Below are 144,179 nucleotides of genomic sequence, written 5' to 3'. Positions count from 1 at the left end.
CATCCCCTCTGGGGAAGTGCTATTATTGATGGGAGGGGCCGATCTGTAGAGCGGATGCTCTCTGATCACAATCTTTCTCTTTTCAATACTGGTTCTTCCACTTACTTTCATGCACCTAGTCAGTCCTTTACCGCTATTGATCTCTCAGTTTGTTCCCCTTCATTATTCTCCCATTTTTCATGGAGGGTTGACAATAATCCACTAGGCAGTGATCATTTTCCGATCCTTTTGAGAGAGACTGGACGTGGTCGATGCCACCCTACCCTTGTGCCCCAGTGGAAGCTGGATTAGGCAGACTGGTCCACTTTCACTGCTCTCGCAGAACTTGATCCTGCCATCAATAGACGACTGTGTAGCAGCGGTAACTGACTGTATTACACATGCAGCTGCTCAGTGTATTCCTAAAACCTCGACACATTTTCCACGATATCCTCGTCCGTGGTGGAATCCTGCTTGCCACTTAGCACGGAAGGCTCAAAAGCGGGCCTGGGATACTTTTCGTAGATATCCCACACTTTCAAACCGGGTTGCTTTCCAGCGGGCCCGTGCACATGCTAGGTGGGTAAGACGTCAAAGCCAGAAGGAATCTTGTATTAAGTTCACAACCAGCATATCTTCTACCACCAGTTCCAAGATCATATGGGACAGGATTCGAAAGGTTAATGGGCACTACAATTCTGTCCCCCTCTCGATCCTACTCTCTGATGGTCAGGGGGTGACTGATGTTCGGAACATCGCTAACACTCTAGGTGAAAGCTTTTGCTGGGTATCTAGCACTTCTGCTTGTTCCTCCACCTTCCTGGCCATCAAGACTTGGGCAGAGCAATCACCTCTTTCCTTTCGAACTGACTGTTTCTTTGACTATAATTGTCCCTTTACCCTGGTGGAACTAAAAATGGCCCTTCATCGGTCTGCCAGTACGTCTGTTGGACCTGATGATATTCATTATGACATGCTGCACCATCTATCTCCTGCTTCTCTTGATGTCCTTCTGATTGTTTTCAACCGGATCTGGCAGGAGAATGTTTTTCCTGATGCCTGGCGCCAGGCTATTATTTTACCTTTCTCTAAGCCAGGGAAAGATCCCAAGATCCCTTCAAACTACCGTCCAATTGCTTTGACGAGCTGTCTCTGTAAGACATTAGAAAGGATGGTTAATGCTCATCTTGTTTGGTTCCTTGAATCAAACAACCTCCTCTTGCCCACCCAGTGTGGGTTTTGTCGACAGCACTCCACCACAGACCACCTAATTCGTCTTGAAACATCTATCAGAGAAGGCTTACGACACAACATGGAGGTATGGCGTTTTGCGAGACCTCCATACATATGGGTTACGTGGCCATCTACCTATGTTTATTAAAAAAATTTTAATGGACTGGAGATTCCAAGTTCGTGTGGGTTCGACACTTTCCCGTTCTTTTGTACAGGAACTTGGAGTCCCTCAAGGCTGTGTATTGAATGTTACACTCTTCAGTATAAGAATAAATGCCATCACTGAACAACTCCCTCTCACTGTTGCGAATGGGCTGTATGTCGACGACTTTCACATCTCATGTCAGTCGTCAAACATGAGATATATTTAGCGGCAACTACAAACTGCCCTCAATTGTGTACGGAAGTGGACTCTGGCGAACGGCTTTAATTTCTCTCTCTCCAAAACTGTATGCATGCACTTTTGCCGTCGACGGGGTATTCAACCTGATCCTGAACTTCATATCGGTGAAGTCTTGCTGCCAGTGGTTTCGGAGACCAAGCTCTTGGGGCTTATCTTTGATCGTAAACTGACCTTTATATCACACTTAAAGCAGCTTCGGGTCAAATGCCCAAGAGCACTGAACATCCTTCGTGTTCTCTCTTCTACCAGTTGGGGGGCAGATCGCTGTTCAATGTTAAAGGTATATCGTGCTCTTATTAGATCGAAACTCGATTATGGATCAATGGTCTATGGCTCTGCCAGACCCTCGGCCTTAAAGATGCTGGACCCCATTCATCACCAAGGACTTCGACTCTGCACTGGGGCTTTCCATACCTCTCCAGTTCAAAGTATATACATTGAATCTCATGAACCTTCTCTAGATCTTCGCCGTTTGCAACTATCTTTACAATATACTTTGAAACTTCATTCCTTACCAAAGCATCCCACCTGGAAATGTGTTTTCCTCCTCGGTGGGCAGTACTTTTTCAGAACAGACGATCTGTCATTGCTCCGTTTGGCCTTCGCATCAATTGGATGAATTGGGTCTGTCCTTGGATAACATTGCAGATTCTACAGGTTGGCCCATCCCACCATGGCTTATTACAGCCCCCAAATGTGACCTTTCTTTCAGTCACCTAAAAAAGGCAGATACTCCAGATTGGAAGTACCGTCTTTTATTCAATGAATATCTTTCAAACAATCATTCAGTTCCCATTTATACAGATGGTTCCAAATCAGGTAATTCAGTGGGCTCTGCTATGGTTTGCTATGGGTCAGTAGTTGCGCGCAGAATCCCTTCTACAGCTTCTGTGTTCACTGCTGAACTGTATGCCATATCTCTTGCCCTGGATCATATTGCAGCTGAGCAGTACTCCAACTGCACTATTTTTACTGATCCGCTTAGTTCTATACTTGACTTGGAATCGCTACACGTTAGCTCACATCCTATTCTCGCTGATATTCGAAACCGACTGGCCCATTTCTCATTAGCAGCTACTTCAATCCAGTTTTTCTGGATACCAGGCCATGTTGGTATTCGCGGGAACGAGCTTGCAGACATGGCAGCTAAATATGTCTGCTTCAGCACCATCAATCCTATGCCTATTTCGTACATGGACTATGGTGTTGTCTTCAAGGCTCGGCTCCGTGCCAGCTGGCAGTCCACTTGGAGTGAGCAACGTGACAACAAACTTTTTCAAATCAAACCCGAAATTGGACTTTGGCCACCTAGCTTTCGTAAAGTTCGGAAGGAGGAAGTTGTTCTCACTAGGCTACGCATTGGTCACAGTTTTTTAACTCATCATTTTCTTTTATCCGGAACTGATGCACCAATGTGTAGTTTGTGTAACACTCAAATCACTATCAGCCACGTTTTACTTTCTTGACATCGTTACAATTCTCAACGACGGCAATATTTTAAACATATTTTTTCCCAGGGTCAGTCTGTAACATTGGACAGAGTTATTGGTGATGGTGACTCTGTCCACCTTGATAATGTTTTTAAATTTTTAATGGCCATTAATCTTTTTAATCTCATTTAAGTGTTGCATATTTATTCATTACACCTTTTTAATTGTGGTTCCTTTTTTTGCAATTTTAATCTCTCTCCTTCAATTTGACATTTGACAATGGCCAGAACATTAAATAACTCGACACCAGGACTGGAAAGGCCAACTTCAGGTGACTAACGCTACTGTTTGAACTGTCCGTTTGAACTACTCGTTAGTCGTCCTGGCGAGTTGTTATTATACTTTTGCTGCATATCATTTCACACTTTTACTACTTAACTTTTTAGTACTGGCCATATTGACTCATAACCCGGAACCAGGACTGGAAAAACCAACTTCAGGTGACTGACGGTGGCTTTTATACTTACCTGTTAGTCTTCCTGGCGAGTTATGATCATTACCATTCTGCTACAGGTAGTCCTTTACAACTTTGTTGACTGGATGTCAACATTGGTTTTTACGCCATTTTCTGTTTTAATTGCCGTTTTGCTTTTATCTTCAATTACTTTTACAAATTTTACTCCATTTACTTGACTTTTATCTTTTTACTGGACATTTGGCTACTCATTATTACATTTTGATAATAGCTGCTATGACACATAACCCGGAACCAGGACTGGAAAGGCCAACTTCAGGTGATTGACGGTGGTTCTTGAACTTACCTGTTAGTCTTCCTGGCGGGTTATGATCATTACCATTTTGCTAGAGTAAATATTTTACAACTTTGAAGAATGGATGTCACCATTGGTTTTTACACCATTTTCTGTTTTAATTGCTGTTTTGTTTTTACCTTCATTTACTTTTACAAATTTTACTCCATTTACTTGACTTTATCTTTTTACTGGACATTTGGCTACTCATTGTTACAATTTTGCTATGTATCTTTTAAAACTTCTATTCTTTTACATTTTGATACTGGTTGCTATGACACATAACCCGGAACCAGGACTGGAAAGACCAACTTCAGGTGACTGACGGTGGTTCTTGAACTTACCTGTTAATCTTCCTGGCGGGTTATGACCATTACCTTTTTGCTAGAGTAAATACCTTACAACTTCTTATACTCTGCCTTCTATCTTAACATTGTAGACTAGGTGTCAACATTGGTTTTATACTTTTTTGTTTTACCTTCATTTCCATTTATGTCTATTACTACATTTAATTTTTTTTTTTACATTTTTACCGAATGTCTGGTGCAGATAGCCCCGCTGCTTTGTACCATAAAACACCAAATCAATCAATCAATCAACTTATAGTAAAGCCACATCGAGCTATCTGCTGTGTCCACCGAGGGGAATCGAATTACTTATTTTAGCGTTATAAATCCGTAGACTTACCGCTGTCCCTGTGGGGAACTACGTTGTGTGTTTGTTTTTCCATAATTAGTGTTTTTTTAGTGGTAAACAAAGTACAAATAGGCCATTGTGAATCTTGGCCTTTAAACACAAACAAATATGGCTGATTTAACGTGATGCTTAAAGGTAAACCCAACTTTTCAGTACAAATATTTAGATTTCATAAAGAGAGATAATTTTAATTTTAGACAAAAGAATCGTGAAAAATATTAACTTACCTATCTTATATATAGGAAAACTTGTGATTGCTTTCATTGCGTTATAGTTGTTTTTAATTTCGCGCTAAGTTACTCGTTAGACTTCAATTTTTAAATGATAAATAAAATCCTGGGCAATAAACTACGTCAACCGCCACTAACTATTGAACTATATAAACGAATAGAGTAATTGACCATCACTTTATAACATCCTTACGTCTGAAAGGAAAAATGTATTCAACAAGTTTGGATCCCTTTGTTCTCAGATTGTTAGTTCAAGCGTTGTAACTCCCAGGCCGACAAACACAAAATGATTTATTTGTTTGAAATTAATCACAAAGCTACACAATGGACTATCTGTGTTCTGCCCACCACGAGTATTAAAACCCGTTTTATAGTGTTGTAAGTCTGCAAACATGCCGTTGTGACACAGGGGAGCAACACAAAAGGAGAAAACATTTAGTGTTGTGTAACACCATACAATCATCAATGCTACACGCACTGAAATTTCATTAATTTTACAAAGCCTAAGCAAATAGTATTTAAATATAACTATTTCTAATTCTTCCATTAAAAGGAAGAGTTAGAAAAATTAGTACTTACATAAAACATGTGTATTTTGCAAATGTATATTCCACAAACAAATAACAATTCTCTATGTAGGTATTTTAAAATATATTAAATGCAAGAAGAAATCCCCCCGCTAGTACAGCGGTATGTCTCCGGATTCACAACGCTAAAATCAGGGGTTCGATTCCCCTCGGTGGGCTGAGCAGATAGCCTTTGTGGCTTTGCTAAAAGAAAACAAACAAACAAACAAGAAGAAAAGTAACTTAAAGTGGTTCTGTTACCATGTTCTTCGCTCATTGTACTATACAAACATAAATTCAGTTTAGAGCCATAATGTTTCAACCACGACGTACGAGTTATTTAACGAAACCAATTATTAAATCAATACCATGAAGGTTCTTGATTGACAAAATAAAAAAGCACGTGTACTTCTCAAACTAATCAATGTGTCTTTTAATGAGTAAAAATCGACGTGTTTTCTTTATCAAGGCGTGACGTGGCTTAGTAGTAAGCCTGCTAAACTGTGGATCCGTGGCCCACGTCCCGTTGCAAAAAATAATCACGATTCACATTTTTGATGCAGTGGGTGCATTATAAACGTGAGTGTGAAATTACATTTTATTCGAGTTACCCAAAAGCTATTGTTGATTGTTATTGACTAGTTGCCTATCAGTTCAAAATTTGGGAAAAACCAACGTTTAGTTTTGTGTGAATATTCAAAAACAAACAAACTAAATTGTAATGTTTGCACAAAATCAGTGTTTTGTCACAGAAGAGCTATAGCTAGGGTCAGGGGTAGTTACTTATATGGTACTTAAAAGTTCATTCTTTATTCTTCAACTATGTCGTCTCATTCTTAAGTTGTAACATATATCATAACTGTTTACATATTTTCCAGTGTTATGGTATTTACCATCTGATTTAGCCCAATGTCTCTTTTGCAACATTTCTATATTTTTTAGAAAATGAAAAAATATTACTTGGGAAATAGCATTTCCAAAGTTCTGGGACATCTTAAAATTCTGCTGCTTACCGAACGTTACAGGAAGCAAGCTCGACAGGGTAATCAGGTTTTTATTGTATCTATCATTGTTTTATAATGTAGTAAAAACCGAGATTTATTGCAGTTAAATGCGAAACATTGAGTTATTTGGGAGTTAATTTGTTCTAGTAATCATCTTTAAAATATATTTATTAATTATCCTATGAAGACATTGATTTTGATGGAACAACGATTATGAATAACAAATTTGTTCTGCAGGGATGCGTGTTGTGTAAAGGTCAGTGTACCAGACATGAGGTTTGCTTTGCCTTTACACGGAACCATGAAGAGAGGAGTGTAAAACATGACTAGCTGTGTCTCTGTTGCAATGAGCAAGTCATCAGCTGTTGTGGACAAAGGTTCTTTGAACATAAAGTTGTTAAGTTTATGTTGTATGGTAGGTTTGTTATAATATTCCAAATAAGTGTCTTTATTGATGATTTCATTAATGTCTAATAAGCGTTTATTGTTGTAAATAGTGCCATTAGTCGAATTCGTATGAGGTGGGTTGTTGGTTGGAGTGTCTTCTGCTTGCATTTCGAGTAAATATTTGAATTATTCACTGCGACTTGTAACAAAATATCCATAAGTACCCTCTTCATCTGACGTTGATTCTTATTTTGCTTTTCGAGAATTGATGTACTTAGTCTGTCTGGGAAACTTGAGTGTACAGAGGTTTGACCTTCCCAAGTGATATTTTTATATTCTGGTAAAGCGATTCTCTTCTACTCCAATAAAACCCTTGTGGAAGAAATATTTGAAATTTGTTGGATGCAGAAAACTTAAAGTACTGCTGTTGTTGCACGTGTTAAGAAACACGCTTGTTTTCGACAGAAACTTCCGTTGATAAAAACGGAAATTAATGACAGTTGTTGTTCCTAAAATTTTTCTAAAGTGATGGTGTACGGTAGTTATGATGATTCAAACAGATGTCACAAAACCTAATGGACTGACCTTAAGAAAAATGTGACTGCAATTAATGATTAAAGATATTAACTACTTTAAGATTTTTATTGTAACTTTAAAGTATGTATCTTATAAAGAACAAAAAAATGTTCATAAACTGAAACTTTACAGTTTAAGAAGCAAATAATAACTATTTTGTTTACTTTATGAAATTTTCTGTTTTCTAATATTAATTTTTTGTTGATGTCGTTCTTGTTGTTAATCGAAGTTTGAATCATATAAGCTCAATTCACAACTTTATCAGTAAACAAATACTGGAAACGAGCGCAACCCAGTTGTTAGTATTCCGGACTGTGGATTCGAGGTTCCGTGGTTCGTAACCCGTGACTACTAAAAACAAATCGTGCTCTGCATTTTGAGGGGCCACAGATGGGTCATCTTTATATTCGATCACAGTAGTTCATTAATTGGTTGTAGGTGGTATTGACTAGTTGTCTTCCTTCTATTATGGTCAGGTGTTTAGAGTCATTGTCTCACAATCTTAGTGTCGTGGGATCGAATCCCTGTCCCACCAAACATACTCGTTCTATCAGTCATGGGGACGTTATAACGTGATAGTCAATCTCATTATTAATTAGTAAAAGAGGTGGCGGTGGGTGGTGATGACTAGCTGCCTTCCTTCTAATCTTCCACTACTAAATTAAGGACAGCTATCGCAAATAACCCTCTTGCAGCTTTGCGCGAAATTCAAAAGAAAAAAACAAACCCTCCATTATATTGCTTCAAAAGGAAGCCCTTGAGTAGCTGATCAAGAAATTAGGCAAACAACAGTTTATAATTGCGTCTTTCATCACTAGATAAATTTCAAGATAATTTTACTTGTTGCTATTCAGGTTATATACTCGCATCAGTTTTTTACTCATGTTGTGAGTTAAATAGTACAATATGTAATGCATATAGAAAAATAAGTGGTTAATCTTAAAAAAATAATTATAAATCAGTATCTCTCTAGACTTATATTCTTAAATTTTAAGTTACAAATTTATCAGACGTAATATTAATTTTTACGATCCCATTACGCTCAAGAGTCATTAAGGGTGTGAAATCTTTTATACACAAGACAACGATTTGTTTGCGTCATGAAATATTTAACACGTACTACATGTTTCAACAGAGCACTGGTCCTTTTCAGGTATAATCAGTGTTCCATTGAAACGTAATATGTACATGTGTATAAAAATGTTTCGTCATGTTTACAGATCGTTATGTTTTACGTATACAAGTCTCCTACGGTATCGTACTTCCTTACACAAATAAATATATGTAATATTTACAAATAAACGTAAATGAAAAAAAGCATAATGTTATTCTAATAGATAACTTGAGTGCTAAGGATTGTTTTTCAGATATCTCGTAATACAAAGGAAGGGTTCTTACTTTGGCACACTTTACATATATGTGAGATGTGGAAATTAAAATACTGTTTATTTGATGAGCAACCCAACTGATGTATAGTAAACGTTGCTACAAAAAATATTTTTATCCAACTTTTTTATTTTCGTTTTGTATTATTTCCGAAACGTTTAATATTCTTCTGTGAAGATAAAGATACACATCCTCATGAAAAAAAACAAACTCATTTATAAATAAGTTGGCCTGTAAACCGAGACAGGTTTTAAATCTAGGATCGATTCTCTAGAAAACAAAATATATAACTTCAAAATTAGTCTCAATGATTCTGTTTAATTTGTGTTTACAAAACGTCTAAACTGACTATGTTTTCATATTACGTTTTTCTGTAGGTAATTGTGGTGACGCCATTAAACTCAGTGTTATGAAATTTACTTACAATTTTCACCCATTTTTCTGTTAGAAAATCCAAGAGATCACAGATACTATTCAATTATGTAAGGTTCAATTATGTTTTTGGTTAAAAACACTTTACATGTATATATAGAAGAGAGTGGCTGCTGCTTATTTACATTTATAGGGGGGAGTACGTTATATTAAAACGACTTTGAGGCGCCACCTCGCTCTTACAGTCCCTGTTGCTACATCCGGTCATGTTCTATCCGACAACCGAGCATCTTAACAATAGTCCTGTAGTGTATTTTTTTATTGCAAAAAAGTTCGTTGTAAAGCTACCATAGCTAAAGCACACCATTCATCCTTTCATACCTTACATAATCCATCTAGAGAACAAAGATGCTCTTTTCCAGTGTCTTTCTAACAGTCCTATTTTACAGACATTCATACAAGCTGCTTCCAGTGATTTAAGCATGGTAGATATGACTAAAACATATAGTTTTGTGAACCTATACTTTATCGTTTCTAGACCAAGATATTTCTTAGTTATGTTGAATACAGTTGCTAAGAGTATTGTTTGTTTTTCTAAATTTCGTGCAGAACTCTCTGTGTTATCCATCCCTAATATAGCAGCGTAAGCCCAGCATAGCCAGGTGGTTAAGGCACTTGACTCGTAATCTGCGGGTCACGGGTTCGAATCCCCATCACACCAAACGTGTTCGCCCTTTCAGCCGTGGGGGCATTATAATGTGACGGTCAATCTCACTATTCGTTGGTAAAAGAGTAGCCCAAGAGTTAGCGGTGGGTGGTGGTGACTGGTTGCCTTCTTTCTGATCTTACGCTGCTAAATTAGGGACGGCTAGTGCAGATAGCCCTCGTGTAATTTTGCGCGAAATTCAAAACAAACCAATCCTAGTCATCAGCACCAACGAATAGTGGGATTGATAGTGACATTATAACGTCCCCACTCCTGCAAGGGCGAGCAGGTTTGGTGTGACGGGGATTTCAACCCTCGACCCTCATATGTTTACTATAAACAAGGTACAACTTTTCACAGACATCTTTTTGGACAGCCTGTATCCTAAGTTGATCCATACTCCTTTATTTTCCACTAAAATTAAGTGTAAGGAACATCTTCGTCTTGAAAATTCTAATTTTTCTATCTGAACAAATTTTCATGATCTGAATATATGAATAGTTTGCGTCGAAATGGACTGTTACATACCCTTCTCAAAAATTACTTGTTTCCAATGGTATTACACTAGCTACGAAACGTCAAAATGTAATTTTGATACAGTTCGTTCCATCGACTATATCACATCAAACATGCTCGTCCTTTCAGCCGTTGGGGTGTTATAACGGTCGGTTAATTCCACTATTTGTTGGTAAGAGTAGCCCAAGAGTTAGCGGTGAGTGGTGATGACTAGCTGCATTCCCTCTAGTCTTACACTGTTAAATTAGGGACGGCTCGAATAGTTTTGCGCGAAATTCAAAACAAACCAAATCGTTCCATCTCGGCTTTATATCAACTGTGACTGTCACATGTCTTGCTGATTTGCATATTTAAAATAATTTTACTGTATCGTGCTCACTCCATTATACTATGACATTCCCAAGAAACTTATGGAACCCCTAAAATATCACATTTGGTTCTCTTGACTTTATTATACATGATGGGGCAAAACTACAGTACGGTTTTTACTGGAGATAACATTACGTATATAATTGAAACCAGTTTAGATATTGTTTGTTTCTGGACAGTCGACTTGAAGTGAGCAACGCGAAAACAAGCTTTTCCAAATAAAACCCCAAAACTGGACTTTGGCTGTGTTGCTTCCGTAAGGATCGGAAAGAGGAAGTTGTTCTAACTAGACTACGCATTGGTTACAGTTTTTAACTCATCATTTTTTTTATCTGGTACTGATGCACCAGTATGTTTTGTGTGTAACACTCAGATCACAATAAGCCACATTTTACTTTCTTGCCGTCGTTACGATTCTCAACGACGGCACCATTTTAAACATGTTCTGTTACAAGGTTTGTCCATAACATTAGATAGTGCTATGGGTGATGGTGACACTGTCCACCTTGGAAATGTTTTTAAAAGGCCATTAATCTTTTTGATGCCATTTAAGTTTTTTAATTTATACATTAAACCTTTTTTAATGTGATTCCCTTTTAAGAATCATAGTCCATCTAGTTCTGTTTGAAATTAGAAAATGGCCGTAACGTTAAATAACTCGAAACCATGACTGGAAAGGCCAACTTCAGGTGATTGACGGTGATTTTTGTATTTATCTCTTAGTCTTCCTGGCGAGTTATGATGATTACAATTATGCTACAGAAAGTCCTTTACAACTTGTATTACTGTAGTTTTTCTCTTAACGTTGAAGACTAGATCTAAACATTGATTTTATGCTATTTATGTTTTTTTAACTTTGTTTTGTTTTACCTTAATTTCCTTTTATTAATTTTACTAAATTTATTTTACTTTAATTTTACCTTTTTACCGGATGTTTGGCGCAGATAGCCAAATCACTAAATCAACCAACCAACCAATTCTGGGTTATAGTTAGAAATTAAATCATGCTCTAAATGAAATAAAAGTGTAGTTACTTTTGTTCCTCGTGTATTCTGTTACTTTTAGCATCAGCAAGATGCTACAGTGAACTACACGAATGACGATTATTTACTTAATTTTAATAACATGGGGAGCCAATAAGGTCTTAGACTATTAATAAAATAAAACTGGGTAAAAGACAGCGACGAAATTAGATTAAAGTTATGTTTTTGGAAAGTTGCATATTATATGGGCGTTACTAATGAAGAAGGATCTGAGACTGCTTTTATAATATCTTGAGTTGATGACTGGTGACGTCACATTACTTGTTTTTTTTCTACTTAGAATATATGTTTACCGATGATTTTAGTATATAATATTCTATTTTAAAATAAAACTTCAAAAGAATAATTTGCTTTGTACCATACGTTAAATTCATATCCTTGATAAGCCTACTGGTATGAGATTGGAATTTAAAAGTTTTATTTGTTGAATAGACACCATTCATTGACTCAGGTTGGCAAGGGCGTTGTTTAGTTTCGCATTTTTAGAGATTTTTAGACTATTTTGTTGTTGTTGTTGTTTCAGCGATTAAAAGAGTTTCGCCTAGTTTATTGTAAAGCAACTATTTTATATCTGGTAAGAATCGATAAATTACAAATTGAGTGACGTTTAATGCCACAACAACATTTATTTGTATGTTTCCTGAAATTTGAAAACAGTTTACACATGTATAATGAAATAAAATCCTAGTTTTTGATTTAAAAATCATATGCAGTGATTTTATTTGTTGCCCGACCACAACAAGCGAGAGCTGGTACTTTGTCATACATATTTCTAATTCATCTACAACAGCTACCTATACCCTCTCACCCAGTAACTGGCAGTAATGGGCAAGCAACATGCCTAATGTTAAATAAGGTTTACATGTTAATACCAGAGTAGGTTTGACTCTGATATAACTGATGTCACTAAGCGGCCCAGTAAGTAAGAGATTCTAAGATAAATTTCGTATCTATACTCAAGTGAACTTACTGATTCTGAAGTTTGGAAAATTTCTATTTTTCTGTTGAAAGGTCCATCTATGTACCTTCCTGTACCGTTCATCTGTCAAGAAAAGCAAGAAAGGGACTAACAAAGTTGCCAACAGATGGCGTAACATTATGATGTTTTGTATCAAAGTGACCAAAATCACATTGCTGACGGCATATAGCTGAATAAAAATAGTACATTTAAAAATAAATTTCTAAACCTATCTATGATCATTTACTGACTAAAGTTACATGAAATATACATACATTGCATCATATAATTCCTAACAGAATTCAAAAAGTGGTCACATAATTCAAACTTATAACCAAAGTCCCTCAAGAAGCTAACAGAATATACAGTCCACGATTTTTAGGTAGGATATTTACAAAATAAGTGTTCCAAGATCCACAAGTCGAAGGACTTTTGAAAGTTAAGGGGATCGAAAACCCAATAGTTGTAGTTCTCTTAAGATTAGGAATTCCGTAATTAATAGATTAAATTGTTCATCGAGTTAGGATTCTAAGACCTGTGTACAGGATATTTTACACGGTAGGCATTTCTAGACTCATATTTAGGAATATTTACTAGCAAATGTTGAAGCTTTCTTTTAAGAATAATATTTCCAAACCTTGGATATTAAAAAATTTATAGGAGTTTAAAAGCCATGCGTAGGATCTCTTGTAGAATAGGGAGGTCAAAAGAATGCTGTAAACTTGTTGTATCGATCGGTTTGAAAGCTATAAAACCACTTTGTTTATAAACAGCTAATTTCATACATGCTTCATTTTCGATTGGCTATCTTCTGATGGGTCAATGGTAACCTTACGGGTTTGCAATGCTAGAACCCGGGAAACAGGAAGTTCATATCAACTTCTCACTGGTTTACACCTATGTAAAAACCAACTGGAAAAACCTTAACGCAACTTTTGATAAATTTTTGCCTGACGATATCAGTGCTACCCCTAACGAACGCGAGGCCCGGCATCTGAGAGTCGCGGGTTCGAATCCCCGTCACACTAAACATGTTCGAACTTTCAACCGTGGGGGCATTATAATGTTACTATTCGTTGGAAAAAGAGTAGCCCAAGAGTTGGCGGTGGGTGGTGATAACTAGCTACCTTCCCTCCAGTCTTACACTGCAAGATTAGGGACCGCTAGCGCAGATAGCTCTCGTGTAGCTTTGCACGAAATTCAAAACTCACAAATAAACAAACGAACCTAACGAACACAGCCTTAACAAATACATAAATGGCATCACGGAAGCTTTTCAAAAGTCACAAATACCCGAATCCTTTCGTCAAACGAAAACATTTCACTACGGCACTGAACGTTATCACCAGGAATATGAGAACTTATTAAAGAGCGTGAGATACTTAGATGGCTTGTATGACTAATTTGGTTTGGTTAATTTTGAACTTCGCACTAAGCTACTCGAGGGCTACCTGTGCTAGCCGTCCCTAATTTAGAAGTGTAAGAATATAGGAAAGGCAACTAGTCATTACCACCCACCGCCAACTTTTGGCCTACTCTATACCAACAAGAGTTGGATTGACCGTTACATTATAACGCTCCCACGGCTGAAAGAGCGAGCATGTTTGGTGTGACGGGGATTTGAACCCGCGACTCTCAGATTATGAGTCGAGTGCCTTAACCACCTGGACATGCCGGGCCCTCTTATGACTGCAAGAGACCAGTCGTTAAAACCGCAAATGAACAGAATATGTGCACGAATTAAACGCAACAGTAACATTTTAAGAAGGGAACAATTAGCGAAATTCTGTCACTCACTAAAGAATATTTATGATCAATCCAGAAAATTCTGAAAGAAACTTAAATCACTCACAGGGAAAAAAATAACGAATGTTTTCAACACATTAAATACAATAACATAACTGCCATTACTTGTACCGACGAAACGAACTTGCTGACAGTTACACCAATTATTTTACAAATATCAACTCTGAACGTTGGACTAATCTCTAAAATAAAACATCGATGAACCAATTTCATCAAGACCTGATTTATACACTTCACAGTTTTCGACTAGTATTACCAACGACACAACATCAACACACATATACGACATTTTCGATAGACAAATCACCATGGGTAAATTGAAAATTAACTTAGCAACGCTGAAAAATTCCTTTCCCGGTCAGAACGGTATAAAAAATATTATCTTTAAAAACTCTTCAAGCAATCTCCTCTGCTATTTTATAAATATCATAAACCTATCCTTTTAGTCAAGATACTTCCCCGCTGTCCGGAGTGAAAACTAGAATTACAGACATCTGTAAATCATCCCAGGAAACTCCAACACTTATAATTTCAGAGTGATAAGTCTACTGAGCTGCATAAGTTAGATTGTGATGGAATTATTATCAAAATATTATTTTTTTATGTATGTGTGTGATAACAGTAATTTAATCCCTGACATACAGAACTTCCACGAAAAGGACGCCATCTAATCAGACGATATATATAAATTATTTAACAACAATCAGATAACAATTGTAGTCTTTTTTTAGATGTCATGAAAACTTTTGATTCAAAGATAAGGTAGCCAGCACCCCATGCATTCTTGAACATTTTCAGGATGGTTTCTTAATCATTTAAAAGAGATAAATAATATACTTCAGGAATTTGTCTTTCATGTAATATATTGTTGTTACGTCACGTCTATTATGTGTTCCTTAGTGTGTTTGCGTGTGTGTTTTCTGATAGCAAAAACACATAGAGATATCGGCTGAATCCACCGAGAGGAATCAAACCCCTGATTTTAGCGTTGTAAATCTGTAGACCTACAGCTGCACCAGCGGGGAGGCATGTTCCTTAGTCACTTCATATGACAAAAATTTATATCCATGGACATATGTTTATGTAATTCGGTAGAAAATATAAAACATATGGCAGTCAGTTTTCTTAATAATCATTTGATTTACTGTATTTTGCATCTAGAGGTCCGTTAAACAAACCATTTCGTTTAGCATTTATCGTTCTGTAAAATTCCTTACAATTTGTTTCAATCATAATGACATTTTTTTCCTACAAAAAAAAATAAACATGCATAATGTATTCAGATTTATTCAGATATTTTCAAGTATATATATCAACAAAATAAAATTCTTTATTGCTGCAAAGATGGTAGGTTAAAACTCTTCATCATTTAACCTGGTGCTTCAGCTTTAAGTATCTTTTGGCGTTCATTCATTCACGCTAACATGACATTAAAACAAAATAGCGCCAAACTAACTTTGTAACTTGAATAGAAGCCTAGTTTTATCTGTTTCTAGCCCATAATTTTTTCTCAATGCCACATGCAAAAGCGTAACAGAACTGCCTATATTTCAAGAAGTCATAGGCTAGTGATCTAAACACGTAATGAACTCTTTTTCTTTTTGTTTCTTTGAATTAAAGCCAATATGGTTTCCAGTTTGGCATAAAGTAGTATACAGATTAGGACAAAGTGATAAAAAGTTTAGCTTCGTTATTTGTTGATATAAAAAATAGGTTAATGAAGAACTGATTTACAGTGTGATAGGAAAACGAAATTTTTTCGTGGAACAAAATAAGGTAGGCTCAGTTAAATCATTTTGCACCGGACAGTATCAAGTTCCGTTTCGCCGTCAAGGCTACTGTATTAGGCCTTTCGGCCCAAGTAACTGCTTGAAGGGGCAAAGAACATTATCGAAATCAAATTTAAAAGAAATGTATAAAATTAATATAATACGGTTATAGAACGTATTGCATACGTTGAATGAAACCTGATTTCGTGTTTAAAAATTATTTTCATTGTACATCAATAATCATAAACCTAGTGACGCTGAACCTGTGTGCTGTGTTTTTCGAACGAAAATAAACTTAAAATTTAACTTTTTTATAATTTTATAAAATACATCTTTATAGGAAAGATTTAAAAGAATGAAATATTAATGAAAATTTACAACAAAGGTAAAAATTTCTAATATTTTCTATAAAAACCTATCACAATGAAATATGTTTAATGTGTAAAGGCTGTGAATTGTTATAGCCTTCACTAATATATAAAACTAAAGAGGTATTCAGTGGAGTGCTCCGCCATGCAGTATTGATCATATTTGGCTCTCGCTTGATACAGTTTGAATGTAGTATATTAAGAGACTATCCAAAATTTACTTTTACTGCTTGTAAACCAGATCCGGCTTAATAAGGACGTCATTTTACTCAGTTTTTGACACAAAAATCTATTATATTTGCACGAAGCATTCGGACAAAATATAACCTCAGCTTTCGTCTTGCAGCGCTCTCTCCGTCGTAAAATAATGGATAGATCAACTAGATCTATGGGTAAACTTTCTATTTCTTAAATATATATTATTAGAAGTGACTTTGTGAACCAGTTTTAGTTACGTCACTGACTGGTATTACAATAGTAAGAATAACTAGAAATGGGAAACAAAATGAAGCTATAAGATTCCTTGGAAAAGAAAAGGAACATTTTGAAATGGTAATAATTTAAAATGTTATTTTAATAACTTCTAGTAAAACAAAAATTTTTGTATATCAAAATATCCCAGCTTTCATCTTTCATAAACAAATATCCATTGCACACTAATCTCGAATGAAGTGTAGGGTTGTATTAATACATGAATAAATTAGGATGGTTATCATGCTATAAGAATAATTTATCTGAAATATACTGTAAATTACCTAAACTTACCAAGAACGACAAGTGATTACTACCGTAAAGTATCAGAATACCATACATACAAGTAACAAAAATCAGGAATCTGTGATCCAACTTTAATGGATTTGTTGAGTACGTTCCTTCTGTTATTTCTTGGGGAAGGTTTAGCGGTGCCACTCCAGGTATTATAATAATGTTTGAAGTAGTTCGAACAAATACAACAGCTATACTAACAAACATATAAATTTCAACCAAAGTTATAATATGAAACCTGATCGTGCTGCGACTGGTAACATGGTCAAATTTAGAGCTCAGTCCGTTATTCATTGCCCTATCACTTACGAGAGTGGCAAGAGTTAATACTTGGAATGTATAGAGTAACTACACATAACCCTTTTGCCTGGACGAATATCATGTTTTAAACACAAAAACAATGGTTTAAAAAATCATGAGCCTTGACAATGAGCACGAGCAAGTACGCCTTCTGCCAGTGTCGTCTGTATGTAGGAAAGCAAAAAATTGTTCACACCATTAGCATAGTGACCATTGGAGAAGAAGCTGAAATCGCCAACCAGAAGCAGAGTAGATATTTTTTATCCATTGTTACATCACGGCTAAAGCATATAAACTGTTACTTCTTGTAAATCTGTACCACTAATTTAAATACGATAAACATAAGCAGGTTGGAACATAATCGTTGCAACAGTAAAAACAAATGCTCTCAAGCTGAGTTGATATAACAATTATAGGGTTTACTATTTTTATATATCATAATCGAAAGAAAATCTCTTGTTACCTGCAAAATCTCTTAAAATTGCTTATAAAGCAGCAGTGCAAATATTATAAATATCTGTTTTTACATGTACGAACCATTATCACTGTTGCAAAGGTAAATTTTATCGCTATACATTATAGAAACAAGAACTGTAGTATTAGACAAAATGCTCGAAAATATTTGTGTCTGTGACTTCATGTGCACTACAGGCGGCAGAACATATTAAAACACAGAGACAAAGCCGGACATGCGATAACATCTTGTAAATATAGGAACTACAACAGTGAACTGTCGTCCATGTTTTAACTGCGTCTACTCTGCTATCTACAAACCATGTAATGCTAGTGAACCACGGAAAGAATTGTGGAACAATAAAATATCATAGTGAAATGTTTGAAGCAAAGAAACAAATGACCTAATGGACGCCACGACACGATCCTCAGTGGGTCATTTGGTAATTATTCATCGCCAATACCATACGTGTCAAAAAACCTGATCTTAACAAACTGATGAGTTGCATTTGTTTATAGCTGATCAAAGATGATCAGGCTAATATTTCCCCACTGATTAAAATATTATATCATGATAAATAAGTGACTATGACACAAGAATTAATTGTAGCCATAGATTTGTTTTGGCTGTTGTTAAGAGCAAATATACTCAATGAGCTGCTCGTGCTCTACTAAACATACGTATCGATACCTGGTTTTTATTTTAAGCCTGAAACTTCCTGCTAAGCCACTTGGGAGGTAACAGTGACAAAAGGATTATTATATAAAGTTCTAATAATATTTTCCTTATTACCATCAACATATGCTTGATGACGAGAAACTCATTTGAAATAAAAATATATCTCAAACTCTCTCTTTCTTAATCTGAAGATGACCTAGAGAATCGAAACGTTGTTCTGTGCTTATCAATAAAAATGGCAATACCCATACCAGCCATTCTGAAATACAATCAACGATTGCGTTATAGTCATTGGACAAGAATAACACTCTTTATATCTTGACTTAGTTATTTATATATCCATTTGTGTGATTCAGTAAGTTTAACGCTATATATTTGTCTTAATATACATGATAATTATCACAGCTACAATGAATTTATAAAACATGCAATTATCTGGCTGCAACCAATACAAATCTAACAAACAGACACACAAAACAGTCTATTTTGGAAGTGATTCAGGTTCCGTAACATATTAACCTGGCATAATCAACCAACCAAAAACAAAAGTCCAATCAAAGTCAAAGAACAACCTCCAGTTTCCGGTAAATCAGGCTTATAAGGCTAAAATTTGACCTCTGTGATGGGTACACAGCAGACAGCTCTTTATGTGGCTTTGAGCGAAAGAACAAAGAACAGTTTACAAAAATAGGATTTTTTTTTTCAAAATATAGTTGTGACTTGTAGCATATAGATTTCACAGACGCTGTTGTAAAGTTAACATTTATATCTCGAAATGAACGAAAGCTAAAAGTAAAGAACAAATAGTAAACATTTTAAATGTTTGCTCACAAAGATATGTAGTTGGAAAACGCATCCAAAATTTGAAAAATTTTGTTACTTATTTCAGGGTATTCCATGGCCATTTGAATCCCAAACTGTTTAATTTCTTTCTGCTGAAATTTTGTTTTTAGGGTGTAATCAGTTGAAATTTCTATAAGCTGTTCTTTCTCTTTTAAAGACAAATCATTGGTATTCGCAGAGTAAATAAAGGAATTTTGAATTCACAGTAATTTTTCTAAATGAAGAGGGAAGTACTCCCCAGTAGTTGTACACAAATCAGATATGTGCCGCAAGACTGAAACTTTTGCATCTTCACTTAAGGAAATTTCATTCATAAGTTAAAAAAAAAAAAAAAAAAAACCTGAGATTTTCAAAGCAATCAAGTTCTTCCATAAGTATACGTTCACCCTAACCTTTTAGCTTACGTTGAAGTGCTTCCATTTTACTCTGAGCTTTGAAGTATGTTACCCTGGTACCTGCATTGTAGCATTCACTTCATTAGATAGGCAAATACGCCCGAAAGGTAAGCCACTTTCTGTATCCAGCATTTGTCCCTTAATTTGTATGCAGTTTCAAAATGGCATTCAGATAAAACGAAACCTATCTCCTCATACAGTTAGTAAAACTGAGCAAGCATTTTTTCCCCCGAGAAAGTAATCGGACTTCAGTATGAAACAGCAAATGTTTATGCAAATTTCCCATATCTTCACAGAGTAAACTGAAGATCCTCGCATCCAGTGATCTTGGTTTTATAAAATTAACTATTTTTATGACATCACCCAACACCTCTTTTAAGTCTTCTGGCTTTCGTTTCATTGCAAGTGCATGACGATGAAGACAGCAGTGGATAATCTCGATGTCCAGGTTTTTCTTTTTTATGCGTGCCACTGCGCCTGAAAATTTTCCAGTCATAGTTGCCATTGGATCGATCAGTTTAAATATTTCTTCGCCTATTGCTTGAGTAGGCAAAGGTTTGCAAATTAGTATGTCTTCTTTAAAACTATCTTCGTGAATATAGTGAACAAACACAAGCAACATCGTATAACCTTCGACATCTGTTGATTCATCCATTTGAAGCGAAAAAGTTGAACTTGCTTTTACTCGCCTTATTAACTCCGTTAAGCAATTTGCTGACATATCCTTGATTCTTTGAGAAATCGAGTTGTCAGAAATGGGCACGGAGTTAATGTTTTTAAGAAATTTCTCATCAATCGTGTAATCTACCAATTTTTTTTGCGCATGGTTTTATCAAATCTTCTGTGATTGTACGAGCTTCACCTGCTTTTGCAATACGGGAACTAACAGGATATGAAACAATAAGAGCATCTTTGTTGTCCTGATGAACAAACGAACAAAATGTAGCTTTTCTTGCATTTCATTCCAAACACTTTTTTTTTTTTTAATACTCGGAAGTTGGATTTTTTTAATTGAGAGTGTTTGGTTTCTAGATGTCGTTTTAACTTTGTTACATGTAAAGTACTGTTACTCAACATTCAACACACAACCTACTAGGCCCATCTTCAATACCTGTCCATGTAAAACCATATTCAATAAAACTTTCATCATACTTTCTTTTCTTTCTTGTTTCTGTACTTCTTGCATCGTCCTGCGTTGAAGTGTTTGCACACGACAATAACGCCGATGAATTCGTATTAGGCCTAGGGCTAGGAAAATATTTTACTCGTATCAGATTTATTACTGATATTCAGCCACTTATCCATTATATGGGCGACAACTAATTATCAATTTGTCTAAAAGCGTATTATTATATCTTCAACACTTGAAAAGTGTTTTTATGGACACAAATTAGCTTCTTAAAGAAAACTCTTTCAAGTACTTGGGTTTTATCATCATACAATGACATGCTGACCTAATATCAGTGTTGCCATAACGAAGTCAGAAATAAAGATTTATGTTAAAAGGCTAGGCCACTAGAATAATATAATTTTCTAAATGAAAAGGGTAACCTATAATTTTTAAAAATTATTTTTTGGTTTTTTAACAGAAAATTTGAAGTCAAATAACAAAATATTAAGCCAGATCTGACGTGCTTCTAAATCTCGAATGAAATGAAACATGACGTCATGCGAGCGTATGATGTCATAGAGCTCATTGATACCAAGTTTGTCAAATTGAACTACAATGAATCTAACCTAACCTAACAATTACCAATTCTAATTGTCATAAATATAATTATACTTTATGTAAATATACTTTGAAATTGAAACAATTGATACTGCATCTATTTGCATCACAATGTTTCAAATTTGGATAAGCTTCAGCTATGGTGTCATGTTTCATTTTGTTTTATTTCATTCGAGATTTAGCCGCTAATTCAGATCTGGGTTTTAAAAGACAGTTGGCATCTCTACCTAGGGTTGACCGATGTTTCATACGAAAATTATCAGGCGATCTTGCATCTCCAATGACACATTCGATCTTGAGATGGTTCCATATCTACTAGCAACCAGTAGTGTCACTGTCAAAGTTAATTGAGATTGTATTAACACTTTCACCGCGAGAACTTCCCCTAAACTAAATAAACTCGTCTGGCGATAGGCAGAATAAAATATTAAAAGGCCCGATACGCGATAAATGTGTTACATTAAAGATATATTTTACTTTTTTTTTTGTACAGCGTATTCTGATTCAATTTTATAGTTTTAGGAAAAAATATTAACATGTTAATATTTTCTGGAGCCTCAGATAACTATGGAGGATCCCAAGGGCTCTGCGGAGGATAGTTTGAAAAACCATGTTCTAAACAATCTCCTACGTAATGTGTAGATTTTGATAACATTAAGGCGTTCAACTCGTAATTCGAGGGTCGCGGATTCGAATCCCTGTCGCACCAAACATGCTCTCCCTTTCAGCCGTGGGGGCGTTATAATGTGACGGTTAATCCCACTATTCGTTGGTAAAAGAGTGGTCCAAGAGTTGGCGGTGGGTGGTGATGACTAGCTGCCTTCCCTCTAGTCTTACACTGCTAAATTAGGGACGGCTAGCGCAGATAGCCCTCAAGTAGCTTTGCGCGAAATTCAAAAAAACAAAACAAAAACAAACATTGATAACATTAAAACCTAATGAAACATTACCAAGGCAGGACACGCTCAAATTGCAGGCAGCACTTGGTTTAGTCTCTTTATATATATATACATATGTGTGTGTGTGCAAATCCTGCCTGAATTTGTGGTCGATTGTTTGTTTTTCTTACATTAAAGCCACGTCGGGCTATCTGCTCAGCTCACCGAAGGGAATCGAACTACTGATTTTAGATTTGTAAATCCGGAGACATACCGCTGTACTAGCGGGAGGGGGGGGTGATTTGTGGTCGAAGAAATATATATATTCTGGTATTACATCACATGTCAAAACATCAAAACAAACAAAAATACTTTATAAACAACCTGCAAGGTTATCTGTTATACGCTGGAGGTAATTAAACTTAAAAGCTATTTAATATACTCGGTTAAGTACTAATACATGATTACAGTAACTCGTTGTTTATGTATTCCACCTTCTCACAAATTGCACCAAGTATATTGCAACAGACTCAGTTTTTGGGCTTCATTTACTTTTTGGGTGAATGATTTATAATTCTTCACTCAAACATTGGGCATTCGTGTACCAAATCAGACCCAGCCTTCGCTACCATTGTTCGTTTGTTAACTTTTGCACAAAGCTATTCGAAGGGTATGTGTATTAACCATCCCAAATTTTGAAGTGCTAGCCTTACGGGAAGGCAGATGGTCGACGACACCCACCGCTAACTTTTAGTCTGCTATTTGCCAACAAATAGTGATACTGTCATATTAAACTTTTCCACAGCTTAGTGGGAGACCATATTTGACGTTATGCTTTGATCCTACGATTGGCAGATTACAAGTCGAACACGTTAACCATTAGGCTATTCCAGGGATTGCTACTCAACTAAGTGGAATGCAATTAGAAATACAAAATTCTCATCTTGGTTTGATCCTTTATGGTCAGGGGTAAAATGTAAAGTTAAAACCTTTAACGGATATTCTGTGACTCAGCTTGCACATCTTTAAAGGGTAAAACTAAGTTGCCATTTTAATAATGTTTTATAATCTTCCACAGTCTCACACAGACACAGATGGCATGCACTGTCCACACCTTCTTGGAGCACTAGGGATATGGCCAGTACTTAAACTGAAGAACATAATAATATAACATTCAAGAGAGTTCTTGGTAATTTCCAGTGATGATTATCAAAAAGAAAGAATGAACTCCTAAATTCTGTGTAAATTGTAGATGAAAGAATACAATAATGCTTTTCTTTAACTGAGCATAGGTGAATGCCGACAAAAATAGACCTAAAACTGCTTTCAGCACTCGAAGAGGACTGAATGAATTCTGTGTCATACCGTTCAATTTGAGTAATGCGCTTAATGATTTTAAGAGACTAATGGGTCTTTCATAATTACGAAGTAAAAGAGTATTCTCCAGACAGCTGGTATGGATATTAAAGCTTTAATTAAAATAAAGTACAGAACAATGTTTCGACCTTCTTAGGGCATCTTCAGGTTAACCTAAAGATGACCTACGAAATTCGAAATGTTGTTCTGTACTTTACTGTAATTAAAATTTTAATACAAATAATGAAGCTTTCACTAGAAGACTCCGATGGCAGAGATGTCTTATCTTATCTATATGTTTCAAGAAAAGATGACAACCCGAGAAGGTATTCCAGTATACGCCAAGAAAATTTGCTTGATACTGAAACCACGAAAATCCAAAGTCATATACACAGAAGTACAAAACTTTGGCTAGTTGAGCTCACAGCAGTGAAAGAATTTCCCTTAACTTCTAACAAATTAGAATTCTGTAGTTTCTAGATTATATGCCATATTATCAGTCTTTTAACCAATTTTCTAAGCTAGAGCGCAGTGTCTATACTGATTAAAGTTGGCATGTACTTGATATGAACACAGAATGTGAAGTGTCTCTTGGCTGAAGCACCAGTGATAGATTTTCCTAATTAAAACTGTCCGTTCATCGCGAATTCTGACACCTATAACAGTGGGAATGATGTTTTGTGGAAAGTGTAAGCTAGTATATGATATGTGATCAAGTATGTTAGGTGTGTGCTGAGCATTGATAATGGATAATAAAGGAATAATTGGTTGTATTAAGGGTTGGATTGATAAAAAGGCGGAGTAGACACTTCCATATAAACCTACAATGTTAAGTAGATTACAGTTGACGTGTTTTAATAGCATTCCAAAATACTTTTTCAAGTTGAAAACTGTAATATGTTAAGAGTATTATATTTGTTAAAAGGTTATCTTGATGGGAAAAATATCAATGCAAAATAATTAAGGGTCTGTGGAGAACGGGAGTCCAAGAAAATAAAGCTACTTAGGAGCTTTTAATTGCAGTATTTGTCTAACATTACTGTAATTATTTGTAGAGAACGTGCCTCCAAGTACAAAATACATCACTGAAATTTTGAAGGTATGATTGTACCTCTGGCAATGATGCTACAAAAATACAATTTAATTGTACAACACCACCAGAATCAGAGCTCAGAAATGTTTGGTTATTTTTTGTTAACCAAGATATTACAGTAACAGTGATGATGAATCATACAGATCGTTACAATTCTACTTTCAGATAGGGACTTTGGGAAGAGAAATCGGATATTACTTACTGCCTCCAGCACAAATTAGCGAATAATATCTAACACTTTTTAGTATAATTTTTGTAAGAATGTGTATTGCACTATCATGTTTAACTATGAAGACATGGTACGTGTGTGATGGAGCTAATAGTTTTTAAGATTTTTTTTTTTGGGGGCAAAAATACTTCATGCTTTCCATAATACAAGAAATGTAGAACAATAAGGAGTTTTGCCCGATCTTACAAATTTGCAAGAGCAGGTTTTTCTAGCAATATTCACATCAAGACATTGAGCAATCAGCTATATATTGTGCCATGTGTGCAGTACATAAGAAAAAAAAAACAAACAAACTGGCTGCATCGGAAAAACTCTCAGGGAATTATGGACTCTCTTTTATAGAATGTTAAACTGAATATCTGCTGTCTATCACCACATAACATTAAGAAAAATGTTTATAGTTTCGTAATAGTTATTTATTTTATTTATCTGATGTAGCGAGTTTTTCATGACCTCTCTATGGTAGTACTACCAGCTAAAACGGGGTTCACAGTTATTGCTATGTTACGACCGAAAAGGTATCTTTCTAAGTATCTTGAACGTACCAAAAGCTGATATGTTTAAGCGTTATCTGCAGAAAAGACCATTCCTCGTTATTTTTGTTTGTTATTACTTTTACTTGCATCATACTGTTCGAGTCGGAGAAACCTAACTGGAAGCCTTATACGTATTTTTGCGCATTTGGAAAATGCAACTGATGTGGCAGTAACTGCCACGAAAACTAGCTGAACAGCGACATCAAGTACTGCAAGTATGCAGTAAATATATACAGATGTGTGATAGTGAAAACATGTTTTCTATTATATATTTGGATCGGTTTCCATATGTTTTATTACGTAACAAATGTGATATATATGAAAGCATAATTTTTTAGCCTAGTAAAGCCTTTTTGCCTGATGTATCAAGACGTAATGCATTTAATGAAAACTTCAGTAGCAGTGAATGAATTAATTACGAATATAACTCTCCCGTAACTAGTATGTGATATATTTTTATTCTGGTACATTCGTGTAATCAAAATTTTCTTCTATTATCTGCTTGTAATTATGATATCATCGTTGACCAGGTATCTCAAAGTCATATACAGGTAGTAATCATTTTACTTAGGTAAAGGCTACATGTTGCAACCTTTGTTCTTGAGTCTCAAGTTTGTAATATGTGTTTCTTTATGGACTTCTTGAAAGAAAGTCTATTGAAACAGGCAATATAGAAGCATATACGCACTTATTTGGGCTCAAGATTGCTCGTAGACTATTGGTTGATGTATGTAACCAATGGATTTGTGATGTACCCGACTTTCTTTGTTGCACTAAAATATTGAAGTAAGATTTTTTCACAATTCTATCTCTTCTTCTTAATTTTTTCTGGATCCATCTGTTAGCTTGTATCCTTTAACCACAACAGCCAGATAAAACAGAAGAATAAGCCAGTTTAGATGATATAAGACCGTATTTGTTTAATGAATAAGTTTATGTTTAAAACTTTACTTGTATTTGTTTGTTTGTGCTAAACTTATTATTAACCTTACACAAACTTTATTTTTGTGGTGATATTTGGCTATTTCTGATGAATATCAAATGACCATAATACTACAGATTAGTCTAAAAATAAACATTTTCGTGCCATGACTAAATATTTTATTATGTGAAATTACTTTATTCTGCTTCTTTTTTGTTGACCATGGTAATCCTGGAAAGTAACTTTAGGATACATTATAAAATTTACAGTGACGACAAGGAAGTTGTGGTATTAAAGCTTCGGTCTGTTACTATGGAAAGATCTTTTACAGGCAGACATTTGAACCTAAAGCTTTTGCTAGTCGTAGTGAAAAACAATGTTCAGTATTTACCATCTATCGTTAAAAACAATAAATAGAATAGTATTTTCTTGGCAATTTCAAGTAGTTTTATTTCATCCTTGAATGCTTATATTCCGTACAGCACAGAACTGAAGAGATGTGTCACATGTAAGTTATATTCTGTGGTGTTCTAAAGACAAAGTATAATGAATTTTCACCTTCTTAGTGATATAATCAATTCAAGAAACACACTGTTTAGTGTATGGAAAGCAGATTGCACTAGCTCAAACAGAGACCTGTCTTATTGTTAGTGTTGTACCACTATTAGTTTGTAACCATGGGTATTTGGCTATTCAGCTCTGAGCTGTAAGGCTATTGGCATAGCAACAGAAGCACAAGTGATTCATGAGCCACTGTGCCATACTTGAGAACAAATGCTCTCTTTTTCAGAGCACCCGAAATTTCAGATTCATTTTATATAAACAATCGGAACTCAAGACAAAAGCATGAACTTGTTGATCTGCTCAGAGAGTTTCCCAGCCGATTGGGCTGGTAAAAGTCACACAACACCATGTTCAACTAATGTTCAAGTAAATGTGTATATATATATATATATATATATGGAAGTGTAGTTTTTAGTCACATAAGTCGTAGATATGGAGTATGGACTGATCCTACAAAAAATACAGCAATCAGAGTTAATAACTGGCTTATACCTTTAAACAAAGAAGAAGTTTGCAGCTTTCTAGGTTATTAATAATATTAAACACACTTGTTGATTTATCCCACTGAAATGCCAATGATAGTGGGACTGGTGTAGTATTTTTCACAAATACAGAATGAGGTGGAATGTGTAATTGTATATGCCAGTCATATGATGAGCAGTCATGAATGCCAATATTATATTACAAAGAAATAATTGCTTGAACTAGTAGTATTTGTAAATATTACAGCCACTATTTTTATGGTAAGAAAGTTCATTATCCAAGAGGATTATGCATCGTTATAATAGCTAATAAACGTTAACAACCCAGAAAATATGATTGCACATTAGATAAACATGCTACAAAAGTACAATAATCGTCAAGTAAGCAGCATATAAACACTGACTGGTTATCTCGCTAACCCAGATAGTAACAGTGATGTTAAACCATTAAAAAAAATGGCAGTTCTATGAACCACTTAGATAAAGCAGTCATTGTGCAATGTATCTAATAGTTCTCGAAGATCTAACATAGGAAATAATTTGTCCTCTGCATAATGCAAATACTGATGTCACCAGGATATATTACAAACTATTGTCAGTCTAAGAAAATATTTTTTGGCTGCATTTATTTGTGGATTTGGAAAAACATAAGACATAGTACCATGAGATATTATTTATTCATGTCTAAGGAGAAATAGAATGTCATAGAAATTGGTGATGATAGTGAAAACGATGTAAGGTGGAGTAAAGACTGTAGTAAGAATAAAACAAGGAAGAACTGAAAACTTAAATATAAAGGTAAGTATATGTCAAAGATTGGCTTTAAGCAGTTTCATGTTTATGATAATGTCAGACGTTTTGAGATAGTATCCAATGAAAAGAATGTTTTGGGACCTCTTGTTTGTGAATAATATGGTAGTCACAGTCAAGACAAGAACAGGTTGCAGTAAAGGTGCAGAATGTGACTTAAAAATTTAGAGAGGATTAAATATGAACACCAGGAAAACAGAGGTTATGCTAAGGAGAAGAAAGACAGTAATAATTTTAATGTAAAACAGACAATTTTGTGTTTCTAGGTAGTGAGAAAAGAAGATTTCACAAAATGTATGAGTTAGTTGTAATAAATGTAAAAAAGTCTGAAGTGTAATTATTGACAAAAAATACCATTGAAGCATAAAAGCAAAGTATACAAATTAGTAGTTAGTCTAATTCTGCTTCATGTAACAAAAACGTAACCATAAGAAGGAAGGATGGAAGTATTTTACAAATATTCGAGATTAGGATTCTAAAATATATACTTGGAATATTTTTGAGAGATAGAATAACGAGCGGTGAAATCAGGGAAAGAGTTAAAGTCTGTAATATTACAGAAAAGTAAGACTAAGACTTTTTTTGATATTTTGTAAGAATTTCTTTGTTTGTTTGTTTTGCATTTCGCACAAAGCTACTCGAGGGCTATCTATGCTAGCCGTCCCTAATTTAGCAGTGTAATACTAGAGGGAAGGCAGCTAGTTATTACCACCCACCGCCAACTCTTGGGCTACTCTTTTACCAACAAATAGTGGGATTGACCGTTACATTATAACTCGCCCACGGCTGAAGTGGTAGCAGCATGTTTGGTGTGACGGGGATGCGAACTCGCAACTCTCAGATTACGAGTCGCACGCCTTAACACGCTTGGCCATGCCGGGCCATTTTGTAAGAAGTGAAGAAATATAAGAAGTAAAACGAGCGTTAAAAATACCAACAGAGAGGCAAGGAAGTTTGAAGAAGACAGGATACAATTTGTAAATGTAGTGACAGAGATATGAGTGAAGTTGGTGAACTAGAAATAGTGCACAGGACCATAATATGTGGAGAAGGAAGACCCAAGTGGCTAGCCTTTTGAGATTAAGGTAATAAGAAGAATGGTGTAAAAACTATACTCAATATGCTGTGCAGAGAAAATTAACCACATCAAGAAAACTCAGACACACAGTGGAAAGTTTCCCTATGGAGAAAATTGCCATGGATATAGCTGATATTACTCTCAAAACTAAAAAAAGGTTGTTGTTATCAATGCAAACTGCATTAATGTGTCAGCCAATAGATAAGCTTTACCCCACTTGGTTGAACAATAATTTCAAACATTGGCTAATCTATAGAGAGCTACAGGGATGAGAGACCCAACTTCAATAACCAGTTGTTTGGAGAATTATTTTAAACGTTTGGAGTGATTCCAATGGATCTGATATATTATCCTCTACTCAGTTTGATGGTATTACAGTGTCACTGTGAATTGGCTACATTATGAAAAAAAATTTGTGCAGTTGTAGACGAGTAAGATGGTTGCATGTCATAACATATGTTATATCAAAATAGTAGACTGTTTATATCTTGTTGTTGATAGCTATATGGAGTGAATAACAAGTTATGGCGATCACATAATGTGTGGATATGTCCAAAACATTGACAAGCTAAAATTCTACATAACTGATTAATCTCTTAGAAACTAGTTACCCTAAGAATTATTAGTAGATGATCAAATCGCCTTTGATGATGAAAATATTGTGTTGAACGATATCATCTTGATTGATGAAGATAAAGGCAGTGGAGGTAACTATGTAGTGTTTGTGAGAAGCCAAATGAGGACGCACCAGTAGAGGAGTGGTCTATTCACTTACATAGTCGGCCGAGATTCTTACGAGGACCTCTTAATCTTTAAGGCTGGAATTAACTACTTGACCAGAAATTAAGACAGCCATTTGATAGAAAAAGTAATGACTATAATGAAGTATTGTCCTTGCTTTTCAAGTCATTGGTGAGTATCCCAATAGAATGTACGTGAATTATGTCACAACCACTTGATAATTTTTATAGTTAGTACAGTTGTTTGACTGAAAATTAATAAATGTAAGCAACCTTTACTCACTCCTTTATCGAGCAATGTTTAGTGGTAAGACACTGATGCAACTTGCTCTGTGTAGTTGAGTTAGACAGATTTTCTTTAGAACAGACTGGATCAAACGATCCTTGGATGAAAACTCTATGGAATTTTACGTTTAGATTAAAATCTTAATGATTACTGATGATGGTGGCAAAAAGTTGAAATATACTTGTAATTCATGTATAGTAAGCACTCAAAACATGTTGGCAAATGTCATAAGATCGTACTGGAAATTAACAAAAATTGTAATTAGACAAATTGTGTAAAATTTTGCGAGATTTGTATCTGTGTTATTTTTCGTGTTTATCATGATCTCTAGGTGGAAGTGCTGATGGGATAAACAAAGTAAATTATGATGTCAACAGGTTTCATCTGAAGTTATTTTTCAACAAATACGTGGATTGAGCAACAAGTGCTCGGTGGTTGCTATAAAAAACTATGAAGATACTCACTGCAAATTATGCGATTTTGTTATATGATACGAAAAAAGAACCTTATGTAAAATCCATATATTTTGACAGTACAGATTAAGTAAGTTTGTTTAGATGTTACGTACGTAAGTATAATATATGAAGTATCTATTTCAGTGTTAATCTGCATCCAAACTAGAAACTCTCAAAACACATTTTTTTTAATTGCATCTTAACTAATAGGATAGCAAACACTTGGCCCCATCCTATACCCCACAAACTTGGTCCTAAACTGAAATATTCTAGAATATGTGATTTTTATTCAAGGAAAGTTTCTAGAGAAATACACCACTTTGACTGAAAAATAGTGTGAACTAATTATTTTCATTGATGTTGGTGAAGAAATGTCCTGTAAGTTATGTAACCAGTATTTAAGGCTAAAATCATAATATAATCACTTAACCGTTTAAAATTAAATAAAGCATTACATTCGAACAGTTTTGATTCCGAAATAAGTTTGGTTGGTATATTCCATACTATTTTTAAACTTTGCAGGGATTACTGAATGTGTAGTTTCAATATTACTCTGAACAAGTTAGTAATTATATGTGAATTTTATATTAACTACACTTATTCATAGTATTAAAACATAATTTTTATGTGAAATATATAAAAATGTAATTCTGGATTTATTTGTGTTATTAAGCATATGAATCTGTAGGTTTTGAAACATTCAAGGTTAGAAGCATTGGTTGCTGCTTGTAAAGTATTTTGCCTAATTTCAGTTTCTGATGTATGGTTTACTTTTTGCAGTTTTACTCAGTTTTCTCACTGCACACGTATTCTGTCTTTATGACTAGCGAACAAAGATAGAAAGCCTCATCTGTATCTGAGACGGATGAACTTACTACCTAATGACTGATGCCAGGAGCCATCATGGTCACATGTGTAGCCAAGCTAACCAGGTTTGTGCTGATCTATCATGAATTGCATGTTCATTGGTGCGTGGAAAAAAAAAAGTGTCCTGACGTCATATTGGCTTTCGCATTCGCTAAAGACAATATAAGATACAGCAAACATACAACATCTAGTACTATCTGGTTTTCCCAAGATAGGGTAATGTCATGGGCTCACTTACTTATGACTGAGCTTTAGATTTGTCATAGATTAGGTTTATTTAGAGCTTGTTTGTTTTTGAACTTCGCGCGAAGCTACACGAGAGAGAGATATCTGCGCTAGCCATCCCTAATTTAGCAGTGTAAGACTACAGGGAAGGCAGCTAGTCATCACCACCCACCGCCAGCTCTTGGGCTACTCTTTTACCAACGAATAGTGGGATTGACCGTCACGTTATAACGCCCCCACGGCTGAAAGGGCGAGCATGTTTGGTGCAAGGGAGATTCGAACGCCTTAACCCACCTGGCCATGCCGGGCAATTTAGAGTTTACAATTCTAATTTATTCATGAAGCTACACCCTTATGAATTACTTAACAATCTATTGTACTCATGTAAGGACCATAATAAACAGTTTATCAGCTCTAAACATTGCAGCAAAACACAATGTCTTTTTGAAATGTCTGTCTTATTAACTAATGATTCAGGGTTCAACCCTAGAGAAAATAAAGAAAAAACCTCAAAATCAAGAGAAATGCTTGGTCATGTAGTGAACAATTTATATGTTGTAAAGAGTCTTCAAGTTTTTGTAAACTGTAGTTTTTACACTTTGTTTCGTAATGCATTATTAATTTATTTCTTCCTTATTGATTTTTGTATCTTTGATTTGTAATTTATTAAAATTCTGTTTGGAACATTTTTCAGTTTGTGATTTGTTTTATTTTGTAGTAAATGGATGGTACTGATGACTTTTTATAATATTTCATATTATAGCATTTTATTTTATGATCTAATATTGATCTGTTTGTTTGTTTGTTTTTGGAATTTCGCACAAAGCTACTCGAGGGCTATCTGTGCTAGCCGTCCTTAATTTAGCAGTGTAAGACTAGAGGGAAGGCAGCTAGTCATTATCACTCACTGCAAACTCTTGGGCTACTCTTTTACCAACGAAAAGTGGGATTGACCGTAACATTATAACGCCCCCACGGCTGGGAGGGCGAGCATGTTTGGCGCGACTCGGCCGCGAATCCGCGACCCTCAGATTACGAAGCGCACGCCTTAACGCGCTAGGCCATGCCAGGTCAATATTGATCTGATTTTCTTTGTGATTTCGATATGATGTATTTTGATTTGTAATGTTGCTTTGGTTTTGCCCCCTGCCGCCAGTACAGCGGTAAGTCTACGGATTTTTACAACGCTAAAATCAGGGGTTCGATTCCTCTCTGTGGGCTCAGCAGATAGCCCGATGTGGCTTTGCTGTAAGACAAACACGTGCTTTAGTTTTATTATGAATCATGATTTTGAATTTTATAGATTTTTACTCTGAATTGTACTTAAATGCAGATTATTTAACTAACTACTATAATTTCTTTGTGTGGGTTTCACGGCGTCGTGCCTATCACACGAAAGAATCAGTGATGACGAGAAAACCCACTTGTAGAGAAGAAGGTTGAATAATAGAGCGAACTCCCCTACGTTTTTACATATACACGAAAGAATCATTTACCACATTATGTAACCAGTTATTAATTTGCTGATTTAGCCACCAATGTTAGTTTCAATGTTTGGAGTGAATTTCACTTCTACATCACAAGTGTAGAACATATATTTTTTTACATTTTTACGAAGTTTCTGGATTTATTTAATAACGTCTGTATTAATTGGATATTTCAAGGTAAACATATGCTAATTATTTTACAGATTGCATACTGTAACCGTTATTCTTAAGTCTCAGTCTAACAAATACAACTATTATATTATCCACTTGGATAGCAGCCCATTTAAACGGACAACAAAGAAACTTTGTTTATAGGTTAACTTTAAATTATTCTCTAACGTTAAGATATGTTTTTGTCTTAATATATTTATTTTTATTTCTCTTAGCTGGATTAGAATGGATTGGTGAGAGGGAACTTATAAAAGTTTCTTTTTAACATTTATATTTTGCTAGTTCCACACATTCACTGTAAGCACTTGCTCACTTTTATAATAATGTTTTGTTTGTCCTTTGATTTCATATTGTGAGTAAAAATTATCATTCTGTACATTCTTTTGACATCAATATGAAAACAAAGGACAAACAGAATACATGGTTATAAAACCAAGCAAGTTCCACACATTCACTTCAAGAACTTCCTCAGTTTTATAACCATATGTTCTGTTTGTCCTTTGTTTTCATATTGTGAATGCAAATTGTTATTCTGTACATTTTATGCATTATCTTTTCTAGTTGATGAACTCAGAATCTGGAAAAAGAAACAAACGTATAATATGTGGCATGATATCTTTCGATATCATTAGTAGGCCTTAACTAACTGCTTTACAAGAATTCCATACGTCAATGTACCAGATGTATACACCTTTCATTGAAGTAACCTGTAAATTAATGCACCTCTAGATTAATTTATTTCTGTAGAGTATTGAACTTATGCATTTTCATAATTATTGTTCTTGAATTATTTTCTGCATCTGCTTTTTGTCTTGCAACTCTTAACCTTAACTACGACCCGAAACAAAACAAGCCTAACCAATTTATACGAATTTTTAACAAAGAATTTTACAGGGGGTGGATAAAAATGCTTTCCCCTGAAAAATGTTGTTACTTCGCTATATCTTTTATTAGATAACAGAAAATATGTAAAAGTATATGTTTTTAGAACCCACTCGAAGAGATCTGTTTAAATTTGATCTCAAATCCTAATTTTAACACTGGCTTTCGTAAATACCTGAAATGCTCATGACTTGAATTTCATATATTCATAAAACCTGTTGTGCACGTGCTGTAGTTTCTTAGATCTTCTTATTACAATTAGCCTACAGAATGATCATAACTACAGCAGGTGCACAACATTTTTCATGATAATATCCAACTAAAATCATGAATAGTTCAGGTATTTATGAAATCCAGTGTTAGAATTAGAATTTGAAATCATATTTCAACAGATCTTGTTGAGTGCATTTTAAAAACATATAGTTTACATATGTTTCTGTCATCTAATGAAAGATATAACAAAGTAATAACGTTTTCAGTGGGGGGGCCTTTTATCCACCCCTGTATATTTAAAATTAAATTTCTATTTGCTTGTCTTCTTAAACTGTCTGTGTTCGATTTATTCTTTACTTATTAGTCCTAGTCCTATATTTTGAGAAAACTTTCTGATTTTCTGCTGGATATCTGTGGATAAATACACAATTCTTGTCATAAGACATTAGTATTATGAGTATTACGTTTTGAAACACTACCTTTTTTTATTTAGTCCTTTAGGGATTTTCAAGAATTACAGTAATGTATAGTAATAGTATTCCAACCACAATATAATTGTCATATCCATTGTCAACGATTCATTTCGCTCAATCCAGACCGGTTGAGTTGCAACAAACACAATAGTGGTCAGTACACCATTTATACCATTTCATATAACAAGGAAACATAGAAGGTTTCAAAACGGAATAGGCTTAATGGTGAGGCCTTATAACAAGAACAATTGTAACCAATATTCGCCAGATTGTAAGGTGTACACACTGCAATTCTTGTTGTAAGTGTTGCATTACTTAAATTTACGGATTTACAACGCTAAATTCAGAGGTTCTATTCCCCTTGTGGACTCAGTAGATAGCCTGGTGTGGTTTGCTATAACAAAACACATACTTAAATATATTTAATGTAATTCGTAAAATATTTGGAAATGGTTAAAGCTACAGTTTTCGATACTCGCTAGCCTCCACATCATTGAGTGGCATAATGCGACAAATGTTTTTTCTTCACAAATGAAGTTCGAATTCAAATACTCGTCCCATCAACATGCTCGCTTTTTCAGTCGTGGTGGCGCTATGATGTACAACTAATCACACTATCTGCTCGTACAAAAATTAGTGGCGGGTGGTAATGACTAGCTGCCTTCCCTCTAGTCTTACACTGCTAAATTAAGGACATCTATCGGAAATAGCCCTTGTGTAGCTTTGCACGAAATTCACAAAACAAACACGAAAGAAGAAGTAAGTTAAAGACGAAAAAAACTGTTTAGACGTCATTTCAGTTATGTTTGCAAAACGTTGTTAGTGTATAGTGCTTTGCGATTGAAAACAATATTTAAAAAATGTTTTAATTTGAATCTATTTATAGTGCCACGTCGCGTGAAGACGTTAACAGAATTGAATAAGATCACGTTAATTTGAAACGTAGTGGTTTGCTTTTTGTTTGTTTTCTGGAATTTCGCACAAAGCTACTCGAGGGCTATCTGTGCTAACCGTCCCTAATTTAGCAGTTTAAGACTAGAGGGAAGGCAGCTAGTCATCACCACCCACCGCCAACTCTTGGGCTACTCTTTTACGAACGAAAAGTGGGATTGACCTCACATTATAACGCCCCCACGGCTGGGAGGGCGAGCATGTTTAGCGCGACGCGGGCTCGAACCCGCGACCCTCGGATTACGAGTCGCACGCCTTACGCGCTAGGCCATGCCGGGCCAAAACGTAGTGGTAGTGTGTGCGTGTAAAAATACTGCACAAGTTTTTGAACTATGTGTGATATCTTTTTAAACATCTAACAAAGGAAGGAAACAAATATAAGTTTTGATTACACATGGTAGTAAAACTAAGTCACCTAGTAACAAAGATGAAGAGAGTATAGTCATAATTATCCTAATAACAGACATTTATCTCACAGCTCAGCCAACCAAACGCAGAACATAAAGTACTTTCATCATAGACGTGTTTGTAACTACACATTTCTCGCAAACTGCCCTAAACCTCTGATAAGGCTTGGTTTATGTACAGTGACTTTCCTTGGGATGCATATATGCTAATGAAAAGTGTAAAATCGACAGCTCTAACTCACAAGCAGCGCGTTTTTATGAGACATTATTAAAATTCAAGTTTTATATTTTGCAACTTAGTTTTGGTCGATTATTCCATATTAGACAAATTATATTTCGTTCAGAAACGTAACTCCTGAAGATAGTATATCAAATACTTTTGATTTTTTTGCATTCCTGATATAAGTACAGGAGGTTTTACGTGTAAAGTGAAATTGCATAATTCTGTAAAACACTATCTTAGTTTTAAATCTTTCATTTCTATGATAATATATTCATATTAAACGTTTTTAGAAGACTTAAAATGGCAGGGTGTCAGAGGTTATAATGAGAGATATTTTTTATGCATTGTGTTGTATCGTAATATTTTAATTTTTTGTAGTAGTAGCACAATGACACATCAAAATATTTTGTATACATGAGAACTAACTAAAACAAAATTATGTATCAGATCATCCCTTAAGTAATGTTTGATTTTAGGTTCGAAAAAAGAGAAAAGATATCAAATGTTTTTAATGTTATTTAATTAATAAAGTGTGTTCCATTATTATTAATTACTTCCTGCCAACGATTCACAAGGTCCTGAATGCCACTTCTATAAAAGTTTGGGGTTTAGAGGAAAAGAATGTAGAGAGGGTAGTTTTGACATTTTCATGTGTTCCAAAATCTTTTCCATCAAGATTAATCAAAGCAGGTCTCTTTTCTTTCAGTGAAATATTCAAGCGCTATAACTGTTGACAATAGAAGTCTGATGTAATTGTTATGCTGAGTGGCAGCAACTCAAAGTGGATCATACCAACAATATCCCACCAATCGCTTAACAAGACCTTCCTAGGGTGGAGGTCCATTTTGGGCTGTGCTTTAGCCAGTTACTCTGCACTGAGCCATTCTCTGCAGCGCTTAATATTTCTATAAAATATCCATTTTTTCATCTCCAGTCACTAACCTATCCAAAAAAAGGTGAGTTACATTCACTAGAGTGCAGAGAAGTGCAAATGTCCACTCTTGCTCTAAGGTTGGCTTCTTTCAAATCATGGAGGACCCGTTTTCCAAGTTTTGACACCTTTCCAAGCTGTTGCGGATGACGGTGAACTGTTGAATAGGTTAAATTAAGCTTTTGTGCGAGTTCGTTAACTGTTACAACACAATCTTCATCAAGTGCAGCCAGCAGCAAGTCATCATTAAGTGGAAACGGACAACCGGAACATGAAACATCAGTTAAGCTGTAGTCACCTGAGCTGAACTTATGAAATCACCTTCGATATTTTTTTTCATTGAGAGACTCTACACCATAAACACCTTGAATGTTTCGTGTAGTTTCTGCTGCACTACTGCCTTTTTTAAACTCATAAGGCATTATATGTCAAATGTGCTTCTCAGACACATCCATCTTCATAAGGGTTTATTTGATTAATAATTTGAAAAAAGTTGAGTTGGGTTAGTTTCTTTTATTTGTCTGAACATTTTTATACACATCCTACTACATATGTTAGTTATTAAAGCCTTCTACAAAGGCAGAAATGATGATGCACTTTATGTATTACATTTTCGGACATCACTTACGGGATGACCTGACAGTTGTGAACATTTAATTCAGTATAATTTTGACATTCACTAATCAAAAACAATTTAAAAGTAAGTTTTGATAATCTTACCTTTCATTTAACAATTTCTCCTTGAATCTGTGATATTGATAAAGAAATGGATCTGGCCATTTTTTTTATTTTTTATAACTTTGCACTTAAGGATTTTGCAATTTTTATATGTTATTTACATTCCAAGGTTTTAAAAAATATATTATATTGATAAATAAACAAATTATGATAAGTTTTAGAAAAACAGAATTTTTAATGTGAATTTCCTATATGAAAAAAAGGTAACATTTATGAAATACTTCAATAGGGTAGTAAAATATGTGGATTTATTTTGGTGGCTGTATTTTAAAATTACTTACAAATGCTACATCAAAAGGTCTAATATTAAAATATCTTTGAATGTATGTTTTAAGAAAAACTGGTTTAAAATACGCAAGAAATGGGATTTAAATTGGATTTAAAATGGGAAGATTTAGAAACCATAAGATTTTGAATATAACTCAAGCTTTAGTATCTAGAGTGTTATGAATGAAATGGTGGATAGGTTTTATCTATGTTTGTTGTTATTGTTGTGTGCATAATCTGTGGGTTTAAGACTTTTGAGTGTTTTAGTAACTAAAGTCAAACACTACAACAGGTATTCTGGTTTTTACAAACGAGAATGTGGCATTGATCAGCAATTCTTTGTTTTAAAATGAGTTCCTCTTGCTGTGATTGTTCACACTGTTATTTTGTTTTAGATTTTATATTTATAAATGCTACAAATGGTCAAAATGTGACATAAATTCAGGAGTTGAAGTCACTCCAACAAATTCCTGGCTAATGTAGCAGTTTTTCATGCGAAACCTAGAAGGCAATAGAAAATATTGTTAGTACACACTTAAGAAGAGAAGTTCGCAGATTTTTACTGCTGAATGTCAATACATCTAAGATATATGCATTTTCTACGAAAATTTGAGTAAAGAAGACTACTGTAATTGTATTCAATACAATTCAGTGTTTCACTGCTACACTGGTCTGCTTGGTATTCCCATTAATTATCAGGAAACGAGAACAGTGAGCCCGCAGCTCAACTGGTTTTATTGTTGAGGTAATAAGGACGTGGACCAGCTGGACAGACTCACCTTCAAGTTTCTGCAATGCTAGCTGGTTGGTTGCTTAGATTTAAGCGTAAAGTTACACAATGGGTTATTTGTGTTCTGCCTTCCATTGGTATCGAAACCCGGTTTTTAGCGGTGTTAGTCCGCAGACATACCGCTGTACCGTTGGGGAGTTGCAATGTGTCTTACCTTCAGTTGTCATTTGTATCTAAAGAAATAGAAATTACACAAACCTTAGAATTTTGTTTTTCATGTTCCTCTAATGTTTTACTAACTTTCGGCGCTTAAACCTTAACTTTTATTCCATAACAGAAAAAAAAAGTTTTATTAATAAAAGTTGCGGTTTAAGCGCCGAAAACTAGTAAAACATTTGTTATTTTTATTATTTAATAGGACAATCTGTTTCGCTTTGCAGCTTTTTCAGAAGCGTTCTATTTACATACAAAACGCAAGTGACAGCACAAAACCTACCCAACTTTCTTAGACAAGGTCGCACGAGTACATTTTCTAAAGTGAACCACCGACTGTCGAAATAAATAATAAAAATAACAAATTTCCGTTATAAGGGTGTTTATTTTGAGTATTAAAATATCTTTTATACCCCAATATACACTACGAAAATTAATTAAATAATGAATTTTACTGGTAAGAGTCTTGAAAACCAACCTTCGTCGACACTTGAATAAGGAAACACGTTGTGCTGTTTTTAGACTATATAGACGACTGTTTTCTAGAATAAAGAAAAGTTTTATTGATGGTAGAACATAATAATGATTGGACAGAACACTGACCTGTCTTGTTCAGGTATGGTCAATATCAGTCCAATCCTGGAAGGTATTTAGGGTAAATAATCAAGAGGTAGTCCAAATAACTGTTGAATTTTTCTTCGCCCTTTGCTTGACTATGTAGTACTTAAAACTCCACGCTGATTAAAACACTGGGGACTTGTCTATGGTTTTCATGATTTTTCAATTTGTTTGGATGGGTTTCCGGATCAACCAAGGAGAGAGGCCAAGAAGAAGACCGGAAATGCTGGTTTCTCGTTGTTGGACTTGTTAAGAAAGATTTTGTTTGTGCTTCTAGTCTGGCACGTAAAGCGCACGAGCAGAGAAACCACAATATCACACCTCATTCCAGGAAGAACACAAGACCAGGATCGTACTTTATTAAAATTTGAGATTTACAAGGAATATATGACATTTATGTATAAGAATGAGTTCATTATGAGAAATTCCACTTATTGCATATTATGTGGAACAAATTAACATTTTCGCAAGATACATACACAGATAAACCATAAAGAGAATTGTCCATAGGCCCGGCATGGTCAAGCGCGTTAAGGCGTTCGACTCGTAGTCAGAGGGTCGCGGGTTCGAATCCCGGTTACACCAAACATGATCGCCCCTTTCAGGGGGCGTTATAATGTGACAGTCAATCCCACTATTTGTTGGTAAAAGAGTAGCCCAAGAGTTGGCGGTGGGTAGTGATTACTAGCTGCCTTCCCTCTAGTCTTACACTGCTAAATTAGGGACGTCTAGCGCAGATAGCCCTCGACTAGCTTTGCGCGAAATTCAAAATAAACAAACCATTGTCCATTCCTGGTAAACAACATGAAAAATAGAAAAACAAAGAAGGAGCTATGATCAGTTCTAAGCAATCCAAGGTTTATATATCGTTACAAAAACTACAGGATTTACATATGACGGAAATAGTGTAAGCAGGCGACAGGATACAGGTTAGGTATGGTCAAGGGTTTGAGCATGATCAGTTACAACCGATATTGGTGGGGCTGTTATCATGGTTTATCGAGAGATCGTTTGCTTTGATGATTTCTTTTGTTTCTAAAAAGTATATCTTTTTCAGTTTTGGTTTAGTGTAGGCGAAGCATGTTTGTCCCAAAGTATTTTGTGGTCTGTTTCATATTGATGATATGTTAAGGCAAATAGTGCAAATCACCTCTACACATGTAATCTTGGTGTTCTTTGCGTCTTGGTTCACAGGGACGTGACTTTGCCCCATGTATTTCTTCCCACATTCACATTGGATACTGTAAATGTCTTGTGTTCTATAATATAGATTCTTCCGGGATTGGTAGTAAAATGCTAATTTTATTTGAGGCTTTGAAAACATTTTATTACATCAATGCTCAAATTTATTTAAAAAAAAAAGTCTTGTAATTTCTTTAGCAATTCCTGGCACATAGTTAGTTCCATTCTCTTTTATCATACAGTGATAAAATGATTGGAATAGTAGTTTTACTGAGAAGTATAGACAATGTTCCAGGATTTACAAATATGACATGTTTTTGTTTCTTTGTTGTTTCCTGTCTTTCTTGTCTAAAAGGAAACATGAATTCTAGTACCGAGTGCGTGTTAATTAAGATAACCCCTCGCAGGCCAGGCTAACAGATAACGGTTCTTCATTCTGCCTGTTTCTGACCATATATTTGAACCTGAAGGTTTTAGTTGTTCTGTTTCTTTGTTATCAGAAAATGTCAGTCCTTTTCGCAGTGTACATTTAACTATGTATTTATTTGTTTAAGGTTCTGGGTTGGTATAAACTAAATGTTTTGTGTTTTTTTTTAACCGGAACATAATTTAATAAAATAATACATGTTTATGCGAAAAATTGAGAAAAACCTGATAAAATTCCGTTCAGTTGCTTTAGTACAGAAGTCAAACAGGAGACTTGTGCTATTTAATATTAATATCCTGAAATATATAGTGAGACTGAAATACTTGCATAACTGACGTGAGAGAAGTCTGCCTCTGTTGTTAGTTTGTAAAGAAGATGACGTTTCTTATAAACTCTGTGAAAAAGTAAGTCATATTTTCACATCATCCAAATCAAAATCCTGATTTATTGATTTCATAATGTAGATTGCAGAGTATTGAATACTAGCAGAAACCCGCAAAACATTAAAACCCAAATTAGAATCTTTATTACAACAATACTTCTTTAAATACAGGAGTTGTAGAATAATACTAAAGAATTCTAATTGCAGACACCGAAATCTGGAAGTCCACTTGTTGTGGGTCTAATATTAAGCAAGCCTTTTTTAAATAAGGCAAGTATTCGACAGTAAATAAACATCCAATGTTATTCTACGACCTAATGTTAGACCTTTTTCAAAACTTTAATAAGCTTTTAATATGTTATTGTACAAAATGTCTACTGAAGTATATTTACGTTCGTTAAAATGAAGTAAGTGGACTTTTTCAGGACCTACAGAAATTGGGGTCCCTTCTGGGTTAGCGGTTAATTCTACAAACTTATAACCCTAAAATCAGAGGTTCGATTCCTCTCGATGGATACAGCAGATAGCCCAACGTGGCTTTGCTACAAGAAAAATCACATGTAAACTGAGTATAGTATTATTATAATGTATATTTTAGATCGGAAACATGTTAACCATTAAACAGTGGGAATGTTGTAGGGAGCAGTATCAATTGATGATGGCCGCCCTTTAACGGTTAATGTTTCTATGGATGTACGTAATAACAATCCTATATGATTACTATAAGTATTGTTCAATTAATGTTATTTTTTTGAAGTGCTTGATTATCGTGTTTCTTCAGGTTGTTAAGTGTATACTTTTTTAAAGACTAATAAACATGATAATATGCTAACTTATTTCAAATATTACAGGTAGTCACAGAACGATCTAAATATAATAAGGTTTTGTACTACAAATGAACTTATAATTAGTAGATCACTGTAGAATAATGTTGCTAGTGCTTCATTTTTTGTAAAAAAACTTTTGTTGTGTGAATAACTATAGATTACGAATTGTAATGGATTTATCGTTGTACATTTATTTTAGTGCCTACGTTGTTTCATTATAGTTTTCTTTTTTGCATGTGACGTATATTGTTGATTATGAATTGCGCAAGTCCCGCCTGTTCTCGAAATTTGTAGAGAATTCTTGTGTAAGGATCAACAATGTACTATGTGTATATATAATATTAGTATTTTGACAGTATTGTTGAAAGCGAACTTTGGTGAAGGTTCTAGAGTCTCGCGTGCCTTATATACAAAGCAGCCAGCCGAAAATCGGTGAAAGAAAATATTATTGGACAGCTACATTTGGTGCGCTATAGGCCTAGGAATCTATAGTTGTGATTAACTACAGAAACTACAGAATTTGACCAGGAACATTATAGATTTTGAACACTACAAACCGTTCGATAAGAAGTGACCTTCTAACTGTTGTGAGAGTAGCCAAGAAAGTCGTCACTATCTTAAGCAAAGGGCAAAAATATCAACTCCTAGCTAATTTTGATCGGCATGTACTTGGATCGTCGATAAAATATTTAGTTCTAAGCCGGATATAAGCTTGTTTGTTTTTTTTGAATTTCGCGCAAAGCTACTCGAGGGCTATCTGCGCTAGCCGTCCCTAATTTAGCAGTGTAAGACTAGAGGGAAGACAGCTAGTCATCACCACCCACCGCCAACTCTTGGGCTACTCTTTTACCAACGAATAGTGGGATTGACCGTCACATTATAACGCCCCCACGGCTGGGAGGGCGAGCATGTTTAGTGCGACCGGGATTCGAACCCGCGACCCTCCCGGATATAAGACTGTGTTTTCTGTAAATTTGTAAAACTGTTGTATATAAACTATTATTTGTATAACTATAGTAACAACCATTATTATAAATGGTATTATTTTTATGTTTGTATATTAAAATGCATTTGTGTTAAAAAAGTAAATTATGTGTATAAATCTTGTTGGCAAATAACATAACTTTAATTCATATTAACATTTAATTAATTTCTAGGCTCAACTTCAAACTTCCGATTTTTGAAATAGTAATACGTAACGTATATAACGTAATAAATCGAAGATTCATCCGAAATAAATAATAATATGTAAAAGAAGTTTGATATATTTTCTTAAATATGTATGAAAATAAATACATTACGTTACGTAAACACCGAGTGCAACATAACTTGAAGGGATGTCGCGTTTGCTCAGATGCACTATTTTGATAGGACATACGCTTGCATTTGATGTTGGCTACAGACTATATCATCTTACTAACGTTTGCCATTAACCGTTACTACAGATTTGGTGAGAAAGATTAACACTTGTGAACTAGTTTCAAATGTAAAAGATTTCGGGGTATGCTCTTTGAAGCTTGAGACTGCCTCAGCATAGTTTATTTTATTTTATTTTGTACAAGTCGGGTTATGGAGTAGCTGTGGTATTGTGAATATTATTTGAATATGGTGTGTGGTATGTCATGGAACATTATCTTGCTGAAAGTGACATAATACCTCTTGTTGAATCCATTATTGCAAGAAGTACATCATTGTGACATGGGGCAAAGTCGCATTGACGGAATTAGTTATGTATCATTAGGGATCAAGTCAAAACGTGGTAAAACAGACTTACGACACGATAATACTTTGCTACTACTTCTCGTGGCTGAGAAGACACATTTATATTCAAAGCGTTCAACAAGTTAATGTTAATCCTAGATTCGTCCTTTTAAAGTAAACAATATGTATAACGATATACTAGTCACTTGATTTTTATTTGTTATTTTCAATCGGTTCTCATCTCAACTTGATGCCCAAGAGTACTAATGCCTTGTGATGAGCAGGTCACGAGCTGAAGCTCATTCTGGAATGCTGCAAAAACAGACTTCCTTCATTCTTTCAATGTCTTGAAGTACATATGTCACCCCTATGGCGCATTGCCATGCGAGTTATGAATTTTGTACCACCATGAAGAAAGGTATTTACTTTCAAACTTCCTAGATTTTTGCCCATTTCGTGTCTTAGACAAATAATTCAAAGTATTGTGAAAGCAAATAATAATATGTAATGCTATGCCATATACACAATACCTGCTATATGCAGTGCCGGGCCTTTCGTCACACACCAGTATGACTGGTCTAGACACTCTTTATATTATCAGTATGGTGTAAACTAGATTAAATAAAGTATAACCATTATCATTTGTTAAAGTAATTTACAAATTAGAAAAAGGTAAATATTAATATAATATTATATATTTTAACGCATTGTCATTTTTCCTTTAATTAACTTGAATAAAAGAAGACTGGCGAACCAGTAATGATACATTAAAACATGTATCTTTCATTGGGAAGAGATTTCACTTAAGAATGTAATAATGAAAAAGTAGATGTGCTTGCCAGTGCTCTTGAACTTAAATGAAAGTAAATTAACACGATAGATTTGGGTGTGATTAGATGGGCCGAAATGTCTCATCTAGTCATAGCAACAATGCTTCGTCTGACAGCAACTTACTATTTAAATGTACTTTAACTCCAAGTGACTCTGTGGAAGGTTTTGACTCTTATAAATCATTGTGATGGCATGTGAGATTTATGTGAAATTCAGTAGAGACATGTCCTTCACTAAATAGAATTGTTCGGGCCTAATATTTTTGCCAATATAGTGTACTTAACATATAGCAGCATTTGTTAGAACTTATGAAACTTTACATAGGCCCCCCATGTCCAGATGGTTAGGGTGCTTTGAGGGTCGCGGGTTCGAATTACCGTCATATCAAACATGTTATGTTCGCTCTTTCAGCCGTGGGGCGTTATAATGTGACAATCAATCCCATTATTCGTTGGTAAAAGAGTAGCCCAAGAGTTGGCGGTGGGTGGTGATGACTAGCTGCCTTCTCTCTAATCTTACTCTGCTAAATTAGGAACGGCGAAATTCAAATCAGAATAAAAATAAAATCTTTACATAACAAAATGAAATCCCTATTTACGATTTATATTTAGGATGAAGTTGGCAAAAAAAGGAGAAAAAAAATGTTTTGTTTGTCAAAATTAGTAGAAAGTTGTTTGAAATATTTTTACCTACAAACATCTTACTCAAATATATACATATTATGTACTTATGGTTGACCTAGACATTGCAATGGTTTGGAAAAAGATTTTTTTAAAAATTGTTGCATCCAGAGCTTTGAATATTCAGAAACAAAAGTTACTACAATAATTAAAAAATTATGGGATGTTTTCATATTTAGAGTTTGCCAGTTTCTTGCTATCTTGTTAATAATATTGCAGTTAATATACCATTGTGAACGAGTTTATATAATAAGTACGGTAGTACCTGCAGTAGGAATGGGCCAGGTGTATAATATGTGCAATAAAATTAAAATCTCAAACACTTGAAAGAGCAAGTAAACGATATGTAATAAGCACCATACACTTACTACTGAGAAGTAAGCAAACCAACTGCACAGTAACAAGTCACCAAAGTATTTGAGAAATTCGGTAAAGTAAAACAAAAATTTCATAAAATCACAATTTTGCCAATATTTCTTGGTGTGGCTCACTCTCACCTGTCTTCACCTTATGCAAATATAAATGCATATAATTAAAATACACTACATTGGCTTAAAGCGTGTTTATTTGTTTTTTTACAACTTTCATAAAAACACTAACTATTTTGCAACACTTCTAACGAGCTAACAATACACTAGTAGCTATATTCTATGATCACGAACATGCTCTTTGAGTTACTAAATAACAACCCGCCCTCATGTCAAATGCGAGTGAAGGATTGTTTATGCACGCTCGCTATGTTATTAGTTTGTAGCTGTATCAGTATGATAAGAAAAAACATGGATAACATAGTTTCTCTAGAACTAGGTTATAACTATGATCTAACCTTTGAAAGCTATACTCTTTTCATCTAACTTGAGGATTCTGTATTGAATGAAGCAATTCTACAATTCTATCATAGTATTGGTGCCTGAAACCGGAGTCTTGTACATGAGGACAAACGCTATCACTGTCGAAGCCTGACATTTATTTGCTCGAGTGCTCTAGACTAAAAACAAGAATGATAAGTTGTATAATTCACCTTTTCAGGGTTTTTAAACTAAGTGTGGCCTATGTACATCAAAGTTTACAGTTGAAACTGCGATGTTTAAAATATTATTTTCAATGACAAAAGAAAAAAAGAGAGAATCTTATGTTGATAAACTTGAAAAGCCTTTGTTTCAATGAAGACGGAATTACTGCAAGAATAAAAATAAGGTCAGAAACAGTAATGCTGAATATGTGAAACAAAGTATAGCCATTAATCCAGCCAAAGAAAAGTCCACCAATTTGGCTAGATGAAACAAAAGCTATATCTCTAAGAAAAGCACAGAGCCCAGTCACTTTTGATATTTAGTACCAATAAAACTAAGAAAGTGTAGAAAACTGAGAGCACCAGAAGGTAAGAAAACAAGGTAGAAATGGGTAGGATAACATTACAAAATTTGGTGGATTTTGACAAGGTGCAACCTAAAAGTGGATATGACCATCAGCAACCCATTTCCATTTCTTATTTTACATTAAACTTTGATCCAATTACAGACGTGAACTAAGTTTTATCAGTAGCTTATCCTTTCTAATTACTAAAGAAATTTCAAAATTCAGCGACTTCAGTCAGATAGCTATAGTGTTTCCCATAAGCTACCTTCCTCATTTCTGACTCCCCACCCTCTTATAATGTCATGCGTTTCGTTAGGGTCACGTAATTGGGTTACATACATATATCTCTACTTGGTTGCTGAACAACGTTAATAACAAAGAAATGTTAGTTATATATACCTTTCATTTAGTTTGAACAACTACCAACTTGTAACATTACGCTAAGTAGAAATGGATTGAATGATTGCCACACCCACTTTAAGGTTACACCATCTGAAAAATTCCCAAATGTTGTAAAATTATTCTGTTAATTCCTATCTTATTTGTCCCTCCTTGATACAGCGGTAAGTCTACTGACAACGATAAAATCAGGGGGTTCGATTCCCCTTGGTGGTCTCAGCAGATAGCCCTACCATGTTTACTTATTTTTGGTGTTCCTTTTCCTACTTCCTAATTGTTTTGTTTAATATTTTCTTACACTGGTATAATTATCATTGAAGAAACTTTTGTATCCTTGTAAACAACTTTTTAACATACAGCTTCTTATAATTGTTTACAATTTGATAAGCATTTGTCTAGCCACTCTTTGGAAGGAATTATATAAAAGTGTAATAATGACATTTTTGTTTCTTTTGCAGTTCCTGGTGAAGAAAACGAGCATTTCATGGAAGTTCTATCTTTCAAGTAGGTGACAGAATTCAAATGGAAGAGATGACAAGAAAAAAGTAACACATATTACTTAAAACTGTTAAACTAAATGTCCCTGTTTGTTCGAGTAGTGTTTATATCATGGTTATTAAATTGTCAGCCCAAACCCGAAGCGATATACATCAAATGAACAAAGTTAATTTGACAGCAGCTCAACCGTATTTTATTTTGTGCATTTTAAAAAATCTAAATCCGTTTTTTTCATTAAAATTGCTATTTAAATTTAATCTGACTTATTTTTTAAAGTGAATTTATAGAAATTAATTTACACATATGGTATTTTCATAACTTTTTAATACACAGTTATCTTATATTTATCTGATAATATTAAGAATATGTAGCACTGCTGCTATTTATTTTTGTGAATTTTTCAGCCCAAAAAGGTGTTTAAAATACAAACTATAAATGTGAAACCCCAGTCTATCATTCGATTTACCACTGGTCATTGGGTTATTACGTTTTCGCAAAATTCCGCCTCTGATCAGTCTCATTCTTTCAGTCTGCCCTTTCAGATTACTGAGGGGTCGAATTCTCGGAAACTGGTATTATCAGATGCCAGTTGGTCAATTGAGTGATATATTTGATTACGCAATTAAATTTCATTAACTTATATTTTAGGTTTTATTTATATACGTATTGTTATAGTTTCTATCGTTGAAAAACACCTTTTTTCAATCTCTAACTTTGGGTGACTTCTTTTGAATTCGGCCCGGCATGGCCAAGCGTGTTAAGGCGTGCGACTCGTAATCTGAGGGTCGCGGGTTCAATCCAAGTCGCATCAAATATGTTCGCCCTTTCAGCCGTAGGGGCGTTATAATGTTTCGACCAATCCCACTATTCGTTGGTAAAAGAGTAGCCCAAGAGTCGGCGGCGGTGGGTGGTGATGACTAGCTGCCTTCCCTCTAGTCTTACACTGCTAAATTAGGGACGGCTAGCACAAATAGCCCTCGAGTAGCTTTGTGCGAAATTCAAAAACAAACAAACTTTTGAATTATTCTGTAAGAAATATTTAGTTAATTTCGTAATCACGATATCGTTTTTTTTTCTTCGACTACAAGTTTACACTTCACAGTTTCATGAACTTACAACATGTTTAACTATACAAATAACAATCACTTTTTACTTTTCTTATTTCTATGATACTTGTATTTATTTCTTAGTCACTATGCATAAAAATGAAGTAAAGACAGACTTACAATAAATTAACACTTAATATGTTTTAGCGCATTTTATGTCGCTCAGGTTCTTACTGGACTTTAAGAAAATCCTGTACATTGAGCAACACGTTCACTCCATGTAGCTAAAAGCAGGTTAAACCTTTAAGTTATAAAACATATTCAATCTTTCTAGAAGGCCTTATGTTCACACTAAAGTTGTGAAATTCATATTTATGAATTAAGTTATTCTTACGCGCGATTATTTTATACATGCGCACGCATACGTAATAATAAGACGAGTAGCTCGTTACATCGGTATACAAAATACATCTTGACATATACTTTAAAAATGTGCACTTTTTCAATGAATAAAGTAGTGTGTAAGGATAGCGGCATGATTGTACTTTGTCATCACTGCATAATACCCAAATTATAGTCCACCTGCGAAACGTACCACTGTATTTTTCACGTTTAAAAAGTGAAATGATGTAATTTCCTTACCTCGCATGGGATATTGGAAAGGAAACACGACTCTTCCTGCTTAATAAATAGAAATAACCTTCTCAGAGAAACGAGGCGTTGCTTGAATGCCTTTTCACGCTGGTGTTTTTATTAAGCTTACGACACAGGTAGGATCGAGAGCAACCCATGTTTATGTTATTTTAAACGTTTTTATGCTTATTGATGCTAAGGTACTTTAAGACAAATTGCCATTAGTAACAATAGGTTTGTTCGTGATTGAACTTTCACCGCTCTTGCACAAAGTATCAGGAAGGTTCGTTTACAAAATAGAAAATAGGTAGAATATAGAAAATGGCATCGTAATTCTTTGAATAGCAATAGATTTATATCATTACGTAATTCTTTTACCATTAATTTCAACTACTATGTACAGTTTCAGACTTTGGTGGGAAGTTCGAATTACTGGTTTATATTACAACTACGAAGAAGCAACAAAAGTTTTTATAGTTTCTTTTTTTTTAACATGGTGATAATAAGAAACTTTGTTATCAGAACAGGGAAAGGGTTATGCTGAGGTAACTCTTTCAAAATGCCATGATTAGGCATGAACATACTACTAACGAATCCATTATGCTCTCAGAACAGGATATTTGCATCACAACATTCTATAGTTTTGTCAAATTATGCAAAACAAGTAGAAACATCGAACACTTCTTTAGTAAATAAAGGCGCTCGTTAACTTCCAGATTTTAGGACATTCAGCATAGCACCGATGAAATAACTTGAAAGTGTTTATCTCTTTAAACAAATTCTGTTGTGTCATTTTATCGTTCTTGTTTGGCTTACTGCCCATAACTAGCTCGTACTTAGCAGTTTTATTCCTATGTGTATGTATATCAAGGTTTATATTGTCACCCATTAAAAAAAGAAAGTCAAATTGAATGGACAGAAGCTTAAGTTACATATAAAACAATAGTGTCTTTCTTTAGAAAACTAAGTATGCTTATTGTGTGTGTTTGTGTGTACTTCCAGAGTTCTTTGGTATAATTTGAACAGTCCTATAAAACCTAAAATAGAGACTTGTATTTGTTACTTTAGTTTCTACTATTTGTATTATTTTGAGGGGAGAGAGAAACAGTTGTATCATGTTTCTTTCAGTGACTTAAGAGTTTGCATATTTGCTTGTATTGCAGACGAACAATAGTCATGGAGAATGTGGTATAATTCAGATGTTTCAATGGAACAAAGTCAGAGGGTACTTTAAGAGCCAAGAACCAGAACAGGTGTTTAGTACAGATTACAGCAACCACTCGAAATAAATGCTTTCAAATGGGCCTTAGTACTCTTCCGTATGATGTCTGGGGAAATGGGTCAAGTGTGGATAAGATCACTTTGGATGTCCTTATGCCCAATGGCCTACTGATACCTCTAACTGTGAAAAAGGACATCACACTGTTTGAAATTAAGGAGGTAAGTGTTAAGGTAAATCAGATAAGAAAGTTCATGTGAGAGATACATCTCACTTTATTTAATGATTCAGAAACAAATTAAAATTCATGATTTTTGGTTTATATATTATGTAGCTAAAACTTTGTGTATTTAAAATTATGTATTTGGCGCTATCTGATAAATAAGTACATATGCTCACATTATAACATTAATATCTATTAAATATTAATTTATTTTGCTAAAGTTAAGATAATTAAGGTAAAAGTGGGTATACTAAGATTAACTTGTTTAATGTTTTCAGTATTTGGTGTAAAGTAAAAGGTTACGACTGGCCCGGCATGGCCAGGTGGGTTAAGGCGTGCGACTCGTAATCTGAGGGTCGTGGGTTTGCATCCCCGTCGCACCAAACATGCTCGCCTTTTCAGCCGTGGGGGCGTTATAATGTGACGGTCAATCCCACTATTCGTTGGTAAAAGAGTAGCCCAAGAGTTGGCGGTGGGTGGTGATGACTGGCTGCCTTCCCTCTAGTCTTACACTGCTAAATTAGGTACGGCTAGCTCTTGATTTGCTTTGCGCGAAATTCAAAAACAAACAAACAAAAGATTACGAAACACTAACACTAAACACAGGACGTAGTCGAACGATTTTTGGTTTGTTTTATCTGTTTTCTGAATTTTGCGCAAAGCTACTCGAGGACTATCTGCGTTAGCTGTCCCTAAATTTGCAGTGTAAGACTAGAGGGAAGGCAGCTAGTCATCACCACCCACCGCCAACTCTTGGGCTACTCTTTTACCAACGAATAATGGGATTGACCGTAACATTATGACGTCCCCACGGCTATAAGGCGAGTATGTTTGTTGTGATGGGGATTCGAACCCGCAACCCTCGGATTACGAGTCGAGTGCCTTAACCACCTGGCCATGCCGGGCCACGTTATTTTAACTCTCGTAATAAGCCAGGTCTGGTCTAGTGGCTAGCATGCCGGATTATCAACCTAAACTTTAAGGTTTGCATTTCATTACCACGAAAACGAGCAAAAATCTTTTGGACCATTTGCGAATTATAAGAGTGATGGTTAAATCCCATTATTCAATCAAATAAGAGTTGTTCGTTGGCGGTGGGTTTTGTCACTTTGAAATTCGGGACAGCTGTGTGCCTAAAGCTCTTGTGAAGTTGTGCAAGAAAATTCAAATTTACAGATATGTTCATGACTTGTATGACTTAGCTAATATTTTTTGAGGTTATTTCACTTCAAGTTTCATTTGTTCTTATCGCACAATACTAAGTAGTAGTAAGCGTTTGTCGTAGAAAACTGTGATGTGGTCTACGTGTTTAACTAAAAGTAGTGTTCCGCTTACACTTTCATATGTGCAGTTTTCTCGTATTTTTTCTTAAGTATCACGGATTTAATATTAATAACACAGGCATGCAAATTCAAACTTCAAAAAAGTTGTTTTCATTTTAATATGGGACCCTCCAATGGCAGAGCTGTGTGTCATCGCTAGAAACCAGGTTTCGATACTCGGGGTGGGCAAAACGCAGATAGCTCATCGTGTAGCTTTGTTCTTAATTTCATTTAATCAATTTAATAATGGATCTTCCATAATTCAGCTACGCAAATTTCGAGAATAATATCCATTCATTATCTGTCATGTAAAGATTTTTTTTTTTACAAATTAATAAGAAAGAAACCTCTTACTTAAATCAAATTATTATTTCATTTACTACAACGACTTTTTTTTTTTTTATAATGTTTGGATCCGCGATTTGCCTACAGAAATTCATAGCAAGTGGTTGTCAACATTTTAAACTCAGGAAAATGATTTCTTATGTAAAAGTATGTTTATATGGCGTTTTGTGAAAAATATGCACATGATGAAAAAAAAATGGGTATCATTTTGGGATTTAGCCCACAGGAATTATGGTAGAGCATGTAAAATTTCAAGGTAATAAAATCTTTGCAGGTCTGTCTAATTGACTGTCAAAAACGGATTTCCAAAGTGGAAACAATATTCCCATAAAATTTCAGAGCATTAATTTATTCAGGACAAATGAACAAAATAAAAAATGACAGCGGATTAAAAACAGGGACATTGAGATTTTATAAACTAATTTCATACGAACACAAAGAAAGTAAAGTAATAAGAAAGTGAAAAAAATAGAGCTAGATCCGTTAGTTTTTCTTTGAGGGGGGGACGGTTGTGTATGTTTGTGATATTTTATTGGCTTAGTATTTTAATTTTGTGGTATTTCATCTTCATTTTATAGAGTGTAGAAAATTAAAAATTATAAACAACACTACACCTTTTATCATTAAACAAGTGTTTTTCTCAATCTGGTATGTAACCACAACTACAGGGTGTTCGGAAAGTCACGGTGCACTTATATATTTATTAACAGACATGTTTCAATATAGAATACAGGAGATGAATATGAATGACAGTTATAAACAATGTTGAAAGTGACCCCTGTTGGCATCAATACAGGCTTGGATCCTTCTTATTTTGTTTCTAAACACCGCTATTAGTTGCTAGCTTGAAATATAATAACATGTGATTACAAAATTGCACAGTGACTTTCTGAACACCCTGTATAATTTCTTCACTTAACTTATGATTTTACAGTGGTTGCTTTGTATACTCTACCAGGAGTGGATAATTTTAAAACATTTTTATGATCCAGTGGTAATAAAAATGGTTTCATCATATTTCTTGCAATTTACCAAATTTAGTTATTTATTTTTCAAAGCAAAGTGTGTAGATGAAAGGATCTTATGTTGTACACTAATTTCCTGAGCCACATATCATTTCGTATTTATTATTGTCTATGAAAAATATTTGCCTTTATACAAGCAGAACTGTAAAAATATTTTGAAGCCCATATCATTGAATAATATTAATGATTTTCTTTATTTTTGAAAGTGTGCTCATTTTTAAGTGTTTACTTAGTATCTCAAATAACACAACATCCATGGTATTTGACTCAAAGATCAAGCTGAATATTGCTAATTAAGCCAATTTTTGATATATCTTGTATGCATAATACCTCTGTGATGTTAATGTTAACCTACACTTTTCTAAATGTCAGAGAACTGAGATAATTATATGAAAATGATTTTGAACATACAATTTCTGCATAACATTTGACAGTCACAATCAATATGAAGTTATGGTGGAAGAGATTGTATCAGAACTACATTTTGGCTGTTCATAGGTAGTGTGATGCTGCTGAAGACTGAATGCCTTTAAGAAGGATATGTAACATCCACTTTAGATGAAAACTGTTTACACCCTCTGATCATAAAGATGGTTTCAGACTGGAGATTTAGAATTTTCAACATGAGGACATTCTGTGTATTTAATGGTATTGGAGTATGAGAGAATGTATAATAACTTGAAGCACCAGAATTATTCATAAAGAGATGTACATCAAGTCATATCCCAACCATAATGATAAACTGCAGCATTTTGTAATGGGTGAGAACCAGCAAACACAAAGATCAGTCACAAAAGCCATTCAAGAGCCCCAAGCAACAGTATACAACATAATTATCAAATATCTATCTATAAAATGTAGGTGTCCTCAGTTACTTCCATGATATATTGATGTAACATATGGTTAAAGTAGCAGAATGATGAAATGAGCATTCATTCTTTTCCATAGAAAGATATTCTATCAAGTTGTTGTATGCTGCACCTGTGGATTTTTGTGTAATTAAATTTTTGAAACAGATGCTGGGAACTGTTACCCTTATACAATGATGGAATGTGTAAAGCATAAGGAACAAAGACTATACTTTGAATATGAGAGCCTTGGAGCCTTTTTGGATGAAAACTACACTTCAGGGCTGATGCATGGCCATCAGATAAAGAATCACCAGATGCAGTGATGTTCCAAAATCATTTTATTATATCATATTGTGGGAGCAATTGTTGCAAGAACTAAACCAATCACATAACAGCACACACGTTTTTATTTTTTTCAGTTTTGGTATTATCATAACATTTAGCTGAAATTATATTTTTAGCTTTTGATTTGTATTTCTTGTATCTTTATTATAGTCAAGACCATTTGCAATCTCAATTTAGGGGTGGGAGGCCCACCCACTCATAATTTCCCTGACCCTGTGAAAATGTGGTATAGAACAGACCCAATGTGAGATCAACAATATAAGGATGTTACATGCATGTAAAATATGTTAGAAGAGAAACAGCACTAGTCAGCGTTTTAAAGATATAATAAAAAAATGAAAAAGCACTGAACTGCTGTTGAATAGATTTATTCCTTCAGAAGTAAACTATAGCATTGCAGGAAATACACATAAGGTTTCCTTCACTAACAAAAGAAGAAAAACGTTTGGTGCAGAATTAACCCACTTTTGTATTTCTCTAAATTTCAAAAACATTAAAATATAACAGTATATTCAGAAGTTCTAAAAGTGGTTCTTTTTAAAAACTTTTGAGAGACTGAATTGGATTTTACAACTGGAATTCTATGTTTTTGCAGCTGATGTAATAATACATACACCAAAGTATTTAACTATTTTCATAAGTGTGACTGGAAGCTTTTATGTCGAATTGTCCTATTTTAAAAGTTATTGTGACAAATTTCGTATCTTTTTTTTTTTTATTATTACTAAAGGATGCATGGGAAGAGGCACAAAAACTTCCCCTGTATGGTCTTCTTCATGACATGCAGACTTACATCTTTAGATGTATTAACCAGACAACGTCTGAACAGGAAGAGCTGATGGAAGAAAACAAGAGGATCTGTGATGTAAGACCTTTTCAGGCAGTTCTCCGTTTAGTTGAGAAAAAAGGAGACAAAGCAGAGACACAACTTAATGCACAGATTGGTTTGTTAATTGGAAAAGGTGAGATTTTTGGATTACATGATTTTATTCATATATAAACTCTATTAAACAATTTATGCATAGTTTTTGTAATATATTTAATTCTTCTTGGGTGTTTGTTTGTTTGTTTTGAATTTCATGCAAAGCTACTCGAGGGCTATCTGTGCTTGCAGTTCCTACTATAAGACTATAGGGAAGGCAGCTAGTCATCAGAACTTACAACCAATTCTTGGGCTACTCTTTTACTAACGAATAGTGAGATTGACCATCACATTAGAATACTCCCATGACTGAAAGGATGAGCATGTTTGGTGCGACCGGGATTCGAACCCGCGACCCTTGGATTATGAGTTGAATATCTTAACCCACTTGGCCATGCCAAGCCACTTCTTGAGTGAAACCACATTTTAGGCTTTTAACTTCAAATATTATATTAATCAGAACTTAATATATTCCATTTATGTAGTAATAAAGTAGGTCTTCCACATAAATAGATTAATTTTTTTAAAACTAGATAAAGAATACCACCTACCTAGGTCTACCTTTAATTCTATAGGATCTTGTTACCTTTTGTAATGTAGCTTTGCAAGAACTAAGAAGTATAGTGCTTATTTTTATTTACAATTTCAAATGTTTAAATAAATTTGTGAGTTAATTGTATAAGCTTGAGTCATTTGGAAGGTTGGCAGTTTGAAATTTTTTTATAAAAATATTTGGACGAAAAATACTATTAATAGAAATTACTTAAAAATATTTACATAGGTTAATACGTGTTGGTATGTAGTTGTACATAAAGATATACATTTTTTACTTTTATGCCTAGGTCTTCATGAATTTGATGCTTTGAAAAATCCAGAGGTCAATGACTTCAGGTGGAGGATGAGGTTAGCTTGTAATGAGTGGAACCAAAATTATGAAAGAAAAACATGGATGGAAAAGTTGTGTTATAAGTATCCACTACAAGTAGAGAAATCTTCTGAGCTTCCACCTTTTTTATTGAAGCGAATCAAGGAAGGAAACATAGTAGTAACTATCAGGCTGGAATGTAGTGAGGTAAAGAAGTTGTCAAATGTTTGATCATTTTAAAACTTTGTCTTAAAACTCTATCTGGTATTTGTTGCATGTTTAAGTGGTTAATAAACATGGTATCATTTATACCATAGTTGTGTGAATTATAGGTAGCTTTTCTTTCAATGTTATTGATAAAGGCATGATAAGTGACATTTTATATTAGTACTTGTAACTTTTCTGGACTTTTCCAGTTGAAAACATTTCTACAACTTGTTTGGAATAAATAATTTTTGCATCACTTCTGAAAATTTTATGATAAATGTAGGAGTATCAACTGACTTACCATTGGAGGACATTGCTGTCTGTTTTCACATACTCAATACAACTGCACAGCCATGTCGTCCACATTACTAAACCTGATATTTGTTGTTTATGTTCATTATTGAGCTTAACTTCTATGTAAGGTAATTTGTTGTTCTCACTTTCAAGTATTCAAACTTATCTTCTATAAGTAATTTAGCATTTACCATATCTGTGTATATCTATCAAGCTTTCTCTCTCATACATCGTTCACCCTAATATTGCAGATGAGTTTCAAGTTCTGTGTTTCTCACTCAACAAAAGTAAGTGAATTACTTGAGTATGTACTATACAAAAAGTCATTCTTGTGTGGATTGACAAAAGAAAGTGTTGCAGCTTACCTTCTGAAAATAAGTGGCAGAGAAGAGTTCTTATTCAAAGACTATCCTCTAAGTCAGTACAAGGTATGACCAGTTTTCTAGCTCATTTTCTCTGAATCATCTGATTAAAAAAACTTTTTTTCTGTTGAATACGTGTATTTTTATTTTTATATTAGATCATTTACTTTTAAGTGATATTTTGAATTTTACTTTTGAATTTGTGATAATTTTGTTAGATCTAGTAGAATAAAATATAATTGTAATGTAAGTAGAAAAAACACAGTTAGCTTCTTTTAGAGTTCTAAGAATTAAAATGTTAATCCTTGAATTATGTGTAAGTTGATTTTTCTGTTAGATCATTTACTATTAAGTGATATTTTGAATTTCACTTTTTAATTTGTTACTTTTTTAGATTTATTAGAATAAAATCTAATTGTAATGTAAGTAGTAAAAGACGTAATTAGCTTCTTTTAGAGTGCAAGGAATTAAAATGTTAACCCTAAATTAAAGTCAGTAACATCATGTACCCTGTTGCAGTTTCTTACATGATATGAAGCTATTATTAAGTATGAAGTGGATGAATTATGATGTAAAGTTTAATTGCTTTTGTTTTGATGAACAGTATGCCCACAATTTCATTTGTTCATGTTATTATTAGTAAAAATGTTCATACAAGCATAATTATTTTACTCATTGGATAAGTATAAGTGCTTGATAATTGTGAAGATATTATTGAACTGCTTTAACAAGTTTATTGCAGACATATACAATTCCTGGTACATGAAATACTTCACTAACATATAAGAAAAACATGCTACATATTTTTTACTATATTGAAGCCCCTCATTTGAATGTCTGAGGGCTTATGATGCTAAAATCATGTTTTCATATTTTTGGTGGACACATCAGAAAAAGCCCATTATATAGCTTTTCATTTAAAAACAAAAACCAACATTTTATACTTAGTATTTAGACTACAAAATATCTCAAAAATGTATTTGGAATTTTTTTTTAATGGTAAATATGCTTTTCAGTTAAAATTGTATGGTTCTATGTGATCTATATTATAACAGGATATGAAAACTGATACTGGTTAAGCAATAATACAATGTGTTGGTTGTTTTTTTATATGGCTAAATGTACTTTGATTCCAGACTTTTCATATAAACGTAATTTGCTCTCTTTTACAGTTTAGTGCTGTACATTTTTTTCAACCTTTTTTTAAGTAGGTTTTTATGTTCCTTTTTCAGTATATTCGCCAAATGATTTCTGATGAAAAAACATCTGAATTAATCATGATCTCCAAAGCCAGTGTAGAATGTAAGTAAGCTGGTTGTTTAAAACATAACATAGGCAGGCTATTGATAAAATGTATTAGAACCTAATCAGGCAAAAGTTTTGGAAACGATTATGTAAGCAGTGCAGTCAATTTAACAAGTTTAAAAAATATGTTTTTTTTAACAATTAGTGTACAGTCTAATTAAGTAAGATGTTTATTTTCAACTGTAGAATGTTTGTAGGCTAGTTAACACTTAGCAAATATTCTAGCCAGTCAGGTTGTTTAACAACAAGTATAAAATGATTAAAAATAATGTAGACCATTATTTGAAAGGTTGTTTAGCAAAAATGTAAAATAGCTTTAGTTCATTTTTTTTAAGAATTATAATTCTTAATAAAAAAAAGTATACAATAATATGATAAAGGTGTGTGCTTTTGTTGCAAGGAAAGTACAACCTAAGAAAGGGTAAAGTAAAACATTTGAAAATTCTAACTGATATGACATATTTTGAATGGGAGGAGGATAGATTCATGAACAGTAAAAAAATTATACTAATTAATGAAGATATTAACGATTAATAATTAGTCTTAAAGAGTCTTAAATATCTGAGTTATTATCTTACTGTTATAGTTCAAAGCTGAATTGCATCTTTTATTAAAAAGTAATTAGCAGAAATCATATTTGAAACAACAGGTTGTAACTTTTACAATGTAAACTACAAAACTGGCTCCCAAGTGCTAGTCCTCAAGATTTTAGCAAGCCAACAAAATGATTGAAAAAATGCATTTTAAAATACAGTTACTGAAGTATATTGCTTTACAGTAGAAATTAAAAAGTTAAAATTGTGTGAAGTGGTCTGTGAAATCTTGGGTACTGCTGAACTAATTACAGTTAAACATTTAAGTTTGAAATTTGTCTGCTTCAGATATGTAGAAATAACATTTGTACACTTTGATACATAAACATTTACTTTATGTTAACTAACTACGATGTCATGTTCGCTACTTGAGTAGAGTACTGGTTAAATGCAATAATTATGACAATAATTGGTATAGGGGCTTTCTTATCTAACACTTCAGGAACTTCTAATCCAGCCCCTTTTTTCAATTAACATGTTTGTAAGCCTGAAATGAAGATTGAGAAAATTTGTATTTACCTACCATGCTCTCTTATTTGTTTAGATCCCAGTGTTGGATACCATGAGCAACTTTTGTAAGTTCAACTAAATGTAGAGTAGAGCACATCACTATATTTTGAATATATTTAATAGAAAAAGGAAACAACCTGTTTTCTGTGAACTTTTGTTCACATTGATATTTTGCCTTGCAATGTTCTTAAGAAGGAAATGTGCCTAGCAAGGCTAGGTGGTTAGGGTGTTTGACTCACAATCTGAGGGTCATGGGTTTGAATCCTAGTCACTATAGACATGTTTTCCCTTTCAGCCACAGGAGCATTATAATGTGATGGTTAATTGCATTATTTGTTGGTAAAATAGTAGCATAAGAGTTGACAGTGGGTGGTGATTACTAGCTGCCTTCCCCCTAGTCTTACTCTGCTAATTAGAGATGGCTAGTACATATAGCCCTCATGTAGCTTTGTGTGAAATTCAAAAACAAACAAAAGAACAAAAAGGAAATTCCCCAGAAATCTGAAAGCATGTTCAGAACAACTAGTGGATAGTCTCTTGAGAAAGCTACAAGTTAAAACTTTCAGTTAAATAAAATTTTTTATTTCATGTAAACAGTTTCTTTTCTTTGTTAGTTCTCTATAACAGATTTTTTCACCTGCTCATGAGATTTAGTATTAATGTATTAAGTCTTTTATTCTTTCATTGTTGAAAAACAAGTCACTTAAGAACATACAATTTATGTCACGTTTTGTTACATCCACATTGACCCTCCTACTCTTTTATATGCTAGTTAATGCTTGTAAAATTGTAAACAAAGAAGTTAATAGTTATTCGTAACAGTATTTTATAATTAAACAGTACTGCATGTTTATAAAATAAAAACATAAGTTAGATAGGGTTTAACTCTTAAACAGTGAGAATGTTCTAGGTAGAAGCATCAATTGATGATGGCTGTCGTTTAAGGGTTAATATTTTGAAAAGCCTGAAAGCTTATTACCAGTAGAAATCCTTTAATCTTAATTTACATGATAAGTTGTGACATAAGGGACACTATTAATTAGGCAGTAGTTAGTTTAATCAGTTTCTATTGGCCTGTTATAACAGGTACTTAGGCTTCATTTTAAGCCTATTATGAAAACATACATAAAATATATGTATATTTGCTATTCTAACCTAATTTCTAAATGACCCTGTATTTCCTTCAAGTGGAACATGACAATGTCTATGAATCAATTGATGATATTTTCACAAATAAGACCAGCACAGTGAATGGGGCAATGACTTTAAGCAGGAAAAAGACCTACACAATCTCAGCATGGACTATTCAGGATCCTTTCATCATCAAGATTAACGGTGTTTGCAAGTTGAACTGTGAGGATGAGATTCAGGTTATGCATTCTTTGTGTAATAAAACATATTGAAAGCAACAACAGTTTAAAGCTTTTTTCTCATTTTTGTTAACATAATATTAGCTAAGAGAGAGGAACAACAGAACTATATTTTGAGATCTTTTCCTTGTAGTTCTAGAAATCCAGTGTAAGATCAAGTCTAATAAGCCATTGTAATATTCAGTACCTAATTCTTTTTTTAATTGTTGCTGCAATGGAGTATGTACAGTTTTGTATCTAATGATTTTTGACTTGCAAGTGCCTTTTAATTTTCTATAATGTTATGCAACAAGAAACAAAAATAGAACTTAAATGTTGTAATGTAAATCTTCTAAACACACAATTACTTTTATCACTGTGTTGGTTAAAGTAGTTTAACTATTCTTAAAATAAAGGGGTTAACTTGTGAATTTTTAATTCAGTGGGTTTTGATTAAGTAGAATTTGGGTAATACATTAAAGCTACTATCACATTGATTTGTCTTGTACAAAAGACATTCTAAAATATCTCATATTAAAAACAAGTTTATCTTGAGCCTTACATTTTTTTGTAGGTGGCAGTTCAAGCAGGTTTGTGCCATGGTGGAGAACTACTCTGTGAACTTCAGTCAACTACTGAGGCTGTGGTTCTAGGTGGCGAGGCCGAATGGGGAGAAGAGCTTAAGTTTGATTTAGAAGTCTGTAATATTCCTCGCATGACTCGTTTGTGCTTAGTTGTCTATGAAGTTGCCCATTCTATAAAGGGCATTAAAGCTCGCAAGTACCGCAGTATGGGACCCGTAAGCTCATTACACATATTTTCTTTGATAAAATTATTTTAAGTTCAAGTTGTATACTTTTTTTCATATATTTGTTTACATACATCTACTTGTTTCCTTTATTTTTCAACTTGCATATGATCAACATACTTTTTCTGAAAATATTAGTTTGATTTTTGTGTTTCTATTATTGAAAAGTATTTCTGGTTGTTAAAATAACTTGTATTTATTGGTTTTCACTCTTCAGGATCTTTATGTTAACCCAATAGCTTGGGTTAATACAACTGTATATGACTTTAAGAACATATTGAAAACAGGAACAGTAACTTTACACATGTGGTGGTATTCTTATGAACTTCAGAATGACGACCTTCTCAATCCACTGGGAACTGTAGTGGCTAATCCTGACTTGGATAATGCCACTGGACTCACTCTCACTTTTCAGAAATATCATTCATCACATCCTGTTTCCTACCCGCCTCTAAATAAGGTCTGTGTCATTTGAGCTTTCATTCTACAACTACTGTGAAAATAATTTATTATGATTAAATATTTAATCATTCTCAACTTTGAAAACATTTGAATGAAGGTAATTTCCAGATATTCTAAACTCCTCATAATAAATCATGCAGTTAAATATTTTTTTTAATATATTTTGCATTTTTTTCAAGGAGTATTTACTATGACCATGCTCAACTTCTTGTTCTTTTAAATAAAAAGTTACAATCAGTTTTAACTTTCTGTAATATTCAAGAATACAAGCCATTTCTGTTAATGTTCACTTATAAGGATAATCACCATACTACACTTTGAAAGGAATCACCAGCAAATAAACAGGATTGAAAAGTGAATAGATGTACATAGTCATGTGACTTCTGTGAACTTGGTAGCATTGATAAATAAAGATTTTGCTTCCTAATGATTCATAGCAAAACAGGATATATGATGAATAGAAAGGATGGGTGAATAAAAGTGCTAATAAAGTGGTGTTATCTTGTTAAATAAGTAGAGGGAAATCAAAATTACAATTATACACAAAGTTTAGATTTTAAAATAAATGGTAAACAAAAACCCACATATTTTGTTGCTTTGAAAAGCTTAAAAGTAATTTATTTCAAAGCGTTGAGGTAAATAAAACTTTATTGATGCTATACATTTTAGTGGTACAAAAACTAGACATTTGATTTGACAGTCAAATGACATTAAATCTGTGTACTTACATTTTATGTTTTCTGGAAGAGTTGATTGTGTAAGAAAATATTTTAATATCTTGCATTAAAAATAATTCTGCAATTTCTCAAATAAATAATTAGTGGACAAAAGATATAGTTCTTGAAATGGTGTATTCTTTTACTTGCTAGTTATATCTGATTTATCACATTTGTTTGTTTTTGTTTTTATTATTTGCTATTGTTTTAAATAACGCCAGTAATAGAAGATTGGTAAATGAGAAAAATATAAAATGTATATTAACCTACTTTCAGATTTTAGATTATGCCAAGGAACATCTTTATGAAGATACTGATGGAATAGTATGTTTGTGCGTTTTTTATTAGTTAAAAACTTGTTTTGAATAGCTTGTTGCTTAAATGGTTTTGTTTAGTCCTATTGTTGAATTGTATATTGATACTAAATATATGGTCTTAATTATTTGCTAGGATATCTAAAGATTTCTAAAAGGTGATTACACTCTCATTTTGACAACTTTCTTGCAAGAATTGCTTTTTGATCTGTTTCTGAAAGTTAAAATTATGTGTTCAGTTGCTTAAGTTCTAATGGAATTGAGATATATCAGTATTTTTGGATTTTTTGGTTAAATGCATTGTTAAATATTTTCCTTAATATTATCATCACATTCTTATCAGCACAAAGATATATATACATAGCTATGTAATTATTTAAAGTCATAAAGGCAGTACAAATCTCTCAGTAAATTGATTCTGTGTAAATTAATTTCTAAATTTCTTGTCAAAACACTGTAATATAGTTTTGTTGATTAAGTAACTATCTGTGAATGTTTTTTTATGGTTTCAAATACATACCTGATTCATAATTGAATACATTATTTTCACAGCCTCATCATGCCAGTAAAGCTTATCTCAAACACCTGTCTGAAATTTGTGCTCAGGATCCACTTCATCAGATGCATGAACAAGATAAAGATCTCCTTTGGTTTTTAAGACAGGACTGTTTACGCAAGTTTCCACATTCTTTACCCAAGCTGCTACGTTCATTAAAATGGTACAACCACCATGATGTTGCTGAAGTAAGATTTTTATGTACTAAGTGTTGAAGGTTAAGCTAATTCTTTTAAACATAAATATTTCAGGTCACTGTGAGCTTTTAAAGTTTCTAAAGTTATAGCAAAATTATGAGAGTGTAAAATTGTTACACATTCTGTTGAAATGTTGCATAAAGTAACAGAAATATTTCCTTCTACAACTTATATCATTCTTTGATTACAGTAAACTTGGACAGGAAATAGATGCAACTTACACAAAATCTATCATAGTTTCTCAGATTTGAGAGATTGAACAGATAAGATTGTTACTTTGAGCAGTCACAAAATTAACTTGTACATGTAATGTAAAAGAAGTAAAAACTGCATATTTTTTATCATTTATATTCACTGATGTACTTACTTCTGAAATAATGATAGCATTTCTTTGGTGGGTTGCTCCTCTGGTGGTAACAACCATGTGACTCAAAGTTCTGAATATTTTTTATGCAAGCTTACTATTAATTCACTCTCTAGCCTTTTACATGATTTACTGTACATGTGTCAGGAGAACTTGCATGAATTTAGATTTCCCACTATAATTAAGGCTTTCTTGTTGACATGCTATTAACTTCTTAATTTGTCAGAATTCACTACTTAATAAAATTTTACCAATATTGAAAATTCTACAACTACTTTGGAGGTTTTATTTTCTCATAGTATGCTTCTAGCATGCAGGGAGAACACGTGACATGATTCTAAGCCTTTTGCAACCAACATATAAAAGTCATTAATTCCCAGTTGTTTGCTGTTGTTCTTGATGAGTTTCACATTTCTATGAATGCTATTTATGAAACACCCGTTTTTTTCATGATGATACAAGAAGAAGAAAAAAAATCTATCTTTGCTCATGTTTATTCACCTTTATTGCTGAAGAGTAGGATCTATAGCTAAACATAATTCTGAAAAACTTCTTTGTCTAATTTTTTTTTGTTGGATATGTTATATATTTAATTTTGAGCTAATTTCTCTTAGGCCTCATAGGTACTAATATTATGTTAAGACTATTCAATTCTTCAGTCTTTATGCTTTCCATACATTACTGTTCATCCACTTTCTTCACCCCAAATGTAATCCTTTCCCTGCATTATTTGTTTCTGCAGAGGCTCTTCACATGCTGTGATTATGTCTTTGTTATTTAGATTTACTTCTGGTAGTCACTTCAAAATGTGTAATAAGTAATATTAAGCCTTCTGTCTTACCTCCCTCTTGTATTCCTCATTGACACCATCATTTTCTGCTCTCTTCTTTTGACCATACCAAGTGACTAAAGTACACAGAAAAGTTGGGTCTTCTTGATTCACTCAATGACTCACTTGTTGAGGTTATACCTCTCATTTTGTCTGTTGGATCTCAAATTGCTTTATAAAGGAACAAGCTAAATAATTTATTTCTCTTATGTGGATTTTTATTCCTATTGCTTCATGGTTGCTAGGAAATCTGGAATTGGATACTTGTCACTGATGTGACTCAATTCTTCTTTCCCTTGAGACTTTACTTTCAAATGAGGTCATTACAAAAGTTTCTTAGTTATAGACATCAGATGACATTGGCTTGCATGATGAAGCTGAAAAAAAGTATATGAATTATGAATGAAGTCTTTACTTGAAACCATGAAAACCCTTTCTTAAATATTTGTTGAATTACTAATTTCTCTAAGGACTTATAGTTGCTTCTCTAGCAGTGAATACTTTGAACCATTCATGTTATTATCTTTTTTCTATGCCTACTTTTCTTTTCATCTTCTTCATTGGGTATTGACTAAGATAAATTAATCATTATATCAAGTTCTCCTTACAGCTCCACACTGTAATTTGTCTTTATCTAGAGATGCCTTGTTTCAAGTTGAAATACATGAGATTATTACAAAAGTTCCTTAGTTGCAGCCAATGAATGGTATTGGTGGACAATTATAACAGAATGCTTATTATTTTATCCCTATACCTCCTTCATCTCATAATTTCTTCTTTTCTGTCAAGTAGTCTAATTTTGCTGGTTTTCTCCATTCACTTGTATTTTAATTTTACATGAATGTTTGACTAATTCTGACTCTTATTCAGTTGACCACCCAGCTGGCTTGCTTCTCTTTGGTGCATGTTCTCAAACCATTATTATCAATTATATTCAGATTGGCAACAATTTACCACTGCAGTTTTCCTTTCTTTCATCTCGCACAGATCTTCACCTTTACACAAATGTCTATTTTAAAAGCTGAGGTGCTGCCCTGGGTTTACACTATGTTTTAAGTTCAGACAGGCTTATAAAGCTGTGGTATGTATTAAAAATCAGAAAAGAGCTCACTTTTGTGGTATTTATTATGCCAAGCCTATTATGTGCTAGGAATTATAAACATTCTTATGGATTCTCTTTCCATGAGCATCAACTTCTTACTTATCTTTTTTTATGCTTGTGCTAATGGCTTGAGTCTACTCTTATCAATGCCTTTGTAAAGGCAGACAACCATCTTCTTTCTCTTTACTACTCTTCAGTTCCAGACCCTGTTTCTCTAGCAGTAGATGGTTAGAGTCAATCGTGTTATTATCTTTTTTTTTTATGCCTACTTTCCTCTTCATCTTTTTTCCTTAGGTGTTGGTCAAGATCAATTAATTGAAATGTCGAGTTCTCCTTATAACTCCACACTGACCAGCTCAGCTTTGTCGTCTATTTCAAGGGAACCATATTCAACTACTGCTTTAGAGATATCTTCTGTGATAACCTTGAATGTCACATTTTCCACATTTATGTTTATCATGTACATATTCAAAGTTGGATGTTGTATAGTACTTTATTAGAGAAGCTGGAATTCCTTCTTGAGTAGTTTCAATGACATCATATTCTTGCAAATATGTTTGGAAGTTAATGTTCTCCTAAATTGAAAATGTATTTACAATAATACTTACCTCTGCTGACAATTTTCCACCCTGTCTTCTCACTAAGAGCCAGTGTAAGTCTCAAAGAAGTGATTACATTATCTTAAGTGAGGTGCTTATATGCAGTGCCAGGATAGAGGGCACATTTACGAGGGTGGATAAATATGTAAAGGGCATCTAAGTGGAGTATAAAAGACTGGAGCATACTTGACAACTGCCTAAGTAGGCAAAGCCAAGGTCGAAGAATAACTGTATTATCAGCAGAGGTAAGTATTATTGAAAATACAATTTCAGATTTGGAAATTGTTAACTCTTTCCCTAGATCCTTCTCATACTTTTATTGTAAGGTGGTTCTATGTTTATATTTTAAGAGAACTTTCCTGCCATAAATGTGGGCTGTGAGAGAAGAAAACCACTGTTTTTCACCAGTTGTGTCACTTACCCTGACTAACTTATGCTATTGTTTCTAAAAGTACTTTTTCTGTTCTGTTAGGACTATCTATTGTTCTACTGTACAAATGAAATCATTCAGAGTTACTCTAAAAAGTTGGTTATACCTTATGACTGACCTATTATTATAAACCTTGCTTCATCTAAACTAAAGAATCGGTTTGTGCAGCTGATCCATAGTGTCTGTTATGATGCACACATGAATCTTAGAAGTAGAGATTTAGTTACATCTAATATAATTTGCTATTTTGCAGTGACTGGCTTTTCAACCTTAGTACCTATTAGAGGACATCTTACAGACAGGCACATGAAAAATTTAAATACATTTCTAAAGTTCTATTTGATATCATGCTGCTTGCTTCCAATCTGTCCCCTGTTAGTACAGCGGTAAGTCTACAGAGTTACAACGCTAAAATCAGGGGTTCGATTTCCCTTGGTGAGCTCAGCAGATAGCTTGATGTGGCTTTGCTATAAGAAAACACACACACACACACACATGCTTCCTGTCTACATGATTTGGTTTGTTGCCTATGGCTCTTTTCCAAACTAGATTGATTCCATAGCAGGTGTGTTATGTTTGCTGTTCATTTTTTTACTATATTGGGCCTACACTTAGATATTTGTGGCAACGTGTATATATCTGTATTGTCCATTATCCCTGTTAATATTTATGTTTATGAAAGTACCATATGTTTTCTACTCTCTTAGCTAATATATAAAAATTGTTAAAAATTTCTGTTTTGGTTTCAATAGAATAGATAAGTTAAATCTTTTTCACTCTTATTGGTCATCAGGTGGGTTTTTATACAGGAAATATAGCTATAATTTCACATGTGGGTCATGTGAGTAATGTGTGAGATCTGATCAGCCTAGTTTGTTTTGTATGTAATATATTATAAAGTCAGATTTTCTCCTTTATATCAAGATATTTTAAATTCTTAAGACTTCTTATATTTTACTTCTTACTTTTATTTTACATTAATTGTTATTCTAAATTTCATTTTATTCTGGGTGGGCTCATATTGAATGTGTGAGAGAAAATCAGTAAAGATCTCTTTCTTGGTTTTCACAAAACGTGTAATACTTGCCTGTGGTTGGCTACCTCTGATTCTTTGTAAATAGATTATTGACATGATCAGTTTTGTGTCCATTCTCTTTGTTTCAGCATTACTGAAATACTCAACAATTACTTTTTATTGTGAGTGATATAAGTAACTCAAAGCTTTGACTCTGATTGGAATCAAGAGTGCAAAACAATTAACCTTTTTAATGACTAAGAAATAATTTAAATTGATAGATTAACTAAATCTTTTACCATCACTTGTTTTGCATGGATCTGGATTTATACAGTTGGGACTCTCACATGCTACTTAAACTTCTGTATTCATGTCTGGAAATTAACAGAGATGCCATCTGGTGGCTAATTACATCTTGGCGAGTACAATTTCCATTCTTATATGCACATCCATAGGTGGCATTAGACATATCTGTTCTCAGTAGATACTACATAGTTTCAACCATGATGGGAACATACTTTTTTTTTCTTTTTTTAAATTTTATTTTCATTGGTACTCTTATTGCACTTGCCCTCAAGTTGTTGAATAATGCCACCCTCAGGACAGTCTGCTCTATATTTGATTCTTCTGACCACCCACTGTTTTGGTTAGTTTTATAACTCAGTAACCTTTTTGAAATGTGGTTAAAGTCTCAGGAATGTGTCCACAAATTTTTGTTACTGGTTTGTTCCCCCAGTAATCTACTACAAATGTATTCATCTTATCTGTTTACACCTTCTGTGCTCCAATTTTTGATTCCAGAAGTAAATATTACCACCCAAATTGACTTTTTTTTCTATTAATCAAAGGACATTGAAGGTAAATAGTTACTAAGATGAGAATAATGCCTTCATTTTGAGTGTCCTTGGATCCAACTTTTATATAAGGCTAGTCCACTGTACACATTGTTCCTTGAACCTAATTCTTTGAGTTTTTCTTGTTCTTGGTTTTACTCTAACTTTGCTTGTTCACATTTCTAGTTTTGTCTAGGATTTTACTTTCCTGCTTTGTTAACTGTATACTTTTGTATAATCTCCCTAGATTGTACCTCCTATTAGTATTTCAGAGGTAAGTGTACCTAATTTTAATTTTACATTTTTAGAAGTAAAATGAATTAAACAAGAACTCAGAACTTTCATCAGAAATTCATTTCTACCAAAAACTGGGCAATATATGGTTTTCCATCATAAGTACCTGCTTGGAATTCATTTTAACCCAAATATTTAAAAATGTTAACTTTTTTTTGAGTCTACATAAACCTAAACAATTAGTTGTAATTTAAGCAACTGAAATACTTGCAAATTATTTATTAATTTATATATATTCAATATTATAATTTAATATTTGAAATTTGCAAAGGTAAAATGTCATTTGAACCAGGTCACAGCATTGTTGCAAGAGTGGGAGTATCTTCCTCCAGAACAAACATTAGAGTTATTGGATTATGCTTATGCTGATCAGGCTGTTAGAAGTTTTGCTGTAAAATGTTTGGAGAAGATGAGGTATAGTGAGTATATATAAAAACATTGATACTTGTATTACCAAAGATATAAAATAAACAGTCTTCACTGCATGGAATTACTTAGTGCAGTATTACAAACATTAATTTGTGAATGTTTGTTAATATATTCTTTAACACTTAGGTTTGTATTTATGCTTGGAGTAATTTCATGTATTTAAAGTGGTGTGTTCTTGTTACTACTGTTTATAAGAATTAAATTTATTAAGTTAGAATTTATTTAGAATTTTTTTATTGTCACATCCTGATTGATAATGTTAATTATAATTCACTTGTTTGATTACTCAGCAACCTTGACTGTTGATATGCTGGTAATTTTACCATTACTTTTATGCTTTTAACAGAAAGAATGATAAAATATATATTTATTTATGTAGTCACTAAATTATTTATTTTATATTGTGGTTACTGGTAGCAAGAGATACAATGGAGGAATTTATAGACATATGTTATTTATTTCCTACTACAGTTTTGGTGACCTTTTACCTCAAAATTAAGTTGTCAAATGGTTTGAAATCTTAGCTAGTGAATGTTCCCTCAAAACCTAACAAAAACAATTGTTTAAATGTAAGTCTGTAAAATTTCTGTGGTTATTCTAATCCTCTCTGAAATAAATAATTTCTCTATATTAAGAGATACAGGTACTGTTTAAGCTTATTGGAGAATGTTACTTGTTGTTTGAAAACATTATTCCATTAATAAATGTTTTCCAAAATATAACATCATCTAAATTTTATAATAATGGTGTTGATAATCTTTTACTAGTAAACATCTTACTATACTGCAAAAATTGTAAGCGACAGTTACACTGCTAGTTATTTCTAAGCACTTTGATTAAGGTATTAATATCTGCAAATTTTGCATTTCATGTTTTCTGAAATATCCAGCAAACTTTCAAGAAGCTATTTATTACCTTTCGTTTTATCCTAAGTTATAATTATAAGACATAGTTTATATGACTTCAAACACAGTAATATAATTTATCACTTAAGAATTTAAATCTTTTAACTACTATGAAGGATGATTAAAAATTAAAGTCAGTTGACTGGATGGTTTAATAAATTCTGTTAAATTAAAGATATACCTTTGTTTATTGATAACCAGTGATGAGGACCTTTCCTTGTACCTCCTCCAACTTGTCCAGGCTCTCAAACATGAATCTTACCTATATTGTGATCTTGTGCAGTTTCTTCTATGTAGAGCATTAAGAAACCAACATCTTGGACACCAGCTGTTCTGGCTGTTACGGTAGGTAACATTGTACCACAAGAGAGGAGACTGTTACACATGAAACATTGTTGACAAGTGTATTCACATGTAAAAAAAAAAAAAAAACGTCAATATACAGGCAAGTGAAATTATCACTAAACTACAAACACGTTTGTCACAATCTCCTCACACCATTTAAACCAGGCCAGCCTCATTGGGGTGTGGATCACAGAGCTACAGTGTATTTCATGGAATGGGCACTAAGTGATTTTTTTTCAATAACAAGAAAAGTAATTTGCCATTGAGTATTATAATGATGCACTTTTTAAAACATCAAAGACATTTTAAGGAAAACAAATAGTAGGTAAAAAAATTTGTGCATCTAACTTACTACTAATTAATTCGAACATGTGGTTTGTAAAATGCTGCAAGAAACACTAGTATGGTTCACTTTTTAATAGACTTTTAAGACTGAAAATGCAATTAAGTTTGTATTCCATAATAAAATGTACTTCATCTTATGATCCTAGTTTTTCAAATGGTCTATCTAAAGAAATTTCAATTTTTTAACTCTTACATGAGATAGTTGTTTGCAGAAGGATAAAATAATACAAAGAGAAAACTTTATGTCTACTTTATATATTTAAAAATGACTTGTATGGGTAGAGAAAGCACTAGTAGAGGAGCGAATAATGTTTCAACCTTCTTCAGTCATCGTCAGGTTCACACAGAAAGAAAGGGTTACTGATCAGTAGCTGACCACCATCTACTGAAACTATAGCTATTTCTCGATCTGCATGGTTTCTACTCTTTGCCCCTCGAAGCACTAAAGAAGGAAGGAACTTGGCAGTTATTTTGATTTAAAATCTTTCAGATCTCAAAGATGCCTAAAAGATAATGAAAGATGCTCAGAAACTAATTACCATTAGCATTGAGAATATTTGCTTCAGTCTTTTATACTCTACTCTAATACATTAGGTAAATTCTAATTTTAAAATTTTTCCACCAACTTCATTGCATCCTTTATCTAGGTACTGTATATAAGCACTCCATTGCGATAATGTAATTACTTTCTCAATAAAGCATTTAACATTGGTTTATATCAAGAGGATTGTTGTGATTATTACTGTTTATGTTTTGAATTTTAACGTGTTTGGCATTTCATGGTTATTATTTTGTTTATATTTGTACATTATATAATAAAAAAAAAAACTAACCACAGACTGCCGACAACAGTGTCAGTGACTATCACTGGAAAACCATGAGTGAAACTAAAGAGGATCCTACCTGTTCCTACTGATCTTCAGTTTAATAAATCAGAGTTGGTTTGCTTTTAAAAATATAAGGAACTTAGTTCATCTATTTCACAGTTTCCAGAACACTGTTTTTCAGAACTCTCCAGTGCATTTTACTCCCTCTCCCCAAACACTACTAGTGGAGCTTGGGAGTCCTTACTACTCCTAGTTTCTGGTCACTGGTGTGGTGGACAGAGGCTTTTCCTCCATAGTTTTTGAGTGCATTTCTCCACTCTTGGAGAAGAGGGTGAAGTTGGGGTCCTTTCTACTAAGGCTCTTGGATGTTCTTTCCAGATGTCAGTAGGAGTGGTACATAATTCCAGTTCAGATTTGATACTATGCCATCCAGTTGGGAAGTGCATGACTTTTTTCTTTGATCAATGTTGGCTTAGTGTATTGTTCATGAAAGGTGGTCCACTATCTTATAATTCTAAATGTGAAGTGATTCTATCTTAGGTCTTTGGTTGAGTACAGGTTCCATGTCTTCAGCATAATTCCAGGGGTAAGGAGAATACTCCTTGTCCACTTGGTTGTTGAGTAAGGATGAATGTTCATAATTCTAGACTGGATAATTTTTTTTCTTTAGTTGAATTTGAGGTGCATGATCCCATCATTCTGAGCCTAGAATTTGCCCTTTAGGCTTTTTTAATTGGAGGAGACAGTTTTTACACTTAGGTGTTGCTTACTTTCTTTTTGTGATTCCAGTGGTGTAAAACACATTACCTTATAGCTACATGTTGGGATCTAATCAAAGTATATGCAAAAAACATTTCAGTCCAATAGCCCTAGCCACCAACATGAGACATAGGTACCATGATCCCTTAATTCCAACCCTGAATTGTGAAACCTCAGCTGTCTGTTTGGGCTGGCCTATACTGACAATTATTCTATTATATTTCACCTTTGGTATAAGAACTAAGTGTCAGGTGAAGAGCATGCCTGTTCTGGATATAGTGTGGTTCCCCCTCTCTCTTGTACTATCTTTTCTCATGGTACGCTCCTGTTCTATACAGATTTTTTATGCATGGATCATGCCTGCACTGGCCCTTCCACTTTTTCATTGTGAGATTCTAGCTATAGTGTCAGAAAATGGTAAGTATGTTTTGGAAGTTAACATTTTTCTAAACTGAAAATGTATTTCCAATAAGACTTACCTCTTGTGGCACTCTCCCACTCTGCCTCTCCACTAAAAGCTGGTTTATGTCTCAAAAAAGTGATCACATTATTGGGATGAGTTGCTTATATACAGCATAGATAGAGGGCATATTGAAGTTAGTGAAGAAGTTTGCAAATTAGAAGTTGCCTAAGGCATTTCAGTGGAGTATAAAAGATTGGAGCAAGCATTCTTAAAGCTTAGATGTGCATATAATCGAAACATTGGAGACTGAGAAATAGCTATAGTGTTTGTGGAAATATATTTTATGTTTAGGAAAATGTTAACATTTTGATTTGTAAATAAACAAATGTTAATGGCGTAGCTGAAGGTGTTTCAAATGAACATAGTTAAGAGAAACAAATTTCTGTTCCATTTTCTGAACACTTTAAAACTTTCATCTATGGCTTATTCTAAACTATTCATGTGTTATGGTTTATTTTCTGTTAATGCAAATATTTTTTTTTTTCATTCTGAGATGTAACAGAGTTAAGAGAAGGATATTCATGTGCCACTTATTTGTTTTGTTCTACTTTCTGAAGACTTTCAACTGAAAAAATTATATGTGATTATGATATCAATGATATATTTTGTTAATAGTTTAAAACTTTCATCTGTGGCATATTGTTAACTATACACATGTTATGGTTTATTCTATTGACCCAAATAATTTTATATTTCAGTTCTGAGATGCATGTGCCATCAGTCTCAGTACGTTTTGGTCTTTTACTTGAAGCATATTGTCGTGGTGCTGTAGAACATATGAAATCTTTATCAAAACAAGTAGAAGCTCTCAAAAAATTCAAAGCTGTTAATAAACTAATCCATGTAGAATCTTTCAAACGTAAGGTGAGTTTCAGTAGCCAAAATGTAAAAGTATCAATGTAACTATTAGAAACTGAGATTTGTATAAACATTTTTAATCAGGATGTACACTTAGCCTAACAACACATGGTCTTTAGAAACATGTTTATTATTATACCAGGATTGGAAATTTTTAAATTTTAAAATATTCTAGTTACCCCTCTAAACAAATTCTAACTGGTCTTTACCATGTATGTGTGTGTGTGTGTGTGCGCGCATTTGTTTTTCTCATTTTATTATATGTAGATATGAATTTTCTAAAGAAAGATACAATTGAAAATATGTATGTGCATATATGTGTAACAATAAACAACATTTTAACTGAAAACGACAGTTTTTAATCATATTTTTCTTTGAGTGTACATAATCTTTGTATTAGTAAAAAAAGAAGAAACGACTTGAGATTACTATTTTAATACTGACTAGCAGGAAGATATTTTTTTAATGTGATGGTAATATTTGCTTTATTTCATTTAGATTAATCCTGCCATGTATGTTCTAGGAAACTTATTTCATTTCAGAAGTCATAGAAATTCCTTGTAATGTTTAAATTAAGGCAGGGATCTCTAGTAAGTTAAATGATACATGTGAGAGACTAAAATAAAAACTACATTTACAGCACTGTGCAAAGTATTAGGACAAAATTATAAATTAGAATTCAGGCTACTCTTAAAGAACAATAGAAGGTAAATTACAGATAAAACATTAACATTTTATTAATCTTTATATTTAGTGCAACATAAACTCAGTGGAAGTGTTTGAGTTCAGCAGACAGTTAATATTTTATTTGTCCTTTTTTTGCTTTAATAACTAAAGACAGCCTTTCAGGCATTGTTGTAACTTATTTAATGAACGTGACCTTTGTGGTCTACTACAAATGTCTTTGTAAATAACATTTGATTTGTCAAGTTTTCAATCTATCAAATCCCATACGTGTTAATTTGGATTGAGATGGGGTTGTATGGGGGGTCATTGTATCATTTGAATAACTTTAGCAGCTTCTTTCTTGGCTAAGTAATTTCTGCATAGCTTAGATGAGTGTTTAGGTTCATTAACTTCGTGGTAGAATCCTTTACCAATAATGTGCAAACCAATGAGTATATCACGATGGATTAGTATCTTATGGTACTTGTGCTGGTCCCTTTATTCCATCTATTTTGCAAATATCTTCCATTGGCTCAGCACAAAAACACCCCCACACCATCATACTGCCTTTTTCATGACTCATGATTCATGGTAGATGTACAACCTATGCTTTGAACCAAATATTTCAAACTTAGACTTTTCTGTCCATAATACCCTTTTTCAATCATCAACAGTCTAGTTTTGTTGTTGTTATTTTTTTAGCAAATTTCAGTCTCTTGATAATACTTGGAGATAAAGTAAAGGTTTTCTTGGCTACTGTATGGCCAAATATCCCATTCTCATTGAGTCTTCTTGATGTTGTAGATCTTAACACTGCCCTTTGGTACATGGTCATTTATCTCATGCTTGAGATCAGTGCAAGTCTTCCTTCCGCCCTAAAGACAGCATAAACAAAGATACTGAACATTGATATAATTGAGTTTATGTATTCTGCCTCTTCCTTCCCTATTTTCAAATTTATCTGTATTGTGGTCCATGACGTATTTGACAGCATATCAAGTCTGCAACAATTTATCAGAGATTCCAACCAGTGTTACATAAATCTTTTATGAGAACTCTCCAATCTACTAAAACTTCTCTAAATACTTTGAGCTGTGGCATGACAACAAAACAAAATATATAGTGTTAAATACTGTTTTTATAGAGGTTTAATTTTGGAGTGCAGTTAAAGTGATTTCTGCTATTACGATATGCTTGCTTTTTTCAATATAGTTAAGACACTGCATGCAGTTTCATGACAGTTATTTCAGATCCTAAATTTTATCATTATACTTATTCAGTCAGAACCCTTATAACATGTTCTTGGTACAAATATATAGGAATTCTATATAATTATAAGTATTTTCACCCTGGCTCATTCAATTGTAAAGAGGAATATGTGAAACAATGTCACAGTGTTGAAGTTTACATTATGCAATGGCATTAGAAGAATTAGTCATAAAGTAGAAAGAATAACAAAATATTCTGTTGTCCTAATACTTTTGTGCAGTGCTGTACTTTCATGAGACAAAAACATAACTATAGTTTAAGAAAGAAGTACTTGAACTTCTAATTGATCTTATTAAAGTAATTAGATGTTTTGCTATTCTAGTCATTCCATATGTCTAAAAGCTGATTGTGACCAACTGAATGATGCAAATCTCAGACCCTGATAATAACTGTTTCATTAACATCAAACAAAACTGTAATTTCATTCAGAAAAACAATTATTTAATTTGCATTTCATTTTGCAGGACTTTTTTCCACTTAACACAGTCAATATATTATAGCTGAAGTAAACCTTTTATAATTATATAAATTCTCCAGGTTACAGGTACTTCTGTTTTATGTAGATTAATTTTTACTGAGTAAAAAGAAAAGTATAGTAGAGAACTCGTACATTTTTTTGAAAGTAGAAGACATTAAAGGCTTAAACATGAAGATCTAAAGTTTGAACATAGAAAAATATTCAGTTTATTGTGCAGTTTGAAGTAGTTGAGAAATATTATCATAAAATGTCAATGTTTTTAACTTTTCCTCTAAACATGTCTTTCTGTTTCTGGGAGTCAATTTTCAATGTTTTTATCTTTTGCACTAGATGTAGTATTAACATGTATTTATATTAATAATATGAATATTTTATTACGTGAGTTAAAAATATAAAGAAAGTGATGTAATTTCATAATATATAATATCTTGTATTATGAATTTCAACTTTAAATCTTCTTATGAAGTATATAAAGCAAATACTGAAAAAAAGAGCAGTTATACTCAAATGTAATTACAAAAAGTACATGAGATTTGTGTATTTTGCTCAAATAAATGTTTATCATTCATTGCTAAGTATTTGATCCAAACATCATTGTTTAACTGAGCCCTTTTTATAAGGAAAAGATGCTTAATATGTATCGTATGTGTACACTGTAGGTTTTAAATACTTTATCATTCATGTTTCCATATCTGCACACAGTTTTATTTTCCTTGGTTTATTAGGATTCTCAATTTGTAAGAGTGTTCTTTGTTACATTTTGTCTTAGTGCTTTCTTTACAACTACCTGAGATGCTTAGCATGTGATGGTTTGTCTCTACCCAATCTCTCTACCTCAGGTTTTGAAGTTTGATGATCCTTAATGCTGAGAAATATGTAAATTACAACACATGACTCATTTTTGTGCAAAGGTGGCTAGAGAACGGAAGACATATAGTACATTTGATGTATTCTTCTGGTTTGATACAATATGGTAATATTGACACATGCTACTGACATGCACCAAGATGGTACAAAATAAAATGAGAAGAGGAACACATTTAGGAAGAGTTTTGCATGGACATAGTTTGTAGCTTTTCAGTACGTAGTTTATCATAAATTGTGTTTCACTACTGAAGTACACACTGTAATTTTATTACAGGAGACTAAGGAGAAGTTAAGGTTTTTAATGCAAGAGGCACTAACATTGAACTGTAATCATGATGTCTTTATTGGCCTTCATTGCCCACTTCAGCCTGTCTATAAGGTTCATAAACTGAGGTAAAACATTTTGAATTCAGTTCTTGTTTGTAAGTAAATGTTAAACATCTAAGTAAATTCCAATTTGTTGTTTATTTAAGTTAGTGATCAAATTGTTTTTAGAGGCTCAATTTGAGATCTACTTTGAATGTTTATTTGGTAAATGCTCTTTTAAATATACAATATTGTTATTATTTATACATATTGATTACAATTTAATATGTAAATATATACTCAATTTACATAATACATTTGTCTATAATTAATTAATTTAAAATGATGTTATATAGTTATTATTACATTTTCGAATGCTGCAAAACTTCTAAAACATTTTATTTAAAATAATGGAAAATAGTAAGGTCTGAGGCTCCTGTTTTAAATTTTGTAGAATTGAGAAGTGCCGTTTTATGGATTCCAAAATGAAACCCCTTTGGTTAGTCTGTGAAAACAGTGATTCCTTTTGCCAAGATATTTATATGATTTACAAGAATGGTGATGGTAAGGTGAATTTAACATTTTAGATGCTTAAAAAATAAATACAACTGGTTCAATAGAACACCATTTTTGCAAATAATTCGTTTGGTTTTTGAAGAATAAAATTTTTTTCTTATGTCTCACCAAAATCATTTAAAAATTATGCATCTCTTCCAGTGTGTTTCAACATCTTAGTTTGTAAGAAATTTATTCTTATAAAATTAAAATACAATTCATGTATGTTTTTGTTAGTTAATAGTGTACACATTGGTTATGGTCACTTCAAATATTTTGTTTACACAAATATCTGCAGCAGTTAGTACTGTTCATAACATACCTGTTAGCATTCCTAAAACTTTTCAATAAATATTAAAAGGACATCTTGGAAACTAATAATTATTAGAAAGAGTATTTATGCTGACAAGTGAAGAAAAAAACATTAGGAAAATATATTAATTAAATATAAATGAAACAAATGTAAAACAAATCCAATATACTTACTTAAAAAATAACAAAAGGAAAAAAATAAAATTGCAGATTTAAATCTAACTTCCCTGAATTTTGTGTGATTTTCATACTTCTATTAGAATACATAGATTACTGAGATTTGATTTCTCAGAAAAAGTTTGTATTTTCTAAATAATTAATAAAACCAGTTGCTGATCAGAATAATAGCTGTTATTTAATATACACCAAGGCATGTTTCAAACATTCCAAACTTTATGATTTTTTAAAGATAAAGGAAAAAATCAAATAGAGTTTATGATTTGTTTTTGTGGAAAGTTTTAAGTGTCACCATCAGTTTTTAATTTTAAAAAATAACACTGTTGATCATATATTTGCTTGGGTTTTGACTTGTATAGTTAGCAGACACTGCTGTAAACATTTGATGGCATTTTACTTTTGGAACTAATTGAGTATATAATTCCATTTCTCATGTATTGCATGATAAAAACTTCTATTTCATGTTTGTCATATCAGTTCATTTACTGATATTTCAAGATTGCAAATATATTTGAAATTTAATACATTTTACATAGTTTTATCAGTGAGTATGAATTTATTTCTGTATTATTCACAGATTTTTTTTTTACTTTTAGATTTACGACAGGATATGCTAACACTTCAGATGATTCGCATCATGGACAAAATGTGGAAAGAGGAAGGTTTAGACTTTCGGTATAAACCATGAGATTAAATTATATTCTTTTGAAAAAACGTTTCAGCAGAAAATAATGTGATGGTTATAAAGATTCATTACAGATATTTTTAATATATATTTACAGTTAATTGTTTTTTGTATTTTTTGTTCAATTGTTAACCAAATAATTTTCGACTTTGAGAAGAATTACAAGTGGTAAATGAATGAATATCATACCTTTTCTTTGTGCTTTTGGTTATATGGGAATTTCTAAATTCTTTTTATTATTTAATTTAGATGCAGGTTTAGCATAACCACATGATCCAGAAGGTCATTGAAGTTGTATTGTTTTAGTTGCTTTGTTTCTTTGATTCCTGTTGTAGATAATGCTTATTCTGCCTGAAGAATATTGCAAAAACATATAGTATCCATATTGAAAGGATCAGTGACTGTAATATCTTTTGTTGGCTTAATTAACAATGTTTGTGTTACAACTGACCAATGCTCTGAGAGAACAAAGATAACAATGTGATATTAACTGAACAACGAAAATGAGTTTACCTCTAGAACTGAACTGTCCATTATTGATATAGTTTTAGTAAATGTATTGATTATAATTTAATGTGTGCAAGTATGCCTGCTGCAGTTCTTTTTCTTTTATTGATTTCATTACTTGTTCAGTTCTCTTCCTATCACATACATTACAGAATACACTTAGGTTACCTACGGTGATCTAAATATTTGCTAGTCAAATCTGTTGTTATTGGCAGATCTAACAATCAGTTTACCTGAAAATACCATATAGGTATTAAGAAAATTAAGAAATTATTGATCACTTTCATATTTTTCATATATTTATTGTGTGTTAGTCTTACTCTTTTTAATTGTACAAGCTCTCATCTGCTATTGCTGTAAAGGTCCATGATATTGTTTATTTATAATGCTGCTATTTCAAGGTTACATATATACTTGAAATTTAATACTTTTTACATAGTTTTACTAAAGAGTATGAATATTTTTATATGGTATTCATATTTTTGTAGACACTTTAAAATTATATAGTTTTAAAGTGTCTATAAAAGCTTAAGTTTATGTTAGGTACAACAGGTTTATTCAGATTTTTATTTTACTTCTTTTTACTGCACATTTGTTGGACCAGTTCTTTAATTTATATTGCTCTTCAGCTACTTAATAAATTGTTAAAATTTAAGAACATTATATATAAATTTAAAGATATATGTTTAAATATAAAGTGCACATTATAAAATAATAAGATTTATTTTACAAATCTCAAAATATATATAAAATTTTACACCACCATTTTGTCCTTACAAGCATTCATACCAGCACATATCATCCCAATTTAACCACTGATGGTATACATTATTAAACAAAACTAGTACAACAAATGTTTAAGAAAAAAGGAAAGGAAAATAAAATGAAATTATTATTTTGCATTTACTATAAACAGAACAATAAATTTTATTATTATGCTATCATCAGACTGTGATGATGAAGCATTGATTCCAATGTCCTGTAATACTCCCACACAATTCAGCCAAGTTATTTTATTGTTTTTCATACTCTCAATTTTCATATAAGATTGTACAGACCAAGTCATGGTTGACAGTAGTCCATTATTTTTCTTTCCTCCAAGTTTTTTTGCTTGGCATGTTTTGGTGCAAAGAAACTATGTTATCTGCATCAGTGTTGTTGCATACGTTGGAATCACAGTCTTGCTGGCATATAAATTCCTGAAACAGGTATCATTCTTGTGATATAATGGACAATAATCTGACTGTATTTGTCAGCACTCAGGATGCATGCTGTTAGTTCTATCACATCCAAAACAACTGGTAGACATACAGCCCAAATTTGTATATTTCATCCCAACATACTTTGCTGTACATTGATCATGAGACTGATTTCTGCCACTAGACAATTTGTATTTGTCCGTAAAGAGCAATCTACTTGAACTTTGCTCATCCCATTCTTTACAGTCTGAAGCATTTGTCAGGTATAAAGAGCATATTGAGTTACTTAATGTCAAGAGTTGTATTTTTATGCCTCATTTTTCTGTTATCAACACTTTCTTGTACTTTATTCACAATTTCCATACATTTCTTGCTAATAAATGATATTATGCCTCAATCTCACTACATGTAGTCTTAACCAACCAAAACTTTGATTTTTACATGTTTTTTAAACATATGGAATTTGTGTCTTGGGAGACATGAGTGCATTTTTCTGTTGGGAAAAATATAATTCATGTGTGCATGTCATCTACAGGCATTATGCTGGTATGGTATTGATTTGCTGGATGGCACTCTGTCGCAGTGTAAACTATCAACATATTACTGCAATTCTAATGAAGCTTATTTTCATATAGTAGAGAGGGAACAGACTCATACTATTTGCATATTGTACCAACTTATTCACTTTATCCTTAGTTATGTCCAATACTGTGTGTTTATGTGTGTGGGTGTAGTTACTTAATTTTCTCAGGAGGAAACAGAAAAACCTGCATTCTCAAGGCAAACATCAAACAGCAGGGTCACTCATTATGTAATGTGTCCTGGTATTAGACTTATGTATTTTAATGTTGCAATTTTTAATTTAATATATAATTTTGTGTCTGATGTAATTGAGGTTACAAAGCCCATGACACGTCAAATAAAAATTAATGATTTTTTTGAAAATAAAAACGTTTGGTCAAGACTTTTGAAAAATTGTTAGTAGTCTAAAATTTACATGGAAACAAAATGTACATCAAACAGTTAATATCATAAAGTATTGATTTCCAAACTGTGGTATATGTACCACTGATAGTATGTAGAGCTAATATTGGTGGTATATGTCTTAACTTAAAAAATCATAAAATTTGTAATAAGCCCTATCTGAGCTTTCCACATACATATACATACTACTTACTTCATTTATAGATTCACCCTCTACTTGCATTGACTTGCCAGTATTTTCTTGTCTTAAAAATGGTATCACATATTCTTCATTTGTGCCAGAGAAAACAATCATATCCTTTGCATTAATGGATAAGTGATAAAAATGTGAATTTTTGATACTTGGATTTTATTTATGCCTGCGTTTATAATTTTAAAAACATAAACAAAAAATTGTACATGAACCTAAAGTGCTTGAGAACCACTGCCTCAAAGCATATGCTATTTTTTGTATATGAAATGAAATATTTATATATTTATTCACCTCAATTTCTTTTGTGTATTAATGCATTATTTTCATTAAACAGATACAATTAAATGTCTTTTGAATATTGTCACTTTTTTTAGGATGATTCCTTACCAGTGTATTTCAACAGATTACAATGAAGGGCTGATTGAAGTTGTTTTGAATGCTGAAACAATTGCCAATATTCAGAAAGAAAAAGGCTTCTCTGCTACTTCAGCCTTCAAGAAAGGGTCATTACTTGCATGGCTTAAAGACCACAATCCTGATGAGAAAAGGTCACTTTTAAGCTAATCGTTCTGTTGGACTAGACAGAATATTTAATTTTATTAACATTATATTCTTTAATGTGGTGAAATATCATTGATTTTTTTTACTAGAAAGCTTATGATTTTAAAAAAATTGTTGTCATGTTTCATTTTTAGCCATTTTGTAGGATCTTTAAAAGTTCACTTGTTTCACTGAAAGCCATTTGTCTCAGTTCTTCCAGTAACTTAGGACTTCCCATGATAGTCATAGTTATGATACAGTCTCTGAATTTTATTCTGGATCAAGTCATCCTCTTCAGTTTGGGAAACGTAGTGTATTGTGATCCTGGAAACATTTAGGAATTTCAGAAAATGTTTGTAACCAAAAACTGAAAAGATCCATTTGTTTTTCTCCCTTTTTTAATATTCTGTTTTCTCATGTTTATATGTTTATCATCAAGTTTATAGGACTTATTCATTTTGTTTACGTTTCTTTACAATGATCTTAACACTCCACCACTACTTAGGCCAGCTAACAATGTAACGATTTTGTCCAGTAATTTTATATGATATAAACAGAATCTCAACCACTACTGTTGGGAAAGAGGAGTCATGAGCATTGGATATACCAGATGTGTAGTGGTTGTCATATTACTTTATATATTTAAAAATGGTAGAGAAAGCACTAGTAGAGGAGTGAACCACGTTTCAACCTTGGGTTTTCTCATTATCACGGGTCATATTACTTTGGTTTCTCTCAGAAGTTATTAGTGGTGATTGCTTCACTCCATCTCAACACATTATACAGACTGGAAGTTTTAAATGACGGCATTGTTTAAACTCATCTTCTTGTCAATCAAAAGTCAATATCCAGTTTTACTGGTATATTTGTTTCTTCAATAATAAAATCTAGTTAGGTAAGCTAAGTTTTTATAATGATTGATCATGAAGACTTCATAAACATTTCTTTTCATTTAAACCACCAATAAAAGGGCAGAAAAATTTTGTTTTGTTTTGCATTGAATGTTTTATATGCTTGAGCTAAAGTTCAGACATTTTCCCTAGGCATTTGAACTGGTGAACATTTCAGGTTATTTATAATGTATTTTCAGTTGTTACTTCTCAGAAAGAATTATTTATTTTATGAATATTTCATGATTTAATAAGTTTTGTATCACTTCAATGTTTTGAAATGCATGACTGACCTCAGACTGTTTGTTTTATAGTCTTAATAAAGCAGTGGAAGAATTTACCCTTTCTTGTGCTGGTTACTGTGTAGCAACTTATGTTCTTGGAATAGCAGACAGACACAGTGACAACATCATGGTGAAAACCAATGGACAGGTATTAAATGTTTGATCAGGAAAGATTTAGTAATGAGATATTTTAAATTAAGCAATGTTTCTGATAGTAGTCTTACTAAAAGCAAGGCTTGCAGAAAAGTGTCTTCAGACTCAAAGTAGCAGACATTTATTTTTACTAATCTTAAAGTCTCTGCATTATATAAATGTTCATCTGAAAATTTTTGTGGACTCTTATTCTATTAATCTACAAAATACAATTAATCCTGGTGGATATAACATCTCTCAATAATTATTTCTTTTTAAATATTACTTTTTTTTCTGTGCACAAAATGATTTTACATTGACGTGACCCTCCCATGAACAACTTCCTGACATATTTGCCATGCAATCATGATTTTTGGGCAGAAGATTGGACAATGATCTCTCTAGCGAATTTTCTTCATTTTAATAAAAACGTATAAACATCTTTTTGTTGTGTATTCATTTATTTGATTTTATCCATACAAGTGTGTACTATAATCAGAATCAATGATGATTCAACTGTAGTGTGTTGATGTTTGCAACAGGTGAATGATTAGATGCTACATCACAAAATGAATATGAAGGCTGGGAAACTTTCATATCTTATGCAATATTCTTCAAAATATGAATATCTCTACCTTGGTTATTCAGTGTACTCAGAAAAAAATTAATAATTTCAACAGCAGTTAGTGACTGTCTACAACAGTTGATGTGTGAGTGTTTGGGACACAAAAATAAGACCATGGTACAAGCTGGGAAGAACCATCATGAGCCAATCAGCAGTTAGAATGAGTGTTCTTTTGAGAGTCAGATGTTGCATAATATAGTTAAGTAATTCTCCCACTAAGTAGTTTATCTGTAACTTGTTTTTTAAAATACTGAAGAATAAATCACATTTGTCTACAAAGATTGGCTCTGTGTCAGAAAGTATCAAGAAAAGTGAAAGCACCTTACTCTCCAAGAAAAAACTGAAGTCATCAAAAAGCATGAAATGGGTGCAAAATGTGTTCATATTGCTACTGAAATTTGATTGATAAAACACAAATTCAAACAATTGTGGCTGATAAAATTAACATTGAAGAGTTCTGGAAAAGTGCATAACACCCCAAATCATGAACTTAATAAGCTTGTGTTTGATTAGTTTTGTAATACAAGAGTTAAGAATATTTCTGTTTCTGGAAAGCTAATCCAAGATAATTTGTTTTAAATAAAACACAATCAAAACAATTTTAAGTTTATTTTTTGAACTATTTTTCATCATAAGTATTATTATACAAATTTTTGATGTCATGTGATTATTTATAGAGCATATAAACCATTATGTTCATGCTTTTATAATAGCAACTGGCACAGCTAGATCTCAGTCACTTATTATCTGGTTATTTATATTTTGAATAACTATTTCCTGTCTGATATGACTTTTTATTATGGCAGATAAGTTGGTCATATCTAAGAGGGACTACTGTATTCTGTAATAATAGATTAGATTTTTATGAAGGTTGGCTAGGTGGCAGTATATTAGTTGTATTTTCACTGTCTTAAACACCTTCTGGAAGAGGTATGATTACCTGATCAATGTATAAAGGTAAAAACATATAGCTAGAATACATGTATATATGGTTTGTAAGCTAGAATAAGCAATATTATTTTTTAACTTATTTTGTATCTTTTCTGTCATCTTAATTTCATACCATTTTACCTGCTTTGTTTTTTAGCATTTTTAATTTATTTTGTTATTTACTTGTATTTCAGTTGTTTCATATAGATTTTGGACATATTCTGGGAAATTTCAAAGAAAAGTTTGGAATTAGAAGAGAAAGAGTTCCTTTTGTGCTTACAAATGACTTTGTTTATGTTATTACCAGAGGAAGTAGCCAGAAAAACCAGGCATTTTGCAGGTTAGTAAATTAGATGAAGTGAAATTTCTTCATGAACATATTTTGGTATAATTGTCCTTAACAAAATGTTTGAAAAAATTATGGTTGCTTAGAGCTTGGTGTGTGTTTACTTTTTGTTGTAAAAACTGATAACTTTATTACTTTTGCATCATACTTGTTATTAAACTTCAAATTGATCATCAGAGTGAATGGTCAGGATAGTACAGAGATCATATCCATTAATTATACTATGTAACATAAATTTTGTTCCTAGATAGTACGCTTTATTTCTTAATTGCTTATGTTGTAAAAGTACAGAAAATGGCCATTATTCCCTTCAAACTTTGCTTTTGTCACCTGAATAATGAAATTTAAAAATTAACTTATTTTCTATGTAAAAATGGGCAAATTTGCACATTTTCGTTTACATAAGGTCTGAATAAAACAACATATGAATCAAGATTTACAGTATTTATTCTAAAGTTATACAAAAACGAAACAAAAATGTTTAGAAGGAGTAGGTTTTCAAGATTTGCAACTCTAATGTAAATCACTTTAATGTATCGACCCCCAAATGTAGTCTCCCATCATGTATGTTTTCGTTATATGCTCCCAGGTTACAAAAGCAAAGTTTGAAGAGAAAAATAGGTCTTTTTTCATATACTTTAGGCATAAGCAATTGTGAAATAACACTTTCTGTCCAGGAACAAGTAAAAATGTTGTTACGTAGTGTTATTTAATTATTGTTAAATGTTAGTTAAAAAAATTCATTATCACAATTATGAATAACTTTTTGAACATCAGAAAATTAAATATAAAAATATTTAATGTGTAAAACAAAAAGTCTGGGCCATGTTGCAAGGGGATTCCACTTACTATTTTTGTATTATTCTACACAATTTGTTTATATTTATATTCTTATGTGGGAAAGTGTTAGTGTGTGTTTTTTATAACTTTCAGTTATGGGTAATATTTATCAGAAGCCACATACACATCTTTTGTTTTAAAGAAGATTTGATTTTTTATAGAATTAGTTGCTGTTGAAACTTAAAATGTAACTTGTAGATTTCAGGAATACTGTGAAGAAGCTTTCATGATCTTGCGGAGGAAAGGAACTCTGATAATTTCACTTTTTGCTATGATGCTGTCAACAGGCATACCTGAGCTTACATCTGAAAAAGATCTGTATTACTTACGTGAGACTCTTGTTCTGGACAAGACTGAGTTAGAGGCACTTCAGCACTTCCGATCCAAATTCATGGAGGCTTTGCAAAACAGTTGGAAGACCAGCTTAAACTGGTTGGCCCATAATTTAGCCAAAGATAACAAAATTAGTGACTAGTATGCCATTTTATTGTGATATAAGACTGTGCAACAGTTTTATTTTGACATTGATATATGTAAAGTGTGACAGAAGTTGTTATTTTTTAAGTAAGTGTTTCATTGCTGTTTAAATGAAAATTCAACCAAGAAAAAATGATATGTATGCTTTTTGCAATATCAAACAAGTTTTGAAAATTAAAATAGAAAATGTAAACTTCATACCCCTATTCAAATTCTCCTGTTAATTAAAAAATCAACAATCAATTAGAAAAGTAAAAGCTGTTTAACATACTTTCTTGTGTTTGGCTGTATGCATCGCATTCTCTTCATACTTAATATATATATATATATATGAATTGTACAAAGCTATACAATCAAATTGTACTTAATATTTCATAGAAAACTTTCAGTTTAACAGAATGTTGGAAAATTAGTCAAATGGAATAAAAGTTTTCATAGAAAAACAAAAAATAATCACACATAACAGTTGGTGATAGTACTGAAGTAATTTTTGATATATGTATGCACATACACTACTTAACCAACTACTTTTGTGCAAGTTATTCCTTATTTTGACCTTTGTCAGTACTCTTTCTCTATTGGCAGGAACAGAGCTACAGTTACATTATTTGACTTACAATCCACATGTAATTCATCACAGTTTATGATATGTTGAATTTTTGGAAACCTCATGAAACTTATTTAACTTGGAAACATACTTAGTAACAACTTAGTGTACTCTGAGAGCATTTTCACTAATTTATTTATAATATTTTTCACATATGTATTAATTATAGTCTGCTTCTTAGAAAAATTGTTCTACTTCAACATGAAAAATGTACTTTATCAATGGACTAATAAAAAATGTAAAAATTACTTTCAGAAATTTAGGTTTTGAAGAAATGTAATTGACAGTTTTTGTTAACCAAGTTTTTTAATGCTGCATTTGGAACTTTCTGTCTGTTTAGTATTTAACTTGGAATGGAACATAGGATATATTGTGATACTAACAGTATTTTATACATATATATCTGTGTGTTTGCAGAGGTGTGTATAACCCTACTTTAAGGAAAAGTTTTATGCCATTAGACCTTAAAATTTAAAGCATACTGTAAGTAACTGTTGTTTTTTTTTATATTACTGGATTTTAAAAATTATATTTTCATTGTTTCTTTTATAAAAACATATAGTCCATAAAATCAGTTTGGAGTTAACAATGATTTTATGGTATGTTTATTTTTCATTAAAAGCTTATTTGCCAGACATTTTTAAGTGTATGTTACATCTCTTTCACATGTACCTACAGTTGGGTATGTCATAAATGATATGTTATTTTAATGTTTAAATTGTTTACTAGTGGAAAGGAGCAATACATTTTTGGACAAGAAATAATACAGTCTTAAAAAAAGTGAAACATTACTTAAGTTGTTAAGTAATTCTACCATTATTAAATATCTATTACATATTTTTGAGTCCTTCTAATGTTCCAATTATGTAAAAGATACCAACAATCTGATAAATATTTAGTACTATTTTTTTTAATTACACAGGTACAAGTGTCACTGTGTTTGACAATATTACTGAAAGTAAACAACAAAATTAAAAATTCTTATCACTGAAGTATAATGGGAAGCAGTAGCTTCAATGTTTAATCAATTAAATACATATTACACACTTAAAGATGTCACTAATACTTATTTTTAAGGAATGGCATGGCAGTCAGAGGGAAATAAATATTTCAGCAGTTGTAAGCTTTCCAGTTTGTTTTTAAAGCCCCTGAATTAATCAAAATCAGTTACTTGTTTTTGTTTTTGTTATTGTTATTTGTCTGTCAACTAAAGTATATACTACTTTGAAAACCTGTTTTTCTTCAACATTAAATACATATAGTTTATCAGTGGATAAATAAAAAAATGTAAAAATATATCAAGCATTTAAAGAAAGTTCATTCACAATTTTCAGCTTTGCCACTTAAAATATTTCATTTATTTCACAGTAATTTAAAGTTAACTAGACAGTAATGAATAAGGAACATAAAATTGTGGGCATAACATCTTTGTGTGTCATATGTGATGAACATTTAATCCATAAAAATCAGTGAATTTGCATATTTGCAGAAATATGTGTATATAGTGTATGTATACAACTTAACTGTTGTATGTGCAGTATTCTAAATGAAGCATATCTTTGGGTCATTAAGGTCAGTAATTTCCTTTTATGTGTGACCTCAACTGTTGCTCTTAGATAAGCACGTGTTAAAGTCAAGCTAGTTCAATGTATTTGTTCATGTTGCCTAAAGTACTGATAGGAATCTACCACTGCTCTAAAGAATATTTTGATATCATTATACGTTAAAAATACATTGAGAACAGACATATACCATCAGAACCTGGATAATGTCTAGATACATTTTGAATCACCCTATTATAAACTTGTATGAACACCAGTTTTAGATGAACAAATTGAAACTAAGATAGTGATAATGAGTGGTAGGTTCTCTTGATATTTTTGTTAAAATACTATTTTAATTATTATGACAACTGATTTTAGACCTGTTTTATTTGCATAATTCCTGCCAGTACTGTTGAAAGAAAAAAATTGTAGAAAGTTAATAATATTTTTAAAGGAAGTCTTGTTCAAATTACTTTTAGTATAATTTGTAAAAAAAAAAAAAATTTTAGTAGTGACTACCTGAGTTCCCAACAGACAACTCTTTTTGTTTATGTTTATACTCTCTTCATTGGCTTTTATTTGGAAGCAGTTTTGGCTCCACTTAATCTTATATTTTCAGAGGCACAGAAATGTAATAAGATACTCTGTAATTATTCCACTATTGAACCAGTCTATTTGTATTTCAGGATAAGTTTTTGAATGAAAATACTGTTTTGCAGGTACTCAGTTTTAGTTTTCAAAATGAATTTGCACCATTCTCCAGTTCCAGATTTTAGGGGACTTTCATAATGAAAAATGTTTTATACAATTAAGATTTGAAAGAAGTTTTTCACTGTACAGAAGTTTACATTTTTAGCTGTTTACAAGTATTATGTGATGTACCGAGATACAAGTAAAGTATTTTTTCAACAAACTCATGATGACTGTGTGTATGTTAATTAAACATGAAACATATTTTGTGTTAAAAGAGAATAATGTATTATAAGTAGAGTTTTTTAGTTATGGGTTTTTACATCAAATACACAACCTACAAATCTTATCTTTTAGCCTGAGGCATCCAATTTCACTGTGTTGTAATGTTACATAACTTGTAACTTTTTTGCATCAAAAGATACCAATAAACTCACTTTAATATTATTTAACAACTATACATTCTTATTATTATATATATTATTTTACTATCACTTTTTTAATCCTACATTAGAAACCAAACCTAATAACTTAAGTTTTATTCATACTGGATTTATTTGCTTCCAAAAAATCACCAACTTATTGTAAAAATGAGTCCTTATCCTTCCAACATTATTATCATCTTTGCAAATTCTAGTTATATGCAGTTTTTATTCTGGCAAATTGATTTTTTTGTGAAACCTCTTAGTTTCTCAAGTCTGTCATATGATAGGTTTAAAATAGGATCTTTTTTACACTGGATTAAGATCTTCACTTCTCTTTAGAAAGACAGGTTTATTAATCAGAATTTCATAAGGTTTATCTAAACTGTTCCTTATTGACTTAACCATCCCATCCCCCTTAACTTAACTCCAGTGCCACTCTTAAGAGCTTTATCGTGCATGAATTTCTTTTTATTTGTCTATCTTGCATATTTTTATCATATTACAAGCATTGATGTAAATTTAATCCAATTCTTTAAATATTTTCAATGTAAAGCCATTCATTTCTTAACTTTCAAGAAATATCCTAATACACTACCTCTTCTTAAATAGCTGTTGTGAGGCATTTATATACCAAATGATTTTTACCTGTTATACATTTGTGTATATCCCCTCCAAAATTATGAAGCAGGTACTACCACCTTCCACCCAATAGTATATCCTAACCTCACATTTCATAGCTAACTGAAATAAAATACATTTTGCAAAACCAAGCTTGACAAACAAAAAGGAGAATCAGTTAAATGTCAGTAAATTCCTTTGTGAGCCAATCATAATCAAGATTAACAATGGCTTTTATGTCATATTGCTTAGCAGCAAAAGTATAACCTAATATTGTTCTTAGTCTATTTTCTGAAAGTATAAAATGAAATGTATAGACAACAAAAGTGGAAATATATGTTTTGAGTTCTTCAGGTAGAGTCTTTGTTGACTGAAGTGGTTAGTTTTTTATTAAAATTGTTGATGACATGGCAGAAAATAACATAATTCATAGATGATTTATGTTTAAAATTGAATTGATATTTTTTACTTTTGTGATAAATTTTAAGCTCTTAGTTCTATGCTAGGTGAACCTTTTACTTTAGGCTTATTATACCAACACTTACTACACTTAAAAGGTTTCACAATACCCCCTTGGGCTAATGAATAAATCTGGATTTTGAAAAATCAACCATTATGTGATGTGACACACCACAGATTTCATATTCCCAGTGAGACAGTGGTAAGTTTACAGACTAACATTAAAATTTGAGGTTCAGTTCCCTATGTTAACCCTATATGGTTTTGTTCTAAAAAAAAAAAATTTGCATTATAAATAACAGTGATTTCTATGACCACATGCCCTTAAATTGCTTTAAAAATCAAATGTATAGTATAAATTAAACAGAAATACAACTGCATATGATATGCTCAGTGTTAAATTTAGGAATTAAGATCAAATTTGAACAGGTATTGTTGAGTGCATTCTAAAAACATAGCTTTACATTTTTTTTCTGTTATCTAATAAAAGATATAACAAATTAACAACATTTTCAAGGGGGCCACTTGTTTGGTCCACCCAACATTCTTTTTTTATAGCTAAGCACCCCTTCCCAACAAAAACTATTGAACAATTTTTTTTTGTTTTAATAGAATGAATATTTATTATTAAAACTGACAGTACATTACAGTTCACACATGATTCACAAACAAGAGATACGACTTATGTGATGATAAAAACCTGAAATGAATAATGCTTGGAATGAAGACCTTCACATTCTGTTATTAAAAAATTTGTTTTCTTTAATCATTTAATCTAAGTATAATAAGTTTTTTTAAAAAAACTAAATGTTTCCCCTCAGGTTACTACAAATGATCACATTTAAGGGTACTGTGCAAATGGCATGGATATTTTTTGCCAGATTCATATTTTGCTCACCTTTTTAAAATCCTTTTTATGTGTAGTTCTAAAAATTAATGTAATTTTTCATGGAGAATATAAAATTCAAGCAGTGATATACGTGTGTGTCTATATACATATATCAACTTTTACAGTACATTTTTACCAGCCACCAGTGGAAAACACAAAACTTCCAAACAATTTATACTAAATACTTCCAGCATAAATATAAAATTGCATCTATAAATCGATATCCTTGTAAATAACTAACTTCCCTCAAGAATATTAAATGAACCAATGTTTCCAGTCTTTTCAAGCTTGTGTAACAGTGACATAGGCTTTGTAATTAGGAGAATAAAAATTAAAAACTAGATCCTGGATATTAATAGAACCTTATCAAATTGTAACACAGATGAAGCTACAGGAGACAAAAACAGAAAACATAATTTCCTTTTAATATTTAAGACAAAAATCACCAATACATCATCTATTTAACATTTTCTAATCAGACTAGATTTTACTTCCAAGTAGTGGATATGTTTTCCATAAGTGTGCTTTCACTATCAGTTACTACAAAATACAAAGATATGAAATGAACATTTATCAGTACTCAGGGTAGATAATAGATGCTAAAACTATTTCCTTTTTCACAAATTTAAGCTACTCATTTGCCAAATCAAAGTTTTATTTTATCGCATATTTTATAAACTATGTTGAAAGTACAAAAACATACTTCACACACACAAAGGAAAATTAAAACACTGAAAAATCTGACCTAATTCTTGTGGGAAAATGCTGAAAACATTATATTTTAATTTTCTCTTAATATACAAGAAAATCTATAACATGACTACAATGAATTAATATCTGTGACACTTGTAATAATGTTGTTTGTCTCTCTCACAGGTATAGTTGTATTTATCATTGAAATGATTTGTTCATTTCACACATACAAATCCTATAGTTGTTTCTTGGTACCAATGAAAAATACTGTGCATAGCAAAGGACTTCTTATGTTAGTAGCACTGTATTACAATTCAAATACTATTTTGTGTTTAAATAATATAATTATAGTAAATAAGATAAAAAATTATTTATAACAATAACAAACTAAACTATTTAAGTTTATAAAAAAACAAAGTTTTAAACTTCACAAATCTACTTATTAGAACGTGTCTAATGATGAAACTGATAAAACATCAGAATGTGAATACAAGGAAACTAACCCGAGATATCCCAATATATTCATGTGTTGTTAGCAAACTTAAAAATATGCCAGAAAATGTTTTCATTATTCACAAAACCATAGCCTAATAACATTTTCAGGATTTTTTTAAATATTAAAATATATTTAGAACATCTTAGAAGTAACATAAAATTTGTTTTTAGCAGTGGTTGCACATTTACAGTTTTGTCTTTAGCAAACAATTTCTACACTTGATGAAGGTAGAACTATTATCAAGTACACTTGTCTTCCACTTTGCATTCTTCTAAATACAATGAAAATCAGGTGTGTGAACTAATGTACACAATTGCCGAAATTTTGGTACTTTCAAGTTTAGAGATACGTATCACAATTCTACTTGGAAACACAATGAAGTGTTTTATTTTGCAAGTAATCTTGCCTAGAATATTATAACTTTTAAAAGTGACTTTATCAAATTACACCAGTTACAAAAGCAAGAAATGTAAAATAAACACAGAATTCAAACGTTCTCATGTTAAGCAGTATAAAAACTACCATTTACGAGGCTGGTTCTGGGTAACAAAGTAACCTTACCAATATTAAAACTACAATTTGAGGGGCTGTGATAACAAAGTTTCACAGTTTCTCAACTTAAAAGGTTCAATTGGAATTAATTTTATTGAGCTATAAATTAACACAAATGAATTCATATGCTCAACGAGCATACTTTCAAATGAACATCAAATTTAATATTTTAATTAGAAAAAAAATGTTGGTAGAGTCTACTGATGACCCTGAACAAAACTATTAAAAATCTAAGAGATTCTAACAAAATATTGGTGTCAATATGCAAAGAGTATGTTTTTAATTAAATGAAATTGGTAAAGTTCACTATAGAAAAATAATTTCCCATCTATTTAACATGTTTAAAGTCTCATTTTGGTTAAATCTACAACAAAGATTGTTTGCCTATGAATAAGATATACTTGTGTAAATCTGTGAATCACAATGTCTACAAGATATGCATGCAGAACTGCAATTTGAATGCCAATAACAGAACAGAAAATGTTGGGATTAAGGAAATATAAGTCAGGAGATTCCAGAATATGTCTTATGATATGCAAGCTTCATGTCTGATTGACTGGCTTATTTCAGTTGTTCTGTGGTCATAAAGAACCACAAAATTTACAAGATAAATTATATCATTCTGAATCTGTTTATATAGATGTGAATCTTAAAATCCACATCAATTAGGAAAATGTAGAAACTTCCAACAAGCAATAAATAAACTGAAACTATTTTAATACATAATAGGCTGATTACCTTAACTTAATTTGTCAAAGTGCATTCTTAACAGTTTGGCCTCCATATGCAGCACAGCCTTCAAGATATTTATATCATTATGTGTATTTGTTAGCTATACATTAAATAACAAGCAATACTGACCAAATAGCAAACAATTGACAGCTTCAAAAGCAATGATTAACTGGATATTTGAGTTGGAATTTGGTACATTAATAGACATAAAACCTTGAACAATAGGAAGCTGTACCTATTGGCTTTCTAACTACTTTATTAGTTTTAACTTGATATAATACTTACTGTGGCTGATATCATTGTATCAAAGTAACAACACTTATACATTCACATTTGTTTACATCAAATAAAACCATTACCTTCGTAATCCTCTTCTAAATATAAAATAAAGGAAAACAATGTAAAAATAAAACAGCTCAAACAAAATAAGGAAAGAAGATAACATAAAGGACGACCATCTTCCACCATACTTTTATGTGGTTTCAGTAAAACATCATTTAACTAATATCTTTCTTATCATTTTTAGGACAATGAGATTCATTTCAGATTATCATTTCCCATTATTCATTGATACATAGTTGTAACATTTCTGTATGAAAACATTTATAAAAGCAAGATATACTGCCTCTAAAAACAAATATCACTGAATAAAGTTAATATAAAAATAACACATATAACATTCAGTACCTCCTTTAAAGTAAAATCAACTAAATTTAGGAAAAATTCAACCTATGTTTAATATGTGTGCATGATTTATGTAACATAATTCTTAATTTTAATGGGAATTTTAAGACTGTGTGACTTACAGCTATTCTTAAGAGCAGAAGTACTGCATACATTTTATAAACACAAAATAATTCTATAACTCGGTGTTTTCCAATCTGTGGAAGTGCATCCTCCTTGGTAGCACTTACTGGTGGCTGGAGGGAGGTAGGGGAAATGGCCTTTAGCAGGAAAGTCCAAAAATAATAACAGAAGAAACTAAAGAGTTGGAGATTGCTATAACTTAACAAAATTATAACTTTGATTTCAAAGCCTTCTCACCTTCATGATGAATTTACTCACCCTTTACAAACATTTTTTCATTTTAAAAAATTATTAAAAACAAGTAAATAAAATGTTAATTTTGCTATAATTACTTGCAAAAATTATTTTAATGTGAATTATTAGTGCAACAGAAACTTTGATGAGTTAAGTTTGCAAAACACTGCCATAACTCAAAGGCAGGTTGCAATGCTAAATCTTTAAGCTTTAATAATTAAAATTTATTATATCTAAATTTTATCAAATAAAAAAATAAAATCTAAAAAAGATACAAATAATAAAACTAATATTAGCAAGTAATATTTGTGGAACTTTTTATATTTTTTTACTTTGTAATTTCTTAAAAACATTTCAGCCAACCAACTAAAAATACTAAGGTAAGAAATAAAATAAAAGTTGTAATTTAGCATACTAAATGTAAAATCTGTAGTTCTAAACTTTCACTCATGTTAATTTTTACATATTTTTCAAGTTCTTCTTGTCTTTGTTTACAATGACAATTATGCTCTGAGATAAATTTAAAAAAAGAAAAATTAAAATTGTGCCACTGTCAATCAGAAATATCAGATGCACCTCTAGAAAATTACAAGGAGAAAAAAGTGAATTTAGTGTTATAGACATAAAAACGGCTGGTTTATGGTTGAGGAGCGAACAATGTTTCGACCTTTTTCAGTCATTGTCAGGTTCACAAAGAAAGAAGATAATCAAACATTTAAGCATGCCCTCTACATTCCTATACTCAGTTACACAACCCCCTTCAAACATGAGATCAGCTATCGGTCAGTTACCTCTTTCTTTCTTTGTGAGCTTGACGATGACCACTCTACAAGTGGGTTTTCTTGTCATCACTGATTATGATTTTAGTTCTCTTTTGTTCTTTTAGTTTTACAATTTAAAAATGTGCAAAAAATTCAGTAGTTAACAATGCTTGGAACTGCAGACTATAGCAATTTCTTCTGGATTTCAAAAATACCAAACTTCAATATTCATATTAAATGACAGATTTTCTTAACTTATGAAATGAAGAACTGAATACATTTTGGCACTTAAATAGGTGAAATTACATCTCTAAAAAATGTTTAATGTGTTAGAAAATAATAACTAACCACTTGTTAATAAAAAATTATATTACAACGCAGCAATAAGATACCAATACAACACTTGAATGATGAAACACACACAACTTTCATAACAATACATGTAAGTGCTGAGCACATTCTATGGTCAAAACAGCCAGATTTACAAGTTGTTTTCTTAAACAATCCAATTACAAGAAATGATTATGTGGGCTTGGAAACATTTTGAACACCTAAATCTGTTACACTTATGAACAGACTTCTGAGATTTACTTACAGACTAATGGTTATTCAGATATTTGTTTTTTAAAAGAGCATTCTATTTGCACCACAGAATAATATATAAAACATTCCTTGCATTGGGACTGGTGTCAACCATAGTAAAGGTTCTATGCCACAACCATGAACACACAAGAATAATTAGTTGTTGCTTTTTTAAGTTTCATTCAGTACTTAACAACCAAGTCTATTAAATCTTAGATGTTGTTAAACATCCCAATAAAAGACGAAAACAATAACCTTATAGTAAAAGCCATAAACTTTCCTTAGAACAAAATATATATATATTTATACATAGAAAAAACTAACTAAATTGTAAAATGTAAAGTAGCAAGATTCAAAAGTTAAAGGTGGTTAAACTCAAACATGTGAGACTCTAGAGAAATGTTTTATGGATCTTCCACAATTAATTAAAAAAAAGAAAAATCCTTGGAATTAAAGAGTGGAGCTTAGATGTTCCATTAACTTAATTTTATCTTCATATACATATATTTCAAAATCTTACAAATCCCTTTTTTTCCCTGGCAATGAAGCTGCTTGTTTGTAAAACAGAGCTATGTGATAAAATATTTATCAGTTTTCACTTGAAGGTGGTTCATTTTCTCCCATAGACACATCTGTCTGTGGATTGATTCCTTTTTCTTTCTGTTCTTCATTCTCTTTATTGTTCACTTTTGTTGTTTCCTGTTCTTTCATGTCATTGCTATCTTCTTTAATATCTTCTTTTTCATCCTTTTGATCAAGGTCCTCACTTGATGACCTTCTTTCTTCTTTTCGTGGCCTTCCTCTTCGTCCTCGTCTAGTTGCTTCCTACATAATCCAATAATACAGGAAAACACAATACTTTTAACCAGCTCAACTGGTTTCCAAAATATACAATTTTAACAGAATACATAATTAAAAAAAATAATTATGTACATGAAATAAACCAAGTATAACTAATTTCTTTTTAAGTCATCACATAAAAACATTAGTTAGAAAATTTTCCTGAACTGTTAAATCTTTATATTACAGAAGGTAAATTGGTGACACATTTGTGATGTCCAAAAACAGATCAGATGTTCATGATGTTCAAAATTATTTGAATAGTTAGCATAGTAATATTAAATTTATAATTAAAGAATAAACTGTAAAAACTAAGATAGTTAACTTATGAAAAGTTTTGCAAAGAAATACAATCATACAGTTTTCGACATCTTGATCAAATTCAAAGTTTTTTTTTATTGTCAAGTTTCTTTTTTACTCCAGTTAACCTGTAAAATGACAACTGTACAAGAAAAAACTCAATACAATGGATTGGTCAGTGAGCTAATTCCATGCCTCTGCATTTGTGAGACATCACTCCACTAGACTTACTTCTTTGGTGATATTTTAAGGGCATCATGCATCACAGACCTACAGCAAACATCAAGGATCTAAAAACATACATTTTATTTCCCAAATATATATTTTTCTGTAACCAAATATGCTATCTAACACTCTTTTCTATGTATATAATGCCTTACTTACTATTTTTCTTAATTTCAGTTTCAATAAGCTGTTTCTACTCTGCTTGAAGATGTGTACTCTTATATTGTGTTTATCCTTTCAGTTTCTCAAATATTTGTAAAAAAAAAAGAAAAAAAAGAAAGAAAGAAAAAGTGCATAGTGCATTAAAAATTTGTGCATAATTCCTAAGAATCACATTGTGGTAACTTGTATCCACTAGCTGCAAATACTTGAGAAGTAAAAGAAATTTAAAATATTTATCAAGAGAAAAATCTAATCAATTTGATCCATTTAGTATTTTTCTCTGATACTTCTGTGCTATATGTATAAATAGTAGTCAAGACATTGGCTCAAAAGTTAAAACTGAGAGTAAAATAAGAAAAGTAAAAAGCAATAAAAGGGAAAAATGCATACTATTCTAACCTGTCTTGGGGTTCTCTTTAGAGAAGGTGCAGGAATGGGATCTCCTCGAGTCTGAGATCTGGTACGCCTCTTTTGTGACTCTGCTGCTTCATCAGCATATCCCAGCTCTTTAAGCAAAGCTTCTCCTAGATTAAAATCCAAGTAACATTTTAAATACAAATTTTTTCACCATATTTAAAGATACAAAGTTTTAGTAAAGTACTTGTACAAACACAACCACTAGAAAACATTTACTACAACCAAAATATAAGAACAGCATGAACTCAACTGAATGTGCAGCTTAATTAAAATATTGATTTATTTTATATTAATTTAACATTATACAAGATGGAATTTATTTTTTAACTTCAATACCTTCCTTGGCAGTTTTGGCCATAGTGCTTAGTCTTTTCATTGCTGCTTTGCTACTGTCTCTCACAGCCCTAGTACCAGACCTTGTTTCTTCAAGATCTTCCTGACCAAGGTACTCTTTAGCTGCCTGCAAAATTCAGTTTTAAAATGCACAACTAAAAAAAGTGGAAATGTTTTGTAATCTTGTGGATATACACTAAACAGACTGATAAGAAACAACCCAATAAAATGAATAAATGTACCAAACTTTTCCTCATGATATGTTACAAAGTTCCACTTCTCTGTTATTTTAGTATCTTGCTTTAAAAGACTTCACAAAAGACTTTGGTATTACATATTTAAAAAGTTAACATTTTCCTAAACTGAAAATGTACTTCCAATAATACTCACCTCTGCATACACTTATAACTTTTGCTCTACCTGCTGGGTTTCTTCTTTGCCCATCTAAGCATTAGTTTGATTATTTTCTTGTTTGCTCCAGTCTTTCATACCCTACTCAAATGTCCTTTGTAATATTTGCCTTGTGATACTCTCCACCTATCACAATGCATCATTCATCTTGGTGTTTTAAAAAAGGACCCCATCTTTTAACACTTTTTGAGACTGACACCATCCCAATCTCTAACACTGGATCTTTGTGGGGAGGAAGAATGGGAAAGGAAAAGTAGCAACAGAAGTATTACTGAAAATATATTTTCAAAATAGGAAAATGTTAACTTCCAAAACATACCTCAGTTGAAACTTATAGCTAGAATACCATATTGAAAGGTAAAGGTGCCAGTGAGGGCTTTATCCACATAGAAAGCATCTGTATAAACCCTTGATAAGATTGGTATCTGAAGGGGGAACCACACTACATCCAGAACAGGTATGCTCTTCACTGTGAACTTAGTCCTTCTATTAAGAGTGAAACTGTACATGAGTTATCATCACTATAGGTCAGCACTAACCAGATAGCCTATGTTCCACTACTCAGTGTAGAAATTAAGGGGTCTTGGTCCCTATATTTCACACTGGTGGCTAAGGCAATTGGACCACAACATTACAACCTATAGCCATAAAGTTGTGTGTTCCAAACCACTGGAATCACACAAGCAGGTAAGCAAAACCAAAGTGAACAAACCTTCTCCTCCAGGTGAAGAAGCCCAAAATGCAACACACTAGGTGTGGAATAAGATCATGTTTGTCTTACTCAACCAAAGGAATAGAATTCATTTGTATGTGGAATTATGAACACTCATCCCCACTCCACAACCAAGTGGGCAAGGTACATACCACTAGCCCTCAGAATTATGCAGAAGACATGGAACAACTGTGCTCAACCAAGAACCCAAAATGGGATCACTTCATGATCAGAATTATGACATGATTATGGACCCCTTTCCATGAACAATGTACTGAACCAATATTCATCAAAGAGAATGGCCATGCACTTGGATAGTCAAGCATCATATCTGAACCAGTATTAAAACTAGGCTCCTTCATAGGATGTTGCCTCTCCTACCAACATCTTGGAAAAAAATATCCAGGGACCAGGTTATAATGGCCCTCAAATTCACCCTCTTCTCAGAGAGTGGAGGAATTCACCCTTAATTCTCTGTAGGAACTCTGTCTACCACCCCAATGACTATAAACTGGGTGTTGTAAGGACTCCCTAGTTCTACTAACAGAATCTGGGTGGTAATGTATGTTAGGGAGCCCTGAGGAACAGTGCTCTGAAAACAGTGCAATAGGTGAACCAAGTTTACTAAATTTTCAAATGCAAACCAGCCCCAATGTATTCAAACCAATGATCAGCAGGGACAGACAGAATCCCATTTAGTTTAGTAGAGAATATCCAAAGGTCACATGAATGTGTGCCCCCTTGGTGAGAAATGTAAGATACCACCTCAGAATTGCTGATGGAATGACTATGATTATTTTTTCCTTCAACAGAGCTAGACTCTGAGCCCCTGGCAGTTGGATGGTAAGAAGTTCTAAAATACTAATGTGGATGCTAGATTAATTGTTCATCCATAGATGGAATTCCTAACAGTTAATATATACATCCTGAAGTAATGCATTTATGAAAAGACGAATCTCAGAATGAGAGAGTAATAAAGGATCATCTATTGTAGTGTTGTTCTAATCCAACCATCACTCGAGATCTAAAATTTGCTCCTGAATAGGGAGCCTTGATGATCCAGTGGATCGAATATGTGCTCGTTTTTTTTTCTGTAAATTATAGATAATGTTTGTACACTGATTAAAATTCATGGATAGTTTTATCTTCACAAAATTAGGTATTAGTTTTTCTTCTGGCACTGTTGGATGAAATAATTGCCATATCTTTTATTAATAATTTGTTTGGTTTAAATTTCTTAATTTTGTTAGGATCACACAAGCATGTACAGTTAGCAATGGCATAATGTAGGTAAGTTCTGGCATAATGGAATTTAAACAGATAACACAGTACACAAAGAAACACTACAGACCTACATTTTTCATACAATTGCCATGGTGAAGTAGTTTGTGATGACAAGAAACCCACTTGCAATAAAAATGTATTTTCATGAAGGCTGACCTGAAGATGACCTAAGAAGGTCGAAATGTTATTCTATACTTTATTTTAATTAAAATTTTACTACTCACATTGTCATTACAAATATGTGCTTATTCCAAAGGAATTAAGAGATATGAGAGATGCCCACATCCCAAAAAAGAGAGAGGCATCCATGCAAATGCAAAAGGAGACATGAGTAATAATCTGACTGCATGTTCTATAGCCTGAAGCCAGATGGAAGTCAACTTAAACCAAACTTAAAAGATAAACTTGAAAAAGACACCCCAAATGAATAATGTATTGAATCAGCAAGAGAAAAGATTTCTCAGCTCTGATAAGAAAGCCAGCCTTGGTATCTTTTGAAAGAAGTTGGATGTGCTGTTCTGGAAACTGACAAGAAGGAGCCAGAATTAAGTTAGTCATAAATATAATAGTGTAAGTGCAAGCCCAAGAATGAAGATAACAAGAAAAAGCTTGTACAACCCTGCAGAAGATATATAATGCAGATGCTAGGCCAAAAGGCAGAGCCCTGAACAGTAGAACTAGATCTATGTGCATTAAAACACAAGACAGCAGAAAGATGACTTTGCTATAGGAATGTGTAGACATATATTGACCACATCAAACTTGGTCATCCACATACCTGGTGAAGAATGCTTAGGTAGATTGAGACAAGAAAGAACAACAATTGGATGTCAGTCACCCATCTTTTCAAACACAACAAGAAAATGAGAATGCAATACTGGAAGAATGGGACTCTCTCTACTGCCCCTTGACCAATAACTCTCTGATAATGCTGGGACAAAGATTCACTCCCCACAGGTGGGAAGAATAATGGAGGTGGAGATGTGAAATAAATGACTAACATTGACTCCAGGAGTTGGAGTACTCAGGGATTTATGGTGGAGGAATTCCAGATGTCCAAAAATATTGTAACCTTGCTCCCACAGATCACAGCAGGACAGAGTAGCCCCCAAAACCATTGGCAATGGTCTGCCTGAGCTGAGGAGCCTTTAAGATAAGGACATTTATTCTGAGTACCAACAGATCAAGAAGCTGAAGATGGGGCTTGATATACATGACAAACAGTCATGATGTGACTTCTAACAGGAGCCAAAGAAAGTCAAGCAACTAACGACAACAAGGAAAGTGATATAAATAACTGGAATGCCTGCAAACATCAAAGGAGGAAGAAAAGGAACTTCATGTAATTCATGGATGATGGCAGCAGCTAAATGAACTCCCTCTAAAAAAGCATCTCTTCCAAATAAGTCCCAACAACATACAAGCCATGAAATCACAGGTGCAGAAACAGACAACATTATCAAGACAGAAGTCAGCAAAGGATCCAATTCTTTATCAAACTGGTGTAAATAATGTTGAGAGGCTTCTGATAAAATATAGAGGGAAGATAAATATCTAAGAACAGTAGCAAGGATCAGACAAATCCATCAAAAGTGTATTCTGTTCAAAGTTTTCACATTCTTCAGTCTGCAACCCTAAAAGAGAATCAAGTCTTTGGAAATTTATGTATATGTTGTCTTGGTGGTGGGAAGCCAAAGCACATTGTTCCAACAAACGTGGGGGACAAGGCATAGCCATCTTACCATATAACTGAGCAGTAAACCTCACAGTATAAACAGCAATATTAGGTGAAGAAGGAAAAATTGAACAGTTGCCTACAAACAATTCTGCCATCAAAATGGAATAGACTCAACAGGAACCAGGGAACCTGATTGATTAAGTGAAATAAAAAAAAGAGAAAGGGAACAGAAGGTGGCTGATCCAAACTGGCCTCTTGAGAAGCCAATCTAGTACAAAAAGGCACCAGAAAAATCTACTCTAAATTCTCTCTAGAATGCTCTTGATTACTGGCAAACACAGCCTCAAAATCCTCCAAAGAGACACACCTGGGTCTAATACATTTCACAACAAATCAGATCATGGACAGCCTCAAACGAAAGTGACCCTCCCACTACTGTTGAGAGGTGGAAGAGGGGAGTTCTGATTAATCACTGAGCTGGAAACAGTAACACAAGAATTTGTGCCTAAAGTTGCATGTCATATAAACAAGAGTATATTTTTTTAAAATTATTAAGTATAAGTAACTAAATAACAAGAAAACTGCAACCAAGAACATTAATTATTTCAGCATTTCCTTAGTGAAACTTGTGTCTAAATGCTTTGTTGAGAACAAGTGATAAAATTATCTGAATGAGGTAGTTATATACAGTACCAGAATAGAGGATGCATTGAAACAGGTGAAAAGCAATATGATACAAACATCACCATGGGAAAATTAGTGGAGTATAAAAGACTGGAAGAAGTGAGAAAAAATCATACCAATGCTCAGATCAGCAAAAAAAGTAACCCTGGGGGTCAATCAATAGCTCTACATGTTAGTGGAGATATGTATGTTTTGCAAGACAAAATTCTTCATTAAGTAACTTCAGTTAATTCTAGTGAAGTAATTACATTTACTTTTAATGAAATATAGAACATCCATATTCCATCATTTATTACCATATATTTAAAAAATCACATGAAATAATAATAATAATAATCCTAATTTACAGTAAAACCTAGATGTTAAGACTTGTAAGTTGTTTAGTGTGGATTTCTAAAAAGAAATTATAACTAAACTAAATTTTTATTTTGAGATATATAACTGATATATACACACACACATACCTTTGCTGTTTCTACAAATATGTTGTCTTTTGCAAGTTTTACTTTCTTCAGTGCTGGTTCCTCTGTAGCATTGCATCCAACTACATTTTCTCCAACTCCAAGATGGTTGCTTTTCTTATTTATATCTTTTATAGGGTTTTCAATGTCCTGATAAAAATAGTAATAATAATAATAATTCAATTTAAAAAACATTTTTGTTATGTTTTAGCTTTTAGTTGAAACTGTGGATCCATGTATATGAAACAGTTTAATTACAAAATTTTATCTTTACAAATTATTTCTTAAATAATAACAGTAAAGTATATTGAAAAACTTGTACTTCTTTTTTAGCAAAAATGCAAGTTTGTAGGTAATTAAATTGAATATTATTCATGATTAATTATTAAAAATCTTATATTCACACATTTTGCCACAGTTGCATGCTACTCACACATATTTGTTATCCTCCTCATTTATCTACCTAAGAGTGTTGCTTATCACTGGCTTTGGGGCAACTCCCACTTAATTTAATGTGTTTTTAATGTGAACTGCACTGTTGCATATCATCACATGACAAAATCCCTCCATTAATAGGAGGGAAACACAACCTTCATGTGAAGTAACTCCCCCTATGTATTTTCACTCATGATAACTTCATTCTTTGATGGGACAAGCCAAACAATGCACACCAAAAGTATGGAAGACATAAGGAGTGCAGAGGTATTTATCAGAAATACATTTTCAGGTAAGGAAAAATGTTAACTTCTAAGACTATAATTTACCTCTCATACACATTAGTTAGGACCCTAAACTGAAATGGTTAAGGAGCCATTGCAAAATTTTACCTAAATGAGTTCCCTTGAGAACACTGTAGGAGACCACATCTTGTCTCAGCCAGTGTAAACTCTTTGCCTTTAATTGGGGGAAGGAGAATGTGCCCGATGTATCACAGAATGGTTTGTTTTGAATTTCGCACAAAGCTACGCAAGGGCTATTTGCATTAGCCATCCCTAATTTAGCAATGTAAGACCAGAGAGAAGGCAACTAGTTATCACTACCCACTGCCAATTATTGACCTACTCTTTTAACAACAAAGAGTGGGATTGACCATAACATTATAACATCCCCATGGCTGAAAGGGCGAGCATGTTTTATGTGATGGAGATTTGAACCTGCGACCCTCAGATTACATGTCGAACACCTTAACCCACCTGGCCATGCCAGGGTGATGTGTTACAGAAACAGGAGAAATGGCAATATGACCATCCATGCCTTGCATACAAGCAACTGGTGAATCAGTGGTTTAGTGTGGTTGGGACATGTTCAGACTGTACCTTACGTGCTCATCTCAATTCTACTGTATAGACACTAGCTGCAGGAAAGGGGCAGATTAGTTATACATTATGGTTATGTTGTGTTCTCATTTCATTTCTACTACACAGATTTAGGCTACAACAGTAGTTCTGGGTCACATTTGTATACTGTTTGCTCACCTCAACTCAACAGGTTATGGCTGCAGAAGGAGGACACAAATGCTATGACTACTCTTTAAAGGGGTAACTTCCACTTCACTGACAGTGTCAGTACTGCCCAATTTCTTACTGTATTCTGCCTTATCGGTGTGGATTCTCCATGGTCCACTATCCCTGTGACAAAGGTCTATAGTGCTCCATTCAATGACTGTTTGTTAGATTTTGAAATTTGCACAAAGCTACCCAAGGGCTATCTGCACTAGCCATCACTAATTCAGCAGTGCATGATTACAGGGAAGGCAGCTAGTCATCACCACCCACCATGAACTCTTGAGCTACTTTTTTACCAATGAATAGTGGGATTAACCATCACATTATAGTACCCCATAGGTGAAAGAGGTGAGCATGTTTGGTGTGACGGGCCACTCAATGAAGAAAGGGATGGGACACAATTTGCATTCGGAAGACAAAAAGAAGTGCCCAGATGTCCATCAGATCTCCAGCCAGAAAGGGATTTTACTAGAAACAATGAAATAGGTTACCATATAAATCTATTTTTAAAAGCCAGCAAGCATAAGTCAAATAAGTAGGCAGGTCACTTTCTTGGTATTGGGTTCTTCTGTGACAGTCCATGGAATAGATATAGTTTGTATCTGGCAGATGAATAAATATGTATAAAATAAGGATATCTTATGTGGTCTTGTAGAACACCTCATCTCACAGTGGACACTATAAGAGTCAGGGTAGATGGGCTGAACACACTTTTAACTATTCTGGCTCACTGAAAATTTTGGTAAATAAGCACACCCTTAGAGAAAACACCAGCCACTTGGCAGAATATTATGAAATTACAAAGGGTCTTTAAAAAAGAAATGGTATGTATTGTTCTCAAAGACAGTGAGGTGATTGAATAATGGCAACCAGTGAAAGCCAAAACCAATCAGATGGTGCAGATAACAAGAGAAGAATGTGCAGAGAGCTATTCACATGCCCACCTGCTGAGGATCTTGATCCAAAGTCAGTGAAGATGAGATACAAGAAATGAGAAAAGTGATGAATGAAATGTGAAATAGCCTGTGAGCATCCAAAACCAGAGATAAAGATACCAAACAGAGAATTCAACAACTATGTACCATAAGGGTAAAAGGTCAGGTCCATGGTCGAAAGAGCATCAATAGTAGGAATGGACAGTGACAAGAACTATAAAAGAGATAGGACTCTGATAAAGTGCACTAAACAGGTTGAACAGAACAAGAAACAAATATGGATATGAATGACCAAACAATTGTGAGCCAGAAGGAAAAGAGATTCGAGAAAAAGTATAATATCCCACCTAACTGATTGAAGTCTCAGGAAGGAAAGATTGGTATGAGGAGAGAAGTATGTAAAAACAATGGATAAATGTATGAAAAGCATCCAGAGCATAGATAACAAAATGATGGTAATTGCAGGCAAGAAGGAAAAAATAAATCTGAGGAGAAAGACAGTACAAAGACAAGAAGTCAACAGCTCAAATAAGGCATGAGCAAAAATGTGCAAATTTTCACTAAATTCTCAGCTAGGTATGGGGGTTGAGCAAGAAGGTCAGAGGAGAATTAAAAAACATAACAGAGAGAGTATTACAGGGGAACAATAACCCCACCTTGTGATACTGGGAAAGAGGAAATGCCATGAACAAAACCACCCAATAAACAGCATAGGCTGAAACAGAAAGACTATGAACTAATGACCAGGTAAAAAGGCAGAAAGGTGATGTAGGATGGTCAGAAAAAAGGTATGTTTGATGGATCAGTGATGATAGGCATGCCATATTCATTAACAGACAAACACTGTGTAAGTGGGTAACAGGAATGTGTCAAGAAGAATGCCACATAACTGAAAAGTCAGGTCCAGTGGGTGACGGATTGGAAAAATCTCACGTGTGAAGGAAGAGAGGAGATATTTCATGAAAAAATGGAATGTGTTAGATTGAAGCAAGAGAAAGAGGAAATTGAGTTGATCAAGGGATGAAGATGAATGATAAGTGAAGACAAAAGGGGACCAAGGATGAGCTAGCCAAAAGAGTGAAGGCCCTTGCAACACCAAATAATACAAAAAGAGCCAATATCAAATTGGAGGGAAGAGCAAGAAATGTGAAGACATGAAATTGATAGATAGAACATAGAGTACATATGTAGGGTAGGTCAAGGGTGATGTGTAGGAAGGTGACTCACATATTAACCATGGACAGCAATAGACTGGGTAAAAAAAGACTAAACAAAATCAGAGGGAATAAAAAAAGAAATAGAAAAAGAAGCAAGGAGAAAAACCAAGTGGGAAAAATGAAAAAAAAATTACTACTAGAAGAAAAATGGACCAATAACAGGAGAAAATATAGGTACCAACAGGGCTCTTTGTGTATGACAGTCACTGACAAAAAGAAGAACAGACTGGTAAAAAAAGGATGAGAGAAAAAATCTGGAATAGAAAGGTTAAGGATAGACTGATCTACACAGAAACAGAAGTAAAAGACAAGATTAAGACAATAAAAAAAAGGAAAGATAACAAGGAGAAAAATATATAGTCCAGGTCATCAAGGAAAAATGAATACCATTAAATGCAGTTAAGTGTTTAAACTTATTTCAATGAGACCATCACATTTAGTATATGTTTACTAAAATAACATAATTCCTCAAAATATTAAATAAAATTCCTGATGTTTAATATTAAACAGTCATGTCCAGTTTTGGAGTTTTTTTCTAATGCAGTAGATCATGTACTACCACAAGTTCACTTCTTGTGTCAGTTGCTATACAAGATTGATTGCAGACTTAGTTTTATAAAATTATAGTCTGTGGAGACTTCTCTTTTCATTATCTTTTGAAAAACTTCAAACACCGTCTAATTTATCACCACCCACATTCACAAGTAACATGATCACATATTATGACCTGTCTGCTCACTCACACAGTTTAAGCCATCTGAAGGTAGATCTAATACATCTACAACTGCATATAGGGCATTTAAATTGGTAACCACTACTAGATGTTATCAGTAAATTTATAATGAAAATCAATGTTAATACAAATTGGAACTATTTATTGTCTTTTAGATGAGAAAGATCACAGAAAAATATTATAATCTCATTTTATACTTACAGCAGTTTTCTGATGAGAACTACAGCTTTAGAAACATTCAAACAAAATACTCCTTTCAAGAACATTTTGACAGTCGCTTATGGATGATAGTTAATACAGATGTTCATGACAGCTAACTGGCATGTGTAATAAAATTAATATGAGGAATCACATGCTTAGAAGACTTTGTTAAACTCATACCTGAATTTTTCATCGTAATTGTATGGTAAGCTAACAAAAAACATCATCAAATCGAGTATCTAAAAAACCCAATCACAGCAATCAGTTATAGTCATCTACAATATTTAAGTTGGATATGAATCTGCTACTGAAAACAGTGCTTTAAAAGCAAAGAGTTAAGTCAAACTATTAAAATCCAATATAATCCATTAGCATTTCGTTTTCTAAGTCTTAAAATAAATTTATGATTGATCTTGGTCCATTACAACTAGAAGTAGTTACACATCAGTGCAAACTGTAGAGCTTAATAAAAATTTCATCTCAGTAATGTTCTTGTACATAGTAGTTAATCAAAAGCACTATGAAATCTTACAGCAAGATTGTATCAGATGTTTATTATTTATAGGATGTTGCCAATCCATATTACATATAATTTAAAGGCATGGGGTTTGTTGGTCTACCTAGACCACTGTCTCTCATTCACTAAACATTAAAATAAAAATAAAACATTTAAACCAGCCCCTGTTATTTAAATATTTATCAAGTTTTCCTTTAGATTCCTTTAAATTAATTGCATTCACCACACATGAAGGTAAATCACAATGATTAAGTTATCCTGATACAGTAAACTCTTCATGAAATTCATCAACTGAAATGTCATATTCTGTAAAACGATAATTTATGGGCCAGTTCTGTATTACTAACTTCCAGGATTATAACCCAATTTCCAGTTTTCGCATTCCAACAGTAACATGTTTAGAGACAAAGGCTCTTAATGTTTCAGTCAGACTCAACTGATTAGACTTACTTAGCTATATACATTCAACCTATAAAGACAATTCCTTTTTTTGCTTATGTTATAGCCATTCTTCTGGAGAGAAATACATATAGGACATGTTTTCTTCTGAGCTGCACAATGTTTTTGAGTAATATAGAGATGAAACAAAAAAAGGAGATTCCTTGTGTATCAAACTTCATTCAATTCTTTGCTTTTTTTCAATCTGTAAAGACCAAGAAAAAGTTCAATACACCTCCATCTTGATTGATCCAATAAATTCCAAGACCATGCTATGACAAACTCTCTAAAAATATTAGTCACCTGCCCTCCCATTAGTACTAAGTAGGAGAGTTGAATGGATTTATTATCACTGATACTTTGTAATTTACATTACTACACACTTGGTAGAATGTCAATATGAAATATTACTGATATCTATCAGTCTAGTTCCAATAATACAATAATTTGTGAGATCCACCGAACCTTTTGAAAGATAGCTGTTGTACTCTCCTAATCCATATTCACTTCATTAGTTTTTTGGAACAACAACAGTAGAAACCATAGTTAGTCAATTACCTCCTATATCTCTTAAGCTGTCAGGCAAAATAGGCTGTTCAACCTATCTGGCTGTGAGATGAGACCATATCAAAAGCACATAATTTGCATTTGCATAGAAGCTTAGTTAGTATATGCTGTAAAACAAACACCATGAGAAGGAATGGAATGCCCTGTCCACTCACATGCATTCAGGTGGCCTATTTCTAGAACTGAAAAGTGTTGGTATCTGATTTACCTTCAGTAAAAAACAAAGCTTGATATGATATAAGTACCTCAAAAAAAAGCAATCTTGATAAAACGCAATCATTACAACTGCGACTACAGGCTTCTTCCTTTCTTGTGTTCTCTTCAAAGTTATAACATCAGGCCTAGTTGGCTCTATGTTATCTCACTAGGCAGACACTCAAAAAACTTGTCAACAAAGATATATTTAGGATCTGTTGATACTACAGCAAGATATGCTTTCTTGTATAAACAGTACAGACTATCAGCATTAGCTAAGTTTTCTAAAGGACAACTCTTTCAAGCACTGAACACAGCCTGATTAGCTAATTTGTTTCTCTACCATATCAAAACAGTGCAACACAACTGTAACCTAGTCACCAAACTACTTCTCATTCAGGCAGTCAACTGTCCAAACTAAACAACTCATTTTGCACCACACTTTTTTAAGCCCATTCAAGTAATTAACTACTTCAGCTATATCCACAAATATTTGTGAGGGATGTGTTTAACCTCACTCACAGGGACCTACCCATAATGTTGATGGCAGCTTTTATTACAGTGTCTTGCCCAACACCCTGCTGAGATATCCCAATAACTTAGGTGCAGGCAAGTTCACAGACATTTAAGTTTAGATAAACATTTGGTCCCTGTCCCTAGGCTGCTGAGTAAGTTGACAACAGCTCTTTGTCCACAGACTCTGCACAAATCATCAATTTCAAAACCAATGTCAACTCCTCTCTCCTCTTCAAGCTACTGAAAGTAAAGAAAAATAACAACTGACAAAAGTTCAAGTGTTCACCGTGGTAAATTAAAACAAAATTTGTAACTTGTTTTTGGAAGCCTGACAAAATCTCGTTCCACAGCTAACAAAAAGAGCTACATTGCACTGTGACAAGGTGCATTGATTTATTTAGTTATTTAGCAAGTTCATCACAATCCATAATCAAAGTGGACATGACAGGCTGCTTACCAATGTTATGTAACTGCATTAGATTCCAAAAGACAAAGTGCTATTTATTTGATGTCTGTTAAAAAAAAAGTAAAAATTCCCTATTTCTTTTATTTTCCATTTCTTTTATTCTTATTCTTCTGTAGGTATTACTTCCTTTTACCCATCCGCCAAACATGCTCGCCCTTTCAGCCATGGGGGCGTTATAATTTAACGGTCAATCCCACTCTTGTTGGTAAAAGAGTAGCTCAAGAGTTGGTGGTGGATGGTGATGACCAGCTGCCTTCCCTCTTGCCTTACACTGCTAAATTAGGAACGGCTAGCACAGATAGCCCTTGAGTAGCTTTGTGCAAAATTCAAAAACAAACAAACTTCCTTTTAAAAAAAATTATTGAAAATGAGTATGAACTTTTTAATTATTATTATTATTACCACAATCCTTTCCAGACTACCTGATACATAAATTTTAATGAATTTGTTTGTATGATATAAGGATTGTTACATTATACTTTTTTGTGTAGCATTGTATAAGGTATCATGCTACATTTTAATGATTGAATAATTCTCTAGATTGCCTTGGATAAAAGCATCAACTAAAATATTATTACTATTATTAAGTACCATAAGAATATTTCTAAACCAAACTCTCAAAATATGCAATGTATTTCTATAAAATGGGAAATGATATTCAGACACATAATCATCCAATAAAACTACAGTATATAGTGAGCCAAATTTCTGGTTGTCTACGAAGCTTTTAAAAAGTAGAGCATATATTACCCATTTTGGATATAAAAGACCTAATTTGAAGACGATATAAATGTTGTTATCGATATTTTTCAGGTTTAGCTGGCCATTTGGTATACCATAAAAACATGATCCACAGAAAACAACCGTTGTCTTCAGTCTTGGGAATCGGATGAAAAATATCACTTTCCACATACTCTGGGTAACTTTATAACTTCTGCAGGGGCCCCAGCTATATGCTATTTTACAATTTTCCTCTGCTAAAATGAAGAAACAGAACATATTAAGAAGATGTGAATATAATATTAATTTGACCATAGTAATGTCAGCTGATTACTATTATACACAGTTGAAAACATGATGGGTCAAGAGCTTTTCGACTAGTTGATTACATATGGTTTTTCAATCAGTGAATTCGTAATTCACATCTGAATGGGCAGAATGATTCTATCAATGAAATTTTCAGTCTCTTTCAGCTTGTTTCTGGTGGCATAAACAAGAGTAGGTATTTGACTACCTTGATTGGCAATTGTCTAAGATTCCCATTTTGTTTTAGCTTCAACAGACTGCAAGTCACTAACAACCATCAGTTATCTGCATCTCCTATGCACCAAGATTAATTCTCAGGAGTAGAACTTGATCAGCAGTTCTGGAAGCTCCAAGCTGTGGCTGTTCCCTTCTTTACTCTGCACCTACAACAAAATTGTAGTCATGGACCTTTGCAGCATTGGCAAATATCCAATGTTTAGAAAAAGACTTCTTCAAAACCTAAACACTCTCTCAGACAGTTGTTTACTCTCAGTAAATCTCTTGGACAGTTGTCTACCTACTCTGATGAGTTCATCTTTTTGGTTACAAGTTCTTACAACTGTAAAAAATGCCACTATCTCCTTCAAAGACATTCATAAGATACAAGAGTTATAGAGGCCATAGTAAAATGCACTCTTTGAGACAGTGGAAAAATCCCACAAAAATAAAACCTACAATTATTACACCAAAACTACTCCTTACTACCTTACTCTGAGGTATTCCCAGGTTCAGCTGACCATGCAGTCTCCTGTGAAACTGGATCCACATAAGACATACAAATAGAAACCAGCTAATCACTGATACAAAGAATGGTTATCAAAGAATCTGTCATTCATCAAGTTTGCCATATCATTTACTGAAGGCGAGCATCTGGTAAACAACTATCTTTACTATGGACAAATTAGTTTCACAAAACTACTCCTTATTACCTAACTTGATGGTATTCCCAGGTTCATTTATAATCTTGAAAGTTGAACAAAGTATTGTATTACCATATCTTGTTCGAGACTAAGACAACAAACCATTTTATACAAGATTCTATAATGCCATACCTCTCATTGTCTATGTGCTTACCCATACCACTGATGGTCTTCAAAACAGAAAAATAACAAATGATATGTACTTAAGACATCACCTAACTCTTCACTGGAAGAAGTCATTGTCTTCCTTGACACAGTGTTAGCAGAAATGCTGCCACTTTGTGGTTGTTTGTGCTAGTAATTACTAATCATAGTATTCATACCTCATTGAAGAAATTTAGAAAAACTGAACACCACTAATTGTCTGGGAAGTACTACAAAGAAAGTTTTCAGATTATGCTTCCTAGGCATAAACAGCTCATTGTATCAAAATGATTCAATCCACAGATCTCAAAATTTTCATAAATTTTAAAGATATAAACTGTAATGTTTTTATGCATTAAAGGTGGTACTATTCTTTAGCAAACTTTTTTTAAGAACTCCAATTTCTCAGTGATACATTTAAAAATTATATTAATAAGTTTTATGAATTTTTGTTTGTGGTGTAATTCAACAGATGGTGTAGGTGTTTTGGCTACACACATACATACTGACAAACATGCTATGTCTATTATGTTAGTAAAGTGTTCTTCCATACAGTAATCTTTTCCACAAAAATGTACACGTAATATTAAAGAGAGATGACCCAGAAAAATAAGTAGCTAAAAGAAAAGGATTTTAGCTACATTCATTTATTCTTTATATACATAGCTAAATACGTACAGATACGACAATTCTTGAAAAATATTAAGTTAACTAACAAAAATGGTTAACTTTCTTAATAATGCATACAGAATAGAAAGCAGAATTGACCATCACATTATAATGCCCCTACTGCTAAAAAAACGAAAGATTTCGTGTGCGAGACCCCTAGAATACGACTAAAATACCTTAACCACCAGACCCAGTCCGTACATAAAGGCAACCCACGACACAGTACAACAATGGTAAGCTGCGACTTCTTTTCATGTAGTATAACTATCTTGAAAATAATATAGCATACACATTACAGCCGTTGTTTCTTGCACATTTAACTACAATAGTTTTCATAGAACAGAGTGAACAAGTAGTCTCTTCCCTCCTTTTATGTTTTAGAACAAGTTAAATGTTTAGTCACGAGCTATGAATATCAATAAATAATAAACTTGGAGATCAAAACATAATTTAATATTATTTCTTTTCATAATATTAAAGATTGGCGAAGCATGATTATAATCATTTATATTTGCCATAAGACAACAGTATTAAGCTTATTGTGCATTTATAACTTTTTTTTTTCGGTCCCTTAAGGTTTTCCGGCAAGGAGAATGTATAATAATGTTTGTATTTCAACTAGGCCATATCCGCTACATGACTTACATAAATATAGTTCAGACCTCTACTGCGTATATTGTATCCCAACCAGTCAGTTTTTGTTTTGTTTTTAGCAGTGTAAGACTAGAGGGAAGGCAGCTAGTCATCACCACCCACCGCCAACTCTTGGGCTATTCTTTTACCAACAAATAGTGGGATTGACCGTAACATTATAACGCCCCTACGGCTGGGAGGGCGAGCACGTTTGGTGCGATCTGGATTCGAACCCGCGACCTTCGGATTACGAGTCGAACGCCTTAACACAGCTTAGCCATGCCGGGCCCCCCAACCAGTCAGATAAGTTCTGGTATTGATTGAAACGCGTCGTAAATCGTAATGGCAAACACAGTGTGGTTAGAATACTATTTTACACTCTTCATCTTCCCTGAAAACCTTATGGGCGGAATAAAGAATACAGTAATCCTAAAACTAATTTCTGAAGACAAATATAAACATTTTCAAGATTTGATCCAAATATTTTTATTCATCACTAATAACAACTAACGTTCTTTTAAGTATTTGAATAGTATGAGTTAATCATGGATTATTTCTTTTTTTCGCTGTAATTACACGTTAACTATTATTAGACATACGAGGTCTGTTCAAAAAATACGCGAACTAACGTCATAAAACAAAATGTACTTTATTTAGAAGTTACAGGTCTGGGACCCCTTCAAAGTACTCTCCTTCCCAACGCACACACTTATCCCAACGGTGTTTCCACTTGTTGAAACAGTCCTGGTACGCTTCTTTTGTAATGTCCTCCAGCTCCTTCGTCGCATTTGTTTTAATCTCGGGAATCGTCTCAAATCTTCTTCCTTTCAAGGGTCCTTTGAGTTTGGGGAACAAGAAAAGTCGCAAGGAGCAAGGTCAGGTGAGTAGGGGGGGTGGGGAAGAACAGTGATCGAGTGTTTGGCCAAAAACTCACGAGTTCTGAGGCACAAATTTCGCAGCAACGCGGTGCATCTTCAATTTTTCGGTCAAAATCTCGTAACAAGATCCAACTGATATCCCACACTCTTCAGCAAGCTCCCTGACAGTCAGACGTCGATTTGTCCGCACCAGGGTGTTGATTTTGTCGACGTGTGGGTCGTCAGTTGACGTGGAAGGACGTCCAGGACGCTCATCATCTTCAATGGACTGTCGACCATCCTTAAAACGTTCATGCCACTTGAAACATGCCGTACGATTCATAGCAACATCACCGTAAGCCGTGTTAAACACAGCAAAAGTTTCAGTCGCAGATTTTCCAAGTTTAACACAAAATTTCACAGCAAGTCGTTGCTCCTTCAGGTCATTCATTCTGAAATCCGCCAAACGAAAAAATCGCACTTCACTTAAAACCGCGTAGCTAATACACAAATGAAGATATCTGCAATCGGGAAATGGCGTCGTAATCAGCTGATCTGTGCAAACCTAGCGACACCAAGCGGATTCCCCTGGAACCAACTGGAGCCGCGCAATTCAAACAGTCCGCGTATTTTTTGAACAGCCCTCGTAATGAGTAATCTTCTAACACCATTTTTATAGATTTATAAAGCAATATTTTTATTTATTATTTATTTCACAATGTTTTACCAGATTAATCTGGCATTATTTGATGATTTACATGAAATGATTAGAACACAATATGTGAGCTATTTCATGTTTTATTTAAAACCGAGTTAATATTCTTTTATAACAAATATTCTAATTCCGAATTATTGTAATAATACTATTGTCAAACTGCATCTATTTACTTAAACTCTAAAATTATAAACCAGAGTATTAATACTAAATTATGTTATGTTTAATAATTTATAGAAATTTTAAAGATAAGGAATTTAATAGCAAAGAGACTAAACAAGCGTATAAAAGAGCTATACGAAAACGTAAAAAATATGCAAAAGTGAAAGTACAACGTTTCGACAAGTTTACGTATCATCATCAGATACAGTGAGCGATCGAGAAACGGGAGGTGAGGGTTCTATTTAACCATATTCCTCCATCCTTTAATAGTATATATTAAACTGTCAAATGCTGTAATATATTAATGAAATCAAGGCTTGAACACTGTGTGAAAACACCGATTCTACTTCCTTCTTTAGGGACAAGTCCATGAATGGAATGCTTGTAACATTTAGTGCTATTTCACTACTATTTTTTTTTATTTGGTCGTTTACACTTAAAAACAGTTCCACAGTAAAATGTCACTTTATCTTTTTTTCACATATAATACCATTTCAAATATATTTGTGATATCTAACTCAATGCAATATTTTGTAGCCTAGTGCAGACGAACTTTTTTTTGTGGGTAATAAATGAGTGGAAAATATACTTAGCACTAGCATCACTATGTACAACATAACAAATTACTGAAGTTAGTGAGCTATTTTTATATAGATTTTTATCAATTGAACGAACAATCTGAGGGTAAGTTGTGGATTGGTTTCATATTTGCGTATTTATGCATGAATTTCAGGTTTGTTGATCTGGGCATTCTGAATGCTGTGATGATTATCGCATTTTGAACAGTCTACATTTCTTAACAGACATAGGTGCTACATCTCAATCCTAGCAGGGCAGGCATTTAGTTATCACTACTGGTCGTATCTATTGTTTACAAATATTATTTATATTTTCTGGCGTGGCTCCTGAGTTTTTAACAGTTAACCTCTCCATATAGTTTACTCGTTTCCATGTAAAGAGTATCATGCAAGTATATTTCGGGAGGATTTTCAAGCGTTTTTGTTAAATTTGAAAACAGATATTGGGTTAGTTTTTGGACCATTTATTTTTATTCTGTGCTCGACAATACTCAACTATTAAACTTGGCGCTGGTTGTAAGTTTGAAGTTGCAACCGACGTGGTTGAGGAACTCTTCCATATCGCTACATCGTCAGTGAACTGTGAGGCTAGGCTAAAACTTGGATTTTTCAAATAACATATTCTTTACATACATGATAAAAGGATAGAGCTAACTAACCCTCCCCGAGGAACACCCGCCTCGGGAGTGAAATATTCCGAGTACGTAACCTCTAGGCTCACATGACATTTTATATTGTCTAAAATGCTGATAACCAACAAATAACACTTGTTGGTAAATCCATGTTTTATTTTGTATCTAAAGCCATTGTGAAATACAGTGTAGTGTATCTGTGTCAAAAACAGATATTTTAATTTTACTTTCTACTTTTACAACTTTTCAGTTATAACAGCTGATACCTTAATATTAGTTTCCACAGTTTCCACTCCATGTACTGATATAATTAAATATTGTTGTTTATGGCGCAAAGCAACTAGGTTTACTGCGTCAAACAACCGGTAAAAAATAACATTGAAAGTATTATAAAGTGTAAAAGGAAATTAAGTTAAACAAAAACAGTGGCCCAATGACGGATAAAAACTTAGAATTAAAAAAGGCCAATGGTTATTGAAAAATTAAAAGCATTTGTAATATGGACACTGTCAATATCGCCAATGATAATGTCCAACGTCAGGGAAAAACTCATAGCAAAAACATGTCTAAAATGATGCTGTCATTCACAGTCGTAACGACGGCGTAACAATAAAATGTGGGCTATTGTAACTTGAATGTCACACAGACCACACATGGTAAGTTAGTCCCAGATAAAAGAAAACAACAGTTTAAAAAACTGCGACCAAAGCATAGCCTAGTTAGGACAACTTCCTCCTTCTGTTCCTCACACAAATGCCCCCCAGTGGCTCAGCGGTATGCCTGCGGACTTACAACGCTAAAAACCGGGTTTCGATACCCGTGGTGGGCAAAGCAAAGATAGCCCGTTGTATAACTTTGTGCTTAATTCACAACAACAACAGCTTACGGAAATATGACGGCCAAAGTTCAACAGAAGGTTTTATCTGGAAAAGCTTGTTGCTCACTCCAAGTCGACTATCAACTGGCGCGGAGCCGAGCCCTGAATACAGGACCGTACTCCATGAATGTAATAGGCATAGTAGTGATAGCACTAGAGCAGACAGACTTAGCTGCTGTGTCACCGAGCTCGTTCCTGCAAATACCAACGTAGCCTAGCATCCACAAAGAATGGAGAGAAGTAGATGTTAAAGAGAAATGGGCCAGTCAGTTTTGAATATCGATGGAAACAGGGTTAGAACTGACGTGAAGCGATTCCATGGCCAGTAGAGTTAAGCGAGTCGATACAGCTTCTACGTGATCCAGACCAAGAAAAATGGCGTACAATTCAGCAGTGAACAAAGAAACTGTAAAAGGGGACCCTATGTGTAACCACCAAATCACAACAAACCATGGTATATCTCACAGAGTCACCTGATTTAGGACCACCTGTATAAATGGGAATGGAAGGATGGTTTAAAAGATGTTTAGCAAATACAATATGGTACTTCCAATCGGAAGTATCTGCCTTCTTCATATGACTCAAAAAAGGTCACACTTAAAAATGGTAATAAGCCATGGTGGGATGGGCTGATTTGTAGAAACTGTGTCATCCAAGAATAGACCCAACTTTGCCAACTGCACCTGCATAAAGGCCAAAAGGAACAACGGCAAACCATCTATTCTGAACAAGCATGGCCCACTGAGGAAGGGATGCTAAGTGGGATGCTATAGTAAGGATCAAAGTTTTGAAGCATACAGTTGCAAATGGCAGAGACGAAGATGAGGTTCAGGAGACTGAGTGTACAAACTCTGGACTGGAGAAGTGCAGAAAGACCCTGTGCAGAGCCAAAGCCCCAGATGATGAATGAGATCCAACATCTTCAAAACCAAGCTTCAGGAAGAATCACAGTCCAAAGACAAATAGTCCAGTTTTGATCAAATGAAGTCACAATAGATCATCAGAATAGAACATTGATATGCTCCCCAAGAGGTGAAAGAGAGGATACAGAGAACATTCAGTGCCCTTGTACACTTGACGCATATTTGCTTGATGTGTGGAATGAAAGTTAGCTTATGGTCAAATAAAAGCCCAAAAACTTTCCCTCAGGGACCACAGGAAGCATAACTTCACCAACATGGAGCTTGTGATTGAGGTGAATACTCCATTGGTGGCAAAAGTGCATACAAACAGTTTTAGAGAGAGAAGATACAACTGTTTACTGTGTTCCACTTCAGTAAATGATTGAGGGCAGTCTGTAGCTGATGTTCAATAGACCACATCCTAGACAACTGACACGAGATGTGGAAATCGTCGACACAGAGCATGTTTGCAACTGTTGGGTGAAATTGTCCAATAATGGCATTAATCTTTATAATAAAAAGTGTGGCAATCAAAACACAGCACTGAGGGACTCCAAGTTCCTGTGGAAAAGAATGAGAAAGTGTTGAACCCACGTTAACTCGGGATCACTGGTCCATGAAAAAATGTTTGATGAAAATGGGCAAATGGCCATGCAACCCATATGAGTGAAGGTCTTGCAAAATGTCATATCCCCACATAGTATCATAAGCTTTCTCAAGGTAAAAAACAAACAGAAACAAGACATTGTTGCTTCAAAAAGGCTTCCTTGATTGTTGTTTCAAGTCGAATCAGGTTGTCCGTGATAGGGTGCTGTTGTCAAAACCCACACTGGGTGGGTGAGCAGAGGTTGTTTGCTTCGAGGAACCAAACAAAACAAGCTTTAGCCATATTCTATAAGATCTTACAAAGACAGCTCATCAAAGCAATTGGACGATAGTTTGAAGAATTCTTGGAATTGTTCCCAGGCTCGGAAAAAGGAAAGACAATAGCCCAACACCAAGCACCAGGAAAAGCATTTTTCTGCCAGATCCAGTTAAAAATAATCAGAATAGCATCTCGCAGCGAATATCATTAGGTGCGACTGATGTACTGCCAGACTGATGAAGATCAAGTTTGAGTTCCACCAGTTTAAAGGAGCAATTATAGCTATAGAAATGATCAGCCTGAAAAAGAGGCAATTGCTCTGCCTGAGTCTTGATGGCGTAAAAGGTAGGGAATAAAGCAAAGTGCTAGATGCACGAGAAAAGCTTTCATCGAGAGTACTGGCAATGTTCAGGGCATTAGCAGCTTTCTGCCATCAGAGAGCAAGATCAAAGGAGGCAGAAGTATACTGCCCATGGACCTTTCAAATCTTGTCCCATATGGCTTCAGAACTGGTGGTAGAAGAGATGCTAGTTGTATGCTTAATCAAAGATTCCTTCTGGCTTTGACGTCTGACCTGCTGAACACGTGCATAAACCCGCTGAAAAACAATACAGCTTAAAAGTGTGGAATGCCTATGAAAGGTATCCCAGGCTTTCTGCAATATATGGCAAACAGGATTGTACCATGGATGAGTATACCATGGAAAACATGTTGAGGTTTCAGAAATACATTGAGCAGCTGCCTGGACAAAACAGTCAGTCACTGTTGCCATGCAGTCGTCTATCAATGGCTTAAAATGTTGACAGAATCAAGTTCCAAAAGAACAGTGAAAGAGGGTTAGTTGGTCTGGTCCAACTTCCATCAAAGTATGTGGGTCGGATGGCAGCTACCACGGCCAGTCTTTCTCAAAATGATAGGAAAATGATTACTGCCCTCAAAGTTACTATCAATACTCCAAGAAAAGTAAGAAGAAATTGAAGGGAGGTAGATAAAGAAATCAATAGCAAAAAAGACTATGACAAGGTGCATAAAAATAAATATAAGAACCAGTACTGAACACAAAAAGGTTGTGATCTGAGAATATACACTCTATGGAATAACCCCTCCCATCAAGGGTGCATTTAGTGGCAAAGACAGATCAGGCACATGCTGATCAGCCAGCACTGCCACTCCTCCATGCACTCATCCATCACACAACCTGTCGTTTCTGTACAAAGAAAACTACTAAAAGATGGCTGCATCAACAGGTTTCAGAAACGTTTCCTGTAAGGTGAGAGACACAGGGTGATAAGAATCAATCAAATCCTTAATATCATCTACATTTGAACAAAACCCCCAACAGTTCCACGTTATCAAAGTGGCCATTTTTATTTATGTGGAAGGTAATGGTACAGGGAGCCCTTCTCTTTTCGACCACGTTTTTTTCTTCATAAGATGAAAGTCGATCAACTTCTATGGATCCTGCCCTGGATCAAGTCAGCAGGTCTCTGTCTGTGGAAGAAGATTCCAGCAACTGAAGGTGTGAACGAATGTTCATTTTGCATCTCGGAGCTGGAGAAAAAGATGAATCCGAGAAAACACCAGAACCTGGAGCCAAAGGAAGTGGACCTGTGCAGTCACCAGGAGGAGTGGCAGGACAGAGATGAGAGTTGATGTAAACTCATCACCTCTTTTAACCATGGAGGTCAAAACGACTCTTCAGATGTCTTGAAAATGACTCTGGTTTAGGTATGGAAAGCTTTGTCTGCAATCCCACTGTAGTTGTGAAACAGAGTGCATCAGCATATGTCCAAGGAGGAGTGAGGGACAATAACTTCTGAGCCTCTGGATATGAAATATTGTTCACAGCATTTAAACATTGTACCTCTTTCTCCTCAATGCACTTAGGGCAAGAAGTAGAGTAAGAGGGGTGTGAACCACTACTAAAAACACAGTATGGTTCTAATTTGTATTCGTATGCATCGTGGTCTTCCCACCACAATGAGCACATGTTAAAGAGACATGACATGATGTCTTAGAGTGACCAAACCGATGGCATTGGAAACATCTGAGTGGGTTGGGAATGTATGGTCATACCTTAGTTCAGATCACCTGCATTGAGTGTGGAGTGAATGTGATGATGTAAACGTCAAAATCAGAGCACCAGTAGGCATCATAATTCTGTCTTTGCAAGTGGAGATTTGACATACTGCAGAAACGCCTCGGCTGAAAAAATCAGTTAATATCTCCGACTCGGGAGGTTCTTCAATTCCCTCTCAACAATAACTCCTCAATGGGTATATTCCCAATCCTCTTCAAACTTAGGAGGAGTTTGGTGTTGTGTTGAAAATGATTTCACCAAGGTGTCTTTAGAGCACAGATTCCTCACTGACTTGGGGAGCCAGCAAGCCCCTCTAATCCCTTTTCCATGAAAAAGGGGACATCTGCCCTAAATTCTTCTCAGATAAGGAATGCAGAATGAGAAATTGAGTTATTGAGTCTAGCTGAAATGGTGACTGTGTAACAGGGTATAAAGAAAAGGTAAAAACTCACCTTTTTCGCCCCTTAACAGTGAACTTAAAGTAAAACTAAATTAAACACATACAATATCGAATGCTTTCTCTGTATTAAGAGAGCAGGCGACAGTGCATTTCTTTTGGTTAAAACTATCTACTACAGAGCTTCAGTTAATCTAACTAAACTGCATGTTGTTTGTCGAAATGATCTGCAATCGTTTTAATCTTCAGATAATTTTGAAAATTAGAAAACCCATTACTAATTATTATTTCAAAGACTACACTTATATGACTAGCCAAACTAATTGGTCGGTCGCTTCCTGTTGTATTCACTGGTTTTCTTTCCTTTAAAAACATAAGAATATTTTCTTGCTTCCAAAAAACTGGAATATAACCAGGGTTGGAGGGTATACTGAATAACGCTGTTATATGGTCAAGTAATTCTTAAATACCCCTTTTGAGAATGGACTGTATATTATCCTCACCTGGAGCTTTATTTTCTGTAATGTTTAACAGAAGTAATGACTTCCATTTTCGAATGTGTAACTTTTGGAGATTAATTGGTTTGTTTTCTAAAAGCAAAGCCACATCGGGCTATGTGCTGTGTCCACCGAGGGCAACTGAAGAGATTAATTGGAAAACTTAGTATGAGAATGTGTTTAAAAATTCCAGTAATTCCCTTCTGTTCTGCAGGGGCGTTGATCCTGGGGGGATGAGGGGGATACGTCACCCCTTCATTTCAGGTGGGGGTATGGTGCATACAATCATCCCCCTACAGTTTGGTCTGTTGAATTGTTTTATTGCATCACAGGCCTACAAAGTGTGTTTGTTATTGTGATTCTCGTGTTCTTACCAATCGAATTACATAATTAGGCCTAGATGTAGGCTTTTTCAGTAGCCGAAATGTACATCTTTAATATAGGCGTGCTTCCAAGTTTTTCAATCTAAGCGATAGTTCGTAAGTATCAGTCAGTAGGCCTAAGTATACATGCAAGTATCATGGCAACAAGATTACTCTGTGACTGCATGTTTACAGCTTTCAGGTTCACGTAATCTGAGATTACCAATTTGCAAATTGAACAGTCCACATAAGTGGTTGCAAAAATCATTCCCCCCATCGGGTGTAAAAAATCTACGCCTCTGCTGTTCTGCATATTTTTATTACATCCAAAATCTTTGCTATTAAAATTGTCTGTTATTATACGGTTTTTATTATATTGATTTAACTTAGTCAATATATACTGTTTTAGAGGAAGAACAATATATATTCCTCTTATTATATTACAATTACTATTTGATAGTTGAATATCTATTATTCTACGTTCATTCATTGATTCAAACGTTATCTGTGTCACAAAGAGAGTTGATTAACATATTACTTCAATCAAAAGCACATCCAATACATTTAAGATAACTATTCTTATTTGACAGTTTCAGTTACAATCAATACATTACATGTTTAAATTATTATATCTTCGGTCTCGTCCTTCTTGGAAGTAAGACCAACTTGTATATCAATATGTAGGTTGCTGCCACATGTCCGGAACTTGTAATACCAGAGTATACCATTTGATATTAAACTCTGAATATTTTGTGTGTTAGCCGTAATTACTTTGATAATGTTTGTGGTTTTTATATTCTGCTTAACGTGATCCTTTCGACTTTTGTGACTGTGTTGATTTTGTATTAGTTCCTCCTGGTTGTATCCGTTTGTTTTTTGAATTTTGCGCAACGCTACACGAGGGCTACCTGTACTAACCGTCCCTAATTTAGTAGTGTAAGACTAAATGGAAAGCAGCTAGTCATTACCATCCCCATTCAACTCTTGGGTTACTCTTTTACTAACAAATAATGAGATTGACCATCATATTATAACGTCTCCGCGGCTAAAAAGGCGAGCATGTTTGGTGTGACGAGGATTCGAGCCCCGATCTTTGAGCCCTGACCACCTGGCCATGCCAGGCCTCTTTGTATTAGTTCCTCCTGTTGTACTTAAATGTTATAATGTTATAACGTGTACCACTGATTATGAATGATTTTTATATCGATTTTCATCCCTGATAAGTGTGCCTTAATGTTTCCTTTATCTTCTGGCCAATCCTGGAGAAGACTATATAGGTCAGCCAGCTCTGCTCCTATCACTAGAACGCTGACCTTGGCGAAGTGTTTTATGTCATTGATTTTAGTTTGCATCTTCTTGCTTCGGGAGCCAGTTCTGGTTCTTCATAAGAACCTGGAATGTCTTCTGTTATGACTGCATACTTAGGTGGTTCTATGCGTGTTTTCTGTGTGTTTTGTTTGTTCTTTGATGGTTTACGTTGATTTTTAATAACAAGCTTAAGATCATCGTTGTCTATTTTATTTATGTTTGTGTCCTGTGTTACAAATATTTACATCCAAAGTGTTATTTGTGTGTTTATTTTTTTTTTAACCTTTCTAAACTGGGTTCTTCATCGCTTATATCGTGGTCAGAAAATATACGGCTATCTAAAGATCGACTCTTTTCGTTTTTAGCAATCTTTGCAAATTCTTTTTTTAGCTATAGACAACAGTTTTGTGTCGCTAGACTAAACTATTCAATGTTTCTGTACTTATCGATCGAGCATGGCCAGGTGGTTTGGGCACTAAACTTGTAATCTGAGGATCGAGGGTTCGAATCCCCATCACACCAAACGTACTCGCTTTTTTAGCCGTGAAGACGTTATAATATGACGGTCAATTCCACTATTCGTTGGTAAAAGAGTAACCCAAGAGTTGGCGGTGGGTGGTGGTTACTAGCTGCCTTCCCTCTAGTCTTACACTGCTAAATTAGGGACGGCTAGCGCAGATAGCCCTCGTGTAGCTATGCGCAAAATTAAAAAAAAACAACAACAAATATATCCTAATTAATTGTCCCGCCTATACTGGACCTCCTGTACAGGTCGCATGAAGTAGAGGCCATAAGAGTTAGGACTAAAGCAGTCAGAGACGCTTGTCTTCGTCTTTATAGCTCTTCCAGTCGTGTTAAACAAGTATAACGACATGTGCACTTATTTTTTTTTCCAGTTTTGGTTGTATTTTTGCCAGTAGCGTTGAGATACTTGTAAATTTGAAAGTTTTGTTCGTCTGTTACGGTCTCTCTAAGCGGGTTATCCGTAAAACACATGTATGTCGCCAATGTAAGTTCAAGGTTCGCAAGTAGTACAAGTCCCTAACGGGTTTTTTCTCAAACAGGGTCTTATAACATTTCGTGCTATTTACCACTTCATTCAGTTTAGTCGCATTATGGTCCACGAAATCGTTCGTTAGTAAACGTTATTTTCCTGTGGATCGTATTAACAGAAACGTATTTAACACAAATACTTTATCAAGTACACTTACAATAAGTTAATATAGGTTATACCGTACGACCTAGTTAAGCCTACCTTATTTGGTACCATAACTATATTTGTATTTTATTGAAATTGTGAGAAGTGTTCTTGAAGATACGGATTATATGTAGAATTACATGTTTATCGATTACTTCTATAAAAAGTGTGGTTTGGTTTGAATTTCGCGCAAAGTTACACGAGGGCTATCTACACTAGCCGTCCCTAATTTAGCAGTGCAAGACTAGATCTAGTCACCAGATGGAAGGCAGCTAGTCATCACCACCCAACGCCAACTCTTGGGCTACTCTTTTACCAACGAATAGTGGGACTGACTGTCAAATTAAAACGCCCCCACGGTTGGAAGGGCGAGCATGTTTGGTGTGACAGAGATTCGAACCCGTAACCCTCGTATGACGAGTCGAATGCCTTAACTACCTGGCCAATGAAAAGAGTGGTGCTATCTTCATGATTTTTAAGGTTTTGGTATTCTCAGACGAAATCGATGTTTGTTGTTTTTATACATCTCTTATTATAGGGTTAGTTTCTATATTTGTAGGTACTGTTTTTAATGGTTTTGGTATGTCTGTACAACATACGAACGAGTGATACACAATTACATTCGAAAATGTAACAGATTAAGTGAAACGATCATAAAGTAACAGTTACAGTTCTGGTGAATAAATAGTGGGGAATCAGGAAATTGCTTCCATTTTGTTTGTTTTCTCTCGAAGCGGGTCAGAGTCAAATACACTGCTGGCCAAAATCTCAAGGCCAATGAACATGAAGAAAAAATATGCATTTTGCGTAGTTCGACTCAACCACTTATTCGAGTAGAGCTTCAAAAAATGAAAATGAGAAAAGGGAAAATCAAAATAAAAAACTTCTTTAGCATTTAATAGGGAAAATGTGAACACTATGAAATTATCCTAAATACTAACTGGTCAAAAGTTCAAGACCATACCAAAAAGAAGTCCTAAACAGGGTAGGAAATGCCCAACAAAAGGTCTCAGTAGTGAGTTGCACGGCCGTCATTGCGAATAACTTCAAACATTCGCTTTGACATGGTCGATATAAGCGTTTGCAGAAGGCTGGCTGGAATGTTATACCAAGTTGTGAAGATGGCTTCACGAAGATCATGCACTGTTTGATTTTGACGTCCATTTCTATAGACTTCCCTTGCCATCCACCCCCAAACATTTTCAATGAGGTTCAGTTCGGGTGAACACGCTGGATGGTCCAAACAAATCACGTTATTCGCCATGAAAAAGTCCTTTGTCCTGTGGGCATTGTGGATTGCAGGGTTGTCCTGCTGAAAGATCCAGTCATTTCCACATATGCGAGGGCCTTCAGTCAATAAGGATGCTCTCTCCAACATGCCAATGTAGCCAGTTGCTGTTTGACTCCCCTGTATAGCCTGAAGCTCCATTGTTCCATGGAAGGAGAAAGCACCCCAGATCATGAAGAAACCTCCTCCACTGTGTCTTGTAGAAAATGTCTCCGTTGGGATATCCTTATCGTGCCAGTAACGTTGAAAGCCATCTGGACCATCCAGGTTAAATTTTTTCTCATCAGAGAACAATTCCTTCGTCCACTTTTCTACGTCCCATGTTTGGTGCTTTTCAGCAAAGTTTAACCGAGCTGTTTCATGGTGTGGAAGGAGACGTGGCCTTTGAAGACGTTTACGGTTTTTAAAGCCTCTCTCTCGTAGATGCCGTCTTATTGTTCTTGAGCTGCATTCTGCGTTCGTAAGGGTCTTAATCTGGCTCGACGATCGGCTGGTGTCTTGCCGTACAACACATCGAATCCTCCTGCTCAACGCCGGCGAAATTTTCTTGGGCCGACCATTTGAAATTCTCGTTCCGTATCCCTCTGGGTCTTTTAAGGAATTTGCAACAACAGTTTTACTACGCCCAGTCTCACCAGCGATGGCACGTTGAGAGAGACCTTGCTTTTGCAGCTCGACAATTCTGCCACGTTCAAACTCTGTCCACTTTTTAGCTTTTGCCATGTTTTTACCCAATGTAACACAGGAGATGTCAGTGGGAGATGTTGACAACGCTAATGCTGTAACACAAATGACTAAGTATTGTTACGTGTTTACCGATTAACACTTCATTTCAGTATGGTCTTAAACATTTCACCAGCTAGTATTTAGGCTAATTTCACAGTGTTCCCATTTTCCCTATTAAATGCTAAAAACGTTTTTTATTTTTATTTCTCATTTTCTTCTTTTCGTCTTTCGAAGCTCTACTCAAAGAAGTGGTTGAGTCTTACAACGCAAAATGCATTTTTCTTTATGTCATTGGCCTTAAGATTTTGGCCAGCAGAGTATCAAAAAATTGGGTGTAGGCATTCTTCAATATGCGCTATATGTATTAAGCCATACCGGTGCGGTAACTATCCAATACCAAAGAAAACTTTCTGCCTTTCGGTATGTGGATATATCTCCTGAACGAGCTGACCAATCAGATGAAAATTGCCATGCTAACTTATCAAGCGCGTAAGGCGTGCGACTCGTAATCCGAGGGTCGCGGGTTCGCGTCCGCGTCGCGCCAAACATGCTCGCCCTCCCAGCCGTGGGGGCGTTATAATGTGACGGTCAATCCCACTTTTCGTTGGTAAAAGAGTAGCCCAAGAGTTGGCGGTGGGTGGTGATGACTAGCTGCCTTCCCTCTAGTCTTACACTGCTAAATTAGGGACGGCTAGCACAGAGAGCCCTCGAGTAGCTTTGTGCGAAATTCCAAAACAAACAAACAAACAAGTTTGGTCAAATCTTACACTACAACAAAATTATATAACTTAAACACTATAAATAAAGTTTTCAATGATTTGGCTTGTTTCCCATAATAACCAAAATATGCAATCATATCCAGTTACAATACAGTGAATAAAAATATAACTGCTGTTTTAAGTTTCCCGCTCTTTTCTGATTCATACCATTTAACTTTCGCTTTATAATAGGGTTAAAATAAGCACTTAAGCCTGAATAGAGCAGCATTTCATAATCTGAATATTCTAGAGCATTTCCCTACGTCTTGATGTAAAATACAGTCTTCCAATAGAAGCAAAATTTAATATAAAACTAAATGTACTAAATTCAGTCATCACAAATTTTGACCACATATATATACTGTGAAATGGGCTGCTTTGAATAAAAAGAGTCGCAGCCAACTGTTTTGTCATTTCTACTAAGTTTGTCAACTGCTAGAAACCGGATTTCGATACCCGTGAAGGGTAGAGCACAGATCGCCCTTTGTGTCGCTTTGTGCTTAATAATACACAGACAAAACGAAGTTTCTTGGCTCGACTCCTAACTTCCGATCCACTTTCCCTGCTTTAAATAACTTTCTTAGAGAATGTACGCTACTAGAAATTCTAGCAAATGATTTTGCTCATTTTTTGCCAGTTTGTTCATGTTTTCCGTGTTTTCAAGGGAAACAAGTATCCTCCAAACAACTTAAAAACCTTTATAGTACATTATAAGATCTTCGAAAAGAAAGCTTATTATGAACTAAGAGTTCAATTTTATTTGTACTACAAGTTATAGACTTTCACAGGATCTGGATGGGCAATTTCCCGCTCAAAATTTAGTCAAACTGCTCATCTAATTAATTAATAGGGATTCCTTGATTTTTTTTTTTTTGGCTTGGTATGATAACTGCAAAGAAGCCCTATTTACGTTGCTATAGTTCGAAGCAGAAAACAAATAGTAGGCCCTTTGGAAAATGACTTGTGAAAGACAAAAAACAGAACTGAAATGCCGTTCATCACGCACCTCTGATTTTGAATCCAAAATGGAAAATTAAGAGAAATGTGAAATTTACACTGTTTTGTCACAAAGACTAGGGCTGATCATTAAATGTCACAAAAACGGAGTAGAGTAGAAATGGGACAATAATGTTAGACCCAATTACTTTTATGCAAAATACCTATCTTCACTCTTTTAAATATCGCAGTAAACTGTACATTTTGTATTAAAAATATAGTATTGCTAGCGTTTGTGTGCTCTGTTATAGCAAAGCCACATCAAGCTATCTACTGTGTCCACCGAGGTGAATCGAACCCCTGATTTTAGCGTATAAATCCGTAGACTTACCGCTCTACCAGCGGGAAACCTTAATAACACAATTAAGCTTTTATATGATTTGTTCTGAAAACCTGTAGTTAAAAAGATTAATATCATTCTTCAGTATGTGAATATTCAAAATATTTTCTGGTGATTTTGAAAATAAAATAGAAAAATAAAGAAAAATATCTTTGTTAATAAATAATTAAGTAACATACAAAGGCTCTTGCAACACGTTGCTTCCAATCGATTCATTCCCTTTCATTAGTGGTTTCAAATTAGGAATAGAGTCAAGCGATTTGAACTTGTGCACTGACAAACACGCTGTGACAGAACTCTTAATTGGTTAGAGGAGAGCCTGTGTTTTGATCAGTACGAAAAAACTCCTTTAGCATGGAAACAAAATTTCAAAGGGTTTCACATTCAGTGAGGTATAGGCCCAAATCTAAATGTTAAACATAAAAAGCAAAATGCTCTATCGCTTTACAGCTGTGTATTCAGGCTGATCATGCCCCAAAACTGACATCAGACTTTAAACACATAAGGAAGTTAAGTATTACTGATTTAGTCAACTCCATAATTAATTTCATTATCACAGATAAATTTGTTTTGCATTATTCATGCTGTTTACCGAACTTCCACATCATCTATCCAAAAACTATATTGTACAACGTTTTGATCTATGCTATTTTTGTCATTATTCCGCATAACCATGAATTAAATTTCAAAGTTAATTCAACTTGTCCCTAATAGAAAAAAATAATAATTTTTGTATTCGACACATCTTTGTTTGTAACAGTACTAACAAACGCACTTGAAAACTTGGAATTACAGACACTACCAAAGTTGATTTATATCCTTTTGTGGGTAAAATTTATAATAAAATACTTTTTGTTGAAAGCACTTATTTCTGTTTAGAGTCTTAAGATTTACAAATAAGTAAATTTGAATAATTTTAATTTTTAAACTACAAAATATTTATATATTAAATCATTCTTGTTGTACTACTATTGCCAGATGGCAGCACTAACAACAGAGCGGGCTACGCATTCTTTAATAAAGCCCGCCATAATGGTTGTCGACGGAATAAAAAATATTCGATAATGTTTCACCTTGAAAAACTAACTTAATCCATTTTTAAAAGATGGAAATTTTAAAAATTATTTTAATAAAAATACTAAAAAACACTCCAGGTAAAATGCCAATACAAAAAAATTAAAGCGATACTATTCCTATAATATTCGTAGTCATTCAATTTCACATACAATATACCCTAAATATACTGTGTACTATATACGCGATACCACTGGTACTAACACTACTGAACGAGTAATGCTATTGCTAACTAGTGTGAGTTACGAACTCTAACCTACAGTGTGAAACAAATATTTTCCATTAACAGATATATATTCTTAAATAGCTGGTTTTACATCACTAACCTTCTGTGTTGTTTGTATAGTTGATTCATACTGGACTTCAGTCTTCATTTCAGACATTGTCTGTCTGAGTTAAAATCAAGAAAATCCAGTAAAAATGATGATTACTTTATTCCCCACGCTCCGGTAGATTGAAGGACAGCGTGGGTCACGTGACAAATGTTTTAACGCCGCCAGTGGGCTAAAACAGAAGCACGTGGTATAACCGCGGAATTTTAAAAAATCTTGCCAAATAGAAGCACAAAACAGTTTGGAGGGAGAGGTTCGAATGAACCTGATCCTCACAGGTTGTGCACTACGCCGAAACGCCGATATAGCAACGACACAACTGACAACAGCTATCACAAACATGGTAGATGACATTATACAAGAAATAAACAGACCAAACACAAACAAATATATATTAGACCACTTTATAATCACATTCATTACAAAAGTAAAACAACCAAATATTAGAAATAACTACGTTTTTAAATTTCACACAAGTTTTTATCGGTTGTACATTGTCAAACTTTTGTTTATTTTATTCGCAGCGTTTCACCTCAATTCTTGTATGTCAAATGATCACGTCAGCTAAAACTATGTATAACTACTAAAAACTTGTGTGAAATTTAAAACAATTAATACCGCACTTTATAACCATGATCACGAAACACATATTAACAGAATGAACATATTCATAATTCTTTATATTAACAAACAGGGCGGCTTTGTTTCCAAGAGGCACAAAATTGATGACATCATAAATCGTACTTTAACTGATATAATCTTCATTATCGTAATTATGATTTACAAACAGCAAAAATTCGACATGGCAAGTTATCACATAATTTAGAAATGTAGACACAATGCTGTTACTTACAGAAGAACTCTCTGTAAATACAATATATATTAACTCTATAAACTGAACTATTTTATGTGCCATTCGACAACGTAATAACTAAACAACAACAAAGGGAGAAATTTACAGCTCTCTAAGCACATCACTTGATATACAGTTACTAAGTAATACCAAAGCACACAACACCAAATATATAATTATAGGAGATTTGGCTGCAGAACTAACAGACACAAATGAAATACGTCTTCTGAATTAAATATAAAATATAGATACATTTTTATTAAATGATACAACACCAACGTGTACTAGTAATTTTCATTATGCCAGTGACATACCAGGTCTCTGTGTTTGTGTTCTATCTTTTATGTCATTCAATGTGAATGAAAAAGCAGATAGTGGCCATTTACCGATTGGTAGTTTCCTTAATCTTGCACCAAATACATACACAACAAAGTTCTCATAGAAATTCAACTATAAAAAATTAACTGGCTAAATTATTAAGAATAATTAAACATACTTCTTTAGATCGAACCTCTCCAAAAAGTAAACAAGAAATAAACAGCTAATACTCAACAATTTCGGAGAGCCTCATGAAGACAACAAAAATACATTCCAAAAACAACAACAACACAACAATTACACAACAAGGAGTGTGTGTGTGTGTTTTCTTATAGAAAAGACGTAGCGGACTATCCGCTGAGTCCATCGAGGGGAATCGAACAACAAGTAAAAAACTACACAGGTTACTAATAGACAAAACACAAGAATGCAGAAAAATACGACGAAAATGCATGATAACACGAAATAACGAAACAAAACCTAAGATCATTACACTAAGAAATCAAATCAGAAATTAAAAAAAAATAAAACAATTAATATTATAACACCGGAACAACTACGGCTCTCAGTTAAACTTAATAAACACGAGGGAACTAATAATAACATAACAAACACATAGTCCTATCTAACACAATAAGAAAATTGCATACACAAATAAATAGACAACAAGTGTTTTAAAGAACACCTAAAAATATTTAAAACACCAGACGAACCAAACACGAATATGTACTTTTTAATATAGTAAATAATTATATTAAAACTAATAAACATCTATACACATCCGACTTTAACTCAAACTCATCTCACAATAAAGTTTACGACGTAGGCGAATACTATCACATTATAAACCAATCACAACTACAGAAATCATAAGGAATATAAAACACTCAAAAATAAAGTCCCAGGATAGTATAAAATACAAAACATACTAATTTTAAAAACGGGGCCTCCGAGATTGCAAAGGCAAGTGGCATCAGTATTTAAACTATCCATCAAATCTAGATATATACTGACCGCTTAGAAACAATCAGATTCTCTTATGTTCCCGAAAGGGGATAAACCAGCAAATAACCTGGAAAACTATAGACTTATTAGTCAAATCAGTCGTGTAGGACAACTGATATAGAAATACTAAACAAGATCACTCACATATCTAGAATTAACTTCAAAACAGCAGTATGTCTCGGACTCACACTGCTAAAAAACCGGGTTTCGATACACGTGGTGGGCAGAGTACAGATAATCCTTTGTGTAGCTTAGTGCCTACTTACAAATAATCAATCAATCAATCAACTACTGATCACCTACTTACATTAACAGAAAATAATAAACAGCTTTAATATAAACCACTACACAGTCGAATGTTTTCTTGACTCAGAGAAAGCATTAAATACAATTTGGTTGAACACAGTCTAAGATATAAATTGTCCACAAAGGAACTTTCAACTGAAATTATTCGTTGGTTATCAAACTTCTTGAAAGACAGAAGCATCAGAATAAACGTGGAAGACATCTTCTCAGATATCTTCTCCATGAGTCTCAGAAGGAAATGGTGCTTGTCTCGAACTGGTTCACCATGTAAATACATATAAGACTCAAATTTCAACTATGTTCACAGTTTGCAGACGGTGTGATTATTTGAAAGAATGCTTCAAATCCTATAATAACGTCATACAGTATACAACTAATGCCAACAAAATAGAACAGCTGTGTAGCAAACGGAAAATAAAAATAAACACCCATAAAATACAAGTACTATTATTTGCTGAAGTAAATAAGGTAGAACGAAATCTCAACTATATACCTATATATATCATCGAAGTCGCGACATTTGCAGAAATCGTAAGCTTAATTTGCGATTCAAAAACTAACATGGATTAAACATATTAAGAATGTCAAAAATTAGATATAACTTAGAGCGAGCTATATTACGAGTCTGGTAGGTAATAATCAAGGAAGTTCACCAGACACCAACCTCAAAATATATGAAACACGCATTAGATCAGTCGTAGAACACGCTTGCACGGTATGGTTAAACGTTTTAAACACAGAGAAAGAACATTTACAGAAAACACAAATCTTTATTCTTGCAAAATCCTATAAAGTGTCCCTTAAAACAAAGTTAACCTTTTTACACACATATCTAAGCACTCCTCGGTTAACTGAGAAACATTCTGAAAATCTCGCTTGAGTACTATAAAAAATAAAAACCAAAAGGACCAATTGAACAGTTTAGTGAATTATATTTTACATGATAGACAAAATCGAAAGTACCTCTCACCACAAAATAAAATAGATTATATCATTAAAAAGACTACTTACTGGCAGCACAGAATTTTCCCGAGTCATATATAAATTTATTTAGAAATAAAAATGTGTAGTAAAATAACTTTGTCTGTGTATATTACATTATTACTACAATGGATTTAATGTGAACGCAGGACTTTGCGTAAACCTGGATCAGATTGGTTTGGTTTGTTTTTAAATTCGCGAAAAGCTACACGAGGGCTATCTGCGCTAGCCGTCCCTAATCTTGCAGGGTAAGACTAGAGGAAGGGCAGCTAGTCATCACCACCCACCGCCAATTCTTGGGCTACTCTTTTACCAACGAATAGTGTGATTGACCGTAACATTATAAAGCCCCTACAGCTAAAAGGGCGAGCATGTTTGGTGCGACAGGGATTCGAATCCGCAACCCTCAGATTACGAGTCGAGTGCCGTAACCACCTGAATCAGAGATTTGTGTGCAATTATGTAAAACCTGATGATATCGTTCACTACATGGACAAAGCCTGACAAGGACAACGCAAAATTCTATTTACAGAGGCTAAGAAAATAGATATAGCACAGTCTAAGTGTGAGAAGTTTCACCAGAAAAACTGTATGTGGATTAAACAAAACTTCATCAGTCTGGACACAATATCATTAGCATGAAGCCTGTAGAGACATCTTGCGGTATAAACTCCAGGAAACTACAACAGAGAGAAGCAGAGTTTTAGGCAACAAAAGTACAAACTTATCTTAGAAGGAAAAGAAACTAAACATGAAATCTTAAACATCTGATAGAGTAATAAAATTAAAAGAGCAAAAAAAAAATAAATCTATATGTGAGGGTGGGGGAGAGAAATAGGTCGAAGGTGTACTTGACCATAACAGGTCCAACAAAATCAGACCTAAAAAAAACATTGCAAAAACATTAACGTATGTTATGATATTCTTGCGAAATACACATCATCCGACATTGTCCAGGTTTTTGAGGATTCGTACATCATCTTACATTTGTGTAAAACGTAGAAAACAAGAACAAATTTGGAGGAGACGATAGGACCTCTCTCGGCAAATGGTGTACGAATTTCATTTTTGTTCAGTAAATGAAACTGTGTAAGTTTGTTTTATTCGGAAAACCAATAGGAATTATTTAGGTGTGTGGAAAATACAGCTTCAAACATTAAACAAATACAACTGAATTGAAAATTACCACTTTCAATAACATAACCGTCCCTCGTGGGACAGCGGCACACCTTCGGATTTATAACGTTGGAATCAGGGGCTCGAGTACTTTCGATGGACACAACAAATAGCCTAAAGAGACTTTTCTACAAGAAAACACTAAACAAACAGTAATATAAAAAAATCAATAAACATAGTGCTGCCAAATACTATTGCTTGAAAAGTTGTATATTTATATATTTATACACACACAAAAATGACGGGGAAAGTATAGCCTAACCTCTCATTTCATAGCCAACTGAAATAAATAAAGTTTGCGAAATCAAGCTTCACCAACAAAGAGGCAGAAAAATGCAGTCGAGGCAGTCAAACATCGATAAATTCCTTTGTGAGCCAATTAACATTAAGATCAGCCACACTATAATACCCCACGGCTGAAAAGAAGAGTATATTTAGCAATAGGTTTATGCCCCGCCCAAACCACCAGGACTGTTGAATGTTTTTTTTACTCGTTTTAACTGCCAAACTAATATGCTTATAAACTCTTAAATTAATGTGGTGTTTTGTTTCTTACAATATATAAGTTTTTACAGATATATGACCCATGAACAATTCGGAAGGTAATCCATTTTGTGAAAAGATGATTTAAAAACGAACTTAAAGCTAATTTGGGGTAATTTTGTTTGTTCAATCTCTTTATCAGGGGTCCTTTATGAACATATACAGCAGTACATAAGACAGTTAGGTATAGTAGTAATTTTTGGGTTTATTAACAAGCGTTTTAAAAAAAGCGGAGTGATTTTATTTCACAAGTAAGAATCTGTAACATTTTAGGTTATGTAGGAAGAAAATTTCCAAGGTAAGTACCAGATAAGTCAATCACACATTTTCTGCGCTTTGTTAAGTAAATGTTTGTCGTTAAGCATAAAGCTACACAATAGGATTGTAAACCCTCCGACTTGCTGCTGAACCACACGAGGACATTTAAGTAAATGAATAAAACAATCTAAAACAACAAAAATTATTAAAAATTCCTGCAAATATTTTTTTCTGATAAAATATCTGAAAAGGACAAGATGTTGTTAATTTCAGCTTTATGCGTAACTTTGTTACATGTGTGTTGTGTTTGTTTGTTTTTGAATTTCGCCCAAAGCTACACAAGGGCTGTCTGCACTTGTCATCCCTAATTTAGCAGTGTAAGACTAGAGGAAAGGTAGCTAGTCATCACCACCTACCGCCAACTCTTGGGCTATTCTTTTACTAACGAATAGTCCGATTGACTGCACATTATAATACCCCCACGGCTGAAAGAGCGAGCATGTTTGGTGGGACAAGGATTCGAATCCACGACCCTCAGATTACGAGTCGATCGCCTTAGCCACCTGGCTATGCCGGGTCCACGTGTGGTGAAATGAGTTACTCAAGAAAACGGGAAATATGTTTGTGTTAGTAGAATATAATACAAATGTTCTCAACATGTCTTCTATGCAATATTGTTTTGAGCTCCATACGGGAATCCATGACTACATCACCTGTTTTATAAAATAGAGAACTGTTAATTACAAAATATGTAGCGAGCTTTGACATAGACGTGAATTGTGTCTTGGATAAAACACGAAACAGGCGTTACTGTAGAAAAGTTCAAAAAGATAAATTCTGTCGATTTCTTCTGAAGGAATATTTGTAAATATGAATTAATTTTAAAACCAGCCATAATGTTTAGATCTAAGGATGGGTCGAAGATAACTAATTTATAGGGAGAAATGGAATCAGATAGAAATGGTGAATCCGTTGGTAGCGAGAGGCAACAAAGTGGGGAACAGGAATTTGGGCAGATTGTAGGTGTGTGTGTCTGGGCGGAGAGTATAGCTCGTGTCATGTTTATGAAAAAATGGGAGCATATATAAGTCCAGAGTGTGAGCCTGAAAGTTATTAGGAATCATTTAATAATTCAGAAAAGATTATTTTGTTTTTATTGTTTTTTTTTTTCTTTTGTGGAATAGTGAGGGATAAATGATATTTGATGATCACAAATTTAAATCTCCTGTGGTCGTTAATAATCTCAATCCAATTTATTCTGTCCTGGCGGGAGACAACGAGCTTATTGCTAAGGCAGGCCTTTTTTAAGGCAGCTGTTTCTTCAGGCTTCAGTATAGCAGGTGGTCTATGTGTGTCGTGGTTGAGAAAAGTAGAAAAGGTTAAATTGTAATTTTATTGTTAAAAAGAGATGTCAAAAAAGATGTCTCTGCTAAGGATTAACTTCTTTAGACGAGAATAATAGAGACTTAGTTCGGACTTATAGTTAATGCTGCTTTACAATGGTCAATCAAAATGAATTTATTAAAGCTAAAAATCAACTAATTATGATCTATTCTACAGTTAATATATTGTTCGTTAGTTTCCTTTTCTTAACGTTCTGTTTTTATCTTTGTGTGTTTTTTGGATTAAGCACAAAGCTACATAATGGGCTATCTGTGCTCGGCCCACTACAGGTTTCGAAATCCGGTTTCTAAGAGTGTGAATCCGAAGACATACCATTTAACGTTCTATACACGCTCCAGTCTGTTGATCTCATTATAATTGAAATGTTTGAGAGACATATGGAATCTAGCTTAGAAATATGACTGTGTAGCATATTTACGTAGGTACTGCAGATCTCAGACAGATGCTTTCTCTGTCAGTTAGCTTTTTTTTTATAAATCCTCACTTTTGATTACTATTTTAAAAAATTCTAAAATTTAGTTGTAGCATAGAACGTCACACTGTTTCAAGTCAGTGTCCAAACATGATTAGAAGCTCAAACACCATTTTTAATTCAGAGGAATGGCAGTTTCGACAGCCATGTTTTATGAGACGTAGGTGGAGTGCTACCTATTCACCACGGATAGTTTTAATGTTTCTCGGGTGTTGTCGCTCCAAAACTATATCAGTCAAAAGTACTGTTCCACTTTTAATATACGGTTTGAAGAAGTCTTGGATCAAATATGCAAGAAAATTATTTTTTCTCAAAAATATAAAAACAATATATCGTAGAGCAAAATCGAACCTGTGACACTTCATGTATGACGGTATTACCTGAAACACGTTTTTTTTTTCTAAACATGTCCATCACCACCTTAATTATTTGACTTTGGAGAGAAAAAAAACTGATTTAAAAAAAAATCAGCCAAGAACAAAAAAGGTTTGTTTGTTTGTTTGTTTTGTATTTCGCGCAAAGCTACTCGAGGGCTATCTGCGCTAGCCGTCCCTAATTTAGCAGTGTAAGACTAGAGGGAAGACAGCTAGTCATCACCGCCCACCGCCAACACTTGGGCTACTCTTTTATCAACGAATAGTGGAAATTGACCGTAATATTATAACGCCACCACGGATGAAAGGGCGAGCATGTTTGGTGCAAGAGGGATTCGAACCCACGACCCTCGGATTACGAGTCGAACGCCTTAACACACTTGGCCATGCCGTGCCAGAACAAAAAAAAGACAATAGCAGTTACACAAGAAATGCAAGTTATTCTTGATTAATCTAGGGTTTGACAGACAACAGTCAAAACCAATGACTTTAAACCACAATTTAGGTAGTACTGTTAGTATTACGTGTGTGTGAAAATACTATTAGTAATATCAGTTTTATAACAAAATTAATGCTATATTACAAGATTGTCTCATCCGTTTCTTCTACCTTTGCTTGTATAGAATATCTCCAATTTTATGCCGGAGCTCTATTTGTAATTTGGCGTTTTCTCACGTTGACAGTATTTTTGTTACAGATTATTAAACGTGATATTTTTAAATCTGTGTTCAAACATGCATAGAAGATCAAACATAGTATCTAAATATACAACACTCTTTTCCAAGTCAGTGTTTAAACATGCATAGAAGATCAAACATGGTATCTAAATATACAACACTCTTTTCCAAGTCAATGTTTAAACAAGCATAGAAGCTCAAACATGGTATCTAAATATACAACATTCTTTTCCATGTCAGTGTTTAAACATGCTTTAGAGTCATACCATCTTTTTAAAATATCGAACAATTTTTTTCCATATAACTGCTGCAAAGAATTTATGTTTCAGCTTAACACAATATGCAGGTATGTGATCAAAATTCCAAAAACTATTTATTGGCATAACATATCCTCATATTGGTCTACTCTTCAATCATAGACTGATTCTATAGTTTGGTGTGTGGACTGCGAAATCAGATTACAATATTTAACTAATCACTCATTATATTTCATATGAACTCTAGGAGTTTTGATATATGAAAGATCTCACGTTAAACCTACTTCGCACATTTGCACCGCAGTAATCGCATTCTTTTTTATTTTTATTTTCTTGTCGTCTTCACTTTTTTATATTTTTGCGAGTGTTTAAAAAAATTGAATACAAATAAATTTTCTAAGAAAACCAATACTATAAGGAAAGAGAAACTAAAATAATAATCACTTTTCATACAACATTTCTATTCCAGTTGAAGTTTCAAAGTAGTTTGGTAATCATGTGAGTCATATTCAACAGATAAGAGAGAGAGTTAGTAATGGGCTGATTTCTGAAAACACCTTCTGCCTAAACATTGTCACCATATTATCCAGGCACCAATTCATACAATACAAAAACAAACACGGAAAAGTAGAAGAAAGATAGTACAATTAAAGTTAGTGTTGTTGTTTTGAATTAAGCACAAAGCTACACAATGAACCCTCGGTGCTCTGCGCACCACGGGTATCGAAACCAGGATTTTAGTGTTGTAAGTCCGCAGACATACCGCTGAGCTAGTGAGGGGCCTAAAGTTAGTGGTTGAACAACAAGTCGTATCCTAGCTGTTTTAGTCTCGTCAGTAGTAACTTTGCAATACATTATTTGAATAACTCAGCCAGATGGTTAAAATACGCAATGAAATGAGCACATTCTAGGTTTTGGCTACCAACACTTACGATATTGGTCGGATATTTTATTTCGACCATCAACAATGAGGATATTTTTTGACATTTCAGTCAGGTAACTAATAAATACTGACAATACGTAATGGCTGCTTCAGTTATACATTGAAATATCACTGAGTTCATTTCTACTTCAAGTGAGTAACAAATGGTAACGAACATTAGTAGATTTTCTGGATATATCATGTTAGTCACGAACACAGAGGGCATTTCATTTAGTAAACAACAGAACAAGGTATATCTCATGGATATTAAACTGCGGACGTTCATATTAACGTCAAACGATCAAAGCAAGTTGACAACATAGATAAGAACTACATTTTATTATTCTAATTATAACAACTAATTTAATATACGGTTAAAACAAAGATTAAAACACATTGTTT

At 33.7% G+C, this 144,179-nt stretch overlaps 2 protein-coding genes across 26 annotated transcripts; one reads left to right on the top strand and one right to left on the bottom strand.

Moving 5' to 3' along the window:
• Positions 1–42,158: 42,158 nt before the first annotated feature.
• LOC143252189 (phosphatidylinositol 4,5-bisphosphate 3-kinase catalytic subunit beta isoform-like) lies at positions 42,159–92,075 on the top strand. Of its 24 annotated transcripts, none has more exons than XM_076503995.1 (22): positions 42,159–42,247; positions 48,842–48,887; positions 51,724–52,012; positions 56,621–56,852; positions 57,655–57,884; positions 58,430–58,606; positions 59,773–59,842; positions 62,137–62,318; positions 62,872–63,096; positions 63,323–63,565; positions 64,560–64,607; positions 65,150–65,341; positions 71,088–71,230; positions 72,352–72,495; positions 75,588–75,753; positions 79,302–79,420; positions 79,788–79,897; positions 80,974–81,052; positions 84,320–84,493; positions 85,690–85,807; positions 87,541–87,686; positions 88,731–92,075. In XM_076503995.1, the coding sequence occupies exons 3-22, from the start codon at positions 51,860–51,862 to the stop codon at positions 89,005–89,007; spliced, it is 3,228 nt and encodes a 1,075-aa protein (XP_076360110.1). In that variant the 5' UTR covers positions 42,159–42,247; positions 48,842–48,887; positions 51,724–51,859; the 3' UTR covers positions 89,008–92,075. The 24 variants fall into 24 exon arrangements, with proteins under 24 accessions (XP_076360110.1, XP_076360257.1, XP_076360201.1 ...); XM_076504086.1 differs by having other exon boundaries at positions 42,170–42,608; positions 48,842–48,928; positions 63,437–63,565; XM_076503950.1 differs by having other exon boundaries at positions 42,171–42,608.
• A 1,870-nt stretch (positions 92,076–93,945) lies between these two features.
• On the bottom strand, positions 93,946–134,374 carry LOC143252268 (uncharacterized). 2 transcript variants are annotated; one of them, XM_076504155.1, is made up of 5 exons: positions 134,226–134,374; positions 106,609–106,755; positions 101,379–101,502; positions 101,025–101,149; positions 93,946–99,923 (listed from the first exon to the last, which is right to left on the bottom strand). In XM_076504155.1, the coding sequence occupies exons 1-5, from the start codon at positions 134,280–134,282 to the stop codon at positions 99,687–99,689; spliced, it is 690 nt and encodes a 229-aa protein (XP_076360270.1). In that variant the 5' UTR covers positions 134,283–134,374; the 3' UTR covers positions 93,946–99,686. The 2 variants fall into 2 exon arrangements, with proteins under 2 accessions (XP_076360270.1, XP_076360260.1); XM_076504145.1 differs by having other exon boundaries at positions 101,016–101,149; positions 134,226–134,372.
• Positions 134,375–144,179: the final 9,805 nt, after the last annotated feature.

The sequence above is a fragment of the Tachypleus tridentatus genome, chromosome 1, assembly GCF_004210375.1.
Source record: "Tachypleus tridentatus isolate NWPU-2018 chromosome 1, ASM421037v1, whole genome shotgun sequence".
Classification (NCBI taxonomy): Eukaryota; Metazoa; Arthropoda; class Merostomata; order Xiphosura; family Limulidae; genus Tachypleus; species Tachypleus tridentatus.
Note: the sequence above shows the minus strand (reverse complement) of the source record. Positions and strands in the feature narration are given on the sequence as shown.

Excerpts from the sequence above, each read along its gene's own strand:
- LOC143252189 (XM_076503995.1), top strand. The coding sequence starts at position 51,860 with ATGGGCCTTAGTACTCTTCCGTATGATGTCTGGGGAAATGGGTCAAGT. Across the intron at positions 71,231-72,351 it reads AAATGTTTGGAGAAGATGAG|TGATGAGGACCTTTCCTTGT; the intron begins GTATAGTGAGTA and ends ATTGATAACCAG. Across the intron at positions 87,687-88,730 it reads AAAAACCAGGCATTTTGCAG|ATTTCAGGAATACTGTGAAG; the intron begins GTTAGTAAATTA and ends TGTAACTTGTAG.
- LOC143252268 (XM_076504145.1), bottom strand. The coding sequence starts at position 134,282 with ATGTCTGAAATGAAGACTGAAGTCCAGTATGAATCAACTATACAAACA. Across the intron at positions 101,150-101,378 it reads GGCCAAAACTGCCAAGGAAG|GAGAAGCTTTGCTTAAAGAG; the intron begins GTATTGAAGTTA and ends ATTTTAATCTAG. Across the intron at positions 99,924-101,015 it reads CCCCAAGACAGGTTAGAATA|GAAGCAACTAGACGAGGACG; the intron begins GTATGCATTTTT and ends TGGATTATGTAG.